A 118,203-nucleotide genomic window follows, 5' to 3' on the forward strand; every position below is an offset into this window, starting at 1 on the left:
GTGCATCAGGGAGCGCGTGTTATCTGTGGCGGAGGAGCTCCAATCCTTCCGATCACCGTTAAGGACGGAATCGGTTCCCCGGCTTTGCCTCCGAAACACAACAACTTGAGCAAAGGCTCAGATCAAAGCTTTGTGCAGAAGCAAGATGGGAGGAACAATATTTGTTCAAAGGAAGTGAACTCTTCCCTTTAATTACTCTATTCTTCTTTATTAGGATTCATACTGAATTTTTTTGCAAAAAAATTATGTTGATTTAACCATAGTGTATTTACGATGTAAATATATTCCAAGATGAAAACGTGACGGATCAATTGTAAAGGACCCGGATACATAATTTTAAAAAATCAGTTTCAGTGTATATGAGGTTCTCACCCCACTTTCTCTGCTCAGTCAGATTTGTTTATGCAGAATCGACATTTAATAGTGCTAATTGCACTCCAGTTAAATTGCCCTGATTGCAGAAAGGGAAGCAATTTTCGTGCTCTCTGTCTGGGTTTGGAAGAAATTGTTTTATATTCACCTCTTTATAAAGAAGTGGAGATAAGGCACCGGGGCCTTTGCACAAATTGCACTTAGGGGCTGACTGGCAGCATTCAGGCGCTATAATAGAGCATTATTTGGCCGTTTTGAATAATGTAAAGCGTTTGCTGAAAGCTATTCTCCTGAAAATTGCTTTAACTTTTAAAAGGGTGATGATTCACTCCAAACCAGGCCTTTGTTACATTGTCATTATTTCCCCAAATGTTTTAACAGTCAGCTCAACACTTTAGCATAACACATTGATCTTTGTTTAAAAACTAGATTTTTTTAGAGGATGAAAAAAAAATCTGTCAGACGAAAAAGAAAAAACTGGACTTCCTCCGAAAGATTTCCTTGGGGCGCCACCTTAGAGTTGAACTGGCCCGGGTGTTTGCCCGTGTTCGTTTGGAAGATTTTCCTAACTTTTATTGTGATGCCGATGCGTGTGTCTAAAGGAATATGCGAGTGCCCACGTCCAGAGTCTGACAGCTGGAACTACGCGGAAAACAGCGGAGGGGGAGGGGACGCAAGAGGGGGAAAGCGGCTCGAGCCGGGCGCAGGGAGCCCGAGGTGCCTGCTAGGACTGTTTTAAATGGTTGGCTTGAAAATGTCACCAATGCTAAGTGGTTTTTCGGATGGTCTTATTTATTACTTTGTCACGTTTCCTTAAGGAGAGGGTGTGTTGGGGGGAAAGGCGGGGGTGGGGGGGACGACCTCAGAGCTTCCTCTCCCTGGGCTGCACTGGGTGAGTCGGAAACGCCTCGTTGCCACTTAACAATTCCTCTATTAGTAAATCGAAGCGGAGACGCTACAGGAAGCCGAGGACCAGTCTCCCCTTGCAGGGCACAAGTCACCTGTTGGGAAAAGCTCCCGGGTCCCCCTGCCGGGCTTTCCGGCTCTTCCAGGCCGCCTGATTTCCCCTTAGCCTCGCATCCTGCATCCCCTAGAGGCTTTTCACATACACACCCCCTCTGGTTTCCATCATAGTCCCTCTGGGCATAACGCTTCATTTATAGCTGTGCGGCTCTTCGCCCTCTTTTCTCGTTCTCTTATCATTTCCTCGATTATCTCTCTACCTTAAAGCATTAAAAAAAGGCATTCTGAGCAAAAGTATTCTAACGAAAAGCAAAGACAGCGACCCATAGAGCCCTCCCCACCCACGAAGTGCTCCAGGGTGCTCACAGGCTCCATCTTAGGGCCGAGGGAAGCGCTACGGGGTGGTCGTACTTTGGGGCCAAGGGATCTTGCATAAGAGGAGAGAAAACACTGGGAGCAGAGTTCCACACTCTCCTCATTTGCTCCCCTCTGCGACAACTTGTCTTTTGCACTCGAGCATTTGGGGTTGGTGGTTATTTATTTTTAAAGAACAGGATGTGGGTTTGGAGGGGAATGTGCTTCATTAAAATCAGTACCCAGGTCTGCCCGTGGGCGCTGTTATTTCTAGTTCAAAAGCAGCCTCTGGCTACCCTGGAGAAGAAAGAGAAAGTGAAGCTGCAGAAAGAAGGGAAGAAACAGCTCCACCTTGGCTCAGGGACTCCAGCACGCGCCCTGGTGTGTGTGAGGACATCTCTTTTCCCACCAAGGGCCGGAGGGGACTTCAGGATGCTTCCAGCATGCAGAAGGCGGAGGCGCCCACGTGTGGCCTGGTCCTCCACACTCACCGTGAAGGTCGAGGACAGGCTCCTCAGCACGTCTGCGAAAGTGGGGTGCCAGAATGAGCCTACCTCTTAACGTCTGCGCCGTTACCCTGCAGACGAGCCTGTAGGCCCTGGCGGTCCTGATTGGGGATGGGTTGGCGCTGGGGCAAGAAAACTGACTAACCATCCTCTAAAGCTCGGCTCCAGGCTGAAACGCGACATGCAAATCTTCGCCGGGTTAAACAAACAGCCTAGCAAGCTGCAGCTTCAGCGGGGGTGGCGGTGGGGGCGGACGCCTCTCGCGCCGGTCTCTGTTTCCAAAGTTGTTACAATGTGAAAATAAGCGGCTTCGTGCAGCGTGTTGTATGGGCTGATCTTCCCACCCCCTCGCCAGCCCCCAGCAAAACCTGGCAGATAATCAGCACGTCCCACTGTTTAGTCATATTTGACAACTGGGTTAACCTGGTATCTAGGCGCTGGCGAAACGGTACAAAGGGTGCCCTCAATTACCACCAGAAGCTTCTGGCTGTGAGTGGCACTTGCATTACCCCCCAGGTCAGAGGGCAGAACGACAATTAGGAAGTCACTTAGACCGCTGATGGGAAATGGCGGGATGCAGCAGGCCCTCCCAACAAGTCTGTGGTGTAGATCTGTAGGAAAAGGCCTATTTCTCTCTTCTCGGAGAAGCTGTCCCTTCGCGCCCCCTCCTCAATGTGACTCTGAGAGTAAGCCTGGATCCATGGGAATAACGAACTTGGTGGAAGACAATGATATCGCGACAATGATAAAATCGCGAGCGAGACGGATGGATACAAGTCGAAGTTGTGCTAGGCAGGCAAGAGCCTGGACACACAAAGTGAGCGTTGACATTTCCCTCTTCGGTTGGGCCCTCCGCCTCCGCGCCCCCTCCCCTCCTGCCTCCTTTCCCACAAGTGGGGAGAGGAGTAGAGCTGTCAGCCCTAACTTGCAACATCTTGGGGTGGCTCAGGGGGGATCGCGGCTCGGTCTGAACGGTACTTAAACCTGGCTTGGTGCGTGAATGTGTGTAAATTTTTAATTGCACTGTAATTTCTTCTGTCCCCCAACCCGCCCCCCCCCCTCCTGCCCTCGCCCGCAGACTTGACTGGCACGCGCCAGGAGCCCGGGCTCGGGCCCCTCGGCGCGTCTGATTGGCTGCGGGGCAGCTCCCGTCTGCTCTGCCTGCGCCCTCATTGGGCGAGAGGCGCAGCCAGCGGCACTTCAAAGCGGGTGCTCCTCGCACTTAGGCTGAGTTTAGCCGGCGGGAGCCCGGAGTCCGCTCGGCGCGAGCGCGGGACGCGGGAGCCGCGCGGGACCAGAGCAGTGTTTCCAGCAGCCGCCAGGCTCAACCCCGCTCCCGGCCCCGCCGCGCAGCCCAGAGACCTGCTATGGCCACTTCTATACTGGGGGTAAGTCGCAAGCGCGGCAACGCATTTGCTTGTTTTTACTGGAGTAAATTTTCGTTATGGCTTCCCTGGGACCGCGGCTCCCAAGAAACTGTTGCTGGACTGCAGCTGCAGCTTCTTTAAGCACTTTCCACATTTCCGGGGTTGGCTCTTCCCAAGTTATTGGAACCCGGGAGATGCCTTTGCAAGAAAAGGCTTTCTTAAACAAGTTCCTTTTTATTTGGTTGAAAAGAAAAGCTGGAGGTTATCTTTTCCTCTCCTCGTTGATTTATACCCCATCCCCCCTTGCTTTGGGGATTGTTGAAATAACAAGACAGTGGTGTTTCCAGAAAACAGTCTTAATCGTTTTGCAGTCCAAGTAGTCACGTTATAAACATTTGCATTTCCGTGGCTCCCCAGTTCGCTGTGACTGTAAAAACCATTGCCTGATTGCTTATCCCCTCGGATTGTTTTTGTAATCGGTGTGTGTGTGTGTGTGTAAATATTAAAACCACGGTTTCCTATTTAAAAAAGAAAACCGGGGTAGCCACCCTTGGGAGGAGTGCTCCAAGTCTCGCCGGTCCCTGGGCGGCTGATTCAGCTGCCTCCCCCAGCACCCGGTGTTTGTTGTCTGTTTACCTTCATGCCTCACCCGGAAGGGCGACTTGGGGGCTTCTGGGAGAGAAGCCGGTTTATGGCGACAACCCAAGTCCGGTGCTAGGCAGGGCTAGCAGCGACTTAAGGTGGAAAAAAAGTCAGGCATCTTTGATTCGCAGCTTCACCCAAGACCAACTTTCCAGCGCCCGGACCTTCACGCTTGTGCTTGCGGTCGCCTCTGCCCCGCGCGGGACGCAGCACCTCCTCCGCGAGCGCGTGGGGAGGAGGCGCGAGCCGGGAAGCCGCGGCCCCCCGGGACCCGCGGCGGGGGGGGACGCGGCTGCTCACGGGTGCACTTTGTGTTTCCCCCCCTCACTTCCTGCCCCTTCCTCCTTGCTCCCTCCTCCCACCCCCTCCAGGAAGAGCCACGCTTCGGAACGACCCCGTTGGCCATGCTGGCGGCGACCTGCAACAAGATCGGGAACACAAGCCCGCTGACGACGCTGCCGGAGTCGAGCGCCTTCGCCAAGGGCGGCTTCCACCCCTGGAAGCGCTCCTCGTCCAGCTGCAACCTCGGCTCCAGCCTCTCGGGCTTCGCTGTGGCCACGGGCGGCCGCGGCTCGGGCGGCCTGGCGGGTGGCTCGGGCGCCGCCAACAGCGCCTTCTGCCTGGCCTCCACGTCGCCCACGTCGTCCGCCTTCAGCAGCGACTACGGCGGCCTCTTCTCCAACTCGGCGGCGGCCGCGGCCGCGGCGGCCGGGGTGTCCCCGCAGGAGGCGGGCGGCCAATCGGCCTTCATCTCCAAGGTGCACACGACGGCGGCCGACGGCCTGTACCCGCGCGTGGGCATGGCGCACCCGTACGAGTCGTGGTACAAGTCGGGCTTCCACTCGACGCTGGCGGCGGGCGAGGTGACCAACGGCGCGGCGTCGTCGTGGTGGGACGTGCACAGCAGCCCGGGCTCGTGGCTGGAGGTGCAGAACCCCGGCGGGGGGCTGCAGAGCTCGCTGCACTCGGGCGCCCCCCAGGCCTCGCTGCACTCGCAGCTGGGCACCTACAACCCCGACTTCAGCTCGCTCACGCACTCGGCCTTCAGCTCCACCGGCCTCGGCTCCTCGGCCGCCGCCGCCTCGCACCTGCTCTCCACCAGCCAGCACCTGCTGGCCCAGGACGGCTTCAAGCCGGTGCTGCCCTCCTACTCGGACTCGAGCGCCGCCGTGGCGGCCGCCGCCGCCAGCGCCATGATCTCGGGCGCCGCGGCCGCCGCCGCCGGGGGGAGCTCGGCGCGCTCCGCCCGCCGCTACTCGGGCCGCGCCACCTGCGACTGCCCCAACTGCCAGGAGGCCGAGCGGCTGGGCCCGGCCGGGGCGAGCCTGCGGCGCAAGGGCCTGCACAGCTGTCACATCCCGGGCTGCGGCAAGGTGTACGGCAAGACGTCGCACCTGAAGGCGCACCTGCGCTGGCACACGGGCGAGCGGCCCTTCGTGTGCAACTGGCTCTTCTGCGGCAAGCGCTTCACGCGCTCGGACGAGCTGCAGCGGCACCTGCGGACTCACACGGGCGAGAAGCGCTTCGCCTGCCCGGTGTGCAACAAGCGCTTCATGCGCAGCGACCACCTGAGCAAACACATTAAGACGCACAACGGGGGCGGCGGGGGCAAAAAGGGCAGCGACAGTGACACGGACGCCAGCAATCTGGAGACGCCCCGATCCGAGTCCCCCGACCTCATCCTGCACGACTCTGGCGTCAGCGCCGCCCGGGCGGCGGCGGCGGCGGCGGCGGCGGCTGCGGCGGCGGTAGCAGCCTCGGCGGGTGGCAAGGAAACCGCGACCGGCCCCAACGACTCTTAGAGGCCGGGTGCGAGCGAGCGAGCGAGTCGAGACTCGAAGAGCGAGCGAGAGGCTGGAGGGCGAGCGAGCCGGGACACGGGAGGGCGGGGACGCGAGTGTCGCCCCGAGCCCGGGCTGGGCTCTAGATGCAGCCGCGCGGGGCTCCCCGGCCAGCTCCCCTCCGCAATTCGCGCCCAGATGAGAACCGAACGCGTGGTCCTGAGACAAAAGCGACCCATCCTGGACACACACACTTTAGAACCGCACGTACACGCCCCCGGAGACCCACACCGCAAGCCCGCACACTCGTGCACGCACGGTCCACTCGCACCAACTTCTCCAGCCAAGAGCAATACACAGAAGCGCCCCCACGCCCACTCCCTCCATCGCCCTGTGTCCCCTTCTCAAAAACTGGCCGCCACCCAAAGGACTGTCAGAACATTCGCAAACGAATGGGACCTAGAAACCGGACCCTTTGTGTGGATTACATCATATATAAATGCTCCAAGTCCTGCTTGATGTCTGCTTACAATGAGACTTGTTTTTCCTAAAAAGGAAGCATCAAAAAAGGCTTAAGGTGAGAAATCAAACTGGAAGTCTAGCGACAGTTTCTCTGTATCTCATAACATCTGTATAAATAGGGTTCGAAAGATTGTGTTCTCTTTTATTTTCTTGTAAATGTTCATTCGAATAGTTTTTTTGGTGAATTCCTGAAATTCAGGGAGTTTTTTTTTAATTTTCTGATGCACTTTGTGAAAGTCAGTATATATGTAAAAGATATTTAAAATGTTGAGTTATCATTTCACTCAAACACGTAAGTTAAGGTCATCTAAAAGAAATTAAATGCGTTTATCTGTATGAAGAAAATCTTGACATATTTTCATTTTGGTATTATTAAAGGACTCTGAACAATACACTTCCTTTTTTTTTTTTAATCCTGTTTTCCCCTCAATAACCTTTATGTGGGGTCGACTTTTTTGTTGTTATTGGGAAACAATTCCCTTAATGTTAGTTGATAGGTAATGTAAAGTTTACGGTGGGTTATAAAAGCCATAATACATATACATTTTTGAGGACTCAAAATTATTTATTTGTATATCAACAGCGTAAATTAAATTGGGTTATAAGAACGTGTAGTTGTATTACTTAATGGGAGGGCTCTCAAAAGGTGAAGTTTTTCATCTTTGGATCGCCTAAAAAAAAAAGGTCCTTGGCAGCCTTAACTGGGCGGAGGAGTGGTGACTACATCTCCCCAAGGGGTCAGAGAAAACTCTGGTGGGTTTGAGGGTTGGTTTTTTTTTTTTTTAAGTGATTTTTAAAAACAATCTGTGAAAGGAAAAAGCTTTTTAGAAAGTAGTGGTTTAGCTCCCAAGACCCTCTACGTTGGGAGGCATCTCTGGGGAATAAATCTAGAGTCAATACCCCGGAAAAGACATTTCATGCCTAAATGAAAATCTTGTTAAATGTTATTAATTTTGACTTAGAGCACACAGCAGCCCCCTGTGCCTTGTATTCCCTTATTAGGGATTCATGTCTTATCAAATATCTAATTAATCTCCTAGACATCATTTGTTCTGGCCAACTTTATCTCAGCTGGTCCACAGGGAAAACTCCAAATATTCTCTGTGACAAAGCTCCCTTGAAGATCTTTTTAATTGTCTAAATTAACTGCACCAAATTTGCATGTCAAACGGTAAAGGGCAACCTGAGATAAAATGTAAACGTTTTAAAAGCCCCCAAACTAAGCACTTGATTTGATAACTAGGCTTTTTAATGTTATGGAAGACAACTGCTCCTTTCCTTTTCAAAGAGGGCTGATCTATGCAAATAGTGAATTGGAAATGCCTAGGTCCCCGCGCCGTCAAATGGCCCTCGCAGGTTATTTGAATATCAGTGGCGCTGCTTCTGAAAAGGTTCAAGGATGCTCTCTGACTTCTTTGTGATTACTCAGTGCGGCGTCTTATTCTGAAGAAAAAAACTCAGGAATAATTAAAGGCTGGGATCAGGCCTGGGAACACATTTGGGACAGGAATCTCATTTAGACAGTCTCTTTCAAAATAAGGCACAGTTAAATTGACCAGAAGGCAATTATTGAAATGAAAATTATTTTCACTCTCTTTGTCTTCTGACCACCAACTTAACAGCCCCAGTTTAAAAGAGGGAGAAGGGAGGGAGAGACGAACAGAAAACTGGTAAACGAGACAATTTTGCAATTCGAAAAAAAAATGTTAATTTGGAAAATAAAGTACATATTTACAGAATAAAAATATTTCTAAAGGGCTTCCCACACAATAGGAAATACAAATGAAGTCAGCATCAACAGAATTTTTTTTTATATTCCTGTTCTTCCTGGAAACTTCAATGAAGGTTTTGATTCTTAGGAAAGAATAAATAATTTCTGTGAGCAGTCAACAAAACTGCTCCGAAAAGCCAAGTAGCAAAGGAGCAATGAATCAGAACGAAGGTCCCCAGTGAGGCATTTGCAGTGTGACGCTCCGTGGCTTTTCCTCTCTGCTTCTTGCGCTGTCTGCAGCCTCAGCAGCCCCACTCTTCTTCCTCGAGTTTTTCTGCCCTGTGGCCATTTTCTGTCCCCGCTCAAACCATTCCTACCCGGGACTCCCTCTCGTCTCCCCTACAAACCTTAGGGTTCAGATCTGGTCTTGGGGAGAAGCTGGCAGGGTGCGTTCACTCCGGGGGTTTTGGGCCGAGGCACTGCAGGCCGGAGGGTGCGGGCCGCTTTAGGGGGCTGCTGGCTGGCGGCGCGGAGGTGAGGGTGTGGCGGGGGTTTCTGAGGAACCAGGGCGCCGGGGCGTCGGGCCCAGCAGCTTTGTTTCTTGCTGATAATAAAGGCAGATCAAAGGGCCTGGCAGGGCAGGTCCCGCTTGCCGCGCGGCTCCCTCCGCAGACCAGTGATCAAGGCCTCTGCGCGCTGCCTCTGCCCCGCGGGTCAGCCGACGTCCATCACCGAGGCTCCCGGGAACCGCGGGCGGCAGCAGGGCCCGAGCGTCCAGCGAGAGACCCGAGTGCGGGGAAGCTGAACCCGGAGGGAGCCAGACAGCAGCCCCTGGCCGAAACCCAACCAGGGAAAACGGATCCCAGCCCTAGCCGTCCCCAGCCCCAGGCGTCCAGGGGCTCGGGAAACCTTGACCCCAGCGGGTGGCGGCCGGCTGAGGACGAACAAATTGGAGCGATCCCACGCACGAGGACATCAGTTGGGTCCCCAGCTGAGGTGGGGCCGCGCCCACTCAGGGCCACCTCGGGGACCGGGTACCCTGGGCCGCTCAGGCTCCCGGCCTGCGGGAGATGGAGGTCGCGACTGAGGGTGCGAATGAGGCTGGGGCCTGGGAATCGGTGTGGGGCCCCCAGTCTCGGCCCAGCCGGGGTGAGGGGAGAAGCAATTTCGTTTCTGAGGGTTTCCAAAGCGTTTCCTGTTCCCAGCTTCCTGCGCCACAAGGAACCAACAGCAAGTTTTCCCCGGCCTGCGCCTACCCAGTCCCGAGCGCACCCTCGCCTCGGCTTTTCTCTTCTGACTTCTTCCCCCACCTTCAGGGAACTGGATCCTAGCTGATGAGGAAAAAGGAAAAGAAACGTTTTTTTTTTTTCCTCTAGGAGGGAAAACATAGTTTTAACAAGATTAGATTGTGCACCTGAACAGCGTGTCTGGACATTCCGTCAAATCGTTACAAGTCGTGTAAAATTGAATTTCTTTTTATTCAGATGGAAACTTTATTTATTTTAACTCTAATCTTATTTGCATCTATTATCTGCATTCACCAAGGCTCTCTTCCACTACAAAAATGCAGATGAAGTAAATCTCACAGAAATCCCGCCCATTTGTGTAATTGGTACACTAAGTGTTTATTTTAAGTGAGAATAATTTAGCTACAAATCTTCTTAAGGAATAACATTCTTAACACATTAAAAAAACTGAAAACTCTGATTTGCTTTTATGTTTGACAGTAGCTCTTGATTCCCGCAAGAGCAGCGCGGCGAGTGCGGCTCGCCGGCGCCATCTAGAGCTCGTAGACGGGAGCGCCGCGCTGTCGGCCCCGCGCTCGGCTGTGAGCGCGCAGAGAGCGGCTGCGGCCGCGAACTGCAGCAACCCAGAGAAAAAAGCAGAGAAAAGCCAGGTTTTGTGCTGCAGCGGGGAGCCAGTCCCACTACTGGGGGCACTGCCTAGTAGTGGCCCCCAAGGAAAGGGCTCGCTCCCGGAGCGTGCTAACTCAGAAATCCTAGCAAAACCAACCAAACAACTCCCCGGTTGGCCCCGGTTTTAGCACTGTCGCATTTAGCATCCTTTTAAGGCAACTTCAGGGTCTTCCAACTCAGAAACGAGGATACGGAGCGCGGTCGGCGGCGACGTGGACTCGGGATGGGGACCCAGCTTTGGGCACAGCTCCCCCGTCCCACCCCCCGCGCATACTTCGCCCAATGGCCTCGAATAGGGGGTTTACGGCTGGCGGGGTCCGCGGAGACTCTCCAAGGACCGGCTAGAACCTAGCTGATTGAACCCAGCCACCAAGACCGCCCCATGTCCCCAGACCCCTTTGGATGGGAAGGGAAGCCAGGGGCCAGCGCCTTTGGCCAGCCGGGACCCGGGGATGGCCGAAGCAGCCTTCTGCCTCGTCGCGATCCTGCCGGAGGCTACCTCAGCCGGGGTCGGACGCGGGGGATGTCCCGGCAGGCCGAGGTCGGGTGAGGGGCGCGGGGCCCCGGAGGGTGGCGAGGAGCCCCCGCGCCGAACCCTCGCCCCTGGCGCTCCCGAAGGGTGCGCACACCCTCCCGACGCAGACCCACCCCCTTTGTCCTCGCCTTTTCCCTTGGAAACCCAAATCTAAACTCAGATAACAGTTGGGGGCGTTGGCCAATTTTCCCTTACCGGTCCATCGCCCTCCCCCCCGCCGTCCCTGTCCCTCCTCTTCTAGTCCACTACCCTTACCCCATCCCGGTCCCCAGACGGCGCGCGAGGACTTTCTCCCCTCCCCCCTCCGCGCATTTATTGTATTTTAATTTTAAAAGCGACACCTTCCAACCCCGCGCCCGAGGCGGCGGAGGCGCCCTCGCCCGCAGCTGGGAGAGCCAGGCCGAGGCGCCGGGGCGCCGGGCTCCCCGAACTCACGCCAGGGAAACGCAGCGCGTCTCTGGGAACTCGCAGCACCTTTGCAGCGGGGACTCGGCGGGGTTTGTATTTGCTGTTTTAATACAAACCCCGCCGCACTGCCTATTTCAAAGATGTGCTAATTACTACTTGGATAGCAGGGCGCAAAGTCCTTGTCCATTTCCCAGTACAAAGTAGGTTGCTAGAAAATTTGAAATTGCCTTTCAGCCTAAAGCTGCCTTACCTGAATGTCATAATTACAGTAATTATGTACATCCAAATTACATGCTAATTAAATTAGAATCAAATCGTTCTAAATCGAAATCAAATGAGGTAGTGAAGAATTAATCAATGACAACATAAATAGAGAGCTTCCTTCAGAGATATTTATTGTAACGATCCAAGGAGGAATTTGATCTGAAAAAGTCACCTGTTTATTTACTTTCAAATTAGTAATCAGTTATTATCCCTTCTCCATAATTTTAACCGTTCAGTGTTATTTACCCCCCACCCTTTCCAGACGCTGGAGTTTATAGAAATATGTATGAAGTAAATACATACAGACATGCCTCCCCCATATATTATTGATATAAATATATACGGTGTGTTTGCGACTCTAGTTAAGGAGAAGGTTTCAGCATGTCCGTGGGCACACATTCCTCCAGGGCCTGTTCTCAGGGTCCCGGAAAGCTTAGCAACCACGAGTTCTCAGGGTTTTCAAGGCCCTTGCTCTCTCTTTCTTTGGAAATTCATACTGAGAATTTTGCGGGCATCTATCTGACCATTTCGGGGTGATTCATTTAGAGAAGAAATGCAAAGCGCTAGGGGAGACGCCCCCGGTCCGTTTTCTGCTTGCAGTTTTCGGGCCAGTGTTGACATTTTCAATTTTGCCCAGGAACGAGCGATTCATAAAGCAGTGGCTTCGTAGAGCGCCCTTCACCTGTGGAGTCCGAGCGAGCAGAGACCCTCGCTGGCTTCCTAACCGCCGGCGGGTCCTCTCCGACCCACGGGGTAACGCGGCCGAGGTCCGGCGAGGGCCGGAGGGCCCCGGGGCGCAGCAAACCCGGGCCCGCCGAGTGGCCTGGGATCTTCTGGCTGGGTTTGGGTCACTGGGGGAGGTGGGGGCAGGACGAGGGGACCGATACAGAGAGCAAACCCAGACCCTTCCAGGTTACGGAGGCGCGTCTTCCGGGCGGGGTGTGCGCCCCCCTAATTCCCAGCCCTTCCTACTGAGTGTAGGGTGTGATCAAAAGGTTGCCAGCCGAGAGAACGCAGGATGGCGTCGTCTCTGGGACGGGAAAGGGGGCACCCCAGCCCGGGACCCACCCTATCACGCTACTCCAGCCCCCTTCGTGCTTTCTGTGGCCTTCGGGCGAAGTCTGGTCGGCACCGGAGGGTAAGGATCTCTAGGTCCGGGAGACGCCTCGCCTCAGGAGGTCCTTGGAACCAAGGGTCCGTAGGTTTTCCATGTCCCCGAGTGAGGGACAGGCCACTCCCCGGCCGTTCAGCAAGAAGTGTCTTTCCATTCCAGGTCTTTGCATTTCAATCCACACCTCGCTTCTACGTTTGGGGGTTCTAGGGTGCGAGGTGTGGCGGGAAGGAAGGAGGGGGCAAGTGTGGGGGGGAGTTGTCAGCTAGCTTTTCCGTCAGGAAGAACTGGGTAGGAGCTTCGGTCAGTGAGGGGGAGCTCTCAGCCCCTCAAACTTTTCCCAAACATCTCTCCCTTTTGATGTGAAAACGCTCCCAAGGCCCGCCGCTATTGCACGGCTGCATCTCTTGTCAAGAAGTGGTAACTCTAACACAGGTTTCTTTACAGAAAAGCAAAATAAGAGTTTTAAATACCCTTCGGCTACTGAAGCTAAACAGCTTTCTTCCTGGTCTTAAGCACAGGGTGGGCAGTGTGCGGCCTTGCTGAGGGGCCTCCACCAGCCGCTTGGCCCAATGGCCATCAGGCAAGAGGCGGAAAATGGCCCAGGTGGTTTTTGAACTCTGAGCTGCAAGTCTGCATGTCAAGCTTTCCGTGATTTAAACTGGGCAGCTCCTGCTCCCGGTAGTGGGGCCACATCTGGTGCACCATCAGCCAGCCGGCTCCCAGAAGGACAGAAAGAAAGGTCTCAGAGCCGTCCAGGTAAAAGCAGATGTACGATTCAAATCAAGATCCGTCCCATTGCAAGGTAAGCAGACCTGCCATCATGCTGCAGCAACCTCTGCCTATCTTGGCATTTATTAAAAGAAATTATGACTAACTTACTGTGGAGACATTCAGATAAACAATCCTAACCTAGCAACTTGATCTTTCCTGGACATTTGTAAGTCGACAGCACCTCCTACAGGAATTAATTTGCTAGTGTCATGTTAAATTTTGGGTTAGGGGAAAAGGGTATTGCCCCCTAAATGTGTCCTGTGCCTCTCAGTGCAATTCCAGACCTACCAGCAAATAAGAAACGTCTACATGTAGCCAGATTTAGAAGTTTCTCCATTAAGGGTAAGCAGAATGACAAATTTTACCAGACTTGTTTTCTAGAAAAAGTCAGTTAAGGACTTATTTGGAGTAGTTCTTAAATCAATGTTCATTAAACTTGGAGATTCTTTTTTGGTTTTCTATACTTAGAGGCATCTCCACACATAACAACTAGACTTCCTCTTAATTACGACCTCCATCTCTCTTGGTATCTACATTTTAAATGTAAAAGTAGTTATTAGATGACTATTTTTATTTAAAATATTTTCAATTATTTCCTCTCCATATCATTACAAATATCATTAGGGTATGCAGACACATAAGGTAAGCCTCTTTAAAGCTGTTTATTATGTTACCATTGTGTGTGAAAAATACTTCCTTTGCATTTCTAACTTTCCAGTTAGAATGCTAACCTGTTGAGGTTGTCCAGCACCCTAGGGTGATCAAGGCTGAAAGCCAAACAGCAAACAGACATCTTTTTTAACTACATGGGAGAATTTTCTCAAAATTAGGTGGGTAAGAATTTTAGAGCTTTTAAAAATAGCACTTTATGGTTTTTCAATCTTAATAAAGATAAAAAAAATATTATGGCAACTTTATAAAGTTGAAAGCAGACCATACTTTTGTGAAAGTCAAATTAGAGTATAAGAAATGGTAATATATTTCTTTAATTCATTCTTAATTACAGGATGCATTTCAACATTTTTCTTCATGAACACTATATTGGTTCAGAACCCTTTTTAAGGCAGTAAGTTTGCATAGGTTTTGACATTATAAAAATTACAAATTCTAAAAAGGCGTAAGGTAGAAAATAATCACGGCAACACTGATGAACTCAAAGTGTAAATTAGTCCTTATCAATTTCAAATGCATGCTTTTTTTTTTTAAGTGAGGAAGGAATGGGATCTTTGAGGTGCACGTAAGTTACTAAAGAACATGGTAGAAGGAATTCAGGTTCCTGTCTGCCTCCAATTCTCTTAATCTTAATAATCAAATGTTTGCTTACATCTTTAACTTAGCTTCTTCTAAATTAGAGGACATTTGTTTTATGTGTCTGCATAGACAAGACAAAGCCATAATCAGGCTACAAGGAGTGGTTTTATGTAACTCTTTCAAAGTTATTTCTTACAGAATTAAAAAAATTGTGACTGCCAACCATCAAACCACCTAATCAATGCTTTGAATTAAATAAAATGTTTTTAAAAAGTAGAACCCTAATAAAACTGTGTCTATGATGTCAAATGCTTTTGGAGCTGCATGTTACTTGCAATTTGTACTAATTTTTTCCCATAGTTTTTCCTTACTATACCCGTTGGAACAGATGGGAAAACTTGCAGCTAAATTTATCTATGGTTCATTTATATTCATGAAATAGTTTATAGTTTTATTTGTATCATTAGATATTTAATCTTCTGAAGTAAAATCTTCTAATACTTGTATGCCAGTAGTACAGAGGCTATCTGTGGTAGCCTCAAAGATGTGTATGTTAACCCCTGGAACCTGTGAATGTTACATCCCATAGAAAAGGAGAATTAAGGTTGCAGATAGAATTAAGGTTGCTTATCAGTTGACTTACAACAGGGAGATTAGATTCTTCAGGTGGGCCCAATGTAATAATCACAAGGGTCTTCAATGAGTGGAAGAGAGATGTACAATATCAGTGTCAGAGTGACTAGATATGAGAATTGACTCTTTAACTTTCAATCAAGTGGAGGATGGGGGACTGGGTGGGGGTAAGCAGGAGTCAAGGAAATGTGGGCAACATCTAAAAGCTGGAATAGACAAGCAACAGATTTCCCCCTAGAGTCTCTAGAAGGAACATAGTCCTGCAATCACCTTGATTTTGGCATAGTGAGACCCATGTCAGAATTCTGATTTCCAGAACTGTTAAGATGATTGTGTTAAGTTTGAGGTAATTTGCATGGCAACATAGAAAACTAACATATCACTCAAATGAAAATAGAACAAAACACCTGAAGGTAGTTTAAAAGTCTTCAATATTGATCAATATCCATCATTTAATTCACACTGGTAAGTTTTAACAGTTACACTTTGCTTCAAGCAAATCCAAATCTTAAAAGTAATAACAAATTTGAATTGATTAAAAAGAAGAAAACTTATAAACAATTCAATCTACTGTCACTCTTTTAATGATGCTCCAGAACAAAGAAAATGTCACAGAGTTGTAAGGGTTTTTTAAAAATCTGGTACAGAGGACAAGAAACAGTTACCAACAGAAAATATTTCTAAAGCTCCAAAATAGCTTACAAATATTTGCAAAATTCATTCTTGTGGTACTCATGTAGTTTTGTATTTGAAATGACAGTTTACACAGATGGAAAATTAAAGTAGAGCTTTTTTAATACAAAGACAATAGTCTATAATTTAGCCCTTGCTAAAGATAGTCAACAAGAAAATGCAGATATTTTTATTCCCAGGTAATTGTCACATACTGTCTCTACTGCTAGGTCATTTTAGTGTGCTTATCTCCTGAGTGCTCTCTGTTCTCTCTTTCTCCTCTGCACACATCTGTGCCATGGCTTCTGGTGTCTTTTCTTCTATTCTTGTCTTCACTGGGCCTCCGCTGTGACAGGTTCCTCATTTCCCTTTGCTTGTAACTCCCAGGACTTCTGCTTTTGCTTCTCCTCCTCCTCCGCTCATCTCTGCTATGGCTTCTGGTCCCCTCATTTCTTTCAGAGCCTCTCTTCTCTGGGCTATGATGGTGGCTTCTGGACTTTTTGTCAGAATCAGAATGACTCCACTTACTATTCTCCCCCGAACTTTCTTGTTTTAAAAACTTAGGTTTTTCCTTGGCTTTTTCCTTGTTACTATAACTGCTAGGAAGTTCTTCATGAAGTTTTCTCTTCTTAGACTTGTCCTCTTCAGAGTCACTGGTGTTATTTCCTGAACACTTGTTTTTCTTTCTTTTCTTCTTTTCTGTTTTCTCTTCTTTGTTGTTACTCTCACTGCTACTTTCTGAGGTTTCAGTGGAGGAAGAAGATGAAGAAGAGGAGGAAGAAGAGGATTTTTTATGTTTTTTGTGTTTATTTTTGTTCTTCTGTAACTTTTTCTTTTTTCTATCCTTTTTCTTTTTCTTTTTTTTCTTTTCAAGTCTGTCCAATTTCCTGTAATTGGAAAAAATAGTAACAATCTGTGAAAACTAGTCCTTTCATCAACAACTATGAAACTGTCAATAGAAATACATTTTCTTAGAAGCCACTAAAAATAGTATCCATATATAAGCACATTATTTATTTTATTACAAGACATAATTTTTTCCTTTCAAATTATTTAAGGCATGTATACACTGAGTGAAAAATTAAATGCATTAAGCCAACTTTCTGATTATACTTCATTAACAATGATTATTTTTTAAGCATTCTTACTGCATCAGAATTTGAAATTATTTAGCACTCTAAGTAAATAGTCATCCCAATTTAAAGAAACCTTGTGAAAGATCTGAAACGTTATCTGGACTGTTGCAAAATCAAATATGTAGCTATAATCAGGTGAGAAACTAATTTTGTATATGTACTATTTTAATGTTGAGATATTAATATATTATCAAAATTCAAGATATTCTCCAGAATCTTTATATAAGATCACACTTTAAGAGGATCTGCACTGAGTTCCATCAAGCCACTGTCAAATTCCACATACTGAATACATCATGAGCTCCCTCTGTTGGACTCAGCAGACATTTCTTGGGTTCTTTAACCTAGAGGTAGTCTGTTTACCTTAAATTTAAACATTCTTTCAGAATTCCTTTAAGTTTATAAAATACAAAAAAAACACGACCAGAAATATTTTCTAAGAACTATGTGCAAAGATAGATGCAGATTTTTATGAAAAGTAAAACTTACAAATAAGTCTACTCTCAAATTACGTGTAATAGTTTTGTGGAAAAATGTGAGTATATAATTTTGTATTCATTTTCATATTACTGAAAAGAAAGAAAAATTGTATTACTATAGCTGAAAAATAAATCAGTAAGTGTGATAATGGTTTAAGCATCTTCATGAACTCTTAGGATAAAGGTTGGGTATGATACCAAGGTGAAACATAAAAAAAAAAAAAAAAAAATCCAGGAAATATATATTTTTAAATTACCTGAGCAGTTTCTGTTTTTGCTTGGTTGTTAGTGACTTTAAGAATTCAACTTCAGGGTCTTCTTCACCCTCACTTGCAACATATTCCTGAGTCAACAAAGACATTATTCAATTGCTAGATCTTAAGTTAGTTATAAGACAGAAAGAAAACACATTTATAAATAAGAAGTTTTGTAGATGAGGATAATACTGTAGATGAGTATACTTTGGATTGCAGAGTGGGAGAGAATTAAAAATAATTTTTGGTAGTCTATCTGCTGAGTCAGATTTAAGAGGTTAACACAAGTGCTCTGCCAATATTAGGAAACTATCAGGAAGAGAAGGATACAGAGACACAGATGAAAATTCTACAGCAAGCTTCCAACCTCTAGCTCTTGAATTAAAACAATTGCCTGCTTAAATATTTTTAATTGAATGCAATATAAAGACCAAGAAGATCATGGGGGAGTAGGTACAGCTCAGTATAGTCACAGTAGGGCACTGTGACTAGCACAGATTAAATACCCAGACCAAAAAAATAAAAGACAAACCTAAAAACCAACCCCTCCTTCCCAAAATCCCCACAAAACAAAAAACACCAAAAAAGAACAAAGAAGATTATGAGCTTACAAAGGTCAAACTTTCCATAATTTTAGCCTTTTTAATTTTAATAGTATATTATCAAATACATAATAACATAACCCTTCAAACTCAACAATTTGCTGACTCTATGAACAATTTGATAAATTAAAGAAGCTTTAAATACTTTTTATAATTTTCAGGGGTTTATTTTTAGGGAATTCTTTCTACTGTTTGATTTAATGTCACTCAGGTAAGTTAGCAGGAAGGAAAAAACAATCTTATCAGCAGTTTGGTTAGCTATTTTGTCTACATAAATCCAGAGAAACCGTTTCATTTATTAAAATATAGGTTTATAGACAATTTCTCATTTAGTTAAAATAATAAAGAGGCAAAATCAAAATACATTTTAGGCATTTTCTTTGCTTTATCTCACTTTCCTATGGATATATGCATATTGGAAAACATTAAGTAGCAATTCACAAGCAATCACATTTAGATTTACAGACATTTTCAGCTTACTGATAAAAAGATCATTACCTGTGATGGATCATTTGCGGTCAAGTTTCTCCCCAGCACATTTCGTTTCAGTGCAAACCCACTGTTTCTCATCTCCGCTATTAGCTCCGAGGGGTGCATCGATGGCCCTGTTCACAAAAATCACAGTTTGAATGTATCATTTATATCTCTCTACCTTTTTTGGACTCCACAGTAGGAACGTAGTTGAAGCTTTGTTAAGTAAAATCACAGCTAAATCAACTCAATAATCTTCTGCTGAGCAAATAATCAGATATGATTTTCTAAAACAGCAGTCTGGAGATTCAGAATAGAAAATAATTGCATTTTTCTTTACGTGCAAGGGGATTCTCTTCTTATGTAACTTTGTCATACTGAAAAAGATACATTTAGATGTCTGTCTGGAAGTTTTTAGTATAAAATCAAAGGAAGATGGTAAAAAACTTAATTAAAATTTTAATAGTTATTCTCTCAGTAAAGATTTACTTAAAAGATATTTTTTTCTCAGATGCCAATAACTGAAAATATCGCCACATGCTTCATACTATCACCACACCCACCCACCCACCTGTGCGAGCAGGCACGCACACACGTGCGCACACACGCACACGGTAACCATCGAGCACTTTAATCTCATTTATACACCCAGATTTTGAAATTTCTACTTATTAGTTAGGGGTTGGTGACAAGAAATTTGAGGTTGGCTATGGATATGTATGTTTTATGTTTTTTAAAAGCTGCTGCTTCCACATTTGCAATATTCCAAACTGAAAAGTGAGCTTCTTTTTTGGTCTCGTTATATGAATTAGCAAAAGGAAAAAATGTGAAAGTATGCCTTCTCCCCTCAAACACAGGCATATGTAAGGCAGGAGAAAGACTCTACTTCTTTCATACATTCCCATTTTACTGTGTTTTCCCTGCAGGGAGCAAATTCACTGACAACATTTCACAGTAGCTATTTAAAGTTCCCAGCTTAAATCACCTGCGCTAGTTTAAATGAAGTATTCTGGGCAACGTGTCTGTAATACAAGACAGAACAAGAATGAGTTACTGCTGACACAGACTTCACACAGAAGGGTGGGAGAAAAACATCCAGAAATGTATTTTCTAGTTTGTAAAAAGCAAAGAGCACTCAAGTCAATCTACTCATTTGTCATCAAGGGAGTTTTGGTAAAAATTTTGGTTGGAAAAATTTAGGGATAGGTTAATATCCTAGTGTACTGTCTAGGCTTTGTCATTCTATTAATATTACCAAAAACACCTGGACAACCTCTAGGTATGATAAGATGGGGGAAATTGCTCCTTATATTATTGGAGTATGGGGGAGTTATACTTAATTCCTATAGGTTAATTAATGATCCTTTAATTATTCAATTTTGTTGCTAATGTTGATAAAATCTTAAATAAATATTAATATTAGTTGCCTCTAAATGGCATAAAAGGGCTCATACAATTAATAGCTTTACATGAACAACAGAATTTGCTCTGGTGGCTTTTCAAATTTCACACGTAGGAGCATAATCTCTTTTTTTTTTTTTTTTAGATGGGACTGGGGTTTTTTGACCTCAGTGTTTGTGCTTGCAAAACAGGTTGTCTGTTTGAGCCATCCCTCCAGTCCATTTTTGCTCTGGTTATTTTGGAGATAGGATCTTGCAAACTATTTCCCCAGTCTGGACTCGAACCTCAATCCTCCTGATATCAGCCTCCCAAGTAGCTAAGATTACAGGCGTGAGCCAATGGTGCCCAGCAAGCATAATTTTACAAGGTAAAAAATGTCTTTGGAATTGTCATCACTACACTTCCTTGTCAACAACTGTTTTAGATGTCAAATGAATTCAGAAAGCAAATATGCTAAGAATTAGGATAAAAACCACTCTAGTAAAGGGCCAAAGAGCTTTGGTTATTAGGGAGGAGCTACTTTCATTAGTTTTCATCACAAGATGAGCAATTTTAATAAACTGTTTTGGAAAACATGCCTTTACAGTACTTTTCCAACTACTTCAGGAAAATGATCTCTTTCCACAGTGTGAGAGGTTATACAGATTGCAAAACAAACATGCTTTCCTAACATTTATATTTCTCTAAAGCCCCAACTGAAGTCTTTGTGTAGCACATAAACTTAGTGTACACTTCCATATTGTAAGCCTGTAAATACAGGCTGTGCATGGTAATGCATACCTATAACCCTAGCACTGGGGAGGTAGACACAGGAGGATCAAAATTCAAGGCCAACCTAGACTACACAGCAAGCCTCTATCCAAAAAATAAAAAAGACGACTACATACATTGCTTAGTGAAGTGTCTAACAACAGTACTCAATAAATAGCAAGAATCATCATTTTTACCCTAGGTATACAACTTCCATGACTACTGTATGGTAGTCTTCATAATTAAAAAAACATGCTCTCTGAAGTAACACTTTTCAAAATCTTGTTTTGGCCAGATGTCAGTAGCTCATACCTATAATCCTAACTACTCAGGAGGCAGATATAAGGGGGATTGCGGTTTGAAGTCAGCTGGGGCGAATACTTCAAGAGACCCTATCTTAAAAAATATCCAACCGAAAAAGGGCTTGGTAGAGTGGCTCAAGTGGTAGAGCACTTGCTTAGTAAGTGTGAAGCCCTGAGTTCAAACCCCAGTACTATCAAAAAACCCCCCAGAACATAAATTCTCCAATTCTTTCAAAAGTATCATTTTACTGTTGGTTAGTTCAGGTTAGGATCCAAACGAAGTCCACACACTGCATTTGCTTTATAGATCTAAGTCTCTTCTAATCTAAAAATTGTCCACTTTTCCCTCAATTGCTATTCATTTGGTGAGCTGTGTAATTTGTTCTGTAAATTTCCCATATTCTGGAGAGTGATGCCATTTAATATATTCTAGCTCCCAAATTTTCTGTAAATCAGTAGTTAGATCTGTAGTACTTAAATTACTTTGGTATTTTATACCACATCTTTGGAGGGGTATATAGAAAAGTTTTTTAAAGTGTGGATCAGTTAAATGACAGTTCCAAGCAAAGTTTTCGTCAAAGAAAAAAGATACAACCTCTACACGGTTTTTTCTTATAAGTTCTTTCGTCATGTTTTTATTACAGTCATAGAACAGAAGCATAACCCTAAAAGTGTATATTTTAAAATAAACCCTCTGGGCTGGGAATGTAGCTCAGTGGTAGAGTGCTTGCCTAGCAGGTCTGAGGCCCTGAGTTCAATCCTCAGAACCATCAAACCAAAATCTCCCAGGGGCCAATGATTTAGCTTGGTGGTAGAGCATGCACAAAGTCCTGGGTTCAATCTTCAGTACCCTGACTATAAAACAAATCCCTTAGCATTATCACATATAAAGTATGATTATCATTTCCATGAAAGTATAACCTTCTGTTCTTTTTTTCTTTCCCAAGGTTAAACTGACTGTATCTAGTGAGTAAGCTATTCCTTGTCATTAAATAAAAAGGACAACTAGAAATTCTATGGTACATTTTCAAGAGGGAGATATATGTCTAGTGAGAATTAAGAATTATTACATTTGATTCCTAGTATTACCAATAGCATTTTGCTTTAAGAAAGCTTATAGAAAGTTGTCTTTAAAATGGGGAGGAGGGGCACAGTATGAACATGTAGCCTAAGTTCCAGGAAAAAAGTGAACAAAACTATTAATAATGTGTGTGGGCGATTTTTATTTATATAGACGAGAATGTTTTATGTATGATTTTCTGAGGGTTATGCAAGAACCAACTGTATTGAATTGTAATAAAACTGTTGGATATTGGGAATTTTCCTGACACACTGCCAGTTCATCCTTAGTGGAGGTGAGAAACAACAGGGTTTCTTACTGCCCTTACCCTAAGTTTCTGCTGAAGAAAGCTAACTGATCTCTATTAAAATACACAATTTTAAGGAAAATTAAACATTTCATTTTAATCTATGGTCTGACAAATACAAAGGAAAGGCAAAAAGAAACTATCCTTATTATATGCTAGTCAAAAATTACTGTTTATTTAAAACAACATTGCCTTACAGAATTAACATAAAGATCAAATGACTTATATTTGACTGTCTTTATTACTTGCATTTTTGACCTAACTTATATGTGAATATTTTAGTGGTGACACATCAGTAATACTAATTCATATGCCCAGGTACTAAGAAAAATCATTTATGTTGTAAAACATAAAATTAATACATGTTTTGGTAACTCATGTTTGAAATTCTAGCTACTTGGGAGGCAGAGATCAGGAGGATTGTGGTTTGAGGCCAACCCTGGGCATTAGTTCGAGAGACCCTATTTTGAAAATACTCAACACAAAACAAGGCTGGCTGAATGGCTCAAGTGGTAGAATACCTGCCTAGCAAGTGGGCCCTGAGTTCAAACTTTAGTACTGCCAAAAAAAAGAAAAAAAGAGAGAGAGAGAGAGAGGTTAGTATATGTTTTAAATAAGTTAAATATGAATGCTTCTGAAAAGTTATGCATACATGAACCTCAGAAATGCTTACAATGAGCCAAAGAAGTCAGACAACAAAAGATCACACTACATGATTTCATTTATATGAAATTCAAAAACAGATAAAACTAATGTGCTCTACATCTTATCAGGGATATTGGGTACCAGGTGTTGTTTTGTCAAACTCAAACCCTACACTTAAGAGAAGTGCATTTTACTTAAAAGAAAAAGTTACACTTATTTTCAGTCAAAAGTGAAATTCTAAGTGACTATGGCACTACAGACTTTCACAATACCTATATATTACATATCTAACTATAAGGAGTTTCCCTGCATAGGGAAAAAGCAAGCATTATAACAAATTCAGATATGACAAGAGGTTCTACAATTATCAGGATATTTTAAATAACTAAGATTAACATGTCAAGGGCTCTAAAAAGAGGTAACATATAAAAATAGATGGGTACTGTATGAAAAAATCAAAAGGAAATACTAGAAATAAAAAAATATTGACAGAAATGAAGAATGCCTTTGATAGGTTCATCAGTAGGAAAGAATCAGTTAGCTCTGATATGTCAATAGCAGGAGGTGGGGTGTATAACTTGATTGTGGAGTACACCTAGTTTATATGAAAAGTTCTGGGTTAAGCCCCAGCACCAAAATAAACAAGTAAACAAAATAAAAATTCCATCGAAACTTTCTAAACTGAAAGGGAGGAAAATACCCAGGAGTTGTATGAGAGAGCGAATACTCTCCCTCAAAAAGAATACTCAAGAATATTCTAAAAAATATCAATCATCACTTTAAATATGAATGATCTTCACACAATTAACAGAGACTATTCAGGGGATAAAAACAGTAAGACCAGCTATATGTTGTCTACAAGAAACCCAGTTTAAAGATAAAAACACAGATAGATTAAAAGTACAAGGACGGGGCTGGGGATATAGCTCAGTGGAAGAGCACTTTTGCCTAGTATGTATGAGACCCCTACCCAGCACCATCTGGGTAGCACCATCAAAAAAAGAAAGAATTAAAAAAACCTAAAAGGATGGAGGGAGATATACTATGTTAACAGAAACCAAATAAAGCTGGAGTATCTACATTAATTTCACATAAGCATATTTCAGAGCAAGGATAATTATCAAGGCTACAGGGAGGCACTACATAATGGTAAAGGGGTCAATTCTCCAAGAAGACACAATGTTCCCAAATATAATCCCAATACAAATATGTATGCACCTATGAACAGAGTATTAAAATTTGTGAAGCAAAAACTGATAGAACTGCATTTAGAAACAGGCAAACTCACTATTCCATTTGGAGACTTCAACATCCCTCTACTAATAACCTACAGATCTAGCAGGCAGAAAACCAGGACATAGTGAATTGATCCATCAACCGCATCTAGCTGACATTTACAGAAAACTTCATCTAGCAGCAGCAGAATACACATTTCTCTCACATTCATATACAGTATTTACCAAAAAGACAACATTGTAGGCCATATAACAAAACACCTTAATAGATGTAAAAGAATGGAAGTAATACACAATAGAATCAAGCTCAGACTACAGTAGGAATAAACTAGAAATCAGTAGCAAAAAAGTAGCTAGAAAATCCCAAAATATTTGGAGATTAATTCACACAGTTAAATAACATGTGTCAAGAAGTCTCAAGAGAGAGTAAGTCTTTTTTTGGGGAGGAGGCGGTGTACTGGGGGTTGAACTCAGGGCCTACACCTTGAGCCACTCCAGCAGCCTTATTGTGATAGGTTTTGTTTGAGATAGGGTCTTGTGAACTATTTGCCCAGGGTGGCTTTGAACCAGAATCCTCCTGATCTCTGCCTCCTGAGTAGTGAGGATTATAGGCGAGAGTAAAAAGTATTTTGAACTAATATCTGTTATTCATGTCATGTGAATAGCATAGACCTTATAGTTTTGTTAATGAGGTAACTCATCGTAGCATACTAAGATAGGTCCTGCTGAGGGGATAACGCCAGCTGGGTGGCAGGATACGCCAGAAAGACAAACTGTGTGATTAGATAGTTGGGCTTTGAGCCAAGTTATGGCAAACCTCTGGGGAGGGAAGATGGGCTGGAGATTGAGTTCAATCACATGACACATGATTCAGTCAGTCATGCCTATGTAATTAAACTCCAATTAAAATCTCAGGACAGGACTGGAGATGTTCAACTTTGCAAGTGAGAAGCCCTCAGTTCAAACCCCCTCCCATCCAAAAAAACCAAAAACCAAAAATCAAAAACCCTTTGGATGGTTTGGGTGAGCTTCCCTGGTTAATAGGACCCTTAGCATATTGTGACTCACTAATGTACATGGAGGGTGTGACAGTCCTGAATTCTATGGGGAGTACACACTGGAAGTCTCACGTCTGGGACCTTCCTAGACCTCATCCTACATACCTCTTCTTTTGGCTAGTCATGATTTATATCCTTTTTGCCACAATAAAACTTTAATCATAGCCGGGTACCGGTGGCTCATGCCTATAATCCTAGCTACTCTGGAGGCAGAGATCAGGAGGATCCTGGTTCAAAGCCAGCCCGGGCAAATAGTTCACAAGACCCTGTATCAGAAAAAAACTATTACAAAAAAAGGGCTGATGGAGTGGTTCAGGGTGAAGGCCCTGAGTTCAAAGCCTAGTACTACAAAAACAAAAACAAAATGCAAAATCTTATCTAAAGAAAAGTATAAAAAATAGAATTTTGCTTTGTTTTGTGCAAACAACCTGACGTACTAATTTGTCTTATAGGTACCTATCCATAAACTCGTATTTCTTGTGAGCTGGCATTTTTAATTATTATAAGACTATTATTATATTATTATTATTATAAGAGTCTACTATGGGTGTGTGATTAAGAATAGGAAAATACATTTGATGGAACGTCCAGAATAGACAAATCCATAGACAGAAAACAGATTAGTTGCCTGCAGCTGGGGACTTGGGGGTGAGAGCTAAGCAGTGTGGGGTTTCTCTTTGGGGTATCAAAAATGTTCTAAAACTGACTGGTCATAGAGGTACAACTCTGTAAATATACTAAAAACCATTGAATTGTTTTTTTTTTTTTTTTTAATTTGGTGGTACTAGGTTCAGGCTTGTGAGGCAGGTGCTCTTCCATTTGAGCTACACCTCCAGCCCTGAATTATACATTTTAAATGGGTAAATTAAAACTCAATAATTCTACTAAAGAAATAAAGAAATACTTGCTCTGTTGAAGTATCTTACTGGATTTTTTTTTTAAAAGATGCTTAATTTTAATATACATTAAAAACACAAGTAACTGACAGATGCTAAGAGAGTGACAAAAAATAAGGGCTACAGAACATAGATAAAAGGCATGTGGGCTACCCATTTAATATGCTGCATAATAAAACTATTTTATAAAAATTCAGTTACCATTGAAGCTTTTACAGATAATTTTGATGTGTCTAGAGTGGATGGAAACTTGTAAGTTAAGATGATCTTATCAGCAGAAAAGATATTCTAAACCAGCTTAGCCCAAAGAAGCATTTTGATTGCCTAATTTAACTTTGTAAAGGAGAAGTAAATCTTATAGCTGGTCTCTGTAAACCTCACAGCTGGAACATTCTAACAGCACCTTGCAGTTTCCAGTGATCAAAGTAAGTTACTTTATATACTAAACTAAGAATTTCATAATAGAAATAATGTAACACCAGGGGGTGTGGTTATCATGAAATAATTACACTCCTGGGAGATTACAGGCACAAGGCTGTACCCCAGGGGTGTGATTATCCCATGATAACCACAGCCACTGAAATTGCCTTATTGCAAAAATAATCTCTATTCACTGGTGAGACATTATTCAATAGGTGATTTTTTTTAAATGAAAAGATTTTTTTTTTAGCTTGAATCAGCAAGTGGATTAGGAAATTGGTCAGTTTACTTTTCATTGCATTCAAATTCAGAATACAACATCATTATTTGCTTTCTTATTTGATATGGTACAGTTCTGATTTTGTTTTTGAGAAGCCTTTAAGAGTTTCCATTAGCTTTAGTTAAATACTACTACTACATTCAGGTCAAACTTTAGAGGCATTATTGGCTGAGCAACATAATTTAAAATAATTTATTTGCTATGTATAATTTAATTCTTCTAAAACAATATTCATTTAAAATTTATAAATGTAATTTACCTTCACTGTTGGAAATACAGATAAGCAAAAAGATGAAACAAAACATCTTAGACAATCCTACTCCCCTAAACAATCACTGTTAATATTTTGGTCTATCTCCCTCAAACCTTTCACTACAAGTATGTTTCTCTGTCTATATGTTTACCTAAAGATACAGAGAAATACAAATGTAATTACTATGTATGTATTTAATTTTATCAGTGCTGGGAATTGAACACAAGTCTTCATTGCATGCCAGGCAAGTGCCTACCACTGAGCTACTCTTTTTTTTTTAATTTTTATTTATTTCTAACTTTTTAAAAATCATTAATAGTACAAGGGAGTAGCACTGTGAAAATTTCATAGATGTGCACAGTGTAGTTTGAACAAGCTCGCCCTTTCCATTAGATTCTCTTAGTCCCCCTCTCTCTCCTCCCTCCTTTTTTTTTTTTTGTTTTGCAGTACTGGGGCTTGAACTCAGGACCTACACCTTGAGCCACTCCACTAACCCATTTTTGTGAAGGGTTTTTTTCAAAACAGGGTCTCTCAAACTATTTGCCTGGGCTGGCTTTGAACCACGATCCTCCTGATTTCTGCTTCCTGAGTAGCTTGGATTACAGGCGTGAGCCACTAGTGCCTGGCTTGCTTTGGTTATTTTTGAGATAAGAGTCTTGCTTTATACCGGGCCAGCCTGGACTGCGACCCTCCTGTTTGTGCTTCCCTGTGTAGCTAGGATGGCAGGGACACAAAACCTTACCCAGCCATGGGTTGAGATGGGATCTTGTGAACTTTTTGCCAGTGCTGGCCTTGAACCATGATCCTCCCAATTTCCTCCTCCCCAGTAGCTAGGATTATATATGAGCCCCCATGCTCAGCCCCTACTGTATTATAACTTGTTTGTTTTTTCCTTTGGTGGTACTGGGGTTTGAAACTCAGAGCTTCACACTTGCTAGGAAGGCGCTCTACCATGTGAGCCACACAGCCAAACCTGTTTTTTTAATTTGATCAAATGTTGTAAACAATGTCCATATCATTAGGAAATCTTTGTATTTTTTTTTTGTGGGGGAGGTGGTACTAGAATTTGAACTCAGGGCTCTGTACTTGCTAGGCTGGTGCTCTACCACTTCACGCCTCCAGCCCACTTCATATCATTTTAATAGCTACACAGTATAGCATTCCATTATAACAATGTTCACATTTATTCACTTACTATTTTTTATTACTTAGGTATTCTCTGCCTCTCTTTCAAAATCTTTTTCTCTATTATGCATAATCCTTTGTGCCTAAATCTTTAGGACTTATCTATGATTATTTCCTTAGGATAAATTTATGACTTTACAATAAGCTTCATAATTTAAACAGAAAAAGGCATCATCTTACCAAATCTTCAATTGTTCTCATACACAACTTAAGCTGATTGTTTTCAACCTTGACAGTATATCAGAAACAGATCAAGGACTTTCTTTTTCTTCTTTACATTTTGGGTGGAGGGACAGACAGAATAGGCTTACTATATAGTCTGGGCTGGCCCCAAACTTGTGATCCTCCTGCCTAGCTTCCTGAGTGCTGAGATTACATGTGTGACTACCATGCTAGAACAGGAACTTTCATCATCTCATGTATATCATAGATGTACAAATGTACTGACCTATTTTTAATCACAATTTTATCAGAGCTCAGTATCTTTAGATATTCTCAGATAAGATACAGGATTTAAGAAATTAAAGTACTAGTATTTACTAGCACTTGTTCTTAAATTTATACCTTTTCAGTTTGAAATGAAAAGGTGAAAATGGAAATTTCTCTAACAGCTTATTCTATAAAGATTGAGGCAAAGTGTTAATTCAGTTTTCTAGTTATTTCTTATCACAAATACAGCCTTTACAACACACCAGTAACCCTCTGCTTTCTTTACTGTTCCGATTATTCTGAAAATAAATTTAATACAGGAATATAAAGGAAAACATTAGTGTTCTGAAACAAATCATGTGAGATTCAATATTTGAAAAGCCTAAATTTTAAGATTCTTTTCCAATTTTAATCATACATTTTAATATAAAAGAAAACTGTAATTTCATGAAAACAGTTAACATATTAACTATTTTCATTTTTCCTGGTGCCCTTCCAGTCCTAATTTATATGCAGGTAGTTTTATATTAGAATCAGAATCACAGTGCAGATTCAATAAGTATTTTTTTTTTTGATGGGACTGGGGTTTGAACTCAGGACTTCTCACTTGCAAAGCAGACACTCTACCATTTCAGCCATACCTCTAGTCCATTTTGCTGTATTTATTTTGGAGATGGTATCTCTGGAACTATTTGCCTAGGATGGCCTCCAACTGTGATCTCCTAATTTCACCTTCCCAAGTATCTAGGATTATAGACGTGAGCCACCAGTGCCCGGCTTCAAATATTATTCTTTAGTTCACTTAACATATTGAGTTTATCAGGTCATTCCTCTAGTACTAGATAATTAGATTGCTAGTAAGAAATGATGTTGAAAACATGCTCCTGCTTACTTAAAACAAAAAATCCATTTTCAATACATTATTCTATTTCCTTTTCCTCCATACTATACTTCTTCCAGAAACAAGCCCCACATTTCGCCAAATTCCATAGTATCAATTTTGCTTACAACAGCTTTCTCAAACTTTCAGATCACAAACATCATCTGGGTGTAACAGTCTGACTTCTCTCTGGACTTTCATTTAACAGCCTTCTGGTATAGTGTATTTGGAACCAATAATGAAACAAAATCCTTAAGTGATTCCTTACTTTGGGTAAGTTTAGGAAACACAGGCTGAATGGCCAAGCTCTTTTTTTTGTCCAGCCTTTTAAGAGCCATTCCAGTGTGAAATCATCCAAGCCAAGTTTTCTGTGCTTACATTTTAATTCTGATTATTATTTTTTTTTGGTCAAACATTCTGTCCACCTGTCTAAATTTTAATTCTCCAAAAGTCACTTTTAGTTCCACCTTCTCTGTCAACTACCTAATTTGTCTATTACTCTCTATTAAGTAGATTATTATATAATCTAGTTCGGTTTTTTTGACCAGATTATAAACAGGGAGCTATTACAGTCTGTTTCTTATGTGACATGTTAATGTTCCTGATTAGATTGTAAACTAAGGGTAGAGCCTATATCTTCTATGAATTTAGAACATAAAGTTTAAAAAACCCCAAAGTTTACTAGATGAACTATGTCAAATACATAGTTCCCAAATGTAATTCTTTGAAGAGGTAAACAAGGAATTAGTTCTAAGAATTTTCAAATAGGGCTCTTTTTTTGTGTGTGTGGGCTGTGGGGATGGACTAAGGATTAAACCCAGGGCTTCAATACTCTGTTACTGGTTTATGCTCCCAGCCCTACATGGAGGGCTCTTAAATCCCTGAATGCCTCACAGTTTCCAGATTATCTTCACACAATTTTTATATATACTGCTTAACTTTGTAACACTTGATACATTCTGGTATATCCTTACACATCAATAGTTATAGTCATGCATATATATTTTATGGCTGTATGGTATTCCACTTTTTAGGGACACACCATAATTTTATTGTTTTTTTTTAAAAAACACAAAGTGCCTATTATGTGTCAGGCACTATTTCAAGCACTATACATATGGTAACTTATTCACTTTTCTTAACAACCTTAGGAGGTAGGTACTATTAGTTTTATAGACATCAGCAAACTCAGTCAGAGAGAGATTAAATAGCTTGTTTAAAGTTACAAAGCTATTAAGTAGCATAGTGTGAAGTTCCAAACCACTAGGCATCGATGTAGCTCCGTAGCCTCTCAGTCTACATTTTTTTTTTTTTGGTGGTAAGTGTTTGAATTCAGGATCTTGCACTTTGCTAGGCCGAAGCCTCGCCCCCAGCTCTTCAGTCTGCTCTTAATCCCCAGACACTTAACCACTGAGTATAGAGCCTCTCGGAACTGACAGTTCCCTCTGTAGAAAAGGCTTTCTTTTTCCTGAGTTTCCAAATGCTTTCCCTGCAGATTTTGTATGGCTGCATCCTTCCTGACATTTATGTCTCAGCTTAACATCACTCCTCAGAGGGGCTTTTCTTGACTATTTAATCTAAAGCAACTCCCATATAGTGATTTCTTATCACAATATCAAATTTTCATCACAGAACTCATAAATACCAGGCATTTATTAGTTTATTTTGTGTCATTACCAAAATAGTAAAAGCAATGATCTTTTCTTTCTTGTTTGACATTGTATTTCTAAAGCCTAGAAAAATGCCACAGGGTAAGTATTCCATAAGTGATTATTAAACAAATGAGTTTATTTTACTAACCCCTTACTAGACATTTGGGTTGCTTCTAATCTTTTACTATAAATCTTTGAGCATCTGCCCTATCACTTTTTAAAAAATTGTAAGTTACTGGATGGTGAATTTCTAGAGACCTGTATGGGGGCTGGTAGAGTACTCAGGTGGTAGAGTGCCTGCCTAGCAAGCCTAGAAGCATGAAGCACTGAGTTCAAGCCCCAGGACCACCAAAAAAAAAAAAAAAAAAAAAGAAGGCATGCATATTTTTAAAGCTTTTCATACATATTGAAAGGCTGCTCAAATTTATCAACAGAGAATTAAAATGTTCATTTTACAACACTTGCTCTAATACTCGATATATAGCTCTTTCAAATCTTTGCCAGATTTCACAGGCAAAAAAGAGACAATATAGCCGGATGCTGGTGGCTCACACCTGTAATCTTAAGCTATTTAGGAGGCAGAGATCAGGAGGTTTGTGGTTTGAAGCCAGCCCAGGCAAATAGTTTGGGAGACCCTATCTTGAAAAAACCCACACACAAAAATAGGGCTACTGGAATGGCTCAAAGTGTAGGCCCTGGGTTCAAACACCAGTGCTGCCAAAAAAAAAAAAAGAGGACAATATATTTTAATTTTCATTTATTTGTTTATTAATGTGGAAAATGTTCTCACATATTCAAATGATCATTTGGATTCCTCCTTTTGTAAAGCATCTATATTTATGTCCTTTTCTCATTCATGTTCATGTGTTCATCTTTTTTATACTGATCTGAAGGATCAGTTCTGCAAAAAAATATTAATAAAAATTAAAAAATAGGAATAACCTCATGAACAAAAAAATCATACTATTTGAATGAAGATAATGCTTTTTTTTTTACCCTCTTTCACCTCAGTGCTCAATTTATTTGTAAGGCAGAAAGAAGCTCTAATTTGTAGGCTTTTTAAGTTTGGTTGCACATAGGATTAAAATTTAATTTTTCTACTTCATTCACTTGATTTTGAAAAAGCTTATTTGACTGGAGAATAGTTCTACAGTAAAACCCTACCATAAATAGGGTATAAACTGAATGATAAAAATAGACATAAATTAGGGCAGGAGAAGAGCCAATAAGCAGCTGCATTATTTCTGAATTCACATAGTTTTGTGGTCTGTGACTATGGAGTTTAATTGTTTTCAGTACATTTAAAAAAAGGTTAACTATGCCTGAAACTTGGTGTAGGGGGGAGCAGGGTGAAGAAATGACTCAAACAATGTATGCACATGTAAATAAATTAAAAAAAAAAGGTTAACTAGTACAAGTTCTTTTGGTTGTTAGTAAACTTCCTAATAGAGACACAAGAGAAATTAGACCTATTTGATTATGAAAAGAAAGGGCTAAGTCTGGTGTCTATCCTATTCACTCTCTCAGAAGCATGGTCAGAGTAGGACATGGCTGGGGAACATAGACAGTTACCACTCTGCCTACCCCAAACCAACCCATGAGTCATGAATTTGTCAGGGAAGAACAAAGTTGAAGTAAAGGAAAATATAAAAAAGATGCAACCCTTGCAGAAAAGAGAACATGCTTTTAGGTTATAATAACAGGTATCAGTGACTAATGAAGTAAGTGGTCAGAAATACTTGAGTCAATGGAGTCTTGGTATATGACCTACTCTATTCCATTTTCTTTGGGGTTTTATCTCCTTTGGGGCCTTTCTCCCTTCTTCTGTGATTTGAATGGGGACAGGGGACAAAAGAGAATTAGCTATATGGGTTTTATGTGGCTCCAGCGGGAAGCACATTTGTCAGAAGTTGCCAGGCCAAAATCAGTACCAATATTGTCTCACTATTGAATAAATACATTTTTCTTCTCTCAAAAGATGGTTTCTTAATCTATTTTAGAGCAATAAGGATTTTTAAAAAATCAATCCTAATATTTTATCTGCATCCTTCCTCTACTAATTCTAACACCTTTAGCGCTATTAAAGAGATCGTATCAAACTTAACAATGGATCTAATTTCTAAAATCCTAATATGAAAATTGGTATCTTGACTCCTACAGCTTGAATTCGGCTTTCTGGAAGCAGGATCTGCTTAGCTACAGAAGAGGGAAAGGTTTATATGCTGACTGAAGGTGAACCTTGGACTAGGATTGAAATGATGGTAGAAGTCACAGGGAGTTTGAAGAGGTACTTCAGAGGGCCTAGAGACTGAGAAGAAGGAGCCTTATACCCAGAATCACTTGTTTTAATACAAGTTGTTGTTTTAATACAACATACAACATATTGTATGTTGTAGGTCTGCATGTAACATTTCTGTAAAAAAGAGGAGATGACGGTGTTGAAGAAGAAAAGATTCTCAAACTGCTTAAAAATGTGATAAAAGGACTGGTGGCTCAAGAACTTGCCTAGTGAGAGGCCCTGAGTTCAAAACTTAGCTCCAAAACAAACAAAAAGTGATGAAAACATGAGTTATACTATTATCCTTATTTTAAAATCAGGAGTTGAAGCTCATAAAAGTGAAATGATTTGCTTAAGTTTACAGCATTAAACAGATGTTTTTTCTATTATCTACTATGAGTTAGGGTTCGATTAGTATGTTTGTCTCAATAAAGGCACTGATGAATTTGAAAATATCTTCAGTATCTTTTTATATAAAGAATCAAAATTATGCAAACCAAATTAGAACAATTATTATTATTATTTTTGGCAGTACTGAGGTTTGAACTCAGGACCTCATTCTTGGTAGGCAAGTGCTCTACTGCCTGAGCCACTCTGCCAGTCCTTCTTTGTATTGGGTATTTTCGAGTTAGGGTCTCACAAACTATTTGCCTGCGGCTGGTTTCAAACCACAATCCTCCTGATTTCTGCCTCCTGAATAGCTAGGATTATAGGAATGAGCCACTGGTACCCGGCTTAACAATTATTCTAAAGTAGACAGTAATATGCAGGAAAATAAATAATTGACAAGTAAAAACCAATTTTTGTTGTTGTTTAGCAGTGCTCAGGATTGAAGCTGGGGCCTTGCACATGCTGTGCAAGAGCTCTGCACTGAATTACACCTCAGCCCCAAACCAATTTTAACATGTTTAACATTTTTGGTATACTCAATTTTAAAGTTTTTAATCTGTGAACTAAAGAGAAATGATTGCTGAGGCCCTCAGTTCAGTCTATTTTTACAATTTTATCTAGATATGAAATTAATTCTTTCTTTCCCTTCTAATTTTATGCTATGAGCTTGATAAACTACATTTAATGTATCTTACTTTTTAAAATTAAGTTCATAGGGCTTTGCCTGGAAAAGTTAAATTTAGCCGTACTACACAGCATTTCAAATTCGACACATGATCAGTTTCCCACTGATGTTTTTTCTATTGTGGTACTGGGTGGGGACAAAGATGGGGCCCTATATAAACTAGACAAGTGCTCTACACTGAGCTTTAGTCCCACCCTGATCATCATATTTTGGGAATGAATCTTAGTCCAAAAAATTTAAACCCCAGTAAAACAAAACAAAACAAAACACTACCCAGAGTAAAGGAAAATGTTGTTATTTTATCTTTCTTTGTTTGTCTAAATTCTAAGACAAATAAATCATGTCTAGTGCTTACCTGAGCCATCAGTGGGAACTGAGCTTGCATTGATTCCAGAAAGACCAAACAGAGGACATTCTCGATCTGTGTTGACATGACCCCATTTGTGACATTTAATGCACCTCACATTTCGAACCTGAGCAACAGTAAACATTATTTTGATTCTAAAACACTAATAACTTTGCCAACATTCAACTTCCTATGTCTTGGCAAAGTTCAAATTAAATTATGCACATTTAAAAGATCTACAGGGAAAGAGATTCCATAACTATGTTGGGTAACTGAATACAAATACTAAAATGTTTCACTAAAAATTCTTAAAAACTAAGCTGAATTCTATTTCTTCCTACCTCTACAGTACAAAAATGTCATCCAAAAAGAAATGGCAAAATACCAAAACAAGAATTGTTATAGTTTAATCTTAAATTCACAAATTTTAATAAGTTAACTTTTTAAGTTTCAAATTGTTTTTTTCTTTGAGATGGTCTCCCCGTGTAGCTCAGATGGGACTCAAACTCACAATCCTGCCTCCACTCTGAGTGCTGGGATTACAGGCATGTCTCATTATGCCAGGCTAAATTTCTTTTTTCCTTGAGCATGCCAGAAGTGCTCTGCTGCTGAGCTACATTTTGAGCCCTGAAGTTTCAGATTTCTAAACTGGCAAACCTTTTCAGAAAAAAGTTCAGGTAATAAATATTTTAGGCCTGTCAGGCCAGGTGCTCATGTCTGTCTGTTGCAACTACTCAAACCTGTTGTTGTAGCGGGAAAGCAGCCACAAACAATAAATGAGTAAACAAGGCAATGTTCCAATAACACTTTCAAGAATTTAGTCTTCTGGTGATAGGACTAAAAAATTAGTTTTATAAATCTTTTCTTGTTTTTTCCTTTTGTGGTATTAGGGATCAAACCTAGGGCCTCGTGCATACTGGGTAAACACTCAATCACTGAACTACATCCTCTTATAATTCTTTTCTTGACCTTGAGCTAATTCTCCAAACTATATCCACCACTACAAAAGTTGATTTCTATTATCAGTATACTACATTTAATGTTTTTTCCTCTTTCCTATGATTATCTAATATAAATATGAAAACTACAGTATTCTTTTTCAGCTTAAACTTCTTTTGGACAGTAATACAAAGATGTATTTCCTAAACAAAAATTATTCTTAAAGAGTAAAATAAATGACACTTGCCTGAATACCAAAGGGCTGATCTCTGATATTCATGTCATCTTTGGCATATCTGTTAAATAGAGAAAATGTATAAATACAATAAATTCAATGGCAGTTAATCTGAAAAAGTTATATAGTTCTAAGAACATTATAAAATGTATTACTTCCAAATGTATACAGAACTATAAAATCCTTATGTCTAAACATTTATAATCAAGTATCTAGCTTGATAAATCTGTGATTTTAAAAAATAAATAAATATAAGAAATAAGACTATGATCAAGCAGATTGGTTGTATAAAAACAAGTCATTTAAAATAACTTTTTATATTATGGCTTTCTCTAATGAATGAAAAGGCAATATAAGATGGAACTGCAGGTAAACTTAACTTTTTATATATATATATTTTTTGGTGAGACTGGGGTTTGAACTCAGGGCTTGCAAAGAAGGCATTTTACCACTTGAACCACACCTCCAAGTCCATTTTGCTCTGATTATTTTGGAGATGGAGAAGTCTCCTGAACTACTTGCCAAGGCTGGTCTTGAACTGCGATTCTCCTGATCTCTTCTTCCCAAGTAGCTAGGATCTTAGGCATAAACTACCACCTGTGATATATATTTTATCAGATTTCATGCAAATGCTCTACCACTTAAATTATACACCCACTTAAATTACACCTCCCCTTTTTTCCTTTGGCAGCACTGGGGTTTGAACTCAGGGCCTACACCTTGAACCACTCCACCAGCCCTTTTCTGTGGTGGGTTTTTTCGAGATAGGGTCTCGAGAACTATCTGCCTGGGCTGCCTTTAAACCAGGATCCTCTTGATCTCTGCCTCCTGAGTAGCTAGGATTATAGGTGTGAGCCACTGGTACCCAGCCCCCCTTTTTAACTTTATCTATTTTGGGATAAGGACTCACATTTTTGGTTGGCCAGACTAGACCACAGTTCTCCTATTTACCTTTTGCCCCTGTAGCTGATATGCCACCACGTCCAGCTATTTGTTGAAATGGGGTCTTGTGAGCTTTTTGCCTGGGCTGGCCTTAAACCATAATCCTCCTAATCTCTGCCTCCCAAGTACCTGGGATTATAAGCATGAGCCACCAGTGCTCGGATGTATGTTTTATCTTAAAAGCAAACCATTCCTTACTTTTCTCGTGGAGCTCCTTTCTGCCACTCAAATTTGTATTCTGTCTCTCCTTCTGTTTCTTCTTTCTAAAACATTCATTAAAAAAATCTTTCAATTTTTCCATAAAATCACAATCAATTTTAAGTAAATTCAAACAGAAAATGGTGTATTACCTCTTTGTTTTCTTGATTGCATAGCAAAAGTAGAGGGGGGAAAAAAAGGAAGAACTAGTTAAAAACTTCAACATAAAAGTCTTACAAATAGTAAACTACTATATCACATTATTTAATTAGTCTGTAAGAATTTACCAGTTTTTCTTCTTTTACAAAATAAAAATCCAAAAGATAAAATGCAATATCAAATATAAGACAGTACTTAAAAAGCATGCTAGCTTCTAATTTTTGAATTTTTATGGTTTTTCACGGACAGTGAATATTACATTTTCTATTTACAAATGTATTTCCTGGACTAAAGATACATATGCATACCATGAAAGAATAAATGCACTTCTGCTGATGTTGAGATTTTTCTTCCCAAATGACATGAAATATTCTTAGAAAAATATTTTTAGGGGGCATAGCTCAGGGGTAGAGCATTTGACTGCAGAAAAATATTTTTAGTATTTATTCTACTGTATTGATGATTACAGTATTTTTTTAATCTTCACAGCCACTGTAAAAGATGAACAACAACTTTTTAGAAATATCTGTCATCAATTCTCAATCTTTAGTTGTACACATTATCAAAGACTTAAAGGAAATGAGGTAAATACCTTTTTTAGCTCCTGGTGGGGCCTCATACATGAAATTAAGGCCATTCTTTACACGTTCATCTCCCATAAGCAACCTAAGTGAAATAGAACATAAAGTTAACAATTTTATGTAGGAGAAAAAAGATTGTAGGACATCCTCTTTTCCCCTAAAATAACCCTAAAGGAATTAAGATAAAATATTTTCTTAGAGATAAAGTTCCCAAACTTTATTTCACTGATTAAAGACATTTAAAATATCTGAATGGAAATCAAATAGTGATGCCTCTTTAGCAACTGGTTGTTGGTTTGGAGACTTTGTTCTTACCTGAGAGATCTCAGTTCTCCCAACAAAAAAAGTAGGGAAAAAAATGATATGGTCACTCTTACAGGATTTTCTTAATCCTTGAAATGCTGCTGAAATAATGACAGCTCTGAAATCTTATCTGCCATCATAGATTTGGAATTAAGTTAAATGGTGCCAATACTGTTTAAAAATTGAAATAGCACAATTCTGACAAATGAGTTTGGGACTTCTTTAGAAGCTCAAACACAATTAATGCTTGGAAGGGTTAAAATCAATTAGAATCAAATTCTTTTGTGAGACCAATGAAGAAAGAATAGTTTAAAGAAATTCTAGAATAGGCTACTTAATATGACGGAGTCAGTGCCTGGTATACCTCAAAATATACATATACATATATATATATATTTTAGTTTCGTTTTAACCCTGAAAGTTCTCTGTTTGGGTTCTACCTACAGCAGAAAGCTCTGCAACAAACTACATGAATAACAGAGTTAAAGTTAATTCACAAAATGCAAGTAAAGTACTAATTATAAAGAAGAAAGTTAAAGTATAGATTTGCCTCTTATATTTGAAAAGGGTGATCATAGGATATAGTACATGATTATAATTCCTCTCTTCTTATTTCTATTGGATTCTCTTTTTAAGAGGTTTAAAAGAAAAGAAGGAAAGGGCCTCGTACAGTGGCTCAAGCTTGTAATCCTAGCTACTATAAAGGGAAGATGGTAGTTTTGAGGTCGCCCAGTAAAAAATTCACAAGACCCCATTTCAACCAGTGGGTGAGTGAGCCTGTCATCTCAGCTACACAGGGAAGCACAAATAAGATCATGGTCCAAGCTGGCTAGGCAGAAAGCAGGACCCTATCTCAAAAAAGGGCTGGTGGAGTGACTCAAGTGGCAGAGCACCTGCCTATCAAGCACAAGGCCCTGAGTTCAAGCCCCCAGTACTGACAAAAAAAAAAAAAAAAAAAAAGCAGCAAACAGATATAGGGATAGACATCTATACCATGGAATATTATTCAGCAAAGAGGAATGAAGTTCTGATACTTATCAGATTATGAGTGAGCTTCAAAAACACTATGCTATGTGAAAGAAACAAGTTACAAAAGACCACATAAACTGGGCACCGATGGCTCATGCCTGTAATCCTTGCTACTCAGGAGGTAGAGAATAGGAGGATTGCAGTTTGAAGCCAGCCTGGGCAAATAGTTTGCAAGACCTTACCTTGCAAAAAAAGGGCTGGTCCAGGTATAGGCCCTGAGTTCAAGCCCCAGTACCACAAAAAAACAAAACAAAACAAAGAAACCATATAATATATGATCTAACTAATAAGATGTGTCCAGAACAGGCAAATGTATAAAGACAAAAAGTAAACTGGTGATTACTTGGGTTGCGAGAGGGGGACACACACACACAATTCGGGAGCATGGGGAATGGCTGCTACAAGATTTCTTTTTCTGGTGATGAAAATGTTCTGAAATTAGATTATGGTGATAACTCCAAAACTCTAAATATACTTAAAACCTAACATATACTTTAAACAGGTGTGTAAATTTTGTCTTAAATTAACATCAGTTAAAAGCTTAAATTATGTTCAGGAAAAGCTTAGCATTACTAGACATCAGAAAAACACAAATCAAAACCACATGAAATACTACTTCATACTGATTAGGATAGCTATTAAAAAATGAAAAAAAAAAGGAAAAATAATAAATGTTGAGAATGTAGAAAAACTGAAACTCTTTCATAATACTAGTGCAAACTGTAAAATAGTGTAGTCACTATGGAAAACAGTTTGGTGGTTCCTTAAAAAGCTAAACATAGGAAAAAAAAAAGGAAAAATAATAAATGTTGAGAATATAGAAAAACTGAAACTCTTCCATAATACTAGTGGAAACTGTAAAACAGTATAGTCACTATGGAAAACAGTTTGATGGTTCCTTAAAAAGCTAAACATAGAACTACTTAAGATCCAGCAATTATACTCCTAAACATATATTCAAAGGAACCGAAAACAGGAACTTGAATCTCTATGTCAATGTTAATAGCATTATTCTCAATAGTCAAAGAGTGAAATGATAAATGGTCTAGAGTTTCAAAGGAAAATAAATGTTCTACAACTCAGAATACTCACTAGGTAACTAAAATACCACTACTCACTTGACTGATTAACCAACAGTAACTGGGTTTAGTTGCTAACACAGATAAAATGACAACAGTGAAAGAACAGGTACCATGCTGGAAGAAACCTATGAACTCTGGCCATGACATGGCCAAAAGAGACACCTCACTTTTATGGGTGTTATGTGCACCTTTTCATTTTAGTATATGTTAAACAGAGGTCTCAGCAGTTTAAATGTAGATGTTTATAATTTCTGAAAGCTCTGTCTAATCTGTGACTTACTCACAGAGGGTACATGAGTTACATGAAGCTGTATTTTATGTGAATTATGTGATAAAAGTTGGAATAAATGGTTATCTATAAGTATGAGAGTAAAGAATGATTCAGTAAGTGATTATTATTTTATGTAACTGATTATTCTAAAAACACTGGCATGGTGGCATTTCTTACCTGTTATCATATGATTCTTGTTCTTTAAGGTACTGTTGCATTAATTCTTCTTGTTTCTTTTTATCATATGATATTTTCTGTTCTGCCATCCATACCTAAATTAGTGAGGTAAAAAGTGTAAACACTTGCGTTTAAATTAAATAGGAAGTCTGTTTTTCTTCTTTAATAAAATATGCCATTGCTTACTGTTTACAACACAATCCAATTTGGTCATAATGATATCCACAAAATAACATCTGAAAAAATCTGACTTACCTCTTGTTATAAGCCTTTAAATTCAGCCATTCAGACCACTAAAGTTTTGAGAAAAAGTGTCAAACTGGACAGCCACTCTGAGTATGCGTAGTACAATGAATTCTGTACTCAGTTCTTATTATTTTAGAGCATAGAAAAAGCATCTCTCTACAGGGAATGTCTAATTTGGATAACTCATTAGCACAGGGCATAACCAGGAGGTTGAACAATGGCCATGCATGCTACTGGGTGTCATTAACACCCTAAGAGAGGAAAACTGGAGGAGAAGAAGGAGAAAAAAGGAAAGGAAATGAAAGGCATTGGTAGAGAAGATGGAAGACACAAGAGAAGAAGCCAAGAGGTAAGACAGAGGGGTATCAGATGTTCTTAGCTGCGAGGTTATGAACACCTCAGGCTGAAAGTGTCATTGTCAAGTTTTCAAAGTTGTGCAAAAAGCCCACATAAATTATGTGAGGATTTTACTCATGCTACTTCCAGGTTTAAAAGGTATCAATACCTTTTTACTACCTTTTGAATAAAGGAGAGAGTTTGGCAACTATTCAACATAAGCAGCATGCCAATTTTTCTCTAAACATGGTAAGTTTTAAGAATATAAATTTGAGAACATACTGAAATAACTGTAATTACCAACTATGAGTGGGTATCAGATAAGTATGGGGAGCGGTATGTGGGACACTGCCATTATTCAGTTTTCAAAGTAAAACAAAGGTGGCTGTCAGCATTTTGTAGCACTGAGGTAGGAAGATCCATGGGGACACAGTTTAAGATGTAGAGAAGGGGGAAAAGAACCTACTAAAAATTTCTTTTGGAATAAGTTTCTTCCACTGTGATGTTATAGTAGAAGAGAAGCTTATCCTTGGGATAGTCAGTAAAAGACACATTTGTAATTATATATGCAAACAATGTAACAGAGAACTAACTGCAAGGCTTACTGCCTGTTAGAGTAACATATTACTTCTAACAGAATAACTACTATTTATTTAAAGCTTTAGAATTTACAACACTATTACACAGGTCTCAATTGCTCAAGAGCTCAAATTCCATGGACTGAAATAAGAATTAATAAAATAGGCTGGGTGCCGGTGGCTCACACCTGTAATCCCAGCCACTCTGGAGGCAGAGATCAGGAAGACAATGCTTTGAGGTCAGTCAGGGAAGAAAAAAGCAAAATACATACCCAACACAAAAAAGGGCTGACAGAGTGGCTCAAGTGGTAGAGTGCCTGCCTAGCAAGCAGTTCAAATTCCAGCACTGCCAAAAAACAAAACAAAATAAAAGAATACAACATAATCCTGCTGTCAAAACGCTCAGAATCCACTAAGAGAAAAAAAATGATTTTTCTGTATGTTGAAACTATATAATGATTTAAAAAAAAAGAGAGAGAAGTGATAGGAAATGTGTTAAATAAGCAATGATCATAAAGTCTGATATCCAGGCATGCATGTATCAGAAATACATACAAAATAAACAGAACAAGATATTAATTAAAAGGGTCAAAGAATAAGGATGATATCACAGAATGATTTCTAACAAATTGTTTTGTTTTGGCAGGACTGGGGCTTGAACTCAGGCCTCATGTTTGATAGGCAGGTGCTGTACCACTTGAATCACTCTGACAGTCCACAAGTTGAATTTTTGTTTGTTTTTTGAGTTAGGGTCTCACTATGTAGTGCAGGCTGTCCTCAAACTCATGATCTTCCTGCCTCAGTCTCTCAAGTGCTGGGATTACAGGTATGTACCACTATGTCCTGTTAGATTTTGGTTCTTAAAAGTTATTCTTTTAAACTAAGTTACTATATTCACAGATAGCCAGCGTTATCCATTTCTTGTAAACCCTTCCAAAGATGTTCTAATGTATATGCTAAAAGTATATACATAACATACATGTTTTTACATACATGGTAGCATACATAACTCAACATAACTGGTTTTAAAGACAAGTAAAAGGTGAGTTCATTCTCACAAGTTTGTGTATACATGGAATTTAATATTTGATTAACTACTCCCACTATGTGGTGCACACAGTTTTGTTTCAAATCCTTTTTCTACACCATCTCACTTAAGTCAAGGCGACAGGAGACTGAGGGTCAGCGATATTAACTGTTTTGTACAAAAAGCCTCAGGGCTAAACGTGACTGTGCTGGAATAATCAGAATACGGGGTCTGACTCCAAAGTTCGGATACTTTATACTTCATCATTCAGCTTTTTACTGCTATCGTTTCCACCATGGTCTTTGGTATACTGCACTTTGTAGACCCGTAATTAATTGTTTAACAAGGTCATCAGACACCACACTACCCAGTGGGATGAAGAGTGGAAGCAAGGGTGAATTTCTCGAGTCCTCTGTACAGGACACAGCGCAAGGCTGTCCTTGGGACTCGAGATGCCCGACCCGAACCAGCGCGAGGTTGGACTGAGGAACCGCAGCATCAGTCTCCGCGGTGTGCGGAGTCGCACAGTAGCCGATGGAGCAAGCAAGCGCCTCCCGGCTCCTCGCCGCGGTAGAAAACGTTGAGGATCCGCTTCGTCGGCGAGTTGCTCAGCGCTAAAGGGGCGACAGCGCCAGGGCTCCAGGCTAGAGAAGAGGCCATGTCCCAGGAATCCCAACAACATCAATCTCACCTCCCGCAACCTCTGGCATTGCCGCCGTCGTGGGCCAGATCCCTGTCCGAAAACCTTCACTCACCTTTTTGATATTGGATTTGGAGGCAGGATGAAAGTCTTTTTTGCACATGAAGTTGGCGAAGGATTTCCCCATCTTGGAGCCAGAACTAGTGAAAGCAACGTCTAGCTCCGAGAGCAACGTAAACAAACTCTGCCTCCTAGCCGGAACTGCGCCTCCCGCGACAGTGAGAACTTCCGAGGTCAAAGGTGACAACTTCCGGAAAAACTGACACCCCCTCCCCTTTCTATCCGCCCCTTCGCGCCTCTTCCGACTGTCACTTAGCTTGGAGGCAGGAGGCGTGCGTTGGGGGAGGGGCGTGCCGAGCGAAGGTAGGAGTGGAGGACACTGAGCTGCTGAGCCACAGCGGGGCTCGCGGGTGGGCGGTGGGGCCCAGCTGCGGCGCAGGTTGCGGGGTTGGCGGTGGCGGCTCTTCTCCAAGACATCTTGAAGCTGGAGCCTATTGCTTTCTAGCAACGCTGACTGCAGTTGCAGAAACTTTTCTGCGCCGTTTTTCTCATCCGTTTTACGGAGATAGTAATTCTCGTCCTTCCTGTAGCACTTTTGTGAGGTTCAAATGGTGTGGTGTTCCTGAGTGCACTTGACTGAAGCGTCAGCTGTTTTCATAAGAACGGGCCCGCTTTTCCCAGCCATTTCCAACTCTGCGGTGCCCTGTGCAGAAAGACGTTCAGTAAACAAGTGTTGAGTGACGAGCGCGCTGTAACGGGACAGGCTTCGCACGCCGAACCCGGGGACGAGGGTCCTTAGCTTCTCCGACGACCCCAGCTGGGTGGCCCTTGGGACTCGGGGTTTTGAAGCTACTGGCTACGAAGTCGGCTAGCTGGGACGAGGGTAAAAATAAGTACCCAAGTGACAGTAGCCGCTTTCACTTGAGGGTCAACCAAAGCGCGTACGCTGCCATTGAATTCTCACGACAGCCCCATTAAATAGTATCTTTCATTATACTAATAAGCATGGAAGCATAGAGAAGAATTAAATAGCCTGCCTAAGGTACACAGTGGAGGCGCTAGCTGCAGTACAAACAGAAGGGTTGTACTCAAAAGAGAAGTGAACAAAAGAACAGAAGCGGTGGTGACCTCTCTTGCCATCATCTAGGAGGGGAAAAAAACCTTTAGGAGTTGCAGGCTGAAACACATTATTTTGTTTTCTTTTTAATGAAACACTTACTAGATTATTGTTTTTAAATTGTTAACATCTACCTGTATAGATAAATAAAGAAGGAAAATAAGACAATGTCTCTATACTGAAAGCAAAAAGTGGACACTTAAAGTGTTCTATTAAAACTGAGGATTTAAGATTTTCCAGATTACCAATGAAGACATATTCTATATATTAAATTCTACAATGAGGATTTATAAGATACATTTGTGAACTTTCACTTGCAAATATTAACAACTGGAATTTTTGCATTTACCCAAATTAGTCTGTTTCAAAATTTGTCTTTTCACTATTATAGCTGTGTGTATTCTTCTCTCTTTTCAATATTATAATCTTCAAGCATTCTTTCTCAGATCAAAGGAGACGTCTTTTTCCTTTCTTTGAGGAAATATTGAGAACACGATTTTTTTAAGAAGTTCCAATGATGACAATACAAAGATTAATAAGACATTCTCCTACCTCTCAAGTATCTCACTGTCCAGTAAGGGGACTCCTAAACATACACAAATATAGTATAATGTAGCCACATAGGGAATAGTGAAAGGAAATTCAGAGAAGACTTCAGGAGAGAAAGGTTTTAGAGAATAAATCTGACCTGTAGAATAGAAGAAAGAAGTTCTCACTGCCATTTTCTTATTAATTCTTCTAGCATATGGTTGGTTCCAAAGTCATTGCTGCTTACAGTATATTATGCTTAAAACTTTAAAAAACACTCTGGTAATAGTATCTTTGGTCACATTGTTTTGTGTATACTTAAAGATATTTTCTCTTTTTATTTTGAAACGTGTATGATTTTTAGTTTTTTTTTTTAAAAATGGAGCCCTGTTCCTGTGACACTTTTGTGGCATTACCTCCTGCGACAGTTGATAATAGGATTATTTTTGGAAAAAACTCAGATAGACTCTGCGATGAAGTACAAGAGGTTGTTTACTTTCCAGCTGCAGTGCATGATAATTTGGGAGAACAGCTTAAGGTAGGTGAAATACATGTTTTGTTAGCAATGTGCCTCTTTAAAATGATCGTGGATGGCCATGTTCACCATTAGCTACCAATTGGCAGAAGGCTACAGATGTTCAAATTTAAGAATTTAAATTTGAAAGATAATTTGAATAAAAAGTCTTATAGAAAAAGTTGAAATAACAGTAACAAAACTGTTAATTCTTTGATTAAATATTTCAGTGTTTTTTATGTGCAAACATGTTAGGGTAAGGGGTTTAAAGTCAGCTGTTAAGATTTGGTCAGTGTCTTATAGGAGCTTATTGTCTACTATAAGAATAGGTTGTATTTGCGACTAACGCCACTCTAAGGTTAAGTAAGCAACATGCTGTGGCTACAGAGGAGGCATTTAAGTCAGACTAAGGATCAGGAATGTGTCCCTAGGAGTTGGTGTTTCAGCTGGAATTTAATAGACAAAAAGAATCTGGGTGGCATAGAATTTAAAAAGTTATTCCAGACTCTGGAAATAAGTTTTATGATTCATCAAAAAAAGGTTTACAAGGCCCCACAATAGCACTATTAACATGCATTTTATGTAGTCACTTGTATTATACACATTACTTAGAGGATTTTTTTTTTTTTTTTGGCAGTAGTGGGGTTTGAATTCAGGGCCTTGCACTTGCTAGACAAGTGCTCTACTGCTTAGACCATGCCTCCAGCTCCTTTTGCTTTAGGTATTTTTCAAATAGGAGCTCACCATTCATGCCCAGGGCTGGCCTGCACCAGGATCCTCCCATTTTTGCTTCCCAAGCTGAAATAACCATGCTCAGCTTTTATGGATTGAGATGGGGGTCTCACAAATTTTTTGCCTCCTAGTCTTTCCTCCCAAGTAGCTGGGATTACATGTATGAGCCACTGGTGTATGGAACTTAAAGTGAGAGTCTCATATTATTTTTTATTGCTAAGGTATGTATTTTTGGATTCCATTTTACTGATATTTTAATACTAGGATATATGAACTATTAGTTTTTTTTATACTAAGCCATGGTTTTTGTTTTTTTTTTTTTTTTTTGGTGGGACTAGAGTTTAAACTTACGGCTTTGAGCTTGCAAAGCAGGTACTCTACCACTTGAGCAACACCTCCAGTCCTAGGCATTTTTGTTGTTATTGAAATTGTTTATTCATCTGGGATACCAGTTCAACTTTATCGCTGCATATTTAAATCTTTCCTATCTAGTAAACCAGTGGCTGTCATTCTTTTCATTGCTATGGACATACCTGATAAGCCACTTCCACAAGTGACATAGGCTTCTCTTGGATTTACAGATTACCATATGGGTACTTACATCACTAATTAGGAGACACTAGGCATTGAAGTTGAAAGATGCTTCCTTAGTCTTCAACTCACACTAATTGTCCTCTTACAAAAAGATTTCAAGATTTCATAACTAGCAGCCATCTCTCTCCTGAGTTTCTAAACCAACTCATGTTCATTTCTCTGCCTGGCCATTATAAAACCTTACATTTTGTTATATCTTAGTTAATGCAGAAGTCTCAGTTTCTTGAAAGTAAGCTCTATACTGATTCATCTTTGTAACATATTTCTTAGCAGAGTACTTTATAGTAGGAAATGCTTACCGAATACTTGAATGAATAAATGCTTTAGAGTTAATTCTGAATGTTTTAAGTTAATGCCTTTAAGTCGAAAACTTTAATTTAGTTATATTTTATTTATCTCCCTCATAAAGGTCATATATTGTGAATGATGCTTTAAGTTCTGGATTTTGATAACTTTTCAAAATTTTTGTGGTCGTTGTATAACTCTTTCTTTTACAGTGTACTTATATAGAAATCGACCAAGTTCCTGAAACTTACGCTGTTGTCCTTAGTCGCCCAGCTTGGTTGTGGGGGGCAGAAATGGGAGCCAATGAACATGGAGTTTGCATTGGGAATGAAGCTGTATGGGGAAGAGAAGAAGTTTGTAATGAGGAAGCACTACTAGGCATGGACCTTGTCAGGTGATTTTTTTCTTTTTCTCTTTTTTTTCCCCACTATAAAACTTGTCTAAAATTTAAATTTTGTAGTAACATTTACCTGTTTTATTTTCCTATTTTTTGAACATTGATAGTTTATAGTTTATGTCAAAATGCTTCAGAGTATCAAAATCCAATTCCTTGACTCTCAAATATCATTAATTGGGAGAAGAGTAGAAGTTGGAAATTATTATTCATTGAAAGTACCTAATGAATTTTATCACATGATAAACTAATTCTCACAATAGCCTCATGGAATTTATGTTATTATCTTCACTTTACAAATGAGATATCTGAGGTTCAGAGATAAAGTAACCTGCCAATAAATTACTAAGAGGAATTTGAACATTTGACTCCAAAAACTTTGTTTTCATTATCCCAAACTGACTTCAGAGGGAAAAGTTTTAAGTGTTAGATTTCATTTTCTTTGTTAACTTGCAAGAATTTTTACTTTGAATGTAAACCCAAATTCTTGGACTGTAGAGGAATGGCTCAAGCAGCAGAGTACCTGCCTAGCAAGTATAAAGCGTTGAGTTCAAATCCCAGTATTGCAAAAAACAAACAAAAATAAATTCTCACAAGCATAAAATTAAAAAAAAATTTAATTTTAATCTATAACTTCAATATTTTTATTTTAGACTTGGTCTTGAAAGAGCTGATACAGCTGAAAAAGCCCTTAATGTCATTGTTGATTTATTAGAAAAATATGGCCAGGGTGGAAACTGTACAGAGGGTAGCATGGAATTTAGCTATCACAACAGTTTCCTGATAGCTGATAGGAAAGAAGCCTGGATTCTGGAGACTGCAGGGAAGTACTGGGCAGCAGAAAAAGTACAAGGTACGGACAACTTTTTGTAATTTAGTTTGTTTTACAATGAATAAATGTTCTTTAGAGCATAGCCTTGTGTTCAAACAATCACATGCTTGATTACTTACCTCGTGGATCTTCTGGTTTTACTTGGGCGATAAAATACACAAGAAAATAGGTTAAATGGTGCATGAATGATACAGGCACATAGTTGCTGTGAACATAAGAGAAAGAAAAGGCCGTTGTGAGCCAGACAGGCCTCATGAAGTAAACCTTGAGCTGTGGAGGATTTGAATGTTATTTTCCAAAATAGGTCATTACCAGTTGTTTCTTTAATAACTGGTTTTTAAATATTCTGCTTTACATGTTTTGTTTTGCATTTTATTTTATATATTTTATGTTTATTAATAAAATGTTAATATATAAAATTCAGTTTAGTCCATTTTCTTATGCAAATTAAGCTGATTACATCATAGAACACTTTATTTTATTAAATGTGTTACATGAAACAGAAATGAATAAATGCATTCTGTTGAAAAGTCTCACCTGGTCATGCAAAATGAACACTCATTGAGTCTGATTATCCAGTTGTAGATTTAACTTAGCCACTGGTTTTTGTTTCTATTAGTAAATGAGACCAAGACCTAAATTGTTTTGAATGTTTCCAGCATGAAATAATTTGTCTCAGATGATAGATATGCCAGCTACCCTGATCTGATTGTTACATATTGTATGCGTGTACTGGAATGCCATCCTGTATAGCATAAATTTGTGCAATTACTATGTGCCAATTAAAAATATATATGTATATATTAGCTTTAAAAGGAACTAAGCTATTAAACTATAAGGAATTATCTATTAGATGGAAAATTCTTCACTGTCTTTTGGTTCTATTATGACTTAAGTCTTACTTTTGTAGTGAGACTGTCCCAAGCATGGCTTCTTTAGATAAATAACTAACTTAGTTGATTTATACTTGACAGATGGTCATTTTAATCACTTTGGAAAGACCAACTTTTCATTTAGCATCTTGTATCATCTATTATTATCTTTTTAAAAACAGACTTTTATTATTTTTTGTATTTTAGTTGAAAGTTTTAACTTAATGCCATAGTATTTTTGGAAGCTTTGCCTTTCTGTTCATGATTACTTAAAAATAATGCATAGAAAAGGAAAATATGTAGAATATATAAAGAACACTCAAAACTCAATGGTAAACAAGTCAATTAGAAAATGGGCAAAATATATGAAGAGACTTGTCACCTAAAAGGATAGATATCAAATAATTATTTGAGATGGTGTTCAATATTATTAGCCATTAGGGAAATGCAAATGAAAACACAGTGAGATATCACTATAACTCTATCAGAATGACTAAAATAAAATAATGGTATTACCCGCTGCTGATGAAAATGTATACTAAATCATTCATACATTGATTTAAAAAATGTATTACCAACTACTATGGAAAACAATTTGGCAATTTCTTCAAAAACTGAATGTAACTAACTCAGCACTTAAACTCTTATGCATTTATCCCAGAAAAATAATACTTACATTCATACAAAAACCTGTACATAAATATTTATAGCAGCTTTTTTCCATGATGACTTAAAACTGGAAATAACTGTTCATTTCCAAGTTAAAGGATGTCTGAGTTAAATAAACTGTAATATATCCATTCTATGAGATACTGCTCAGCAATAAAAAGGAATGAACTGTTGATACATACATAACCTGGATGAATCTTTAGAGATTTATACTGAGTAAAAAATAACATTCTTGAATTTAGAGAAATAGAGAACAGACTAGGGGCTGCCTAGAGTTAATGAGGAATTAGCGATGGGAGATAAGTGGGTTTGGCTATAAAAAGACAACATGAGGGATCCTTGTGGAAGTGAAAGTGTTTTCTTTGGCTCTGTCAATACCAACGTCTGGATTGTGATATTATACTACAGTTTTACAAGATGCTATCATTCTAAAATACATTGTAAATATAAAGGGTACACAGTATCTATTATTTCTTAAAAATGCATGTGAATGTACAATTATCTCAAAATAAAGTTAATCTTAAAAATGAATTCATCTTTTAGACTATGTAGCAGATGTACATGGCACAAAATTTAGAAGTCTGTATTTACATTTAAATAGTGACTAAAAACCATAATGTACAGGTAGGCACTTTATGCTAAATGTGACTTTTTTATCCCTTTCCTTCTTTGAAAATAGAGGGAGTTCGTAACATTTCTAATCAGCTTTCTATAACAACCAAGATTGATCGGGAACACTCAAACATGAGAAGCTATGCCAAGCAGAAAGGTTGGTGGAATGGCAAAAAGGAGTTTGATTTTGCTGCAACATATTCTTATCTCAACACGGCCAAGATGATGACTTCATCAGGCAGGTACTGTGAAGGCTACAAGCTTCTGAATAAACATAAAGGTAATTTTAGCACTTAAATACAATTATCAGAATGACAAATTACATTTTTGTAGACATAATATAGATGTGATAAAATCTGTTTTGAAGAATTATACTTAGTAAAAATGTAGATTTATTAAAACTGAAAGCATTGGGATATTATAAGCTATGCTTGAGAGGTGTAAAATTATACAAGGTAATGATTCTTTGTGAAGGTCAAGTACAGATTCTTTTTTTTTTGGTACTGGAGTTTGAACTCATAGCCTTATGCTTGCTAGGCAGGCACTCTACCACTTGAGCCACTTCACCAGCCCCAAGTTCAGATTTTCAGTTTTCAGAAACTTTAAAAAATTGTTGTGATTACTTTTCTTAGACTTCATGGGAACATGGAGACAGGTTTCTTTGTCTATTGCTGCTACTCCTTTCAATAGTTATTGGTTATTTTCTTACTACAAGAGTTATATCTAGATCTTCCACTTGAGAAGACAAACTGAGCAAATAACAGAATTCTTCCTTTGCACTTCAAAACTTTACAAAACTTAATAAAACATTTAATCATTAAAGGCATACATATGGCAAGGCTCAAATATAAGAAGAGCTGGCAGCTCAGGCCTGTAATCCTAGCTATTTGCAAGGCTGAGATCTGGAGGGTTGCAGTTAAGGCTAGCAAGGGTAGGGAGTTCATAAGACTCCATTTCAACCAATAGCTGGGGACAGTGGTATGCACCTATCATCCCAAGCTACTGAGATCTGGAGGATGGTTGCTCCAGATCAGCCCAGTCAAAAAAGTTTTTGACCCTATCTCAATGGAAAAAAGCTAGGTGTATTGGCTCACTCTTGTCATCCTGGCTACTGTAGAGAGCGTTAAATAGGAGAATCACTGTCCAGGCTGGCCTGGGCCAAAATTGAGACCCTATCTCAAAATTAACCAGAGCAAAAAAGGCTGGAGGTGTGGCTCAAGTGGTAGAGCACCTGCCTAGAAAGCATGAAATCCTGAGTTCAAACCCCAGGACCACCAAAAAATAAATAAAATAAATTTAGAAAAAGAGAAATCACCAGATGACAGAAAAGAAGGGAGGACCCATAGTGTGAGCAAGATTTGAGGTGTCTCCACCCCATGTAATCCTGATCTCTGGGTAAAAGCAGGGATTATGGACCAGATGTAAGCCTTAAAGACTAGAGCTTTAATATCCGTGAAAGTGTAGGTGTCTAGGTAAAAGGGCCCCTTGGGAAACAGAAACTAGGAACTGGGCTCCTTACCAAGGCTACAGATCTGGAAAGTGCTATTCAGCTTCCTGTCTAGAGTCCTAGCCTGGTGTTGAGCTGCCTGCTTCCTCCTATGGGTCAATACAGTCTCTTACAGAGATTGAACTGTGAGCCACATATATTTTTTAGGCTCAGTTGGGACTACTTGTGTGGTGCTGAGAAATAAACACTGGTTTGGAATCAACAAACCACACATGATCCAACATACTTATATTTCTACACCTAGCATGTGAAAATTTGATGTGACACATGTTTAGATTTTACTCAGATTTCCTATCCAAACGGGAAATGTGCTATAATAAATTTACATGTAGCTGCCATAAAAACATTTAAATCACATGGAGGTTCAGATGAAAGGATAAGGGTTCTGCATCTTCTATGATAGTTTATACTGTCATGTCTTCAAGTTCATTGATCTTTTCTTCTGCCTTATCTAATCTGTTGTTCATCTCATCTAGTGGTATTTCTCTCAAATTGCATTCTTCATCTCTTGGAGCTCATTTGGTACTTTTTGTACATCTTCCATTTCTCTACTCACTACCTTCATGTTTTTCTTTAAACCTTTAGCACATTTATCATATTTGTAATAACTGTTTTAGCATTCTTGTCTACTCATGCCATCATCACTATAATTCTCAGTTTGTTTTGATGACTATTTTTCTGGTTTGAGATCAGTTTTTCTGCTTATTCACATGTCTAGTAATTTTTTTTCAGTATTGGGGATTAAATCCAGGGCCTCGTGCATGCTAGGCAAGTGCTGTACCACTAAGCTACAAGTACCCCAGTCCTCTAGTAATTTTTAAGTAGGTAGAAGGCATTGTGATTTTACTTAGTGAATGCTTTTTTGGTATTCTTTTAAACAGTGTTGGACTTTGTTCTATGGAATAGTTTCAAACTTTTAGACTTAGTTTTTAAGTGTTACTAGGGTAGCTCTATAGTAGACTTACTGTAGGACTAGTTTTTCCCACTTCTTGGATTTCCACTGAATTCCCTACACATTAAATGAGACCTCTCTGCTCCTGCTGTTGGGAGCTTGAACTGAAAGATTCCCAGTCTTCTTTCTTCCAACAAGTCAGACAAGTAGGAAAAATCCCTGTTATATTTTTGTTGTTTTCTTCTTTCTGTCTTGCTCCAGTTCCAAGATAAGTTTCAGTACTGAAACTGCAATTCAAAAATACTGAAATTGATGGAATGCAATGGAAATTAATGCTTAGAAGGAAATTTATAGCATTTAATACTTATATTGGCAATAAAAAGTCTCAATATTATAAATTTCACCCTAACAAACTAAAAAAAGAGCAAAATAAATACCAAGCAATGGAAAGAAAGGAAATTAATAAAGGTGGGAATAGAAATTGATAAAATTGCAAACAGCAAAATAATAGAGAAAATTGACCAAACCAAAAGGTGGTTCTTCAAAAAAGACCAATACAGATGATAAACTCTGAAACAGGAGGATGACACAAAGTACCAATGTCAGGAATGAAAGAGATCATTATAGCTTCACGGACATTTTGAAGATAATAAAGGAATACTGCAAACAGCTCTATGACCACAAATTGAATAGCTCAAAGGAAATGAACTAATTTCCTGAAAGTCACTGACCACCAGAACTTTCCTAGCAAAATATAGGTAGCCCTTATTTTAGCAGACACTTTATTCCCTTTCCTTTCCTACCCTTCCCTTCCTCCCCTCCCTCCCCTTCCCAGCATTGCATAGCATTGACTGTGGACTTCCCTGAGGCTACTGTAGTAACAAAATTGGGAAACTTACCCTATGCTACATCCTGTCTTCCAAGAGTCACCTCCCTCTAAATTTTCTTGCTTTTGTTAACTGTAAAGTTCTTCAGGTGGTTACTTATTGTATTATCCCAAGTTTACAGTTATGGGGGGAGGGTTGATCCAGTAGAAGCTTACCAAATTGAAAGCAAAGCTCCTTCCCATGACTTTTAGTATTCTATGATATTTTTTATTTATAAAAATAAATGTATTCACATGACCCAAAATTCAAAGATACACTAGAACATACAGGGAAGTCTCTCTTACTCTTCCTAGATACCCAGTTCTTTTTCCAATAGGCAATTCTTTATATACTCTCCCAGAAACAGTACATGTTTAATGAATATGTATATGCGTTCTCCCCCCCCCCACACTTCCTCTCTCAGTAGAATGCCATTCATATTTTTCTGCATGCAACTTTATTTATTTATTTATTTTGTGGTACTGGGGATTGAATCCATGGTCTTCCTCTTGCTAGGTAAGCACTGTACTACTTGAGCTATGCTCCCAACCCTATTTATTTATTTTTGAGATAGGGCCTCCCTATGTAGTCCAGGCTAGCCTTGAATTTGCTATGTAGGCCACGCTGGCTTCAAACTCTTCATCCTTCTGCCTCTGCCTCCTGAGTGATGCATGCCTGGCTATATCTTTTCTTTAGCTAGCAATATAAAATGCAAATCACTCTGCTTTAAAACGTATAGAACTTTACCTTTTTAAAACAAGTGCATCTTAATCTATTATTAATGTATACCTCCTTTATTTTTATGTGCAACATTTTAATCATTATATAATAAAGATTAATTGTATTAATCATATTTTAGCTAACAAATCTGTATTATTCAAGTTGTTTTTAGTTTTGGTTTTTTTTTTAAAGTTCATGTTTCTAGCCTTTAATAATTCAATTAATAAGAAAGGAATAATTTGTAAATTAAGCTTTAAAATAGAAAATTGATCCAGTATGTTATTTTTTCTCTCTCTTCCCATCACAATAATAAAAATAAATCTATAAAAGTCAAAATATTGAGAAATTTCTCAAAATAGCCTAATTTAGCAGTTGTTTTGTTGTTATTTTTTTTTAAATTCATTTATTCGTATGTGCATACATTGTTTGGGCCATTTCTCCCCCCTGTCCCCTGTCCCCTCTTTCTCCTCCCCGCACCCCCACTTCCAGGCAGAACCTGTTCTGCCCTTTTCTCCACTTTTGTTGAAGAGAAGACATAAGCAATAATAAAAAAGACATAGTGCTTTTGTTAGTTGAGATAAGGATAGCTATACAGAGAGATTCCTAGCATTGCTTCCATGCACAGGTGTATTACAACCCGAATTGATTCATCTCTACCTGACCTCCTCACTACTTCCCAGTCACCTTCCCAAATTGACCTCTGTCATTTTAAGGTTTCTGTATTAGCTCCTTTGCAGTGGGGACATCAACACTTTCAAGTTTTGGGTTTCCTTCCTATCCCCATTCTTCTGGTATGTGCTCTCCCCTTAGCGAGTGACCCAAGTCTAACAACATTACTGTATTTGCCCTAGATCTAAACTACACATATGAGGGAGAACATACGATTTTTGGTCTTCTGAGCCTGGCTAACCTTGCTCAGGATGATGTTCTCCAGTTCTGTCCATTTACTTGCAAATGATAGGATTTTATTCTTCTTCATGGCTGAGTATGTTTTTAGTTTTTTATTGCTAAAATTATATACTTTTTTTTTTTTTTGAGGTACTGGAGTTTGAACTGAGGCCTCACACTTCCTGGCAGGCACTTTGGCACTTGAGCCACTCCACCAGCCCTTTTTGGTGTTGGATATTTTTCAGACAGGTCTTGCAACCTGCCCAGGCTGGGTTGAGACCTCAATCTCTTGCTTTCTGCCTCCTGAGTAGCTAGGATTACAGGTGTGAACACTGGTGCCTGAATATGTTGATAGCTTATTTATATTTAAAGCCATGATTTCTTTTCTAGAATTAGTTTCTAGAAAAAGAATGTGAAGTCAAAATCTATGCATATTTTAAGGCTTTTGAAAAACATTGCCAAAATGGCCACCAGGAAAGCTGCATTAATTTAAATTTCTACCTATATTATTTGAGTACCCATTTTCTAATATACTTATCAATTTAGGATTATTTTTTCAACTTTTATAAATTTTGTAGGCAAAATTGGCCTTTATATGTTTATTTTATTAGATTATACATTCTTATATTTATTGAAAATTTGAAATTTTCTTATGAATTGCCTGTTTATTAACATCTTTTTCCTTCTTTTTTTGCAGTACTGGGGGTTGAACTCAGGGCCTTGCACTTGCTAGGCAGGTGCTCTACCACTTGAGCCACTCTGCCAGAACTTTTCGCTTTGGTTATTTTTGAGATAGGGTCTCATTTTATGCCTAGGACACTCTGGACCACAGTCCTTCTGTTTGTGCTTCTCTGTGTAGCTGGGATGACAGGTGTGCACCATAGGGCCCAACCACTGTTTGAGATGGGGCTTCTAGACCATCCCTGAACTGCAGTTCTTCCAATCTCTGCCTCCCAAGTGGCTAGGATTACATGTTTGAGCCACTGCACCTGACCTGGGTTACTACTAACTCTTAAAGAATAATTTCTAATGTACCTTCTCCCTTTGCTACCAGATAATTCCAACAAAATGACTTTTATTTAGATTAGTGAATGGCAGATAATTTCTAAAAGGCTCATTCTCCCAATAAAAATGTGACTGATATACCATCCTTCACTTGAAAGATGAAATGGTTCTATAAATCAATCAGAAAACTAGTCAGTGATAGATCAGTTGGTGATTGATATTTGCCTCTCAAGTATTCATTAAACAAATTTATTTAATGTAGTTAATTGGTAGAGAAAAGTTTGGGACAGAATATTTTTAGAATGATTTAACATTGTTTTCAAGGTGTTTAACACCTTACTGTATTTTAATTTCCAAAAGAATGTTTTATAATTTTTAAAAGCTTTCTACAATGTTTCTTAATGTTAGTCATTTATAAGTAGATTACTTCGAGAATCTGTTCTTCTCTTGTAGACAGGTATGTAGACCATGCTGTAGCATGCTATGCTAAAGATTAAACATTGCCATTGTAAAGGTGTGGTCAGGAGCAGTAGCTACAGCAACACCTGCTGCCCTCATGCTTATCAAGGACTGTACACTGCTAAGTGATTTACTTTCATTATCTTCCTTACGCAACCAAAGGAAGTAGAGACCATCCTCACTGTACAAGGGAGGAAATTATGTTTTCATTTATCTTCCCTAGGAAGCTGAAAAAAGGGGCTTGTGTATAGTTAAAGAGGCCATTTTAATGTACTTTTTTCTGACATTAAACTTGAAAAGACCAGGGCATAAAATTATTAGATAAGCTTAAAAAATGAAGACCAAGGGCCATGTGTAGTGGTACATACCTGTAATCCCTGCTACTCTGAAGGCAGAAATCAGGAGCATCATGGTTAGAGGCCAGCCTGGACAAAAAGTTAAACGCCATCTCAACAAACAAGGCATGGTGGTGCACATAGAATCCTAGCCATGTGGGAGGCATCTGTACAAGGATCGTGGTTGAGGCCCACCCTGGGCAAAAAGCAGAAGACTCTATCTAAAAAATAACTAAAGCAAGAAAGGCTGGGCAGCATGTCTCAGTTGGTAGAGCTCTTGTCTAACAAGTGTGAGGCTCTGAGTTCAAACTTCAATACTGCCAAAAAATTTTAAAAATGACCAATAATACATAGTTAAGATGAAAAGGAAAATGAATGTCAAGAATCCTAAGGTTTGGGGTACTTGGGCAAAAGGAAGAAAAACAAATAGAATTAATTATAAATTAATTAGCCACTACATTGAAATAATTAATTCTGTCACATTTAACTGCAAACTAACTGAATCACACATTTGAAATGCATACAGGAGTCTAGTAGTGGATGCATCTAGCAAGCTTATTTTTTCCATATGTAAAGAACATTTCAGCCAGCTTTCTGTGCTTTGCCAAAAAGAATAAATGTCTTTCCAATACTTTCATAGAAAATTGTCTACTAGTACATTATGGTTAATTTTTTCCTATGATTTTTCTAGATAGAAGAGCCTTCCTCTCTACTTTCTAACTATCCCTACCTGATAGCTATTAACTGTGCTGCATGTATATCCAAATTGTATCTCTATTCACTCATGTATTTTAAATAACTAGTTTAAATTGCTATGAAATTGCACCCTGTGTTTTGCATTCATTTTACTGAACCCTGCCACTGCAGTCTCAGTACTTATTCAATGCTTGCTAGTGGATTACTTATAGCTATCCTACTCAAGTGATCATGTAAATCCTCCTTTCATTTTAAGAATTGTAGGTTTTGAATACCGAAAACATTTTTATAATACCTGTATTATCACAGTGTTATGGTTCTGACACTGTTTTTATTAAAACTCACCATTTACAGGAGTTTAGACTTGAATCATTTTTAAATCTCACTAGGTGTTGAAGATATGTGCCTGATAGGTAGGTGTGGATAGTAGGCTTTTTGCTTTATTGTTGAGTTTATATATTAAGGGCTGTTTTTTCTTCCAGTGTTTTTCAAAATTAACAGAAAGATATGTCTCCTGAAAAAAGTTATCTAAAAATTCAGTAAGTTATTTTTCCTGAATTTGAAGTTATTGATATATTATGAAGAAACTAAATAAGAGAATATAAACTTGTATAAGTCTATTGCCATTAATACATAAAATAGTTGGTACCTTACATGATTAACTGATGGAAGAACACTAGGACATTTTATATGAGAGTCATTTTTAAAAAATTGGATACAGACTTATATTTGCTGTTATTTTTTTAATCCCCATATTATCATGGGATCTGCGGGAGGGGGGGGTTCTTCTATTTGTGCTTTCCCTTGCAGCTTAGATAACAGGTGTGAGGCACTGTGCCCAGCCATTGGTTGAGATGGGGTCTTGTGAACTTTTTGCCTTGGCTGTCCTTAAAGTGTGATCCTCCTGATTTCCACCTTCTAAGTAGCTAGGATTATAGACTTGTAACACTGTGCCCAGCCTTTTTTTTTGAGACAATTTCTCACTGTGTAGAGTTTGAGGCTGGCCTCAAACTCATGATCCTCTTGCCTTAGCCTCCCTTGAGTGCTATTACAGACATGTGCTATCATGATTGGCTTTTGATTCTCATTTTAAATGTGTTACTTCAAGTAGCTCTTTTCTGGTACCAATTTTCTTTTGATAATGAGAATTTCTTGTATTCATTCAAAAGAAAACTTTAAAATCTATTTTGAAGCTTCTCATAAAAGATTTTCAATGAATTGCTAACTGTGGTTACTACAGTTGAAATTGGATTAGGGGACTTTCACTTGTTCATATCATATGTCTATATCTATATATCTAGGCATATCTCCAATATCTGGGAAAGTACCTGTCATTTAATTAGATAACACATAAATATTTGAATGAATGAGAAACCAAGAAAAATCCCATCCTTGTTTTTAGAAAATTTATAATCTAATGACAGAGCTAGGACCAATATAGACAAAGGATCAAGATGCTCATGATGGAAGGGGAAAGGTCATGTTTCAGTTGAGCTTTAATTTGAGGGAGTTTTAATTCGATTCAGGAAGAGTTGGGAGTGATAAACTTTGCAGAAGAAAATGATATGTGAGAAGAAAACCAGGTTACTCTTATTGGGTAAGGTAAGGGTATTATTTTTTTTGTCATGAGGTCATTCTGAGCCACGTCTTTGGCTGTGGATGTGTATAGAAAGGATTGGAGTGGAGCTAGATGAAGATATCAATAGCTTTAAAAAAATTTTTTTTATGACATATTGAAAATGTTAATTTTTAATTTTTTTATTATTCATATGTGCATACAAGGCTTGGGTCATTTCTCCCCCCTGCCCCCACCCCCTCCCTTACCACCCACTCCGCCCCCTCCCTCTTCCCCCCACCCCCTCAATACCCAGCAGAAACTATTTTGCCCTTATTTCTAATTTTGTTGTAGAGAGAGTATAAGCCATAATAGGAAGGAACAAGGGTTTTTGCTGGTTGAGATAAGGATAGCTATACAGGGCATTGACTCACATTAATTTCCTGTGTGTGTGTGTTACCTTCTAGGTTAATTCTTTTTGATCTCACCTTCTCTCTAGTTCCTGGTCCCCTTTTCCTATTGGCCTCAGTTGCTTTTAAGGTATCTGCTTTAGTTTCTCTGCGTTAAGGGCAACAAATGCTAACTAATTTTTTAGGTTTTTAAATTTTTGGTTATGCTTTCCAAATACTAAATTCAGAAGTTCATAAAATAGATTTTTTGTATTTTCCTAAAAATTATTTAAAATAGTAAACTTTAATTATAAAAAACATAAAACAGAATATAAGCACACATAGTATTTCATCACATACAACAGATGCTTAAGCTTTCAAAGTAATCCAGCAGAATTGTGCTCAGCCAAATTCCATTAACCAATAATGTTTTGTCTTTTTCATTCCTTCACATGTTCCAATTCACAAAAGTTATTAATGTGAAGCACAGAAATTATTATAGGAAAAATAAGTTGTTATTTTATAAAAGAATGTCTTGTATAATATTGGAAACAAAGTACAATATTCTTTTTTTGGTTTTTTTTGGTGAGACTGGGTTTGAACTCAGGGCTTTGTGCTTGCAAAGCAGGTACTCTACTACTTGAGCCCCACCTCTAGTCCATTGTGCTCTGGTTATTTTGGAGATGGGGGTCTTACAAACTATTTACCTGGGATCGCCTTGGAAGTGAGATCCTCCCGATCTCAGCCTCCCAAGTAGCTAGGATTACAGGCGTGAGCCACTGGCATCTGGTTGGCAATATTCTCTTAATATATTTTATCATCAGTTCATTGCTGACTGAATATGTCTTTAAAAATTCTTTATGGACAATAGGATTGAGTGTATTTTTGCACTGGTGATTCCTTCTTAGGAAGATTTTTACTAATTAGAGTGGTTTTGAGACTTTGCCTATTGTTTAAACAAAAATATCTTTCTTTTGACAGTGGCATGAGTTTAGTTGCAGTTAGTACAAAGTTGTTTATGGCCAATCTCTTTAACTTATGCCAAAACCAATACCTCTCATTAAATTGTACTAGTAGAGAAACAAGTTTGTATTAGCATGACTATACATGCTAATTTGATTATATTAAATTCTTTTCCTAGGAAACATAACTTTTGAAACAATGATGGAAATTCTGAGAGATAAACCAAGTGGCATTAATATGGAAGGAGAATTCCTGACCACTGCAAGCATGGTTTCTATTTTACCTCAAGATTCCAGCCTTCCTTGCATTCACTTCTTTACAGGGACTCCTGATCCTGAAAGGTGAAGTCTCAAAATACTGTAAACAAGGAAAGGGTGGTGACATGTGGTAGAATCATTAGTATGTAGATGACTTTGTCAGGACAAATTTTTATTACACAGATAAGATAATAATTTTTTTATGTATTTCCCATTCAGATTTTAGTTTGCAATTTCCTTATTTGTATAACCATTCTCAATTTTTTTGGGAAAAAAAGCTTTATAGGTTCTTGTATGCAATTATCCTTACTCATCTTTCCCACAAATATATTTGATATTGTCAAGAAAAGAAAATAGATTCTTACTCAGATTTCAGATCTTACAATATTAGATGATTAATTATAATAAACAGGTTAAATGATATTATGTTACATTTACTTATGTACTCATGTCTAGAAAATTACATATGTAAAACAACATATCAATAGTTCAAGTTACATCTTTAGGACTTTTATAGCTATCTTGATTTAAGTCATTAGTATCTCTTACAAAACTTAATGCACATTATATGTAGAAATGATTTTATATTCACTATCCCTTAAAAATACTTTCAAAAAGATACAGTGAAGTAGTCCCCTTCGTAACAGTGGTGCTAGCCAGGCATGCTGGTACATGCTTTGTATTTCCAGCTCTTGGGAGGCCAAGGCATGAGGATCATGGGCTCTGGGCCAGCCCTGACAAAGTTAGTGAGACCCTATCTCAAAAATAAAATAAGAACAAAAGGACTGGGGGGCATGGTTCAAGTGGTAGAGCACCTGCCTAGTAAGCGGGAGGCCCCTGGGTTCTGTTCCCAATACCACAAATAAAAACAACCCAAAAACCAAACAAAGCAGCAACAACACACAAACAAACAGTGGTGCTGATTTTCACTCCAAGTTATAATCTTCAATCCATAACACTGAAGGTTGTTTTTACTCTAGGAAAAGGCAAACTCTTAGTTCACTGGCACTGTTTATGTGCCAGGCTCTCTGTTAGGTCTATGAGAATATAAAGCTAAATACTGCATTATCTCCTGCCCTAAACAAGAGCCAAGTGTACATGGGCGATGGGCATGAGCACAATTCATGGCAGGAACAGCTTAGTGTGTAGCCTCATTAATAGACATTCTAACTAGAGGGAATCTTGGAAGAAGAATAATGCTGATTTTTAAATGGATTTTGACATACCAATTTAATAAAGACTGTTTCTTCTAGATCTGTTTTTAAGCCTTTCATATTTGTGCCACATATTTCACAACTATTATATACCAGTTCACCAACATTTGAACTTGAAGATCCAGTTAAAAAGAGGCCACAATTTAAGATTAAGCCTGATAGAAGACACCCACTCTACCAAGAACATCAACAGGCATTGGAAATCATGGATAATAATGAGGTATGATTAGATTATATTCTTTGTTGTATCATTAATAGTTTAAAGTGAGATTCAATCCATAGTTTGAATAATGGACTGTTAGCTTTCCTTCCTTCATGTAAAAAAAATAGGTTTAGATGCTCAAACTATAGTAGAGCTGTATTTTTTTTTACCTTTGGCTAAGAATATAGATGTTGTAACTCCTAGAGAAACTTAGTATATTAAAAAATAGTACTTATTTAGCACTTATATACTATTTCATATGAATTATTTATTTAATGTTCACAACTACTTTATGAGGTCGGTACTATTATTATCCCCATTTTACTGAAAAGGAATCTGAGACTAGGAGTGGTTAAGTAGTTTGCTTAGTATATATCATACCAAAAATTACAAAGTCTCAGAAGGGCAGCTAATCTGATCTTTTACATAATGTTCTTAATCCTACAACTCCAACTAAAATTAATTGAAAGGGATTTAAGGCCCCATAGACTTTTTTTCTTCACTTATTGTTGTTTGTTTTCTTGGTGATTGCCATTCTGACTGAGGTAAGGTAGAATCTCAGTAGTTTTTGTTGTTTGTTTTATTTTTATTTTTTGCAGTACTGGGTTTGGACTCAGGGATTTCTGCTTGCTTAGGCAGGCGCTGTACCATCAGTGTAGCTTTGATTTGCATTTCCTTTATGTCAAGACCCCATAGACTTAAAACAATAAAGATGAATTGTAGTTTTACAAAAATGACATGTTCATTACTTTAAAACTGTAAGCATTATGGAAAAGCAGTATATCACTTGAAATCTCAGCTCAAGAAAAAAGCAGATGTATTTATTTTCTAGTATAGATTGAAAGACAGTTCTATAATATACCATGCCTCTTCAGTCCTCCTTATCCCTTCCCTTCCAGCCCAGAGAAAAGAATAAATATCGTATGTTCTCCCTCATATGTGGACATTAGATCAAGGGCAAACACAACAAGGGGATTGGACTATGAGCACATGATAAAAGCGAGAGCACACAAGGGAGGGGTGAGGATAGGTAAGACACCTAAAAAACTAGCTAGCATTTGTTGCCCTTAATGCAGAGAAACTAAAGCAGATACCTTAAAGCAACTGAGGCCAATAGGAAAAGGGGACCAGGAACTAGAGAAAAGGTTAGATTAAAAAGAATTAACCTAGAAGGTAACACCCACGCACAGGAAATCAATGTGAGTCAATGCCCTGTATAGCTATCCTTATCTCAACCAGCAAAACCCCTTGTTCCTTCCTATTATTGCTTATACTCTCTCTACAACAAAATTAGAGATAAGGGCAAAATAGTTTCTGCTGGGTATTGAGGGGGGGAGCGGGAGGGGGGGGAGTGGGTGGTAAGGGAGGGGGTGGGGGCAGGGGGGAGAAATAAACCAAGCCTTGTATGCACATATGAATAATTAAAAAAAAAAATAAAAAAAAAAATAAAAATAAAAGTAAAAAGAAAAAAAAAAAAACACTTGAAAAAAAAAAAAAAAAAAAAAGGAAATGGAAGGTCTAAAGACTCCCACAATGAAGAAAAGATTATCCATCTTATGTCTTTTCTCACCTATTTCTACCACCTGCTTATTATTCTTGCCTATAATTCTTTTACTTTGTCAGAGTATATACATTTACATTCTGTCTACATTTAAGTGAATTAATTTTCCTCCAAGTAATTACTATTGTTATTATTTTTACGTACTGGAATTTGAACTCAAGGGTCTGGTATTTGCTAGGCAGGCATTCTACCAAAAGAGCTCTATCAGACTTGTGATTTGCCAAAAATTCTTGCTGCTCCTACTCTATTTGGGACCAGTTTGTTTTCACTTCAGATCTGCAGTCTAAACACTGTCTTGCAACTTGGTGGCATAAAGTGAAGGCAAGAACTAGGAGCCCACTTTAGTATGCTGACTATGGTCCAATCCACGGAGCCAGAGGTATCTTCCATTTCCATGGGCTTGCCTAATATTCTCAATGCAGAACAGTGCAGTAAACAATGATTAGCCCTTTGGTTCTTTGTGCCTTTGTGACGGTCCCTTCGTGATATGTTACAGAGCTTCTACTCTGGTCCTTTACTCCTTCTTGACCAGCCTCAGGGGAGCCCTCATTGATCACGATAGCTTTCAACAAATTTCAGCTTTTTTTCTCATAAAACTGCTTCTGGGAGGAGAATTTTATTGTTTAATTTTTCTTCTGGGAGGTGGATTTTATAACTTAGTACTAAATACTTGTTAAATTGCTGATTGAGCCGGATGCCAATGGCTCACACCTGCAATCCTAGCTATTCAGGAGGCAGAGATCAGGAGGATCGCAGTTCGAAGCCAACCCAGGCAAGTATTTTGCAAGACCCTATCTCAAAAAACCCTTCAGAAAACCAGGGCTGGTGGAGTGGCTCAGGTGAAGGCCCTGAGTTCAAGCCTCAGCACCAAAAAAAAAAATTGCTGATTGACTTTTTTTGCAAATATTGAAAAAAGAATTAAAAGCTATTACTATGTTAGACCTTAATTAATTAGCATTGTTGGTTGACAATATAAAGTAGTGGAAAGATGATAGAATTTGAAGGAAGTGTACTGGGTTCTAGTGCTAGCTCTATAACTTTGTATTTAGGGAGTCAATCCTATTAGCTTTCTGTGTGTGTGTGTGTGTGTGTTATTGGGGTTCCAACTCAGGACCTTACACTGAGTTAGTAGGCAGGGACACGACCATCACCTGAGCCATGATTCCAGCCCTTTTTACTCTGGTTATTTCTGAGATACAGTCTTACTTTTTGCCCAGGCTGTCCTGGACCACAACCTATATTATTCTTCCCATGTCTGGGATGACAGACATGTTCCACCGAGCCCAGCTATTGGTTGAGATGGGATTTTGCCAGCTTTTTACCCAGACTAGTGTCTTCAGTCATTATGCTCCCGATCTCAGCCTCCCAAGTAGTTAGGCTTATAGGCTGAGGCACCCATGCTCTGCTCCGCTGCTAGTTTTAATGTGCAATTTTTGATTACTAGTGAGATTGAAAATCTTTTTATTTTTTTGGCGGCACTGGGGTTTGAACTCTGGACCTTATGTTTGCAAGGCAGGTGCTCTTACCGCTTGAACCACTCTGCCAGCCCTAGATTGAAACTCTTCTATGTTTATTGGTCATATTTCCTTTTAAATGACTTTGCCAGTTTTTCCTTAGCTTGTTTCTCAGTTGATTCTGGGTCATTCTTTCTGCTTGTTCTGCTTCAAAGAGGCAAAAACATCTGAATATTAATTCTGTTGTATTTTTTTTTTTGAGAAGGGGTCTTGCTGTTTTGCCCAGACTGGTCTCAAACTCATGGACTCAGGTGATTCTCCTGCCTCAGCTTCCCAAGTAGCTGGGACCATAGGTGCATGCCACCACACCTCGCTTATATTGTAGTTTTTAAAATCTCAGTTTATTGGTTGGCATTTAACTTTTTGTCAGAGGAAAAAATTTAAATTTAGTAAATTACATTTGTCTTTTGCTTTTTTTTTTTCATCTTTTCTTTAAGGCATCTTGATTTCATGCTTCAAGAGGCCTGCGTCTCTTCAAAATAAACTTAACCTCTATATTTTCTTCCAGTATATATGTCTTTTTTAAAGAAAATATTTAGTTCTCTAATCCATCTGGAATTTGTTTTAGGTATTTCATAAAGTGGAGATTCTAAGCTTGTTTTTCAAAACGGTAACCAATTAGTCCAATACTGTTTATAGACAAAATTCATTTTTCCCCACTGATAGGAAATACAGTGCTTCCTCAAGAAAATAATTATATACAATTTCATATTGATATTCATGTTAAGAATCTGTTTTCTGGCATTCTGCTCCATATTGATTAAATTTTTTAAGTTATGCTTACTTTCTAGTAACTTTTTTCTTATATGCAATATTCTTTTTTTTGACTCTTAAGTGACAATGATAATTGTCAGCAATTTAAAACTGCTTCTTTCTGGACTGGTTGTTAGACTCAGAGGCACAAACAAGGCTCTGGGGTTCAGCCCTAACACCACACTTGCACAAAAATTACTTTCTGTAAAGTTGTGGACCTTATTTTCCCTTTCTTGAAATGGGGGTGAGAAAGAAAATTTCTTTTTAGCTCCTTTTTCTCTTACACATTAATGTTCTGTTTCTTCAGTCTGACAGTTTTTTAAAAAATTATTTTTGGCAATACTGGGGTTTGAACTCAGTGCTTCATGTTTGCTAGGCATGAAGCATCCCACCCTAAAACTGGTTTTAAATATAGAAGATCTAAATTCACAAAAATATCTGTCTCAATTTTCAATAAACTTCCTCACACACAATTAGTATCAGATTTTCATTTGTCCTGTTTGTTTTAACTTCTCTTATTAGTCATATATAATTGTTCTTATATTTGCTACTAAAAATAAATAATATTTTGTTATTAATACATTAAAACTCATTCTAGAAAAATGACTTTTTCCAAAGAATTTAATTCCTTCTGTACCTACAGAATAGAAGGGGTAACTAAACTGGAAGTAGAAACGAAAATGAACAAACCTTCCCTACAGAGGTGGGTTGGAATTTAGTTAGTTCGTATGTGTGTACGCATTTACTTTTATTATTTTAATTGTTTAGGAAAAAGCCAAAACAATGTTGGACAACATGAAGAAGCTGGAGAAGGAACTATTCAAAGAGATGGAATCAGTCCTCCTAAACAAGCATCTTGATGTGGATAAAATTGTTAATCTTTTTCCTCAGTGTGCAAAAGATGAAATTAGCATTTATAAGTCGAATATTAGTTCTTAGTGATAACATGCATGGTTGGAAATCTTCCTCATAGATCGCCTTGCTAAACAACATAAACCTACTTTGAGCAAATCTGATTATTCCTTAATAGCATTCAGGTGATATCTAGACTATTAAAATTAGTTTTCTAAGACACTGAGAAACAGGGAAGAGGGAGAGAATGGAGGCAGGGGGCAGGGGGAGAAATGACCCAAACAATGTATGCACATGTGAATAAATGGATAATTAAAAAAAAGATACTGAGAAACAAAACATTGGACTAGAACACATAGAGTTATGCTATTTCTTTTAGTCACAATAACTGTCAATAATTAATATTCAATTCTGTACATAACACGAAGCATTAACATGATTCATGTTAATTATAATTGTGTTATTAGAATTCTGTAGTGCCCTCAAGCCATTTTTTTCAATTTTATTAAGAAGTCAGATTTCTTTTTTTTTTAGTAATGGAAAATATCTCAAATTGTGTTCTTGTGCTTTCAGCAAAAATGAACAAGAACAATTTTTAGATTTTTCACATTCTTTGTAATGACACTAACTGTATTTTGCAAATATACTTTTATTAAATTCAAATATGCTCTTTGTCAATAGTTGGCTGGCCAGTGAATTTGTAGCTGTATCATCTAGCCTCCCTCTTGCTGTCTTGGAAACCACTGATCTTTTGTCTTCATAATTTAGCTTTTTCCAGAATGTTCTGTGGTTAGAATCATACAGGATGTAGCCTTTTCAGATTGGTTTAACTTACTAGTAATATGCATTGAAGGTTCTTCTGTGTTTTTTCCTGGCTTGATAGCTCATTTCTTTTTAGCACTGATGAGTATCCCTTGTTGATGCAGCACTACTAAAGGACATTAGTTTTTTCCAAGTTTTGGCAATGATGAATAAACCTGTAAACATCATTGTACGTGTTCCTGTGTGGATGTAAATTTTCAACTCACTTTGGGTAAAAATAATAATTGCTGAATCATATGGTAAATGTATGTTTAGTTTTATAATAACCTGCTGAACTCTCCAGAGTGGCTACCATTTTGTATTCGTAGCAGTGTTGCTCCACATCCTTGTCAGCACTTGTTGCTGCCAGTGTTTTGGACTTTGGCCATTTTAATAGACCTGTGGTTGTTTTCATTTTAATTTGTAATTTCTAACAACATGTGACATTGAGTATCTTCATATGCTTATTTGCTATCTTAATATCTTCTTTGATGAGGTATCTGTTCAGATCTTTTGCCCAGTTTTTAATCAGGTGTTCATTTTCTTATTGACTAAAATGCTTTTTCTTTTCTTTTAATCATCTCTCCATGTGTTGAGATTCTGAAATGCTTTTAAAGACTTGTTCTTAGGTTAATGTCTCAATCTTTAATAAATACCAATGAGATATCATGCTGCTCTGTCCGCCCCCTGTATAGATCATATTATACTTTTACCATTGGTTTTAAGTTTCAACTATGCTGCTCTTTCAAGTCCTTCAATGTACCTTGAATGTACTGGCTTGCACCACTTATCCCATGTGCTTCCCTTTATGTACGTAGTTCTTTTCATACTTTAGAATTTTGCCAAGAAAAGTTTTCCACATACAACCAGGTCAGGTCTCTTGTATATACTCTTGGAGCTAATGTTATCCTGATTCCAAATTAATTGCACATTTAACATCTGTGTTTCACAGTAGAATAGTCTCTATGAGGGTAATAGTCATATTTGTTCTTATTGTTTTGTGCCTAGTGGTCAGTATGGTATCTGGCACAATAAACATCTGTTAAATGAATATCCAAGTACTGATAAAAATAATCTACACAACCCTCTTCTCTGTCTATAGAAATGTAAGGTTGAGAAAATTAGCTAGACAGTCTATCTGTACAACTTACTAGTCTTTGATAAAGTCTCAAGTCAACCTGTCTCCTCTTTTCCCTATTAAAAATGGGAGTAACTCCTGTGGTAAAAGCAAGGATTATTGTAAAGATATATGAATTAATTTATAAAGCAGCTTGAGAGATTTTCACGTATAAATTCCAACATGGTATTTGGGCTGTGGGTACTTGTGTGGGTAACTAATGTATTTTAGAAAATGTAAGGTTTTCTTAAACTTCATCTCATAAGAGTAAAAAAATATAGTACCTGAGCTAATCTTTTTTTAGAGTTAACACTTAAATAGTGTTATATTTACCATTACTTAATAAGCCAAAGGAATAAGATAATAAACTGAGTAGTTTGTTTGATTTTTGATGAAAGTATCAGTTCATATATTAATCATCAATAAAAATTTTGCCCTATGAATAATTATGCAGCCTAGAATTTTAGAAAGTTAGTTTCTTTTTGTAAAATTTGCCCCAAACAGGTGGACATATAGAATGTATTCTCTTTTAGTTACTTCATATTTTTATCAACCAATTACAGAAATTTAAAGTCCATGATTGCTGAAGAAAGGTGATAACAAAGAAGTTGATTTATGCGTTTATCTTCCCATTTCTCCTGTTCTTGTTACTGGTTCCACAATTTCCAAGAAGGAGGAAGGACCCAGTTTGGAGGCAAAAACTGATCTCAGCCATCATAGTCTGTTATTCATTTACACTTCATCAGAGTCTGTTGTCCACTTATATTTCAGTATATGTTTTCAAAAGGTATCTACTTTCTTTGGAGCAAATCTTCAGTCAAACACAAAAGCCAACCACCTAGCAAAGCTTATAAGCTTAAACCAATAAGTTGCTTATTGGTGTGATGGGAAGGTATCTCTCTAGGATAAGACAAGTATTGACAAAAATTAAAAATGCAATTGAAAGAAAAGAAAGTCCGTTTTCTACCCACAGAAAACTTGCAAAAGGAAGAATCCATAAAAAAAGGAGATCACACAAAAGGGACATAAAGTGATTACTCAGCCAGAGTTACCTGAACTTCACCGGAGTCATATCCAATTAATCGTCCACTTCTGCATGCCACTTGGTATAAAGAAAAAAACAATAAACAGTCTGAAGCTATTTGGGGAAGAACCAGTATTCTGACAGTCTTAAAGCATCCAAAGGGAAAGTTCAAAAGTAGAACTCAGGGCATTACCTAAGGAAAATAACCCACTGGGAGCCTGGCTAGGAAAGAACCTTCCATTTACAATAAAGGACTTAAGGGGATAGTGATGTAGCTCAGTGGATATAGTGTTTACCTGGCATGCACAAGGCCCTGGGTTTGATCCCTCAATCACTGCAAATAAAATAAATAGGGGGAAAGAGAATGGTGATACCATTTATGATCCTGAGCTGTGTGTCCAACTACTACTTGTCACATGACTACTTATGCCCAGATGTCTAAGGTAGTAGTTTGTATAGTATAAGATACAAGAGGGAAAAAAACTAAGAGCTGTATTCTGCATCATAACTTTTTGAAATTTACTGATCATTAATTACTCTTGAAATACCAAATATATCTTATTCTAAAAATACTGAGAGCTAAGCACAAGTTAGGCAAACAGTTAACTACTGATGATTAATATGAAAGGTGTAGGTTTTGCTGAGTGCCAGTGGCTCATGACTAAAATCCTACCTACTTGAGAGGTAGAGACTAGGAGGACTGCAGTTTGAGGCCAGCCCAGCCAACAAAAGTGAGACCCTATTTCAAAAATACCCAACACAAAAAAAGGCTGGCAGAGTGGCTCATGCGGTAGAGCGCCTGCAAGTGTGAGGCTCTGAATTCAAACTTCAGTGCTACAGGGGAAAAAAAAAAAGATGTAGTTTTTAATCAAAATTGTATCAGATTATTTTACCAGCTATGACCACATATTAAAAAAATCATAAATGTATGTAAAGGACTCTTATATTGACTTGTTCATTAAAGGTGTTTACTGAATACAGTTAAGGCCCTTTAGAATTCTTCTAAAGGGTCATGAAGAATAGGACAATCTCAGGAACTCAAGAAAACACTAAAAACTTATTAAAAAAAAGACCTTTGTGATGGCTCCTGCTATCACAGATTACTCAAAGATGTCAGCAATGCAAGTTAAAATAGGTATTTTATTGAGAAACGTGCTTTGTCAGTGAGAAAGTAACAAACATTTCATTCAATAAAATCAGCATGTCCTTAATACTAAAAACATCTCTTCAAAGCCTTTATTATCTGAAACTGCAGATTATTCTAATCCAGGTTTTCCGTGTCTCCCATGGAAAATGATGTTGCAGATTCCATTTGTGCAAATAACAGAACATACGTAGCATGATTGGTTCACAAACAAATTCTTCACTTGAGTTTAGGTTGCCTGCATGCATGTGAGTGGTATCGCTTCATTGCAACTATGAAAGCCATGAGACTTTGTTACTCCTGAACATTTAGAGCCCTAATGTGGTCATATCAAATTTTTTTTTTTAAAGTTCCACAGCAAGACAGTTCTGCTTTAAAAATCCCCACTCCCTAATCATAACATAAAATTGGTTTAGGCTAATAGTACAATAAATTTACTTGTTAAATACACTAGGCTTCCATGCAGTTTGTTTTTTTTTTTAAAGGGCAATGGTATTAACCCTATAATTTTCGAAATGGTCTTTATATATGAAACACTAAAAATGTAGATAAATATTTGAACGTGTTTTAAATAAGTTAAATCAGCACTGATTTCTACAATCAAGTCAATGTTCAAAGGTCAGGTAAATGAATTTTTTTTTTTTGCAGCACTGGGGCTCAAACTCAGGGCCTACACCTTGATCCACTTCACCAGCCCTTTTTTGTGAAGGGTTTTTTTGAGATAGGGTCTTGCAGACTATTTGCCTGGGCTGGCTTCAAACTGTGATCCTTCTGATTTCTGCCTCCTGAGTAGCTAGGAATGCAGGTGTGAGCCACTGGCGCCTCACTTGAATCTCTTTTTACTTTTCTGAAGATAAAGCTTATCTGAGGGTTATGATCTGAATGTTTGTGTCTCCCCCAAATTCATATGTTGAAACCTAATCCCCAATGTGATGGTACTCAGAGGCAGTTAGGTCATGAGAGAGGAGCCTTCAGGAATGGGATTACTGCACATCCACCAGGTGAGATACCACCTGTGAACTAGAATCAGGCCCTCACCAAACGCTGAATCTGCTGATGCTTTTTTGTAACAACCAGCCCTGAGACCTGCGAGAAATAATTTTCTGTTGTTTATGAGTTACCCAGTTTATGTCACTTTGTTTTAGCAAACTAAACTAACTTAGTCTGTTTTAACAGACTAAGACAAAGGAGCAACATTTAGTGATTTTTAAATTTACAGACTTTTTATACATGGACACTTTAAAAAAACTGAATTCTAAAGGTAGTGGTAGGATGCTAGATTTAGAATTTTTAAATTTTGGCTTGAAATAGCCTTTTTTTTCACTGCAGAGAACCAAGTACTAGGGTTATCCTGCTTTATGATGCTTGTGCAAATATCAGAGATAATATATCACACACATGACAATAATTTTAATTACACTGAGATGAATATTCTCAAATTATTCATAGTACAAAAGTTAAAGATCAGATTATACTTCTGTTGAAGGGCTGTGGTTATGATAATATTTATGAAGTTCTTATTCCCTTCCTGGAGACCGCGTTTGGAAGTTCTAGCAGGAAAGCACAGCTATTTGTATACTCTTGACTGAGGATGGACCTCCTCTATTGGGGCACAGTGTACTCTTTGACTGAGTGTGCAGCTTCAGGAGTGTGCACAAGGTGTAGTGAGGGAGGAAGTGCACACCTGCCTAGCTAGCCAGATTGCTGAATCGACCCTAGTGATCAATGGGGAGATAGATGTCACATCCATCTTATTTCCTTCCTAGTGGAATAGATTAGCACTTCAGACAAAAGTACTAATAAAGTGCAAACCTTAAAAAAATAGTGTCAGCAAGGCACAGTGACTCAAGCCATAATCTTACCTATTTAGTAGACAGAGATAGGGAGAATCGGGGTTTAAGGCCAGCCCAGGCAGAAAGTTCCTGAGACCCCATCTCAACCAACAAAAAAAGCTTAGCATGGTGGCACACCTCTGTCATCCCAGCTACATGGGAGGCATAAATAAGAGGATCACAGTCCAGGCCAACCTGGGCATAAAGCCATACCCAATCTCAAAAATACCCCAAAGCAAAAGGGGATGGGGGTGTGGTTCAATGTAGACCACCTGCTTAGCAAGCACAAAGCTCTGAGTTCAAACCTCAGTACCACCAAAAAAAATATATATATATATATACATGTATATTTGTATATACACATACATATTCTCTTTAGTTTGTATATTATTTGTCAAAGAAATGGAAAAAATTAAAAGAACAAGAACCTTTAATTAGAATTATTAAATTTTTTTAGGAAGTGCTAGTAATAAATATAAAGTCATAATTTAAGGTGCATTTTGCTAGCAGTAAAGCTACCAAATTTGATAATTTAAAGGAAATAGTCAGTTGGATATTGATTTTGAAATTATAGCAGATGGATGCAGGAAGAAATGATTTTAAAATGTTGGCATATTAGCATTATTTATAGTAATTTTTGTATTCATTATCAGAACTTTAATTTGGCTTTCTCTTTTTCTTAAGTCAGTTTCTTATGTGTTTTACATACACATAAAATCACGCAGTGTCAGTATGGAGTAGGAATGTGTCTTGTCAAGTTTTACAGAAGAGACAATTTGAGGCTCAGAGAGGCTAACTTGCCAGAGGTCACACAGCTAAAAACTAATAGATGTAGGTCTAGAGTATGATTCTATGAAGGGCTCTTTCCTTCATAATTTAGGTATTAGAGGAAAAAGGGGGTGGGGATGAATGCTCAATTTCTTTATAGCTTTCCTGTTGGGGGTTGCTTGCATTAATAGCAGGAGGACTCTGTTCCGGATTCTTTTGAAGAAATCTGTAAAACAAATACTCATCCCGAAATTCATATTCGTTGGTAATATGTTGGATGACTCCCCCTTGCACCAGCCTGTCTCCATATATCACAGCTTCACCACGGTCAGAGGCAAGGCCGATTTCAATTAGCCAATTCACCAGGTCACAGCCACAGAAGGTGCCAGCAGAAGTCTTTGCACCACACCTGTATGTCAAAGGAATGATTCACCCATATGTTCTGTAAATCTGGTATCAGCTCTGCATGACAGAGGACAAGCAAAGAAAAACAGAAACAAGGAAAGACAGCACGATGGTTAAGAGCATGGCAGGAATGAAACTGCTCTGACTATAAAAGAATTGTTCACTTTCCTGACCCTAGAAAGACCCACTGGAGAAAAACAGAGTATGCCATTAAAGCTTGTGAAAAACAGAAACTCTCAAACAACAACAAAAAGACATAGAAAATGTAAATGTATTGTTAGAGAAATGTTTTTTATTGAAGCACAGGTGCCTTTTATGATCATATCTGCTTTATAGACAGCTGAATATTTTATGCTTTATAAATTATTTTCCTCTTAGTTATACTAAGCAATTTATTTCAAGAACATTAAATATTTCTCACAAGCTCTTAAGAAATGACTGTTTTAGTTGGTGTGGCAGCACATTTCTGTAATCCCAGTACTAGGGAGGCTGAGGAAACAGGATTTTAAGTTTACAAGGCCAACCTGGGTCTTAGTGAGACCTTGTCTCAAAAACAAAACAAAATGAAAAAAACAAAAACTATTTTTACTAAATTACTCAAATTTTTTCAGTTTATAGTACCCACAACTGGTCTTTGTTCTTGCCCTTGGTAGTCAACACCATCATACTGATGTGGTTACTAGGAGTTTTCTTCATTAGAGAACAAGGAAGGAATAAAAGAGGTCTGCCTTGCTGCAAATCTAAGATTTTAAATTGAATCTTCAGTTATGAATCTTTTTGATTATTTAAAACTCATCTTCCTAATGCAAATGTGGAGTGTCTTAAGTATGAGCAAATAAAGAAGGCAAAGAGAAATGCAAAAAAGAAGTTAATCCAGTTACATGAATTCTGTACATTTTTATATAGATGTATGACAGACAACAAGAATCTGCCCACCAGCCATCAGTCAAGCTGTAAAACCTAAAGTGCTTGACAATAGGAAATGGTGGATGAAAAATGGGATGAAATGAGAAACAGGTGACAAAAATTTTGAAATATTTTACCATAAATAAAATATACATTAGAGCTTCATATAAGAACCAGAACAAGTCAATATTCAAGTGCGTAAATTACAGTATTACAACCTGTGTCTCAGCCTTCTTTCCATTTGTTGACTTTTGATTTATAGCCTAATGCCTCTGTCCCAGACACCAACAGAATAATTTTTGTTTCTTGATGACTCTGGCCAGGCAGCTGTAACAAAAGCCCATTAAGCCACACAGAGTGACAGATAATGTGGTGCTGTGCAGGCTGTAGAGTCTGGAAAGGGGCAGGGAATAAGCCAGGACACTACCAGCTGGTGTCCATTCACCATCTGGGACCAAGACAGCCTGGCAGCCCTGCAAATGGCAAGGGCTATGCTTCCTGATAGTTGGCTAGCACCACAGGCTAACCTGGAGTTTTCTTTTTAAAGTTTTAAAAAGCATTTTTAATTGCTGGAACTAACCATAGATAGCGTCTGCAAATAATTGTGCTCAGCCCTTTAAGGCAGAGAACTAACTTTTCTCCATAGTTTACCATTGGCAGAGATTGGGCTAGGCCCATCACAGTCATTTTGTCACCTAAATCAAACAACCCTGAGAGTAAGATTTTCAAGAAAAAGAAAGCTAAGGTTTTAAGACTTGAACTTGCCCAGGGTCACCAGCCAAGAACTTCAGGAGTTGAGTTCTAACATTAGTCCACACCCAATTAATGTCCTTTCCACTATCTATACCAGGCTGCCCTCTGATTATAATGGTGTGTATGTAGCTATAGTGGCAATAAACCATCCCGAGTAGTAATTTTCATAAAATTTCAAACTTTCAGTAATACACATAAAAAGTACTAGGTTCTTTATGTTTTGTTTATTTCCTTTTTCATGACAATCAAAACTGGTACTATAACACTTATTTATTCAAAGTTCATCATTTCCTATCAAAAATATTTCATACCTTGGAGAGCAGAAGAAAAAATATAATGCTATAGACTAAAGACTAGGACTTGAGGTGAAATATAAACAGCAGAATTAAGAGGCAGCAATTTCATTTTCTTGACAATAGCATTAGTAATATGAAATAGCATAGTACTAGAAAATGAGAATATAAAATCACTTCTAAATCCAGTGCATGTCAAAGCTTTGTGAGAGACACTGATGGCCATTATGAACAAATGTTAATATTCTACCACACTGTACTCCTTTTACAGTTTTCACATTTTCTCTAGAAATCAGAACTTATAGGACATTTAAAAGATAACTAAAATCAAAATGATGTGGCTCTTTTGTACACTACTTCTTAAACTATAAACTGACTCATAACAACTAGCCTGTTAAAATCCAAAACTAACCATCTAAAATGTAATTCTATGGAACCTGTACTGGTAATTGGCTTACCTTCTTTCCTTGACAATGTTTTGGATACAGAGGTCACGGTGGTAATGGATAAATTGCTGGCATGTCATTTTTATTTCTTCAGAAACAGGAGAATCTCTGTTTTCTGCTGTTTCTTTATTATTCCATAAGAATTCAAGCCTGAAAACCAAAATTAAGGAAAGAAAAGCATTGAAAGAGAATCATTCCTGCCTCATCAAAATGGCTGTTTCAGACAGTCACCAAAACTATTGTCTGTCTCTGAACTGGAAATATTCTTGTTCTGCATTTGATTTCCTATTCAAAACAGGCTGGGTTGGGGTCCTAATCATTTGATAAAACCTCCAGATGTGTTTGACTCATTTCTGTTTCTACCAAGAAATGTTTCTTATTCTGTATTTTGCTGTTTTGAACCACAAAGATAACTTAGAAGCCAGGTGTGGTGGAACATGCCTATAATTCCAACACCTTGGAGGGTGAAGCAGGAGGATCACAAGTTCAAAGCTAGACTGAGCTACATAGTAAGACCCTGTCTCAAAATAATCAAATCAAAACCAAACCAAACCAAACAAGAAGATAACTTAGATAGCAAGTATTTTATTTAATCATTTTTCAGTGAAACAAATATCAGATCAAGATTACAGACCAGTTTTGTTTCTGCCAGACAGTGGAACTGTTGACTATGAGACTGATAACTTAAGGTCAATGCCATTTGTTCCTATTAAACTTTTCTTTCATGAAATGATTATGGCCTCTGGCAATGACATCTTAGTGAAGATGATGATGGTGGTGATGATGTGAAGAAGGAAAAGTGAGAAAGAAGGGCACATGTCACTTACTGACTCTTTTTATAGAGCAGGTAGGATGAATTCCATTATAATTTCTAGTTTCCATTAATTTGGGCTTTGAGAGCAAGTGAGGAAGTACAAAAATTTGCCCTCTGCCTCTTTCTCCCACCCCAAGTTGGAGTACTCATATTTGTTTTTTTTCATAAAGAAATCCTTGATCTTAATTCAAAGAAACCAATAAAACCCTAAAGTTTTGGGAAGAAAAACTGAATTTTCTGTAAGTTGTCACTTTGACAGAAAGAGAATTTTCTGTAAGTTGTCACTTTGACAGAAAGAGAAATCTTGTTGTCAAAGGAGAATGGCAATCAAAAACAGACCTTTGGGGGCATACCACCTCTACTTTCAGTTTTAAAGACATTTGCAAATTTCATCTAATTTTATGTAGTTAACAGCATAGATAGAAGTCAGAGTCCACCAGTTCTTATTAAGATGCAAATTACATTGCTGGATTTACAAAAGTTCTTCCAACATTTTCTCTGCAATTATTTACCACAAATATGTGATAACAGATAACCTTTGTGTGGTATTTAGTTGTCTCCTAGAAGTAACTAAAGTTACTAAAAATACCAGTATCTTAATAGAATGGCTTTTTTATCACCTTTAGAATATAGATTTATTTCAAAACTAAATTTACCTTCTTTTGAAAGGTAGGATGATTAAATGTTTGTCCAAGCCAAAGATTCCAAAGGAAATAAATCCCTAGGGAAGGAAACAAAGTTATTTTTTCTGAATTCAACAATAAAATTTTAAGACAGAGAAATTATGGAAGCCACCAAATTTAGTGCTTGAGAAAGCAGCCCATAGTGATTACAGCAACAGTTTATGTGGAATGTATAAAGCAGCTCTCTAAAGTTCAGTGCCTGGAGGCACACATGCTATCTCTTCCCAATCATTCTGTCCTTATTAAGACGGGTGATAGAAACTGGTGCTTAGCAACCACATTTACATGACAGCCTTACTGAAGAAAACTGAAAACATTTAAAGGCTATATGTCTTTGTTTTCCCCTCTTAGAAAAGAAAATATCACTCTGCTTAAATATTGATTTTTTTGAAATTTCATAAATTATATAATTAACAAGTCTAAATATATAATTATAATACAGTAACTGTTATGGTTTGGATGTGAAGTGTCCACCAAAGACTCATGTATTGAAGCTGTGATCCCTAATGCAGCAATGTACAGAGGTAGGGACCATGAGGTGACTGGATCATGAGGGCTCTAACCTCATAAATGGATTAATCCCTCGATGAGGTCATAGCTGAATGGGCTGTTGGGAGGTGGGGCCTAGTTGGAGGAAGTAGGTCACTGAAGGGCATGTCCTTAAGGGGTGTTTTGGGACCAAGCACCTTTCTCTCTCTGGCTGCCATGGGGTGAGCAGCTTTGTTCCACCATGAGCTCTCCACCATGATATTGGCCCTGTCTCAGGCTCAAACTGATTGGGCCATGGACTGAAACCTCTAAAACTGTTAGCCAAAATTAATCTTGTCTCCCTTTAACTTGATATTCTCAGGTATTTATCTTGTCACAGTGATAGAAATCAGACTAATACCATAACTGGACAGAATTTATGTGAAGTGATTCTGGCTAGTGGTTAGGGAAAGGGTTTGAAGGATTCAGTGTGATATAGCAAACTGGGACAGATCAGGATGATTTAGGACTGCTTAGGGAGAGAGGAGGCTGGCAGCTATCATTTGTCAGGCACACTGGGGTGCAGGCTGGTGGGAGAAAACATGGAGAATGCTGTATTACATATTTTACATGGAAAATACCACATGAGGGGCCTAATTTTCTTCACTTTCCAACTACAAACAGCCAGAAGTGAGTATCTTTCTATGCCAACAGCCCAAGAGGAAAATGGGATGGAAGTAGGGTTTGTGTTTCTCGCACTCCTCTTGAGCCACTTGAGGCATAAGCTGTGTAGGCAGCATGTTAAGGGCAACATTCCTGGCATTAGCTCCGTTCATAACAAAGCCCTGCCGAATGAAGCTTTCTCAGTCTAGTCCTGGGATAGCTTGGCTTGCAGTGGGCTTTCTGAAGGCAAAATGCTAAGGTTGACTGATTTTCCAACCTAGTATCTAATAGTTCTTAGATACAAAATCAGGTCTTAAATAGCATCACAAAGCGAGATCAGTATCAAGTAGCCCTTGGGATGCTCTTGTTTGTCTGTAATACAATAACTGAGGTCTCTTGTCTCTTTATACACTGCCACCTTTGCTCTCATAATAATGGCAAATAAACTGGAAATATGCAGCAATGTACAGAGGTACATCAAGAAATTAATGTTAGGAGAGAACTTGCAAGAGCACTTATTGACAAATTTTAACTATCGCATTTAGCAAATTATTTCAGATTTAATAGTGAGTTCAAACGGCACTTTTTCAACATGACACTCAACTGATATTTGTCAGTTTATGGACAAATAGTATAATCAGAAAGTAAGGGACTGGGCTGGGAAGTGGCTCAGTGGTAGGGCAGTTGCCTAGCATGTGCAAGGCCCTCAGTTCTATCCCCAACACTGCAAAAGATTAAAAATTGAAATTTGCATATAAAACCATTTCTCAATAGGTCAGATGTCATTTATCCTTAAATATCCTACCTTTTTTCAGGGTTGGGGATCAAACCCAGGCCTCGAGATGCTAGGCATTAAACATCTTTTTTTTTTTTTTGGTGAATTGGGGGTTTGAACTCAGGACTTCACAGCAGGCATTCTACCACTTGAGCCACACCTCCAGTCTATTTTACTCTGGTTAATTTGGAGATGGGGCTTCTTGAACTATTTGCCTGGGCTGACCTCAAACCACAATCCTCCCAATCTCAGCCTCCCAAAGTAGTTAGGATTATAGGCATGAGCCACCAGCACCTGGTTTAAATATCCATCTTAATGGTGATACAGCATAGACAACAGCGCTTACTACAGAACTTCTTTTTTGTCTTTTTTCTTTTTTTTGGTGCTGGGATCGAACCCAGGGCCTCACGCATGCTAGGCAAGCGCTATACCACTGAGCTACATCCCAGCCCCACTACAGAACTTCTTGATGGAACTTTAGCTTATGAAGTTTTAAATTTTTAATACTTTGCAAGTATTTTTCTAGTTTTAATATGAGATAATGAATGTAAAATGCTTAATAATGGTTGGTACATTGTATACTCTCATAAAAGGTAACTATTACCCATGGCCAAAATTTATTTACATACCACATGAATTTTCAATAAAGATTTAAGTACCAATTATTCAAAACACATCAAAACATAAACAAAATTGAGTTTATCAATTTAAGTGGCTAAATTAAAGGCTCCAGGAAGGTAAATTATTTCCAAAAGTGAACTAAGATCACAAAAAAAGTTTAAAAAAAAAAAGTAGGACATCTTGTTCCTGCTTAAATTTCATTCTTTATCTCAAAACCAAAGCAAAGAACTATTTGGTATTTATGGTTGAAACACTCAGTGTACATTCTGATGACTTTAACCAATATAATAATTCATTTCTACTAGGAGACAGGCAGCAGCTGTCAGCTGTCACATATACCAGCAGCTGGCAAACAAACTAAATTCTTTTGATTTAAAAGAAAATACCGCCCCCCCCCAATCAACTCACAAAAAACCCTCATAATTTTCAGTAAATAAATACCTGGCCAAAGTTAAACACAGCACAGAAAAACTGTAACTCAACATATAGTCTTCCAGGCTCCTGGTTGAACAGCCACCATAGACAACTGGAAAGATTCTATATAGGAGGGAGAAAAGGGACCTTTAAAATGAAGCATGCTAATCATTTCTCTCCATCCAGAACAGTACAGTGACTTCTACTTAATAATTAGGGAAGAAAAGACGAAAGGGGAAAAACACTGAAAGACTATAGAGGCTTTGTCTTTCAAACAAGAGGTTTCAACCTCTCCTCTTGACACATGTCATTCAAACAGTGTCTATTCTGATCAGATTTGAAGTGAGAAGACATGAGCCATAATACAGAAGCTTACATAATATACCAGGACTGCCAACTAGCCTAAGACAGGATGGATTTTAAAATGAGTCCTACACAATGAAAACAATTATATCACTAAGCAGCGATTCTTGGCAGCATTTATTTTTTGATTTTTGGTCTTAAACAGCAGTTAAAGTGCTGCTGGCTGATATCATAGTAAGCAATGAGCATCCCCAGGTGAAAAGGTCTCATAGCTAGCTATGTGGTCCATCTCCCACTCTAGGGGGATTACACTTGAGCCATCTTCAAGAATTATATAATTATATAACTGATAATTCACAAAATGGAATATATGGCTAATTAAAAAACCTTTAATAATTAAAGAAATGTATGCATTAAAAATAAAGTATTGTATTGCTCTTATAAATTATCCAATTACAAAATTTACAACATTCAAGGCTAATGAGAGTGCTACATACATTTAGACTACCCTTCGGAAACCAATTTAGTAGAATGCATCTAAAGCCATAGATATTTATATGCTTTGATGCAGGGCTCTCAACTTTGGGAATACATCATTAACATTAGGAAATACAAAACACTAGGAACAATTCGTAAGGAAGTAATTGAATAAATTATAATGTAGTTTTCCTGTAGTTTACTGGAAAGCTATTTAAAGCCATGGTTATGAACACTTATGCAGTAATATGAAAATAAGTGAAAAAAGCAGGATATAAATCCATATAAGTGATTAGAACCATGAAAAGTGTGTTAAAACTAGAAGGCAGGGCCAGGTGTGGTGGCAAACACCTGTAAATACCAGCCTTTGGAGGCTGGGCAGGAAGATATAGAATTTGAGACCAACCTGAGCAACTTAGTAAGACCTTGTCTCAAAAACCGACAGGCTAAGGGGTGGGGGCTTGACTCACGTGGTATAGCACCTGCCTAGCAAGTACAAGGCTCTGAGTTCAAACAACAACAATAACACCAAGGGCTGCAGATGTAGCTCAGTGGTAGAGCACTTGCCTAGCATGTACAAAGAAAGTCCTGATGAGTTCAGTTCCTAGCACCACAAAAAAAAAAAAAAAAAAAGAGTATGATAGATATTTTTCTAAATTCTTTCATAAAATATTTTTAAAGTTTATTTATCTTAGAAATATCTTCTGAGAGATAATGTAGGCATCTGTCTACTTTGGTCAGTCAAATACGTTAGGAGTAAGTGTAGCATGAACAAGTGAATAAGTGATTGTAAGCACAATAGGCTGCTGGCGTTCTTAGGCAACAGAGTAATGTGAATGATTTCATTCCCTGCCCAAGCAAAAATGTTCACTTAAGGTTAGAACTCAGAGGGCTTTGCTACCACAATCCTGCAAAGTAGCAGCTAAGTTTCAACCAGATGCCTAAATAAAACCTTTGCCAAACACTTAAAGAAATAACCCCGAAACAAAAACGGAAGAAACATTTACAGCAAACATGCCAATAACGAGAAGTAAACACAGCAAGACATGTCGAGTCAGTTGCTGGTCCCCACTCTGCAGATACTGTTCTTCTTCCTGGGCTAATATGCAGCTCTGGGAGTTACAGCGACTCACGCAGTGATCATCTATAAAACAGTAAGCACAATAATTTGTAATCAGAGCTTTTTACTTGAATCCATTTTAAATTTATAATGACTTCCTAAGAAGAACAACAAAAAAGCACATTCAGCTAAGAATCAGTATAATTTTTGATGAAATTGGAAGAGAGCTTTTCCTCAAGTTGTTTTAGGAAAGTTTTAGTTGTAAGATGTTTTTATCTGAAAAAAACACAAATAGTAATAGTCCCTTTGATATGACTTAACAGTATTTTATATCTACATAGCTAATGTTACATAATTACATTACATATTAACATACATTATACATTGTATAAATACATGTAATTTTTAAGTGTTTAACTCAAATTTCAACTGTGATCAATCTATGTATAAGTCACGAATGCTCTATTATACCCTATTTTGGTTAGCTGTAAAACAAATATATTATTACCTCTTGCCTTTTATGAAAGAGTTTAAAATTTGTCTTAGAAAGGATCTTTAAGATACCAAATATTATATGCTATGTTTTGCTCACATATGAAATCAAACCCAAATCACAGGCATAGCTCTTCTCTGACCTAAACCAGAGGCAAGGGAAGCTTCTTTTTCAACAACAAAAGTTAGGAAAAATATTTTTATATCACAGACTAATGTATATATAGTCTTATACGAGACCATTACTTGAAAGCACATGTTTATAGCTCTTACCCTTAAGCTAAAAATAGAAATCTGTATTTCTTAAAGCTACTTTTTAGAAAAGGATATACATAATCATTAAACATGGTCTAGCACAATAATTAATGGCACAGGGGAGAGTAACACCATTATAAGTAAAAGAGTTGATTATCCCTATGGTACGAAATTAGGCTATCTCTATGGCATGATCCCATTTAATGAAAAGTATTGTATATATCTGCTATAATTTGGATATGGAATGTCTCCCAAAGGCCCATATGTTGAAGTTTTGGTCCCCAGCTCACGGTGCTATTGGGAGGTGGTGGAACCTTTAGGGTTAGGGCCGAGTGGAGGGAAGTTAGGTCCCTGAAGGCATGCCCTTGAAGGAGATAAAGAGTTGGACCTTGTCCTTTCCTCAACTCTTTATCTCCTTCCTGGCTGCCATGAGGTGAGCAGCGTCTCTGCCACATGCTTCCACCATGACGTACTATGCCATCACAGCCCAAAGCCCAAAGCAATAGGCCAAGTGACCATGCACTGAAACCATGAACCAAAATAAACCTTCATCCTTTATTGATTATCTCAGGTATTTTGTCACAATAACAGAAAGCAACTAACACAATTTGTGAACAAAAGTTCTAGAAGTATATATAATAAACCTGATTTTAAAATATTATATACAGATATTACAAAAATGGGTAAAAATAAATTTTACTTTCTTTCTTTGCCTTTTACTTATGTTGCCATTCATCAGTCTAAATAAATGTTTATTTGCTTTTGTGTATGGCAAGGGGTGTGGGGTGAATTATATTGTTAAACTCTAAAAATTTTCATTTGTTCATGGTTTCATTTCCTTTAGACTTTTCTATTTTTCAGGTTTGTGAATGATACTAAATTATATGACTTGATGAAGTCCATATATGATGGCTCTCATTGTACACAATTTTTGCAAGATGTGATCAGAAAAAAATTTAAGTCTTATATAATTAAAAGTTCACAGGAATCAGCATTAGTAATGAAGAAAGTGACAAAGTTTATAGAGACTTTGAGGGGCAGAAAAAAAGTTGCCAGACTAGAATTTGTTAAAGAGTTTACTAGTAGATACACTGTGTTGGGAGAAAAAAATAAGGAATAAAGCTTTGGGACTTCTGATATAAGGAAATATTAGTTTTAGAAAGGAAACATCAAAAAAAAAAAAAAAAACTACCTTGAAAGACAGATTAACTAAATGCCAGAAGTGGTTTTCTATCAGAAAAAGTTAGCATAGGTTCAACATCTGCTATGTTTTTAATTCTTTCTATGGAAATGTGAATTCTGTTATTTAAGATTCACTTGTAGCTAGCAGAGAGCAGGCAAATACAAATGCCACCTGAATGACAAGTGCTACTGCTGCTGCCACATTTAAAGAGCATTTACCACATAAATCACACATAGTGCTAAATGGTTTCTTATATGCTTCACAACATTTTCTTTTATGGTACCGGGGATTGAACCCAGGGCCTTGAGCATGCTAGGCTCTGCCATTGCGCTACATCCCCAACACAACTTTTATTAGATAAAAATATGCCTTTAGTAGCAATGCAATTGACAGGTGTCTCATCATAAAGAGAGCTCTGGTGGTTTTCCCCACTAGTTTGATTATAAATAAGCATAATCAATGGAAAACACATATCATCATCATGTTTGCTTATTTTAAATAATTTGAAATTTGAACCAAAAATGTGATTCAGGCTGGGCATGGTGGTACACGTCTGTAACACAGTTATTTGGGGAGTGGGGATTGGGAAGATCTTGGTTCAAGCCAGCACGGGCAAAAAATTTGCAAGACCCCATCTCAACCAACATGCTGGGTATGGGGGCCCTTGTCTGTCATTCCAGCTATGCAGAAGGCACAGGTAGGAGCGGAGAGGAAAGAGGCTGGCCCCAGGCAAAAGGTATGCCACCCTATCTGAAAATAACTAAAGTAAACAACAGGCTGCACATATTACTCAAGTGGTAGAGTGCCTCTCTAGTAAGCACAAGACCCTGAGTTCAAATGCCAGTACACCAAAAAAGAAAAAATGTGACTCAGTCTCTTAGTTTATATGCCAAAATGTTGTTGTTGTTATTATTATTATTATTATTTGTGGTCCTGGGGATTGAACTCAGGGCCTCATGCTTGCTAAAAAAACCTGCTCTACCATTTGAGCTATGCCCCCAATTCATTTGTTTTTTAGTTTGTTTTTCAGACAGGGTCTTGGCTAATTTTGCCCAGCCAGGCCTGGAACCTCAATCCTCTTACTTCTGCCCCACGAGTAGCTGGAACCATAGGCATGTACCGCCACACTGAGCCTAAAAGGTTATTACCTTTCAAGTTTTTTTCTTATTTTATATGAAAAGGTGCCAGGTGCTAGTGGCTCACACCCGTAATCCTAGCTACTCAGGAGGCAGAGATCAGGAGGATCGTGGTTTTGAAGCCAGCCCTGGCAAATAGTTCCCAAGACACTATCTTGAAAAAAACCATTAAAAAAAAGGGCTTGGGGTGCTGGTGGAGTGGCTCAAGATGTAGACCCCAAGTTTAAGCCCCAGTACAAAAAGAAAAGGCATATTAAAGCATAAATATTCACAGGGCAATTGAGCACTACTTAATTAACCTTGGGGGTAAGAGGTGGAGAGAACATCCCAGTTTCTAAAACAAATAAAAGGTCAAAAACCCCAATAATGGCCTAAGTTTAGGGCAAACTTCTTGGTTTTATCACAAATTGATTTTTTTTTCTTTTCTTGTTTTTCTTTTTTTGGCTAGGGATTGAAGTTAGGGCCTTAGGGCAAGTACCCTACCACTGAGATATATCACCAGCCATGTGTACAATGCTGCCTATTACTATAAGAACTTTATTTTTTAAATGAGTACTCTATCTGCATAATTATTATCCTGTCAGCACTTTTCTCCGTCTTATTTGAGAATCCATATTCTCTAACAGTTTTCATTAGTGTTGTAGCTTCTAGAGAAAACCCTGTGTAGAGTTCTTTTGAAGCATAAGGATAAGGAAGAAATCGGCTGTTTTCCAAGCCCATCCTCATAGCCCAGAGGCACTTACTTTTCTCAAATGAAGGAGTCACAGGCCCACTGGTGCTTGTGTTTGCTACTGGCTCTGTTGCTGAGCAGTGTAATTCACCATTTCCCATGGAGCAAGAGCAGCAACCTACATAGACAAAATGATATGTGAAGGTAGAGCACAGCCACAGCAGAGATGAAGAAGTTCAAGATGCCAACAAAACCAAACCCACTCGTGCAGCCTCCTTGGAAATGTTTTCAGATGACATCTACCAAAAAGTATCCAGCCGGGTGCAGAGGCCCAAGGCTGTAATCCTAACTTCTTGGGAGGTGGAGATTGGAAGGATCATGGTTTGAGGTCAGCCTGGGCAAAAAGTTCACTAGACCCCATCTTAACCAATGGCTGGGCATAGTGGCCCATGCCTGTCATCCCAGCCACATGGGGAAGCACAAATAGAAGGACTAGGAAAATAAAGCAAGACTTTATCACAAAAATAACCAATACAAAATGGGCTGTCGGAGTGGCTCAATGGTGGAGTGCCCAGCAAGCACAAGACCCTCAGTTCAATCCCCCAGGACCACCAAAAGAAAAAAGTATCCAAATGTGTCAATACAGAAGTTAACATTTAAACAGTGCCAGAAAAATGTTGGGCTCCTTCACATACTGTTTCCTCACTCTATGAGACCAGAAAAAATGTTTTTATCCCTGCTGCTTTATTTCCACTATGCTTTGAGAACTAAGAATTCAAACACTTTCCTAAAACAAGATTTTATTCAATCATTCCTCAAAAACACATGTTAATGCTCTATTGATTACTGTGGAAAATTCAAACTTACTAGCCTAACTATGAAAGCTCTCTAAAACTTGGCCTCTCTTCCTGCCCGCCCTGTTATTCAACAAAAAACCTTTGCTTCTTTCAGGACCATTCTTCTGAGTCCTCTACTAGCCCCATTTGGACCTAGGCTGATCAAATCCTGTCCTTATTTAAGTTCAGCTCAAAATTTACTTCTTTCAAAAACATGTATCTTATTAATCTAAAAAATGCAGTAAAAACAATTATATACTTTTTTCTTTTCAAATATTACTGCTGAAAGATCTCTTGCTGGTTTATAGGCAGATTGGTTTACAGAAGTCACACTGAGACATCTGCTTTGGAGCAGTAATTTTTCCTTTATGTAGTCAGAGAACTGCACGAAGTGCCCTGTAAAACATTTCACATTTAAATAGACGTGGTGCTCCTTGACACGGTTTATAATAGAATAACTTCAGCGATAAACTATTAAAACAATATGCTAGAAAAATGAATAACTCTTAAGGCTTAACCTCTCATTGATAATGTCCTTAAGTTCTCAAAAACAAAAAAGATTCCAAAGTATAAAACTACAATCTACAATAAGCTATTATGTCTTTCTAAATTTAAGATAATGATGCCAACTCAAGGTTAAAATAGAACTGCAGAATAAAAGAAAAGAAAAGAAAGAGATTATCCGGCCCAACTCTCTTCAAAAACTTGAGGATTTAAATAAGCTAAGACAAAATTATTAAGAAAACACATATAAAGCCAGCCCACTCCAATGACACCTCTAGGGCATGAGTACACACTCACACATGTGAACATAAGCATACAATATGGCCACCTAAAAAAGTATTCTTTCTTCAGAGATAAGGGTTTATAAGTAGTCCATCAGTCTTGATCTCATATTAAAATAGGTTAATTTGCCTTTCAATCTTAATTCCATACTTATGACATGTGTAAATCTTAGGAGTCTGACAAATGTATAGAAGGGAGCAGAGGTAAATGAGCGGTTTTCAATTACAAGTTTATGGAAGAGTAGGCTGGACATCTATGGTGTTATGTGTTAGTAGTACTAGCAAGGCAGAAAGAGCAGGATTTAGGGAAGAGAATAACCAGACAAGTTTAAAAACCTTTTCATTAGGAACACGAGTGAACAGGTGAATAAATTCAGAGAATCATGGAATAGCTTATTCCACCCCCCACCTATCCATCCATTTGACAAATATTACTAAATATGTACAGGAAGCCTGATATTATTCTAGGTGCTGAGGCTCTAATGATAGACAAGTCAGACACAGATAGTACTTACAGTCTAGTAGGTTATACAAACAACCTAAAAAGCAATTATAACATAGTGAGATAAGAGAAGGAAGTATAAACATGGCAGAAGGTTTCCTACAGAGATAAGGGATAGCTGTCTTCTGGCTCTCCATTTATTTATACTAGAGGTTCAGATTAATGTTCTATCTGAAGATGATAATGACAGGACTTAAAGGAAGTCTATGGTATACGTTATCTGCTGTTTTTAAAGACAGGTAGCAGCAAGTCCCCTGTTCAGTGTGTCCCACAGATGCTGTTAGGCCTTTGTTAGCCCGACCTAAAACACTCATAGAAGAACAGAGCCAGCTGGAGGTGGTGGTCTTTAAACCTTGCCCAAAATCAAACACTGGACTGGTTCATAGGAAAAATGCAAGAGTCTGCAAAGGAAGTAAGGAAGGAAAAAATGTTGGGAATGATCAGAGAAGTACCCGAGGCTTAGGGAAAATAGCTTTTCAAATTTTAATGAAAGGGCTGGGGTGTGGCTCAAGTAGGGGAACCCTGGGTTCAATCAGTCCATGCAAAGTTCATGAGATAAAAGCATGAAGAGAGATGAGACAATATGAGTGCCAGTTTGTGGCAAGGCATGGAGGGTTTAGTAGTGTAGAACAGACAGAGCTGAAGGGAACACAGTCTGAACAGGGTACGGCCAGGTTGAGGAGGGACTTGGGCACCATGTACACGGGTCTGGACCTTGCAGTACTGCAAGGGCCTCTGCAGCAAGAGCCTGATGTGACCAGAAATCGCTAACAAAGATTAATTTGGCCATTTCACATAAAACAGACTGGACCAGGGAGTGATAGGAGATAGGCAGTCCAGTAGGAAGGAATCTTATAGAGAGACTAGAGGTCACAATGGAGAATGGAGGTCAAGGGTAGATGGAGGGCCCTATGGAAGAACTACTTGTTCTGAGTATCTAATCTGTCTGAGAGGGAAACCAAAGAGATGTGTCCTTAAGTCCTGAAGAATGGTGGAACCAATAAAAGAAACAGAATTATTAAAGCTCAAGTATGTTTGAAAATAAATAAGTTCTGGTTACATATATAGAAAGAGATATAAGTAATACATGTAATAGGCAGCAGAAAATCTGGGATTGAACCTATAGATGGGGTAGGTTAGAGATATGATTTTATGAACCATGTACAAAGACTTAACATTAAAGCCATGAGAATATATCTATCTCCTATGATGCAAAAATTAACATCCTAGGAATCTTCTTGATGTGTACTCAAGGACATGTGAATAGAGATGTACACTGCAGCATTGTTTCCAATAGCAAAATACTTTAAAGCAACTTCAATGTCCCTCAGTAAGGAAAAGGATGAATAAAACTTGGTATATTCATATAATTGGATACATCTACTGCATGGATAGACTTCAAAAAATGTTGAGCACAATAAACTAACTGCAGTTTAAGATTTATATAAAAATTTAAAAACACATGAAATTATACCATAATACCAGATATGTATTATAAAAATTGAATGTAAAACTACTCTGAAAGGATGTAGGCCAAATTCAGAATAATAGATACCTCTGTGGTTAATATGAATGGAGTAGGGAACAAAGATTTCAACTTTATTGATAATGTTTTATTTCTTTTAAAAAAGAAAAAAGCATGTGATACAAATATGTCAACATGTTCACTTTTATTAATTCCAAATTCCCTACCATATTCTTGTACCTTTTATGTTCTACAGAAGAAAAAGAAATAATACATAATACAGAAGTTGACATATTTGATGGCAAATCAAGGTACAAAGAAATTATAGTCATGATAGGCTCAGATAAATACTAAAGTCCTATCTTGGTCTTTTAAAAGTCAGTTGCAGGCTGGGGCTAGGGCTATGGCTCAGGTCGTAGAGCACCTTCCTAGCAAGTACAAGACCCTGAGTTCAAACCCCAGTACCATGCGTGCACGCATACACACACACACACACACACACACACACACACACACATATTAAAACCAGTTGCACAAATTCAGGATTGATGAGACAACTGTCCTGCAATGATTAATGTATGGGTGACAAGAGAACTCAGGTTTTTTAGGTTGCCAATAAATTGAAGATGAAACCATCAGGGTACTCTGACTGCTATAAAAACTAGTATAATATTAGGTAGCCTTAAATTTCTTTTCTACATCAGGGTAGGAATGAGTCTCTATATTCTTCTCTCGGTCATCAAGAATCTGACAAATACTGAAAATATACTATTGCTAAAGACTATGGTATGAGGATGGAGATGTGGCTCAAGCAGTAGGGGACCTGCTTTACAAGTGCAAAATTCTGAGTTCAAACCCTCAGTACCAGGGGGGAAGAAAACACCAGGATATTTGGTATACTCTGTTCCAATCTAAACATCCCATTTTAAGAGGTACACTCAGGAACTTGGATGTGTCTTTGGTGTTTCATGTATTTAAAACTTAGAACGCTCAAAAATTGAACTCATTATCTTTCCCTAAAAAAACTATTCTCCCTGAATTCTTCTCCTTAAGTAGTAACCCACCATTCCACAGTCACTTACACTAGATTCCTGGGACTATCATCAGTTCCTCCCTAGTCCTCACCCAGCTTCCAGTCGATTACTAAACACTGCAATTCCTGAATCTGACCTGTGCTGTTCATTCCACATCTGCTGCCCAGTATAGGCCCTGTGTGAGGCCTAACCTATTATAAAGACTGCTGATGTGACCCTTCAGTGACAGGACAAAACCTTCACACTTTCCCATGGTGTGAAATGCCCCCTGTATCTGCTGACTGTCCAACTGTGTCTTCAACCTCTTCCCCCTAAACACCCTGAGCTCAAGCTTTACTGAGCATCTTACAGTGCACCTAACAGAAACACTGCCTTCTTGTACTTCATTACCTCTGCATAAGTTGTGGAGATCATGCCTTGCACAATTCTATGTGGAGATATACATAAATGAGAGAAAGTGGAATAAAATGTCTGAGTAATATATAAGCTATAAAATGCCTCTAGAAGGGTAGGACTAGAGGTTAGGGAAGGTAAGACTTTAGCTTTTCTTTTTATAGACTTCCAGAGTATTTGCATTCCTTGCTGTAAGGATATTCTTTTTATAAAACGTTAATACCTGTTACATACTTAATATGTGCTAGGCTTTAAACATGTTAAGTCATATCCACGCATATTCCTCTGGGGTAGGTAGTATTATCAGATATGGAAACTTAGGCACAGGGAACTTGTCCAAGATCAAATATAGTAAATTGTGGAGACAGGATTTGAACCCGAGCAGTATGGCTCTAGGCCCATGTTTTTTGTCTTTTGTTTTTTAAGGCAGGGTCTCACTATTATAGCCCAGAGTGGCCTCGAACTCCGTTGCCCAGGCTGGCCTTGAACTCACAATCGTCTTTACTAAGCCTCCTTAGTGCTGAGATTACAGCTGTGTGCCACCACATCTAGTTAAGTCCATGTTTTTAAGCACTTTTTTATATACTTCCATTTTGGGATGAAAGCAAATGAGAGACAAAGAAAGGCACTGTAAAATGGAAGATCTGTGGCATTTTCTTCCTTTTAAGATAACTAAAATGTGTTTTTTTGTTTTTTGTTTTTTGTTTTTGAGATAGGTCTCACTATGTAGTCCAGGCTGGACTTGAACTCCTGCCTCAGCCTCCCAAGTGCTAGGATTACAGGCATGCACCAACATGCCTGGCTTAAAATGTATGTTATCTTCTATCTCTTGTTGTCAGTCTTCCTTCTTATCCTTCACTTCTTGATATTTACAACTAATAGTTTTTAAACCAGTCATCTCTCTGTTCCACAAACTCTCTTACATAAAATATGTACCATCACCTACACTTTCTAGCATAGTATCTTATGTCTATAAAATCTCCACCTGGACCAATAAATCTAAAATGCATACTCTATGCTGAGTTTCCTTCGTAAACTGAAACACTTATTAACAAAGAGACTAGCTAGGATTATATTTTCTCTTATACCAAAGATCAGCAAACATTTTCCATAAAGGGCTACAGAATATTATAATGATTCAAGTCTGCATTACAGCAGGTAAGCAGTCATAGGTAATACATGAATGAGCATGACTATGTTCCAATAAAATTCTAGACAAGAAATTTAAGTTTCATATAATTTTGTGACTAATTTCAAGAGTCACAGAATACTTGTCTTTCCATTTTTCTTTAATTCTTTAAAACTTTAAAAACCATTCTTAGTTGAAAACCACACAAAAGCAGTAGTGGGGCCTGATGCGGTCTGTGGACATAAGTTTTCAGGTGCCTGATTTCTACTATTAACCCAGCCTCAAGTAGGCCTCCCTTAGTTCACTGTAATGATAGTGCTTGCCTGATACAATGTGGTTAAGTTAAAAATGAATGTGTTTTAAGTTTCCTAGGAAGGGCCTTCCTTCCCATTTTACTTTTTTCTAAACTCTCAGGTCCCAGGAAATTTTAGAATTTAACAAAAGACTATTCTCACAGTAGACTTATAAAGAAAAATTGAATGAATGAATAAATATGAAAGTTCCCCCTATTACAACTATGATTCAAGTGCTTCATGTGACAAATACCTATGAGATTCAGAATAGTTCAAGGAACATCCCTTACACAAAACTCTAGGGATACATTATAAGGGCATGTGACATTTTTTTAAAAATACAGATCATACTTGGTTCTGGGATAGAACTTGTAAAAAATTCTGGCTCGTTTGTTGGTGCTGAACTCTCCTCAAAAGCAGTGCTCCCAGGCTCTACTGGTTTGTGGCTCTGAGACTGGCCAAAGCCTTCATAGTGTCCTGCTTGAGTGGTCCTGTTCATGCACATGAGAGACACCCCTGCTATCAGAATGCTGCAGAACAGTGTCACTGCCGTGGTGATCATCTGCAGGCATTAGAAAAAGATGTTAGGCCACTTTTCACAATCCCATGTTGATAAAAAGTGTCTTAGCACACTTTCTGATGGAAAATACACTGGCATAGCTTTAAATACTCTAGAACAGTGGTTCTTAAATTGGATAAGAATATGTAAGGAATTTAAAGTACTTGTAAAAAAAATAGGGTTTGCTTATAATCATATGTTTTCCAGATGCTTTGTTGTAGAAAAAAGTTTTAACCAAGCCATTAGTTAAGGATACAGTCATTTGTTTCCTTTACAAGTAATCAAAGTGATTACTTACAGACTTTTACTTCTAAGTTTTGCATGTAGTTCAAGCACACTTCAGTCAACAAGAGGCTTTCTTATGGTAGTGAGAGTAAAAATAAATAATTACAGTTAATACTTAACTGTACTAACTACAGGCTCGCACTAATGTAAGTCTTCTATATGTACAATCTTATTTATTGTCACAGACTGAATTAAAATCAAAATCTCAAAAGAGAAAAAAGAGTAAGAAATCAAAATCATTTGGGGAGGTTTTTTAAAAAAAAATACACATTCTTGGTCCTTCCCCTAGAGAATTCAGCAGGTTCCACAGCCCTTCTGCTCTAAGCTATTTAAGCACATTTTAACCCAGATACATTTTGTTCTGAAATTTATACTTTTGATAGAATTAGGAATCAAGAATTTGACATTTACTATTACTGCTAACTTATTAAGTGGCCTTAAATTAACCACTCTTTTCTTCAGGAGAGGAAACATAATTTGTAAGTGTTTTTAAGCAGAATTCATTAAGTTTCAAGCATTTAGAAATCTTCAGCTAAAAATAGACTTAGACATGTCAAATGTTCACCATCTTTTGGGGTATGACAAAGTAATATAGGATCACTACTGTGATATGCAATAGGTTAAAATAGATTTTCAAAGTTAATTTTAATGTAAGTATAGCAAGGCACATTAACAAGCTAAAAAGAGACATTCTCAAGAACAGAACTGCCAATAAACTCTTCCCACCTGCTCTTTTCCATAAAAGAAGGCGGAGTCAATGCTATCTCCATTGTGTTTTCCAGTTATCAAGAGAACACCAACAAGGAGAGCAGGAATTCTATAATAACAAGGGTTATTGGGAGAAGAATGAATATGAACTGTGTATGTATACAGAACATGTAAGCAATAGAAAATTACCAACTTACCCCCAGCCAGATATTATGATGATTCCAACAGGAATTTGTACACTTTCTCGCTTTTTTAAAAGAAACAATGAAATTGCTAGAAGGCCTAAGAACAAGAAATAAAGATTGAGACAGAAGTAATTACTTTTGACATTGACCAGACTTCACTTTAAAAAAAACAAACAAACCAAGCATTGTAGCATATAGTTTTTGCCCAATAATTTCCTCCTTCTAAATAAATGCTTTCCTCAATTTTTGAAGCAAAGTTTTCTGGATTCAAAATCATTTGTTTCTTTTTACTCAAACTGTGTTTCATCCAGGAGGATTTTTTTTTTCAAAAGCTCCAATCATTTTATTCTTTTGACTTAATGTGATTAGAATCTAAGTATAATTGAAAAAAATTTTAACTGTATACAGAACAATTCTAAGAAGACCCTCACTTTGTTGATGCTAAGAAGTATAAGCAATTCTTACACAGGTTATATTTTTAGAAAATGTCTCAAGTGTAGTGTAGTAATGAAAGTTAATACAAACATGGTATGAACTTAATACAAACACAATACCTTATACTCAGTCATTTTTATACGAGTGACATCTAATTTAATAAATTCTACAGAGCTCAAGAATCTTAGAAATTGAGGGCTGGAAGGGAGCTCTGTTTCAAATTAACACCTTCCTTTTATAGATATGGAAATAAGGGTTTGCCCAAATCTTAATAACCAGCAGAGGGCAGAGCTGGTCTAGAAACCCAGCATTCTGACATAAGGTAAATTCTTCAAATCTCAGGGTTTCTCAAACTCAGATTTGTGGACCCCTGGTATTTCTATGTCATATTCTTCAGGATCTGGAAATAAATATAACCGTAAAGAATTTAAAGTCTGGGTTTATTTTTTATGATCTGTGTGCCCACCTTAAAACCAAGTACAGCCTCATGATCTCAGAACTTACATTTGTCTTTGTATTAAGTTTGAGCAAAGTGAAAGCAAAATGATATCACAACAAACAGTCCAAATAAAGGTTCTGTGGTAGTTTGAAGAAAGAGAAATAGTGAGATAACCAGGTCATGACCCTATATATAGAAGTAAAGACAAGCCAAACTAAAAAATCAGGGAAGAGAGTTCTATTTTACATTTCTAGTTGTAATTTACATTAGCAAAAACAAGATCATTTGTCATGTTTATTAACACTGCTAATTAGAACTGGGCTGGTTGCTTTGTTTGAATCCAATCTGTGAATCTGCTTTGCTTTTATAGGTGTGTATAAAGAATTCACACCCAAATTTCAGATTGTACAGATGCAGTAACACTATGCTAGAATTAACACAAATCCACATCCAGGTCCTTGAGAATTATTTTTCTTTACCACTGCTTCTACCTGGATACATTTGTACACTCTATAGTCTCAGGTTTTCAAAGTGCCAGGGAAACAAGTGACTGATCACAAAGGTGTGCCACCTGTTTTACAGTAGCTAGGGCACTCTTTCAAATTCTACTACTTATCATTCTTACCTTGTGAAAAGAACCACATAATATCAGGCAGAATCTAGCCCTGCATCTCTCACTGTGGAAGATGCGAGGCTTCCTGCCTCAAATCTGTTTAATTCTTTCGGCCTGTTTTCCTAATTTGCAAAATGAAGGACTTAAATTAGAGTAACACAACAATTAATTTTTTTGACTAATGCATTTAATGTGAATTTGAAATTGCTAAATTAGCACATGAAACCTGGGACTTCATTGATACAACAAGACTCGGTTGAGCCTGGCACTGGTGGCTCTTGCCTGTAATCCTGGCTACTTGAGAGGCTGCAATAAGGAGGATCAAGGCTCAAGGCCAGCCCGTACAAATATTTTGTGAGACCCCTATCCCCAAAATAACCAGAGCAAAATGAACTGGAGATATGGTTCAAGTGGTAGAGTGCCCGCTTTGCAAGCATGGAACCCCACCCTACAAAAGAAAAAAAAACCCTCGATTGATTGAAGTTTAAAAAATACATCAGTTTTAAGGAAAACAAACAAACAAGTGGCATGCAGACAGGGCAAAAATTGTGAGGCTAGTATGCAAGTAAGTGAATTGAAAATGACTAAACATGCAATTTTAAAATACACTTATGGATCTAAAATTGTCATACTATAATAATCTGAAGGTTATAGGGCACCTTCATTGGGGTCAGGGAATTAGAACAACTTCTTTCTATATTTTTATATGTGTGCTTGAACAAGGTTTTAAAGAGAGTTGGGGCTTTTGATATATTGATCTATTTGCTGTTCTCTTATTCTCATAATAAATTATACCCAAATAAACCTATGTAATTAGAGATCAGGTTGGTCTATCTAGAATTGGAATTATGAGTAAAAGACTTGACATCTCATGAAACTCTTACGCTATGGAAGGTTTACTTGCCTCTAAAAAGCACAAACCATCTTTTTTGCACTGCATTTTTCAGTCTGTAATTCCTCCCACATTGTTGCTTCACTTCAAAAGATTGTTGACTTAGACAGGACCTGCTTTTGATCCTGAATGCATGAAATCAGAGGTCTGGCCTTCACAGACATTTCCTGACAGTCACCTCCTAACCATTCTACAATTTCCCCTTATGTATCATCTAACAGGTTCAAATTTGTGGTGTGAACACAAAGCAGCCAGACAGAATTTTTCACAAACAAACCAGAATGTCTGCATCCAAATAAACATTATACTTCACAATAGCGATATGCTTAAACATTTTGAATATCCTTTTTGGAGCCAGTGGAAATGAGAAACCATCTTTCTCATTGGGTCCTCTTCTATTTCCATGCTCTTTTATTTTCCTACTTTGCTTGTTCTCATATTAGCACTTTTCCCCTCTACTTGACAACTAATATAGTTCCATTTGTTGAGCATCAACCATGTATCAAACAGAAATACCAATACTTTGTTTTATTCTTAAAATAATCCAGTTCAGGTGAAGAAATGGAGGCTCCCAAAGTAATTAATTTATGTAAAGCGAAGCCAGTTTTTCAATTCTGTAAGATTCCAATAGTGAGTTCTGGGACATACCTCTGACCTTTCTCTATCTGCCTTTAGCACTGCCCTCTTGGTGCCTCCCAAGTGGAGCTGGGCTGACAGTGGCCTAGAGCCAAAGACCCTGAGGAAAAGGACCATGTGATTGAAGAGGGCTATGAGCCCAGGCAGAAATAGAGCACGAGGAAACAGAATACAGCTGTGCAGACTGTCTGTTGTGAGGGGGTGCAATGATCTGTGTGAACACCTTGATCCTGTACTTCCAGTAAATCACTGGAAGTAGAAGCCTTCATGGGGGGGAGGGAGAAGGGGAAAGACCTCAGTGTCCATTCATGTCAACTTACCTGTCCACAGGTAGGTGCTATACAGGGAGCTGTACAATAGAACAAACACCAAAATTTGTCCAACAAAATTTTTTTCCTTAACGAAATTCCATATCATCATTCCAGCACAGACAATAGACTAAAGAAAAAATTATTAAAAGACTTTGAAAATAGCTAAGAAAATCATATGATTCAATGCTATCACAGAAAACAGCTATTAAGCCAGTCATACTCATGTAAATTTTATTCACAGAAAATATAATCATTCATTTTAAATTACTGCTGAATAATTATCAACGATTGCATACTAGTTTATACTAAAATTTCAAGCTGTCTGATAATAAACCCTTTTTATACAAAGCCTTTAACAATGAACATAATCATAGAAACTGACAATAACCACATTCTAAATATCAACCTTGTATTTAGTAATAGTTTACATAGAAAATGCTAAACTTTTTCCCATTATGATTTGAGACATGCAAAGATTTGACTAGGAAAATAAGACGGTGAGAGTTCAATTTTTAATGATTCAATTATTTCTATTAAAAATGAATAGTTATTATCAACTGTCATTATTAGCCTCAACTTAAAGACCTATTGCAATATTTAGTGTATTAGGCATAATCAAATTATAATTGATTGTACATGGTAAAACTTGTGATTTTATAACTGGAAAAAAATGTAACAAATTAATTTTCTCCTGTACAGTCCCTGAGAAAAGCAGCCTGTACATAGGTATACTAAATATCTATAGGTATAACCTACCTGAGCAATGAGTAAATTAGTAGTAAGCATATGAGGAAGCTGCTTGTATTTCTTACTCAAAAGAAGAATAGCCAGAGACCAGATCTTGAAGGAAAAGGTACAAAAGTTATTAATGTACCTTAGTCTTTGTAATTCCTTATTAAATAGCACATTGATTAGCATTTTTTAAATTACAGTGTTGGATCAAACCCAGGACCTCATGCATGCTAGGCAAGCACTCGACTACTAAGCTTCACTCCCAGCCCCAAGATTAGTATGTTTAAAGAGTCTTTGTAGCCAGGTACCTGTGGCTCACGTCTGTAATGCTAGCTACTCAGGAGGCAGAGACCAGAAGGGTCTCAGTTGGAAGACATCCCTGGGGTAACAGTTGGGGGGAACCATCACAAAAAAGGGCTGGCAGAGTGGCTCAAGTGGTAAGAGTGCCTGCCTTGCAAGTGTGGGGCCCTAATTCAAGCCCCAGTGCCGCCAAAAATAAATAAAACAAATAAAAAAAGAATAAAACTTCTTTATCCTGGCTCAGAAAGTAATTTCAATGTTTTAAGCCATCTAGCTCCTAAAGGGTATTAAGGCAAATTACTTATCCCAAGTAAAATAAAAAGCATCGAAAGATCCCACAGTTAATTAACTATTTAAAAATTATAGGTGTTTAAGAATTAATGCCTTGCCCAGGGCCATGTTCGAAGCATGCCTACCTTGAGTGGTTAGAGTGGACACTGGATCACAGCCAGTTATTCAGGACTAGAGCTTTGGTGGAGATATAATATACTAGTACAAGTTTTTCTTTTTTGATTTCTACCATACTGGTTTGTGAGGAATCTAAATTCCAGGCTGTCATACTTCACACAATACACACCACCACACCAAAATTAATCTTCTTGCACTGCTCATTTTAAAAACAATTGGATTTCTTTTCTTTTTTCTTATTTTTTTTTTCCAGTACTGGGGACCAAAGGCTAGGCTGTGCCCATGCTGAACCTGAACACACCCTCTACCACAGAACTGGGTTTCTGTTCTACCTACACAAGCGGCCACATAAATCAACTTCCTTCATTAACCCTGCATTGCCAGTAGAAGTCTGTACAGTCTCTCCCCAAACTTCCCTCTTATCAACGGGACAAAGATTTTAAGTATATGTGACAAACATGAGATTTCTTAAAAATTATACTACTCATGCATTTATTTGTTGCCAACATACATATTTATCTCCATTTCATTTAAGATTAAACATTGCCCTTTGTATTTTCATCCAGAATACTGCTTAAATTCAATAGGCAATTTATCTACAAGATACTCTAGTTGTCAAATGCTTAATTATTTCATTTGTGTTAGATGTATCTTACTTGAGAAGTTATCTAAAGGTTCACTAACATTAAATATGTGGCTGAACTTGATCCCAAAGAGCTCTTCTGGTCCCATGATTCTATAACAGCTAGTATGTGTATAGTGATTCATTATTCACAGAATGCTTACCATATTTATCAATCCTTAAATCAATCCATGGAAATAGGTGAAATTACTATCTTTATTTTATAGCTGAGAAAACTGAAGCTTAGAAAGCTTGAAGTAGCTAACTCCACAGAGACACACAGCTCATTTGTGACAGGGCCAGAATTCAAATCAAGCTTTCCTGTAGTTCATAAGAACTAAAATTTTAATCCTTCTCTATTACCAGTTATTCTCAAATTTATTTTGTGGTTTCCATCCAATTTACACTGAAACATACTCACCAATGAGACCAAGCTGATAATACTTATATCAAAACTAACATTCTGGATGGCATATGCCAATGGCTTAGGGTCCATAGTGGGAAAGGTCAGTAACCAGGCAGAAACATACATGATGGGAGCAGACACGAATGTGCTTATTACCATCCCTGAGGTTATCTGCAAAAATGAGATCAAACAGAAGAGTCATGATCCTACTTAAACAATTACCTTAAACTTTAAACATTATACATTCTAAAGTAAAAATGAGCCAGTAAAAACGTTATAGAATCCAGCATACTTTTTGATAACATATTTCCCTTTTCTGAGAGTCCTTAAAAGAGAAAACACAAGTAAGTTCTCTTGGTCTCTGTTCCAGTCTATGCTCAACTATATTTAACATAAGGAACACTAGAAATCCACCACTGCTCATCTTCTGGGTTCTAGAAAGTATACTCTTTTGATGAGCTATTGAATCTATGAACAGTGTCTTGCCATACTATTTCATAAAATATAGGGCAAAAAAAGCAATTTGAAAAGAGGAAAATTACCATACAAACGTTTTACAGATTAAATAATGGAACTGACCTTCATTAAATAATTTAGTTCCTTCATATTACATTTCAAGATCCTTTAATGGTATAAATAGCATGTGCAATACACTCAGACATTGTTAACAATTTGGTGTTAGATATTTAATAATTTGAAGTTAATTGAGTTTAGCTATTTGATGCAGTTGGTTATGTGGTATTTTGCATCTGGGATTGAATTATCAAGAATGAAATAGATTTTTTTCCTAAAAATTTCAAAAATTCCCTTCTGTAAATAAATTTAAAGTTTAAGTATAGAAAAAAGTACTTAAAACTAAAAAAGACTAATAAAAAACATGGATGAATAAAGACCTGATATTAAATATTGTTACATGATGTTACACGATGCCTCCTTATTTACAATGAAGTAGCTTAGAGATATGAAATTCTCATTAAAAATGTTTTCAGTGTTTCAAAAGTTCATTTGTCTATTAACTACAGAAAGAATCAAACTTCAAAATAGTGTATACATACAATCTCTACTTCCATGTTGAACTGTGTTGCAAAGATAGCCACTCCTGGTGCTACAGGAAAGACACCATACAAAAATGCATAATTCGATAGACTTGTATGGTTCACTACACTGTCACCCTTGTCCAATAGTTCCACCATTTCTCTGCACAGAAGTGGCAGCACCAAGCTGAAGAAAGAAGAAATACATAATTCACTTGATAGTAACGCATGCTTGTCCCTAAGTAGGAGATTGCTCTAGTGAACCTGGCATTAAGTTATTCTTCTCCTGCCTAGAAGCTGTATGTATTTGCATGCATATATTCTGTGCATGACTGATTGCTTCTGGGTATATTGTTGAAAGAATTAAGAATTCAGCTGGGAGTCATTTCAAGTGTAACAACATTGTAGAAATACTTCAAGCATCAGGGACTATGAGGAAAACCAGATTTTTTTTAATTCCACAAATATTTTTCTTGTAAAAAATGATGAAAGTTGTGATTATGGCTTTCTTGTTTCCTGTATTGGTTAACTCAAGTGTTAAAAGAAAAAAAAATGGTTTACAATTTGACTAAGAACTTCTTTTAAGAAAATTACTAAACTCTTATTTGGAAAAAAAAAGTTGAACCTTATTTTGATTAGAAATTTAAATGGTTCAGTTAATGATGACAGTGCTGCTCAGTAATAGCCTAAACAGTAGAAAAGTAAGTGTTTTATAATTAGCTTTTCATCTCTGTGAATAGAAAAAGATTTAGCACAGGGAACTGAAACAACTGAGGTGGAGTAGAAAACAAGTGAAACACAGATGTGATGAAGAGCCAATTATTAAGCAAAAATTTCAGGATTCCATAGAAAGAACATAACACCAGTATCTAAGATAGTGGGTTCTCCTTTAAAACCAGCAAGACCAAAGTTGATAACATGGTCACAGTTATCAACTAGATAACTAGAGATCCCTAGAGAAAGACTCTGGGATGAAGTAAAGAATTACTCTTGGTTCTTGTTTTTGTTTTGTTTTGTTTTTTTGATTGGACTGGGGTTTGAACTCAGGGCTTTGTGCTTGCAAAGCAGAAGCTCTACTGTTTGAGCCATACCTCCAGTCCACTTTGCTCTGCTAATTTTGGAGATGGGGTCTCATGAACTATTTGCCCAGGATGGTTTTTAACCTCCCGATCTCAGCCTCCCAAGTAGCTAGGATGAGTAAGCCACCAGTGCCCAGCTATATTTTGTAGTTAAAAAGAATTAAAATTAGTAAGATTCAAAAACTCAGATAAAAGGGTTTTAGCAGTACTATGTATTGAACCCAGGGACTCAAATGCAAGCACTCTAACACTTGGGCCATGCTCCGAGTCCAGAAAAAATACTTCGTTAGAATACTTGTAAGTTGAAGTTGATAATACTTCATTATTGTTGGAACTATATTTATTATAATGGCAATACTAATTAATACTTTGTTTCTGAGGAACATACCAAAGCCATAAATAATTTTCAGAACTTATGTTCATTTTTATTTATTTTAGAAATATAAATACATATCATATTGTACTGTTCTCATGAATTTAACTGCCTATACTATAACCATAGTTAAGTATCAAAGTAAAATTACATCAACTGCACCAGGAAGTATAACTCCAGGGTTGATGAGCCAAGTAAGCTGAGGAACTATTAACTAAGTTGCTAAAAAAAAACCTTTTTATTTGACAAGGTGGAATCAGATGTCTAATGACATTCATATTGACTTGCCTATATTTAGAAAGTTTAGCCAAACTCAGAATTCAGAATATCTTTCCCAAATTTGTGAAAAAATAGTTTACACTAAAAGAATTATTATTCTTACATACTAAAATGTTTTTGACTTTAGGATTTTAGCTGATTTTAAAATCCTACAAAATTCCTTTAAAAACATGATCTAGGGTATGCAGCTCTGTGGTAGAGTATTTGCCTAGCATGTACCCAGCACTGCAAAAATAACAACAAAAAAGTAAATAGATAAGATATGTTTTAACTAGGACATTAGGAGATATTAAGTACATTTCACATAAAAACTAAAAACAAGAAAAAGCAGGAAAAAAAAACCAGCCTATAATCCTCTGATAGTAAAATGCAATAAAATGGAACAAAGAAATGACTTTCCACAATACACCAATATCCCATTTTCCTTTAAATTACAACTATTCTACAAGGAAATGCTAATATTCAAAGGAAACAATAGTTGTAGCCATACTCTAACAATTTGGCTAAACATGACTTTTACAAAGTACAATTTCTAAGTTAAAAATATGTAAAACTTACAGTTTAGCTGTGATGAGAAGAATTAGTACAACAAATGCTGACTTCTTCAGTCTCTTTATTTTTCCTACCATTGTAAGACCAAGATAAAATAGGGCTGATCCAGAAAAAGAATTTGCAAGTCCATCAAGAAAATTTTCCATATATATGGGCACCTTTTTATCAAGAATAAAATTGAAGGCAATACCAATGAAGACCATAAATACTATTGGGTTCTGTAACACACGAAGAAATCCAAGACCCACAATTTTTATTTTGTTTTGAGAAGTATTTTGAGTGTCTTTCGACTTCTGTATTTCACAGAAGATAAACCCTATAGGATTTAGCATCATAAGAGATATTGGTGCCACCAAATAAATGTACTGGAGATATTCTGGGTATGTAGATTGATACAAAGCTTCAACTGCAAAACAAGAATTAACATTAATTTTTAAAAGATTATCACAGAAATATATAAACATATATATAACATTTTTTGTGCTTAATTATACCACATTGCAAATTAATCTAAAAGGTGCTGAATAACCTTTTTGTGAGGCAAATTTTAGTAACAAAAACTGAAAAGGAAGAAAATGTCATTTAGTTTATGAAATGATAATCAACTTTTAAAATTACTGTTAGTCAAACCTAACTAATTTTTACCACCTAGAAGGCTAAGATTAGTTCACAAAAGAAAAATTTTTTAAAGAAACAATTCAAAGTAAAAATCTAGTAACAAACTAAGCACTTAAGTAATAATAGCAACAAGATATTTGTCTGTACCCCTGGAGAGGGCAGTTTCATTGGTGTAGTGAGGCAGAAGTCAGATTACAGAGAACTGAGGAGAGAATAAGGAAAAGGAACTAAAAATAAGCACTGAAGTGATGGGGTCCAGACTATATACAGAAAGACATGGAGGTGGGAGGTAGCTTACAGAAAGTAGACAAGTCAGAGGCCCCTCTGAAGTCCAAGAATTCAGTGCAGTTGGAAGTTAAGGAGTTTGGAATAAGTCAGTGAGCTACTGAACTTTTTATTTTTCCAGGATGGAGCCATGTGAATTGGTAGCTGAAAGGGAATAAAGACAATGGAGAGGAAGAACCCAAAGAACTGAGCAGACAGAGATAGCCAATTCTAGAGGATGCTCAAGTTAAACAAGAGAATGACTAAACTTGGGATAAAGAAGACAACAGAGTTGGTCACCCATGGCTCACATCTGTAATCCTAGCTACTCAGGAGGCAGAGATCAGGAGGACTACAGTAGATACAGTTCGTAGACGGTATCTCAAAAAAACCCTACACAAAACAGGGCTGGCAGAGTGGCTCAAGCAGTAAGAGTGCCTATCTAGAAAGTGTGAGGCCCTGAGTTCAAACTCCTGTGCCACAAAAAACCCCAAAAAACAAAAACAACAACAAAACAGAGCCAGACATTAACACCTGTAATGAATGAAGGGGGAATGTCTAGAATGAGGTCAAAAGATACCAGCAATGAGGATGAGTGAATTAGACAGACAGCATGAACTTCAAAATAGCTGTGAACAGTGGAACAAGATAACTAGGAGGATGAGGATGTAGTCTTATCTACTTTTGCGGATGTGGTATGTAGGCTATGGGAAAATAAAAAGACTCCATTTGAAAAAGAGGAAAAGGGAAAACCAATGAAGATGCTACAGAAATAGATCTAGAAAATTAGACCTAAGAAATATTTGGGAGAGGAAAAAGTGGAGTCACAAAAATGTAGATCTAATGCAAATTCAACTACCTTCTTGAGAAAACAAAAGCTTCAATCGTTTCTCAGATAGCATGCCTCCAAGTACAAATGAATTGCTTCATCTCTTGTTCATTGGAAAATGGCAATGTGTAAGAAAGAAAGAAGTCTGGCTGTGTTAGATTTACAACAAACGGTACAAAGTACATATGCTATATTTTGTGGGTGATTTAAGGGACTGTTCAATGATTTGAGGGTCCACGATGACTTCAGAACCTAACTACTGTGGAAGATGTGTTTCCTTGGAGGGAGGCAAGTAGGTTAGATTAGACTTCTAGCAGTTTCCTTGAGGAGGAGAGGGTTAGTGGTCTGGTTTAGGGTTGATCAGGGCAACTTACAGCTGGGGAATAAACAACTTTATCTCTAGGCACTTTTTTTTGGACATGGGTCCCGAAATACTCGATCTAAAGCATACAAAAGCTGATTCATAACTGATTCAAAGTTGAAAAAGAAAGATAAAAAGTGAACTGCCAGAATCACTCAAGAAGAGGCACAATATGTGAAAAATATAAGTATTAAGTTTCTCAATTTACAGGAAGAGAAAGTGACATAAGTAGGAAACTATATATGTTTACTTAGGATGCATAATATCAGTTAATGTCATGCACATGACCTGTTAAGGTTGTGTAACTAGATTATATAACCTTTAGAAGTTCACCTTGATCTTATTAGCTAAAACCTACTTTTTATAGAATTCAATCCTTTTTCAGCTAAGCACATACAGAGGTCTATCATATCACCAAAATGAAGCAGAAGTTAAAACATATTTGACTATATAACATTTCATAAATTCTTTTAACTGATTTCTAAATTAAGATATGCTAGCTTTATAACTCATACTGGTTTTCTCATATTTTATAAAGTTTCATTTGTTTGAGTAAAAAGCAGCACTTTTTCCTAGATAGCTACACTTCTGATTAGATATTCCATCTCTAAGAGAAAGCTGTCCATACCTGCCCACCACTCAATGTTTAGAGTATATATTTTGGAAATGTCTTGTGTTTTCAGTCCCATTACAAGACTTTTTCCTAAGTGGTCACAATACAATGCAAAGGTGTTTCCTTTGACAACTTAGAGCTATAGTTCTGTGGTCTACTCAAGCCCCTTGTATTAATGCCCTTTCCAGAAATTCACTTTCCTGGCACTTTAGTAACCACTACCACATAATGATGCTGACTTTTTAAAGAGCTTAATGCAAATCTGAGCAAGTTTTTATTACTTGTGTCTGGCCAATCATTAAATGCAGTAGCCCCCCCCACCCCCCCTTATCCTTGGTTCTGCTTCCCATAAGTTCAGTTACCCAATGTCAACAAGAAAGGTGAGTGAGATATTTTGAGAGAAAGGGAGAGAGACCACATTCACATAACTTTTACTGAAGTTTGTTGTTATGATGGTTCTATTTCATTATTAATTATTGTTAATCTCTTACTCTGCCTAATTTATAAGTTAAAACTTTACCTCAGGTACGTATTTATGTATAGGACAAAGCAGTATATATAGAGTTCAATACTATCCACTGGGGGTTGGAGCATATTCCTGACAGAGAAAGGGACCCCTATACTTTATTCTTTTGCAGTATCTTCTCTATTTTCTCCTCTTGATTCCTACCACTAGTCTTAAAATTAGATTACACTACAATTCCAGATATTCAGGAGTCAAAGATTGGGAGGATCACAATTCAAGGCCAGCCCCAGCAAAAAACTAGCCAGACCCCATCTCAAGCTGGGCATGGTGGTACACACCTACCATCCACTACACAGGAGGCGTAAATAAGAGGATCAAGGTCCAGGCTGATCAGGGAAGAAAATCAAACTTTATTCAAAATATAAAGAAAAAAGGGACAGGGCATGGCTTTTGTGGTAGAGCACACAAAGACTTGCATTCAAACTCCAGTGCTGCAAAAAATCAAAATCTTTCAAGCTAATATTTTCCTAGAGTTATCACCACCCACGGGAATGGTTATAAAACCTTTTTCTTGACATGCACAGCCCAGTCTCCACAATTGGGTCTCATATCTTACTACTCCTTAATGCAAAGACTCCATCTGCGAGTTTAATATCATAGTTACATCAGACAAACACCACGTTCATAATTACTGGGTCTACATGCTGATCTTAACATCACTTTCTTAATTCTTTTCTTTCTTACCTGAAACTTGCCTATTTAAGGCCAATCTCTCATAATACTTGCTCTCCCAGGTCTTTGATCTATGCCATTAATCTCCCTTTCCCTGGAATGCTAGGATACTTTGTTTCATATTAATGTAACCTGGACAAATTCTAAGCTCCTTGAAGGCATAATTTTATAACCTATAGTCTCCAGCACAGTGCTGAGCAAATCTGAAAATACTTGCTGAATGCAATTAACTAACACATCAATGAATGCTGAAGTTTCAGACATAGTAAAAGTATACTTTGTGACACACAGCTGTTTATGTCTAATTGTCATCACTTAATCAATTTCTTTTTAGATTAATTTTTACCTTTTTTGCTATAAAATTAATAATTTACTTTTAATCGGTCAATAAAATGATATATTTTGTGTACATGTTTTGAAATGTATACATTGTGGAATGGCTAAATCAAGGTCACCAATATATAAATCTCCTCATGTATTTATCATTTTTTGTGATGAGAACACTTATAATCTACACTTCTAGCAATTTTCGAGAATACATTATTATTATTAACTGTAGTCACCAAATTGTACAATAGAGCTCTTGAACTTAGTCCTCCTAACAGAATTTTTTTTTAACTGTTTATGCATTCTAAGTATTTATAAAGTAGGTTACAATTGGGGCCTTTTATCTCAGCAAGTACACAAAGGCAAAAGAAGTGTAGTCTAGTGGGAGAGCAAATAATTGTGATTAAATAAATACTTGTTAAATTACCAGAAGAATGGGGCTCAACATGGGAATTTCAGACTATTTCTTCCATTTATTTGCATAATTACTTAACATTACATCCTTATCTACAAACTGTAGGTGCTTTTTTGTTATCAATGTGAAGATAGTTTTTCAAATCTGAAAAGAAAATACCATAGGACTACAGTGACAGTAACTAAAATTAGATTTATAATCATATCAACAATTAAGTTGTAATTAATTAATGATTATAAATAAGGCTCTTGGAGGAAGGGGGGGCATCCCATTATGAGGAATTATTATTTGGTTTTGGAGGGCTAAGAGAAAAAATTAGCCACCCACTGTGGCTCCTATTTTGATTCCTGCAGGGTTTCAATCTCTAGCAAGTAACACAAAGACCCCGACAAGATCAATCTATTATTAATGGCATATAGTTAAATGCTTCATTTCCCTTCTGTTTACAGCTTAGACCAGAGTATAATTATGATCAGTCAGGGTACTTATGCTATCAGCATTGCTTGAAGAATAAATTATAGGACTTAACTAAGCCCTATTAGTATCTTTTAATGACAGAGGCAGGGAACCATTTGGATTTGGTGAAATCAACATTTCACCTTGGTACATTCTTGATTTTCTTCTCACACTTGAATTTTTTAAAGTACCTTTGAAAAGAATCAGTCTAAAAAAAAAACAGTGAGAGTTCTTTTCAGTCTATAATAATGCACTATTCTGTCACTAAAGATAAATCATTTAAATGTAATTTTATAGACCATTGTAATGATCACAGTATATAGGGAAGGGACATATGACTCTCCCTTTTTTTGGGGGGTGGCTCTGGGGTTTGAACTCAGGGCCTCACACTTGCTAGGGAGGCGCTCTGCCACTTGAGCCACTCCACCAGCCCTTGTCCTTTTACTTCATTCATTAACTTTTCTGCTTTCTCCTTGACAGCATTTCCCATCACCTGCAAATTGGATAGATGTGGAACAAATGCAGTTTTTTATTTAATTTAAATTTAAATTTTTGAGTACTAGGGATTAAATCCAGGGTCTTGAGTATGCTGGTAAGTGCTCTACCACTTAGATATAGTCTTAAAAAAGACATTTCTTATAACCCACAAATGATGCTCCTCTCTGAGCAAGACAGTGGGAATTCCTGGGAGAGGCTATAAAACAAACAGAAAGATTTTCTCTCTGGAGACAGTCTTCTCTGTTCATCCTGCACAAGGCCAGAGACAAATGGACACAGGCAGCAAGAATAAATAACCTCATCGCAGTGCAGACACATGGCTATTCAGCTCTGTACCACACCATACCTTCCTATTTGCAGGCTTCTGAGAAAGCTGTCTATATTACTATTTCTAAGGTTATGGTCTACAGCCTGGTGTTACAAGCATTATTATTATTTGTGAGTAAAAACAACCAACAAAAATTGCACTTCAAAATTGACAAACATACTTATCAGGGAAATTTGGAGTAGCATACTGTTAGGAACATGATTATTCCCAGGTTAACTGATATAATGTGGAACATAAGAAAAACAGTGATAAAAATGGCTGATTATATTTTTTATTTGAAGCTTCTGTCTTGATATGAAAATTGATTAACTCACTTAATAGGTCTTTTCCCACTAATTTTATGGAACATTTTTGGAATACTTCAAGAACAAAAAAATTTTTTTTGGTGGTACTAGGTTTTGAACCTCAGGGCCTCACCCTTGCTAGGCAAGACACTCTACAACTTGAACCATGCCCTAACCTTGGTACAATTTTTTTTATTCTGTTGAAACTAATGTATAAGTTTCATTATACATTATACCCAGGGCTGGCTGGGTCTTCCAAGACAGACTTGGCATGTTATGTAACTGTTGCATAAGAGAGCACCCAGGATTTAGAGCCAGAAAACCTACGTTTGAATTGCCATCACCTGTTAGCTGTGTGATCTGGAATAAAACAATTAATCTCTGTAAGCCTGTCTCCTTACTTGAAAATGAGAATATCTTTCCTATTGAAACGAGGTAAATCTAAGAAGGAATTCTGTAAACTATAAAGTTACAAATGTTAGTTCTTTTTAGTTACGAATTTACTAACCTATGAGAGCATGAAACTATATACTTCTAGTTCATGTCTAAAGCAAGATATTTATTACATGCCTAACACTATGGTACTGAACCACATTCAGCCCTTGCACTACAAATAATCGACCAATCTACATTATTAATTCTCCTGAGGAAATGGACAACCACATTAACTCCTTGCTCTTCTACTTCCAAAAATCTTTATTTCATTTTAAAGTTTAGTAACCTTAAAGGAACACCTATCTAGTTTCTTACTATTTATAGCTCAGTTACCTAAGAGCCTAGTTTTTCCTCCTTCTTAAGCCTCATAGTTATTTAATTTCTTTGGTATTTTTCTATTTCTGGTAGACAAGATGGAGGAAGGTCAAAGGTAGAGAAAGTTGAAAGTATAGTTCACTAGAATCTTTTCAGAGCCAGTGCTGAAATAAGTTGGGAGCATGAGGAGAGGATAAAACAACTGGATAAGAAAATTGAAAGTTAATGGGAGATTTTAATTGTATACTTTAAATCTCTGCTTAGAAGAGACTTATCATTACAGAGGCCTTAACTGACCACCCTACCTCACATAGCATCTCCTCATTCCTGTGCATCTATACTACCTATTTGCTTTTACGGTAAACCATCTGATAGGATTTTAATTTTATTATTTATTTTCCTATTAAAATGTAAATTCAATATAGGCAAGAACTTTGTTCACAGTAGCTGGCTCAGTTACTGGTATATAACAACTGCCTGCGAGTGAATGAATGAATGAATATATCCATAATAGCTGGGTCTTCACATTATGATACATGACCAAAGTAACATAACTTTAATTTAAAAATATAAAAAAGTAGTTACAAAGTATACACTTTCTTGGTGGCAGAGTGTTCTGAAAAGTAGAATATGTTTCCTTTCGAGACATACCTACATCCCAAGTCAGTCATTGTTTTATCAGGGAAACACAGACATAGAAACATAAAATTAGGCTGCTTAAACAGCTGGAAAGGTAAACTGTCCTCACCTTTTTGTTCTTTCTCTCTCTTTTTTTTTTTTTTTTTGGCAGTACTGGGGCTTGAACTCAAGGCCTACACCTTGAGCCATTTCTGCCAGCCCTTTCTTGGGAAGGGTTTTTTTCGAGATAGGGTCTCTATTTTTGCTTGGGGTGACTTTGAACAGCGATCCTCCAACCATTTTGTTCTTAAACAAGAATTTAACTTCCAACAAAATATACGGACATTTTGAATAATAAGCTCTTTAGCAAGTTTTAGTGTAAAGTAATATATATTCTAGATGATAAGAAAAGCAACAGAGAGGACTATCACTTATAAATTTCCATTGCTAAAATTTAATAATGGTTATTTTTATACAGACATAAGTCTATGTTTTTATGTAATTTAAATCAGAATCTGATCTCATCTGGAAATTAAATTTCTTTGATTTGTGACTATTGAGAAGAAATAGAATACTATTGGAGAGACTATTTACAAAGGTTATTAGAACATGACCATTTAGTTTAGGTGGATAGTTAAAGGAGCCTTAAACTCTGAAGTTGCAGAAAAAATGTAATCCATACCATTTAAGACATTTAAGGAAAAAAAACCCAATTTCTTAGATACAAGAATAAGAAGCTGTCATTAGACAAATGTCTAGATAAATTAAAAGATATTTGTTACTTTATAAAACACTTGAATTTTGTAAAAACACGAAAAATAAAAAATAACTTACCTATAGGGTATCCCAATGCAAAGTCATTACTTTGTGTAGCAAAAATAGGGAATAGTCCAGCTTTGCTAAATCGACTATTAGGATTGGCAACCAATAAGGTTAAAATACATACAATACAAAATACAGAAGCTTTGCCAATTAAGATGCTATATAGGAAAGCCCAATCCACATTGGAAAAATTAAGTACCACCATGTTTTTGAATAATAAAGCTGGAAGGGCGAATCTGGAAACAAAATTTCCCAGTCCTTTGGCCTGTGTTGATGTTATGACATGGGACCTTCCTGCTATATAGCCACAAAGGACTATGCCAAAGCATTCTAGTAAGGCTGGGAAAAGCCTTGTTACGGACATTGAAGGTGAGTCATTAGTAGAATTAAATCCATGTGATACTGTTGTAGACAAATTCTTGGTCATATTGACTGTAACAGTTGAGTTCTGTATAAGTAAATTAGGAAAATAATCCATTTTCTCTCACCCTCCAACTCCAACCAGATCTCTGGAAAGAAAAGAAGATTCAGTGTGACAATCAATAAAAAGAGTTCTAGCTGAAATGAAGCACTACAAACCTACACTTACTACATATTAAATGGTTAAATAAATACACATACAATGGAAATATACAATGGGAAAAAGTGGGGGTTGCTAACAATAACTTCTTTACACTTAAAGGCAGTAAATATTGAAAGTTATGGTGCTATTCTATATTTAGTGTCAGACATGAGTAAAATAAGATCCCCAAATATCACAGTTGCAGTGATGCTCTGTGGTTCCCTCAAGCAATCCCCAATGAGCTCCATCTGCTGGATTAGAGCAGGGGGCCCACAGTCTCTGCTAAGCATCCACTTGCATCCAGATTCTCTGGAAATTTCAGAAGTTCTCAGGGCTATGTGGAAGAGTCACAGTGAAACCAAAGGGCCCCTTCCAGCCTGTAATCATGCTGGAATCTAAGGAAGAATATAGTACAGCATCACTTATCAACTTTGAACCGGTAACTTTTAGCTTTTCTATGCCTAACCTTCCTACCTCATAGAAACGTGATTATTCAAGTGAAGTCCTCACATCTGGTACACAGTAATCACTAACCAAAGCTAAATACAACTTTTGGTAGAATGTGAGAGAGCCATAAAAGAAACAAATGATGGTATTCTACCAACCTACTCTCAGTTCCTTTTTTTTTTTTCCAGCACATATACTCGCCCCACAGTTCCTTTGTGCAACATGTATGTGCAGTTCACTCCAAAGTGTTTTCTACCCACCCATTTGCCACTCTCCACATAATTAATACCTACTCCTCCAAACTCAAACCCTTATCAGGTAAGGGTTCTGTAGCCCAATAGTTAGGTCATGATTCTTTCTCATATAGAATCATGATCCTTACCACTTTTCTCCATTTGCAATTTTACTATGAATTAGAGTGACTATCTCTTTCACCAGACTTTAAATGTCACAGAAGCAAAGAAAAAGGTTTTCCTAATAAATCACTAAAATGATAGTTTGCACTTCAGTAAACCTTCAACCTTTTCATGGATCTATGTTCTCTTTCAGACATTACTTAGCTCATGGATCAACAATTTTTTTCTGAATAACAAAATTTTTCACTATAGCAACAGGCTCAAGAACACAGAATGTGTCCTAAAATGTTCTAAAGATGTCCATAAAATGTTAAAGAACACAAAATATGTGGTGAAATGTTCTAAAGAGGTTCAGAAAATACTAATGCAAAGAACAAATTCTATATGCTAGTAAGACAATAACTATCAGGTTCTCATTTGGCCAAGACACAGTGACCATGAGGATGAAACTAATCAGCTTTTATTAGTAACTTGAAATTAATATGATGACAATTACCAATTTCAGAGTGATTATTCTGAGTTTATCATCTAAAGTGGCTTTATATAAGGTAGGCAGTAAAAAAGCTCTGCTTGCTGAAATGTACAATGCCCGGGTTAAGCTCTCAAACGCCCACATCACATTAAAAAAGACTCAAATGGCAGGCCAAAGAGCACCAACCAAACCATTGAAAAACATTATATTTAATCTGGATTTGGGTGAATATTTTTCTACCAGGATTAGATAGGAGTGGTCAATACAAACAAAACCTACAATGTTCACATACTTGCAGTTTACCAAATAAGCATCAAATTATATCCTGGGAAAGCTATTGGTTGTTACAGATACCCAGACTTGAAGGATCTAGTAAACAAATACAGGCAGGTGTTAGGCATTCCCAGCCCTTCAGTGATGGGTGCTTGAAAAGGTAGTGGTAAAGAAGGTGCTAAACTAGTCTAGCCTTTTGCTGTTTTTCAAAAGTTCCCAACATTTCTTTACATAAAGTATAACTCACGATGCCCATAACCCCTTAGTTGGACTGCACAAGCCTAACAATGCAGTCCAATGGGCTTTTTTTTTTTTTTTTTTAGCTAACAGTTTTAACTAAACTAGCAATAATTCGGTAAGAGAGTTTAACAGATTCTGGACCTTAGAGCTCATCAACTCCTTGGGTTAGTTACTCTGCCTCTCTAAAATGAGCTTAAAAACCTTCTTAGAGGGATATTGTGTAGAAAGGTATTTTAGGCACAGTATACCACAAAGTAGGCCTTCAAGAAATTGTAGCAATTACTATTAGAAGCTGTAGTCCTAATGATAAGAATGGTAACAAAGCAAGTAAGATTCATTGTTCTATGATAGTTCTTCAAACATACTTGGTATTAAAGATCCCCAACTAAAAATACAGGGACAAGATGTGCCAGAAAGTTACCAGTTTCTGTTTTATAACAACCAATTAAAAGAAGTTGAATTTAGCTAATTGGTTGCTGACAGAGAAGGGAGAGCTCTTAATTTTTCTCAAGGTGATGGTCAAATAGGTATAGCACTGTCCAGGTTTAACTTTCAATGAATTGAGAATTAAGAGAAACTGGGGTTTGAACTCAGGGCTTCATGCTTACTAAGCAGGCACTCTACCACTTGAGAAACTTTTAAAAATAATCTGTCCTTTCTCCTGGTTTCTTTTAATGTTTTCCAGTACTATAAAAGCAGCACCTGCTGAGGGAAAGCCAAAATAATAAAATTACATCTAAAGCATTATCCTATTTTGAATGCAAAGAAAATATGCACATTACAGCATATTTTCAAATGAACAGGAACCACAGCAAAGGAAGTTTTTAAAAATTACATCCAGTCTTTTCATCTATAAAAACAAGGCTTGTTGCAGAACAAACAAGTTGACCTGTCATAGTAAAAGGCAGTTCATTGGGTCATGATGTATAGGAACCCTCTGACCACTTCATATTTGGCTTATAAAACCTCAACAAACCAATGAAATAGTAAACAACTACTATTATTAAGTGGAAGTGGGGGGTGTTAACATTAAAGAGAAAGCATTAAAATTCTATGCTGTCCATTTCTCAAACACCCAATATCCCTTAATCCTATGGGAAAAGCCTAAAACAGTGTGGCACTATTAAAGCACTCTGCAACATCAACAGTCACACCATTCATCCACTCCCACTTACTCGAAAGGGACCGAATGTCCTTCCTAGAGACCTATGGCGGAGAGCGCTGAGCACTGCCTTCTCCCTAGTCTACAGCGACCAGACTTTGGCCCTCCAAGATAAGGAGTGTGGGGAGCCCCTAATCAAATGGCCTCCTGAGAGCAGTTGTCACTTAACGCATGGAAGGTTACAGTGTTAAGTGCAAAGGCAGCCTGGACACGGGAGTCACACATATGGCAACTAACATGCTCCGAAAGGGCTAAGGGAGAAAATTTGGCGCACCGCTCCAGAAGCTCTCGGAAGCGGCAGATACTTGAGGCCCCCCTCGGGATAAAGTGGAGAGTCCCAGGATGACAGGGTGGGCGCACGTGCAGCGAGGCGTCACTGCGATGGCAGTTCTGGATAGGGAGGGGACAAGTCTCCCCTTCTGCGCAAGCCTTCCCCGGGGGGTCCAGCCCGTCCCAGACAGCGGGTGCAGAGGGCCAGGCGCTGTCCACCTGCTCAGACCCCAGGGCGGGGGTGGAAGCATAGGGTGGCCTCAAGGCCAAGTAAGGACCCCGCAAGTCGTGGTGCCGGAGGCCCATCTTACCTGCTACATCTGCAGCCCCGGAGCCGCCAGTAAAAGAGAGAGGGTGCTCTGAGGGCCAAGCAGCGGGGAAATCACCGTCATCTCCCGCCCCCAGCACTCTTGGCGGAGCGCAGAGGGTGCCGCCCGCAGCAGCTCCGGCACGTTCCGAGAACGCGAGCGGGGGTAAACCGCTGCGGCCCTGTCAGCTCCGCCCCGCACCGGCACCGGCACCGGCCCCCCGGCCCCGCCTCCGCCATCAGATCCAGCCCCTGGCCTCCGGGTTTGAGCTACACGGTCCCCGCCCACCCTTAGGCCCCGCCCCCAACCACGAGCCGCTCAAACCCTGCCGGGCCCTCAGGCCGCGTTCCGGGCCTGGAGGCCCTCCCATCCAGTTCCTTCCCCGCCCTTAGGCTCCGCCCTCCACCTCAAGCAGCTCAGCCCCGCCCCAGCCTGCAGACACTCCCCGTCCAGCCCCTTCCCCGCCCTCAGGCCCCGCCCCCAACCTCGAGGGGCATAGGCCCCGCCCCGCTCTCAGGCCCCGCCCCTGGCCTACAGACACTCCCCGTCCAGCCCCTTCCCCGCCCTCAGGCCCCGCCCCCGGCCTGGAACCTCCGTGCTGATCCGCCTTCGAGTCCCCGCCCCGCCGGCCACAAACAGCCCAGAAGCGATCCTCATGTTGCAGGACTTCCGGCCCTCGGCTGGCACAAGATGGCCGCCTGTTTGGAGGATTTCCAGTCTTGCTATCCGCTGCCTCGGCTCAGATGCAGAGCTCTCTCATCCTTCTGGTTAACCTCATCCAGTTCCTCTGTTGGTTAGGCTCGTCTTTTTCATAGGATAGCAAGGACTTAGACTCGGACCTGGGTCGAAATCCTGCCTCCTACCTTTCCCAACGCAGTTGACCTTGACCTTCCTAAACCAAAGATTAAAATGTCAAGCTTTAGCCCTGTGCCTGATTTAGAATAAGAGCTTTGTCGGTGGCTGCTTGTATTTCTGTTGTGGGGGAAGCCGTGGGTATATGCCCTCAGTTTTCTGAGAGGAGTCTGCTTGTATTGGTGGAAAACTTCAGAAGTGAAGGTGCCCCAAATGCAGCGCTCCACTTCGAAAATTGAAAAAGCTCTGTAATTGAATTAGCTTTTTGGAATCAAAATTATTTCGAGTTTAAATATTTATAACCCACTCCCACTTAATATCTCCATAAGAATTTAT

General features: G+C 38.1%; 4 protein-coding genes across 7 annotated transcripts; 2 read left to right on the forward strand and 2 right to left on the reverse strand.

The window, feature by feature from the left end:
- The first annotated feature begins 3,449 nt into the window (after nt 1-3,449).
- On the forward strand, nt 3,450-6,017 carry Sp9 (Sp9 transcription factor). The gene is made up of 2 exons (XM_020158124.2): nt 3,450-3,583; nt 4,576-6,017. Exons 1-2 carry the CDS (start codon nt 3,563-3,565, stop codon nt 6,004-6,006), a joined length of 1,452 nt encoding a protein of 483 aa, XP_020013713.2. The 5' UTR covers nt 3,450-3,562; the 3' UTR covers nt 6,007-6,017.
- A 9,506-nt stretch (nt 6,018-15,523) lies between these two features.
- On the reverse strand, nt 15,524-44,211 carry Cirsr (corepressor of RBPJ and splicing regulator). Its single transcript, XM_074071129.1, has 10 exons — nt 44,035-44,211; nt 41,093-41,187; nt 38,242-38,315; nt 37,643-37,653; nt 37,491-37,555; nt 36,363-36,411; nt 35,186-35,303; nt 18,752-18,858; nt 17,655-17,740; nt 15,524-16,669 (listed from the first exon to the last, which is right to left on the reverse strand). The coding sequence occupies exons 1-10, from the start codon at nt 44,104-44,106 to the stop codon at nt 16,009-16,011; spliced, it is 1,338 nt and encodes a 445-aa protein (XP_073927230.1). The 5' UTR covers nt 44,107-44,211; the 3' UTR covers nt 15,524-16,008.
- Nucleotide 44,212: 1 nt separating this feature from the next.
- On the forward strand, nt 44,213-69,226 carry Scrn3 (secernin 3). Of its 2 annotated transcripts, none has more exons than XM_020168884.2 (8): nt 44,213-44,342; nt 45,989-46,162; nt 47,962-48,143; nt 48,797-48,996; nt 51,196-51,408; nt 61,582-61,744; nt 62,914-63,094; nt 67,673-69,226. In XM_020168884.2, exons 2-8 carry the CDS (start codon nt 46,004-46,006, stop codon nt 67,841-67,843), a joined length of 1,269 nt encoding a protein of 422 aa, XP_020024473.1. In that variant the 5' UTR covers nt 44,213-44,342; nt 45,989-46,003; the 3' UTR covers nt 67,844-69,226. The 2 variants fall into 2 exon arrangements, with proteins under 2 accessions (XP_020024473.1, XP_073927229.1); XM_074071128.1 differs by lacking the exon at nt 67,673-69,226 and adding an exon at nt 64,912-65,127.
- Nucleotides 61,684-117,242, reverse strand: Gpr155 (G protein-coupled receptor 155). 3 transcript variants are annotated; one of them, XM_020168882.2, is made up of 16 exons: nt 117,019-117,242; nt 112,938-113,434; nt 104,551-104,950; nt 102,283-102,448; nt 101,243-101,398; nt 99,516-99,599; nt 98,769-98,886; nt 95,446-95,530; nt 95,267-95,357; nt 94,048-94,258; nt 87,333-87,437; nt 83,471-83,607; nt 81,711-81,806; nt 78,716-78,780; nt 77,258-77,395; nt 61,684-61,760 (listed from the first exon to the last, which is right to left on the reverse strand). In XM_020168882.2, the coding sequence occupies exons 2-16, from the start codon at nt 113,401-113,403 to the stop codon at nt 61,712-61,714; spliced, it is 2,367 nt and encodes a 788-aa protein (XP_020024471.1). In that variant the 5' UTR covers nt 113,404-113,434; nt 117,019-117,242; the 3' UTR covers nt 61,684-61,711. The 3 variants fall into 3 exon arrangements, with proteins under 3 accessions (XP_020024471.1, XP_020024468.1, XP_020024472.1); XM_020168879.2 differs by lacking the exon at nt 61,684-61,760 and adding an exon at nt 71,819-74,851; XM_020168883.2 differs by lacking the exon at nt 61,684-61,760 and adding an exon at nt 74,717-74,904.
- Between the last annotated feature and the right edge of the window lie 961 nt (nt 117,243-118,203).

The sequence above is a fragment of the Castor canadensis genome, chromosome 4 (genome assembly GCF_047511655.1).
Source record: "Castor canadensis chromosome 4, mCasCan1.hap1v2, whole genome shotgun sequence".
In the NCBI taxonomy this organism is placed as follows: domain Eukaryota; kingdom Metazoa; phylum Chordata; class Mammalia; order Rodentia; family Castoridae; genus Castor; species Castor canadensis.

Coding starts and splice junctions, on each gene's coding strand:
- Sp9 (XM_020158124.2), top strand. CDS start 3,563: ATGGCCACTTCTATACTGGGG. Junction 3,584..4,575: donor TGGCCACTTCTATACTGGGG/GTAAGTCGCAAG, acceptor CACCCCCTCCAG/GAAGAGCCACGCTTCGGAAC.
- Cirsr (XM_074071129.1), bottom strand. CDS start 44,106: ATGGGGAAATCCTTCGCCAACTTCATGTGCAAAAAAGACTTTCATCCT. Junction 38,316..41,092: donor CAAGAATCATATGATAACAG/GTAAGAAATGCC, acceptor TATTTCACTTAG/GTTGCTTATGGGAGATGAAC. Junction 17,741..18,751: donor CCGCAAATGATCCATCACAG/GTAATGATCTTT, acceptor TTGTTGACTCAG/GAATATGTTGCAAGTGAGGG.
- Scrn3 (XM_020168884.2), top strand. CDS start 46,004: ATGGAGCCCTGTTCCTGTGACACTTTTGTGGCATTACCTCCTGCGACA. Junction 61,745..62,913: donor GGGACTCCTGATCCTGAAAG/GTGAAGTCTCAA, acceptor TGTTTCTTCTAG/ATCTGTTTTTAAGCCTTTCA. Junction 63,095..67,672: donor AAATCATGGATAATAATGAG/GTATGATTAGAT, acceptor TTAATTGTTTAG/GAAAAAGCCAAAACAATGTT.
- Gpr155 (XM_020168879.2), bottom strand. CDS start 113,403: ATGGATTATTTTCCTAATTTACTTATACAGAACTCAACTGTTACAGTC. Junction 101,399..102,282: donor TCAACATGGAAGTAGAGATT/GTATGTATACAC, acceptor TCATTTTTGCAG/ATAACCTCAGGGATGGTAAT. Junction 77,396..78,715: donor ATCCTACCTTTCAAAAGAAG/GTAAATTTAGTT, acceptor TTTGGTTTTCAG/GCTTGAATTCTTATGGAATA.